General features: G+C 44.0%; 2 protein-coding genes across 10 annotated transcripts; one reads left to right on the top strand and one right to left on the bottom strand.

The window, feature by feature from the left end:
* Window positions 1-30,363: 30,363 nt before the first annotated feature.
* Window positions 30,364-52,021, top strand: LOC148454102 (serine/threonine-protein kinase PLK2-like). Of its 4 annotated transcripts, none has more exons than XM_088461317.1 (15): window positions 30,364-30,538; window positions 31,058-31,165; window positions 31,862-31,978; window positions 33,253-33,382; window positions 38,409-38,496; window positions 38,581-38,676; window positions 44,428-44,593; window positions 44,968-45,106; window positions 45,837-45,922; window positions 46,010-46,109; window positions 47,468-47,548; window positions 49,236-49,398; window positions 49,481-49,610; window positions 50,822-50,932; window positions 51,364-52,021. In XM_088461317.1, exons 1-15 carry the CDS (start codon window positions 30,440-30,442, stop codon window positions 51,553-51,555), a joined length of 1,806 nt encoding a protein of 601 aa, XP_088317443.1. In that variant the 5' UTR covers window positions 30,364-30,439; the 3' UTR covers window positions 51,556-52,021. The 4 variants fall into 4 exon arrangements, with proteins under 4 accessions (XP_088317443.1, XP_088317442.1, XP_088317441.1 ...); XM_088461316.1 differs by having other exon boundaries at window positions 44,395-44,593; window positions 49,239-49,398; XM_088461315.1 differs by having other exon boundaries at window positions 44,395-44,593.
* LOC148454101 (uncharacterized) lies at window positions 45,580-115,828 on the bottom strand. Of its 6 annotated transcripts, none has more exons than XR_015874844.1 (7): window positions 115,722-115,828; window positions 114,410-114,472; window positions 108,251-108,283; window positions 102,212-102,241; window positions 84,054-84,116; window positions 46,814-47,067; window positions 45,580-45,999 (listed from the first exon to the last, which is right to left on the bottom strand). XR_015874844.1 is itself a non-coding variant. In XM_088461319.1 (7 exons), the coding sequence occupies exons 1-7, from the start codon at window positions 115,724-115,726 to the stop codon at window positions 78,380-78,382; spliced, it is 312 nt and encodes a 103-aa protein (XP_088317445.1). In that variant the 5' UTR covers window positions 115,727-115,828; the 3' UTR covers window positions 77,714-78,379. The 6 variants fall into 6 exon arrangements, 2 of the variants coding, with proteins under 2 accessions (XP_088317445.1, XP_088317446.1); XM_088461319.1 differs by lacking the exons at window positions 45,580-45,999; window positions 46,814-47,067 and adding exons at window positions 77,714-78,411; window positions 81,640-81,725; XM_088461320.1 differs by lacking the exons at window positions 45,580-45,999; window positions 46,814-47,067 and adding exons at window positions 77,714-78,411; window positions 81,640-81,725 and having other exon boundaries at window positions 115,639-115,722.
* Between the last annotated feature and the right edge of the window lie 1,102 nt (window positions 115,829-116,930).

Genomic DNA, 116,930 nt, shown 5'->3' with positions numbered 1-116,930 from the left:
ACTTGGATTCATGCCGTTCCTTCCTTCCTTCCTTATGAGCACACCCCTTATATTTTACAATACTTAGAAACCTCCCTCAACAATCTTTTACAGATATTATAGCATTTATGTGATATAGACACACCAGCAAATAATACAGCTGGACACTTTGTTTCAGTTATCATTGCTACTTTCCATATATTTTGAATTAATTAAATAATATTCATGAAATAAAATATCAGTGTCACATTATGCGACATCTGTATTGCAGAATAAAGTATGTTACACATTAACAATTTTAGGAATTAACACAAGTTAAGAGATATTTAAAGTCACAATTTTTTTTATTACATATGGTTCTATAGCTTTATACAGCCAACATTACCAGTACTGTATGTCTACCTTTCAAAGAACACATTCAGACATGGATGATATACTGTATAGATATACATTTTTATTTATTTTTAATTGAAATTTGCAAAGTGTAATGTCTCAATGAAATGAAAGTCTAGTTTAAATAAGCAATTGGAGATCAAAGTCATAGAATTATTTTATTTAACAAAATGGGGAGTGTCAGTTTGGAGCTGTGTGAGGACAGAGAGAGAGCAGCAAAGGGTATCCTGTGTGGTGTGGAAGGGAGGGGGGGATTCAGGGGTGCCTCAAATGGGGGGGGGGGGATTGCACAGTAGTTGTGTGAGGGGAGAGAGAACAGCAAAGGGTTACCTGTGTGGTGGTGGTGTGGAAGGGAGGGGGGGATTGCACAGGAGCTGTGTGAGGGGAGAGAGAGCAGCAAAGGGTAATCTGTGTGGTGTGGAAGGGGGGGGAGTCAGGGGTGCCTCAAATGGGGGGGGGGATTGCACAGTAGCTGTATGAGGGGAGAGAGCAGCAGAAGAAAACCTGTGGGGAGAGGTCGGAGATGCCATGAGTAGGGGGAGGAGTTTAGAACTGTATGAGGGGAGAGAGCAGCAAATTGTAACTGTTGGGGTGCGGGGGGGGGGGCGCACATGGGGGATGGAGTTTGGAGCTGTGTGAGGTGAGAGAGACCAGGAGAGGAAGGAGCTGGGTGTACCACTAGTAACAACACTGCAGCGGGCATCCAGCAAATGGAGATTGCGATGGCCGCCCGCACCGCCCTGGTCACGGCACTGGGTTTGTCTATGATATCTAAGAGGATAGTAATAGATAGAAGAGGCACATATGTTGCAGTGGTGGTAGGGTTTACTATCAATCATGTACCTGAGTAGTGAATGGTTAATTGGTTAATGAGAGCACCTCACATCTCATCATATGTAGATAGGGTAGTAAAGCAGTCTGTGTTAACATGCAAAATTAATTAAAAAGGATATCTGTTCAGAGTGTTTATTAAAAAGCCATACAATGTACAGTGCACAGTGATGTTTTGGGCAGCTGTTTGCCCTTTCTCAAGCTCTGAGCCGAGGGACAGGAGAGCGATACAATAATGAGTGTCTGCAGGCAACAGTGATGCATTGTGGAGGCTCCTTGCAAATTTGGGGCTGCATTTCAGCAAATGGATTTGGGGATTTGGTGAGGATTAATGGTGTCCTCAATGCTGAGAAATACAGGCAGGTACTTATCCATCATGCAATACCATCAGGGAGGTATCTGATCGGCTCCAAATTTATTCTGCAGAACAACGACCCTAAACATACAGCCAATGTCATTAAGAACTATCTTTAGTCAATTATAATTTATATCTAGATTTATATACTGCAAATATTTTAATTATTTTGTCGGATATTTCTCTGCAATGTGTTTATTATGCTGAGGAAAAGTCAATGATATATTTGTATCATCTTATGTTGTTTTTCCTAACAATAAAATATTAAAAAAAAAAAACAAACAAACTATCTTTAGTGTAAAGAAGAACAAGGAGTTCTGGTAGTGATGATATGGCCCCCACAGAGCCCTGATCTCAACATTGAGTCTGTTTGGGATTACATGAAGAGACAGAAGGATTTGAGCAAGCCTACATCTACAGAAGATCTGTGGTTAGTTCTCCAAGATGTTTGGAACAACCTCCCTGCCGAGTTCCTTCAAAAACTGTGTGCAAGTGTACATAGAAGAATGGATGCTGTTTTGAAGGCAAAGTTACACCAAATACTGATTTGATTTAAATTTTTCTTTTGTTCATTCACTTTGCATTTTGTTCATCGATAACAATAAACTATTAACACTATTTTTTAAAGCAATCTGACTTTGCAGCATTTTTTCCACACCGCCTAATACTTTTGCACAGTACTGTACATATATACATATCTATAAAATTGAAACCTCGCACTGTGCACATTATGATGACTGGGTAGATCACTGGGAATGAAGTAGGGTAAGTATTAGAAGCAGGAGGAAGAGAGGGGGAGGGGAGTGGGCTGGGAAGGATAGGCCAGAGAGCGGGTGAGACTGGGATACCAGGAGAGATGGGGGTGACAGTAAAGCAGCCAAGACAGGGTGCAGGCAGGGGCTGGCTGGCAACTTTCCGCCTGGGGGGCAACACAAGCAAGTGGCCCCGTGGCTTTCATTAAAAAAAAAACTTGTGATGGAAAAATGGGCATCATGTTTATGTATATTTATTGCTCAACCCCCCATCTGTATACCCTTTATTGTGCACCCCCCACCTGTATACCCATTATTGTGCACCCCCCACCTGGATACCCATTGCTGTGCCTCCTCCCCATCTGTATACCTATTATTGTGGCCCCCTCCCATTCTGTAAACCCTTTATTGTGCCCCCTTCCCATCTGTATAGCCGTTATTGTTGCCCCCTCCCCATCTTCAGGAGTTTTCCTATGTTTCAGTGCTGCAGCTCTGCGGCTCCTCCAGTGCAACAGCAGCTGCAGTTTCTCTCCAGACAGTGCAGGTTCCCGCCGGCAGCTGCTAACATTGCAAATTCTTATTTGATGTCCGCAGCATTGCCAGCAACAGCAAGTGATGCCGGCAGTGGGAAATGGAGCACATGCAGGGGGAGGACCAGGTGCCATCAGGGCAGCCAAGGACAAGTGGCCTGCGTCTTTCGTGACCACCCTAGTCACATGTCTAGCAACCGGTAAACATGCAGAGGATGCTCCCCAGCCGGTCAGTTTGTTACAAGGATAATCAGTGATTACTCTTGTAACACAACCAAACAGCCTCTGCATGTCTCCCGGCCACCAGATGCATATGGAGCATATGGCGGCTGGCAACTGGCAGCCCCAGAACACAAAACTCGTACCAGCCCGAGAGGCAGATGGCACCCTGCGCCCTGGCTCAGCACACCCCTGGTGGCACGGGCGCAAATGAGATGGGGATGGCCAGAGAGTAGGTGAGGTAGGGGCAGCTAGAGAGTAGTAGAAACTGGGGCTACATCCATCCATTTGGAGCGTCCTCTGGATCCTCATCATCCCAGTACACAGCAGTGTGTGCTGTGCTGTGGAGGGAGGCTGCTGTCTCCTCTCTGCTATACAGTGTGTGGGAGTAAGAAGTGTTACAGGGGGCTGTTGCTGTTGTTGTATTTTTTTTATGCAATCTGTTTTTATTGAGAGTAATAAAAGAAAGTGGGGTGTATAGAGATATAGGCAAGTACACATATCAAAATACAACCATAATAAACATTAGCATAATAATCAATGGCATGGATACAGTGACAGTGATACAAAACCAAAAAGTATATACTAGGACTGAAGGACAACAATTTCATAATAGATCCAATGTACATTGCTGGGTGAAGTAAGTAAGCAAAATAAAAACAAATAAGCGATGAAATTAGCAGAATGTAAACCAATAGGAAACAGAGAAAGAAAGAAAAAGGGGAGGGGGATGGGGGGGTATACTGTATCTGTTAAGGTACAGGAGCAGAGGAAGGTGCAATATGGGCAGCATACTCATGAGTATCTTTAAATCTCAAACAATCATACCAGGTGTCAGGGAAGTCAGTGGTAGACAGTTTGGTAGAGGATGTGAGGTTCTCCATGGCCATGTAGAGATCCTCACTCTGGAACCACCAAGACATAGGAGGCATAGCAGGGGATCTCCATAAATACGGGATATTCGCCTTTGCTGCATTCAAGAGATGCTGAAGTAGTGATTATTTAAATTGGGAGAGCTTCTCTATGAGTCTAAGAAGCCAAAACTCAGGGGTATCCAGTTGCTTTAGATAGTTTCTGAACCATCCATCAAAAGTCAGCCAGAACCGGAGTCGACCACCAAATATGAAATGGGGTGCCTGGTGCTCGACCACATTGCCAGCAGAGGGCTGAAATACTCTGAATCAGGTTAATATGAATGGGGCACCAATACCACCTAGATAAAATTTGGGATTGTATTTCTACTACCTGGAGTGAAGAAGAGCTAGCCAAGGTGTAACAAAATAATCGGGACCACTGGTTTTCCGTCAGCTCTCCGTTCAACTCCTTATGCCATGCTGAGACATAGGGGTCAGAATCAGGCTAGGCTAGCAAGACAGAGTTGATAGATCTAAGAAACCAACTGTCTATGCGAAGATTCCGACAGACAGTCTCCTATGTTTGTGGCTTTGCGCTGGGCTGAGGGGCTCACAGCGCCACCCTACCCAGTTCTCAGCGGCGGCCCTACTAAAAAAAAATTGTTTTCAATCCTAAGGGGCGTGGCCCTTCCCTGTGCGCCCGTATTTACATTTTGGACTGTCACACACTTAGCACACAGTCACTATTAAGAGACTTTCCGAACTCCCTGTACATCATAAGCCACCTAGCTCTCTTCACTTGCCCCTAACCCACACACTTTTCTATTTCCTGCAATACACCGCATCTCATTTAAACATTTGATCTAATTAAATATATTAATTAATTAAATGCATCCCTATTTCTTACATACTCATGGAATTCTGATTTTAGACTATCACGTCTCTTTTTGTGAGCCAGATTAATTGAGAGCAAGGCAATTTCAAAGTGGACAAACTGCACAGAGCAAATTAGTAAAACAAAGATTAATTTTACATTTTATTTTTGAAACATTTATGTGCAAAATTTGCATTAACTCATAACAAACGATCAGACACGCTTTCATTTTTTGTATTGAATAATATATACTTTATTTACATAAAAATATACATAAAGAAGACATGATTCAATACATTTAAGTCTACTGTGCTGCAACACAGCCAAAACACAATACACCATAAAACTTAAAACAGCCATACACTTCATAGTAAGGATGGACATATAAGCCCTAGCATCAATGTTACCATCTGCACATGACAATCTATGATGGGAACCTATCAGCCTCTCATCATTGTTGGACATTATCTGCTAATAAATTATATTCGATCATAACACAGTAGGAACCAGGATGTACAGTATAAGTTAACATCTTTACAAAGCCCAAAAAGAACAATAACAGATGCACAACTCCAACATTACTCATATATAGTAATTAGAGATGAGCGGTTTACAGAGATTCGAACCCACCCGAATAGCATAACCGAGTCAGATCCAAGCAGGCTCGGATGTTCCTGCCTTACTCAGATCTCTCAAATCGAGGCAAAACCATAGAGACGAAATCTCACGGTTTGCGATCAATGTAGTATATAAGGGACCCCGCGACGGACGCCATTTCACTCCGGCTTTGGAGACTGAACAGGGAGGGTGGGTAGTGTGGGGCTGCGAGAGGTGCTGGTGCTATCTGCTGTGTCCTAGGCTGGTGACTGCTGACCCATTCTGGTCTCTGGTCACGGTGCGGTCACTGTCACTGTGCTGTCTGCTGATCCATCTGGGCTGTCTGCTGTGTCCTAGGCTGGTGCAGCTGATCCATTCTGGGCTGGTGTTTTTCATGTCTGCTGTGTCCATCTGAGCTGGTGCAGAACTGCAGATACATCTGGGCTTGTGCTGTGTCCATCTGGGCCCTTCTGGACTCCAAAAAAAAATATATATATAGTCAAAAAAAAAAATCAATCAAAGTGTCTTTTATATTTTTCTGTGTGTGTGTGTGTGTGTGTGTGTGTGTGTGTGTGTGTGTGTGTGTGCATGTTAGGCATACCACAGTACCGCACAAGATCCAGCCCAACTCCAGTCATGCTAAAAACAAAAAAAATCAAAGTGTCTTTTATATTTTTCTGTGTGTGTCTGTGCGCGTGTATGTTAGGCTTAACCGCAGTACCGCACAAGATCCAGCCAGCAACGCAAGTTGCAAGCTAGTGCTTCCCGACTCCAGTCGTGATCAATCTGTCCTCTGTGCCCAAGTTCTGGAGCTTAAAAAAAATAAAAATCAATTGTCTTTTTTTCTAATAATTGTCTGTGTGTCTGTCCACGTTAGGCTTAGCCGCACAAGATCTAGCAAGTCGGCAACACAACCTAGTGCTGCCTGACTCCAGTCGTCATCAATCTGTGCTCTGGGCCCAAGTTCTGAACCCGAAACTCCCCCCCCCAAAAAAAAATTGTGTATTTTGTCTATTTATTTTCTGTGTGTGTGTGCGTGTTAGGCTTAGCCACACAAGATACAGCAACACAATCTAGTGCTGCCCGGCTCCAGTCACCAATCTGTGCTCTGGGCCCAAGTTCTGGACTCGAAAAAAAAAAAATTGTCTTTTGTATATTTTTTTTCTGTGTGCGCACGTCTGCACGTGTGTAAATTTTGAAACCGCACCTTGGCTACCCTATTGGTGTTTGTGACACTGCTTCAAGACCGCAGAAAATATGGAGGGCTGTTACATAACAGGAGAGCAAGGCCAAGAACCACATGTTGTAGCTGACGCCAGCAGTCATCATGATAATGCAAGGCCGTCAACTTCCTTGTCCTCTATGAAGGCCCATGCCTTCAATCCTCAATGGTATCCCAACCATCATCTTTGCACAGTCCTCAGGTCTATTAATAATTATGTCAATCAGTTTTGAGCCAGCAAGCTGGATGTAACCTTTTGGCCCTTTAACTAGATGAAAAAAATCAATATTGTGAGCTGTGAGGTCACCAAAATTGACTGGAAACGAGTGGAAATAAATGTTATTGAGGTTATTAATACTGCAGGAACAAAAAGAAGGCCCATTTTATGTGATTTTAGCTTTTTTTTTATTTTTTAAGAAAAAAAATCCAGATCCAAAACCAAAACACGAAAACAAAACACCAAGGAGTAAAATCCAAAACCTGAGTCAGATCCAAAACCAGGGCAGATCCAGATCCAAAACAGGAGGGTCGGCGCACATCTCTAATATATATATATATATATATATATATATATATATATATATTCAAAATAAATATGCTGACTAGATCACGTATACCCCAGCCTGGAACAGGCAACCTTCTGGCTCACTCCTCCTACTACTTGTCACAGCTGACAAGGTCCATGAGATGCAGAAAGTGCAGGCTGACGTGAATAACTGGACCTAAGCCCCTACTTCTGCCTGTAGCAGTGTGATTATCAAATAATGCAGGTGGTGGCAGCAGTGATCTGCTCATTCAGTGGCTTGTCATGCTGTGCTTGCTCTATCTCATAGTGCTCAGTTCACCAGCTGTGACAGGCAGCAAGTACAGCTGTTTTGTTTATTTTTTAAGAAAAATATCCAGATCCAAAACCAAAACACGAAAACAAAACACCAAGGAAAGAAATCCAAAACCAGATTCAGATCCAAAACCAGGGCAGATCCAGATCCAAAACACAAGGGTCAGCGCACATCTCTAATAATGATACATATTGCAAAAGAATTTTGCAAATAATAAAATAGAGGTTTTGGCATAATCATGGCCATGGTTATGGGCCTACCCACCGTGCCCAGGTAACCTCTGAGGGTAGGTCCCTAACATACTGGGGTTGAAATCCAGAGCGCAGGACACCCCTAAATCAGCCCAGCTGAGCCACCCCAGGGCATCACTCTAATGAGGAAAGGTGAAGTGTAAAAAGGTGTAGGATAGATAAAAGCAGCTGCTGCTGCATGTAGGGAGGTGAAAAATAAAGATGTGAAAATAATACATATATTAAACAAACAATAGAGGTGCAAGAAAGGAAAATTGTGTTTATAATGCGATGCCCTGAAGCAGCCCAACCAAAGCAATCCAGGGGACCCATGCCCCAAAAATCAACCCATGGCTGCACTGCAGTATATAAATATTTATAGGACTTACCTAGATTGTGCCTCAAAACTTTTTAAAGTGCAGTCAAAATGCCAGATCCCTGCTTAAAACCAATAAGGGACAGGTGGGAAGGGGTGCTAGCCTAGGTTGAAGGCATTTCATGCCTTCAGGTGTGCATAGGAGCACATTAAATAGACTGCTAGACTATTTTATTATTTGCAAAATTCTATTGCAATATACTTTACTATATATAATGAGTAATGTTGGAGTTGTGCATCTGTTATTCTTCTTTTTGTGCTTACAACAATAGTCTCCGCAGGTAGCACCTCCCATTTTATATATATATATATATATATATATATATATTCAGGGTGTGCAGTCTAGGGCCACATATTTTATTTAGTGTTAAATGCTGCCCCCTGCTTTCATGTTACAATTTGTGAACAGACTGAAGTAAAACATAGAGGGGTATTCAATATGAAACATAAACTTCGCTGTCGAAGTTTACGTTTCATATCGGAGATTTTACCTGCGTTAAAGTATTGGGAGCGCTCCCGCTTATCCCCGTATTCAATTTGAAATCGTCGAAAACGGGACACGGCGATACTTGGATCGGCGAAAAAAAACTGGAATTTTCTGGAAATAATTGTAGCCCCCTAAAGATGTCCAGACCTCAGGGATCACTGTGGATACCCCCGTTTTTGCCTGCAGAAGAAAGTCGGGGTTTTTAAATAGCCGCGCAGGTGTTTTTTTTCCCGACATTGAAGAAGTGATGCAGAAGAGCACTTAGGTTTTTTTTTCTTTTTTTTAAGTGGTCCCATCAAATTTGGGGTACATAAAAATGGGTACTAGCATATTTTTAAGTCCCTAAAGGTAATTTTTTAAAATTCTGCAAAAATGCACCTGCCGCTACTTTGCGCAATGAATAAAACACCTGCCCCATACTTGGAGACCCCACCAGAAATAATTTCGTTAGTTTGGTAATTTTTTTACCTAATTTTTTTTTTTTTTAACCCCCCCAATTTTATTTTTTTTAATGGTGTCCCGATTTTTTTGGGGACATTTTTTTTTTTAACATTTCCTTTTAAGGGGACATTCCCAAAACTACAGGCTATTTTTTATAAGTCTACACCCCCAAACCCCTATTCTGTATTTTTTTCACTTGCTGTAGTGATTTGAAAAATTATCCCTGTTTTTTAAAAAATTACCCTTGACCCCATTCAAGGAAAAAAACGGGAATTTTCGGAAAATATGCCTGGGACCCCCCTAAAGATGTCCAGACATGGGGGATCACTATGGGTAACCCTGTTTTTGCCTGCAAAAGAAAGTCGGGTTTTTAAATAGCTTTGCCAGGTGTTTTTTCCTGCCGCGGCTATTAGAAACCCCGACTTCCTTCAGTAGTTAAAAATGGGGGTACCCATAGTGATCCCCCATATCTAGACATCATTAGGGGGGTCCCTAGAATATTTCCTGAAAATTCCCATTTTTGTTAACCTGTAAAAAAAATCTGTAAAAATGTTGAAAAAAAATGACATAAGGCCCCCCCCCCCAATAGCCAAACCAGCCCCAGGCTTGCCAGCCAGTGGTGGTTTCTAAAAATACGGGGAACAAAATGTGTAGGGTTCCACCGTATTGTAGAAACCAACACCAGGCTACAGGGACTAGTGCTGGTTTTAAATATAGGGGCCAAAACGACGTGGGGTACCCCCTATATTTAGGACCAGCACCAGACCCAACCGACCGGGGTGTAATGCCACAGCCCGGAGACCCAATCACCGGGGCTCCAGGTCCAAAGCATTACACCCCAAGTCGGTCAGCACAAGCCGGTGATCTCGGGGGAGTTGGGGACCCCCCCAAAAAGGGTCCCCCCTCTCACGAGCACCACAGGCTTACGCTGCAGCCTGGGGCTCATCCCCATACCCCTGGAGCGGTGGTTATGGGGGTAATAGGGGGGCCAAATAATGTAAGACTATTGTAATTTACAGTGGAACTACAAGTGCCAGCATGCCTGCCATTTTGCACTTGTGGAACTACAAGTGCCAGGAGACATGCGGCACCTGTAATTTCACTGTAAAATAAATAGTTAAAAAAAGACAAAACACACATACCGTGCCCAGTATAAGTTTATTACATACACCTACCCATTCACACATATTTACCTATACCAGATGTTCGGTCCCCATTTTTAAATTTTTTTTTAAAGGTTAATAAAAACGTGAATTTTCGGAAAATATTCTAGGGACCCCCCTAATGATGTCTAGACAGGGGGATCACTATGGGTACCCCCATTTTTAACTCCTGAAGGAAGTCGGGGTTTCTAATAGCCGCGGCAAGTGCATAAATGCGACTTTGAAGAAAGTGGTGCAGAAGAGCATTTAGAATTTTTTGTTGCGAAAAATAACTATGCCCAGCAAATTTGGGGTACTTGAAAATGGGGGTCAGCATATTTTAAAGTTGCAAAAGAGACTTGAAAAAATCGTGAAAAACCCACTTGCTCAAGGAGCTGCAATGAAAAAAACACCTGGGGCATACTTGGGGCCCCCCCAGAGTCAAGTTTGCTATTTTTTAACTTTGTTCCCCAACATTTTTATTTTTGGCCCCCAAATTCAAAGTGCTTTTTTTGGGGTGTCCCGATTTTTATTTTATTTTTTTACACAGATCGTTTCAAGGGGTCATTCTGAAGGGTGCAGGCTATTTTTTTTAAGCCTGCACCCCTAAACTCCAATTCTGCACTTTTTTTCGCCACCTTTTCAGTGGTGAAAAGTTATCCCCGTTTTTTATCAAAGACTTTTCTAACCTGCGAAAAGTCTTTGAAATTGAATACGGTGTAAAACTAAAACCTGCGATAATGACGTCATAATTGCGATATTAACGCAAAAACGATGTTATCGCACCCATATTGAATACCCCTAATAGAGTAGTGTGAGTAAAATCACCAGGATTGTTATTAGGTTTTAAAATAATTAATGAAACATTAATTAAATAAATAATGCTTCAATCTGCTTTCATGGTATTTTAGTTAGATTTAAAATACAGTATAGAAAGTGTTTAAATCACCAGGCTATGTTCTGCATAAAAGATGGTGGCACTCTGGTATAAATATGTTTAATAATGTATAAGAAGAATACTGTGCCATGAAATGCAGGTCAGATTAATGGAGGGGGGCGGCTGTAGCGTTTGCACCAGGGCCCCCACACAGGGTTGAACTGAACATGAGAACACCTGTTCCCAGATAAGACGGTATGAGTAATGGCTGACTGGAGCAGCTTGTGAGGGCCTCATTCAGAGATGGATGCAAATCCTGTCATGACTGTGATTCTGTACTCAGCAGACTTTTGAAAATATGCTAATGACTTAGCTGATGTCTTGTGCACTCTTAAGACACCCGCCACTGGGATCTCACATCCGCCAATTACATACCAAAGCGGCAACATCTGAAGCATCGGTCACACATCGAACGTCTGAGTAATCCTATGCTGTCTCGGATACAGGGCCGGTGCAAGGTTTTAGGGTGCCCTAGGCAAAGGTTCACAATGCTACCCCTGCTTCCCCCAAATCCTCCTTCCAGCTAACAGACACGTACAGTCAGGTGCATAAATATTGGGACATTGGCAGAACTTTCATAGTTTGGCCTCTATTCACCACCACAATGGCTTTGAAATGAAACAAACAAGATGTGCTTTAACTGCAGACTTTCAGATTTCATTTGAGGGTAATTACATCCAAATCAGGTGAACGGTGTAGGAATTACAGCGGTTTCTATATGTGCCTCCCACTTTTTAAAGGGGCCAAAAGTAATGGGACTATCAACTCAAAAGCTATTTCATGGACAGGTGTGGGCTATTCCCTCATTATTTCATTATCAATTAAGCAGGTAAAAGGTTTGGAGTTGATTCTAGGTGTGACATTTGCATTTAGAATCAGTTGCTGTTGACTCTCAATATGAGATCTAAAGAGCTGTCACTATCAGTGAAGCAAGCCATCATTAGGCTGAAAAATCAAAACAAACCCATCAGAGAGATAGCAAAAGCATTAGGTGTGGGCAAATCAACTGTTTGGAACATTCTTAAAAAGAAAGAACGCACCGGAGAGCTCAGCAACACCAAAAGACCCGGAAGACCATGGAAAACAACTGTGGTGTGTCGAAGCTGGATTAGTGGCTGAGACGGAATCAGCATAAAAATTAGTGTGCGCGACGCCATCTTGCGAATGGCAGCTAGACTCCATTTTAGAAACAAGAATCTGCAAGACGCCATTTTGCGAATGACCGCCAAGCGCCATTTCAGCTAAACTCACACTTAAGTACATATGGCGATGCTACTATTAGTATCATGCGATCGCATATTTTACCATACCTCATACGCACATTTATACACACAGTTGCGCTGTTAATATGTTGCACATTAGTGAATACATAATAGCCTACATGCAAACACTGTTTAGTAGCTGCATGCGTGCGCAATCACATAGCAAACTAGCGTCTTTTTTACATATCCCTAATTCTTACATAATGCACACTTATACAAAAGGTTCCATAGCTATAATGTAAAAGATCCAAGTTTTATTCATTTATTACAAATGCTGTGAAATAAAGACTATTTGGTATCTAAGGTTTAATACATGATAAGTAAGCCGTGATTAATATTATACTGATCTGCACTTTATCCATAGCTTTCCGGTATCATCGGTGTGAAGATCGGAACATGCGTTCGCAACTTATGGACCGTAAAGACATACAGAACCAAAATGTACTTTGTAACACCAACAGTCTAGATTTGCATGAGGCGGGAAAACGAAGGCAACCAGCTGTTAGAGGCTGGACCGTGGCCATTTGAATCAACCTGTTAAGTGCCTTGTAACAAACGCACCGTGAAGGAGAGCCAATGGAATCGCAACAAGACCTCTCTTTTGTCCAGCTTATTTCTGGGGGGTATAAATATGTGTGCTCTGACCCTGGGTTTCTAGTCTATTCTGCTGATTGCTGATTGACGGCGGTCTCTTGCTGATGCCGGAATCTGGTCCCAGAGTGCTTGCATAGGTATAACTGTATCTTGGGTCTGTATAATTTCTTTTCGCTAAATTGTACTTAGATCACAGCGTGTATTATCTGTACTTTGGTTGAATAATACTTTGTGCTTTGGAAACACATGTTCAAGATCTAAAGTCTTTATTTTACTGTATGACTGCGTACGCAAATAGCATAAATCTTAGAGGTTATAGGCAGGTTTAGAAGGTATAGGTAGGAAGGTATATAGCCAGTATCCTTAGTTGGGGGCTCGTAGTGAAGTCACGTACCTAATCACACGATAAATACATGGATATCTATATCTCAGCAAAGGGTGGATAGTGGCCACAAGCAGTCTTACCTGCAACCATTCGATACTGAGAGATCACTACCCGTTATTGTGTGACCAAGAGACGCTGACTAGAATCCATGGACAAGAAAGGAAGAAGTTTGTTTTCCTTTGTTGATAGTATTTTGCGTTTAAAGGGGTGTCGCAGTATTGCACACGCGGCTAAGTCGCATTTTTGTACGCAATAGGGACGCACTTTTGCGTCCCTAAGGATACGTCATACGGTTGTGTGGTGGTCGCATCACTGTGTATGCGACTAATCGCACAATAGCGTATACGCATTTCCCGTTGTGCTGTCACGTGTTTAAACAAAGCCATTGAGTTTACATTATCAATTGTTGCTAATATCTGGGTTAACGTGTATTTTTCTGCGCAGGAAAAAAGTGTGTATCAGTGAGTATTTGTTTATGGTGTAACACGGGACCTAAATGTTAAGGGTATCGTAGGACCCTTAAGTGCTAGGCGCAGGAGTTGGCCTAGTGACTCGGTAGCAGCTTACCGTTTACTTTACACAAAGCAGGTGTATGGGTTGTTATTTTTGTTAGGGTTCGGCCCCCAGCGTGATTATAGCATTCAGTAATCAATGTGTGTGATCTGTTAGGCTTATTTGAGCCCTATAAATGAACCACATAGTTTTGGTTAGATTATGATTGTGAGCTGAGGGGAGGGTGGACGAAATCAACTGGAACACAAAGGGTACTTTGCTGCCCCCTAGCAGTTGAAAGGTAGTCAAAAAGGGATTGCTGAGCGGAAGCGGCCTTTACTTCCGTAGGTGAGTGGAAGCGTCTAGAAGTCCTCCATAGGGTTTGCGGATACACCCTTTTTCCAAGGCGTCCGCAGGTAAGTGGAAGTATCTTAATTGTCTTTCACCAGTTTAAATTTTTATTGAAAAACGTAGGAGTTGTCCCAAGATGGGACCCACGCAAACAGTAGAAATGTTAGACAATGATGTGCTGCTAATGGAAGCGCCGCTTGGGTCAGCCCGTTGTATTATGCATACTAAGTACAGTACTAAAGCAATAAGGTACTCTGACGTATGGTTTAAAATAACGATGAAGAGTGTTAGACCGTTTCCCAGAATTGGTAGTTTTGATAAAGATGTTTTGGATAATGTCCGGGATCACATCAGTCTGATGCTTTCTCGAGAGAAAAAGGTAAAGTACTATGAATGTTTAACATTGTGGCAGCATGAAGGGAATGCGTGGCTTAAAAATGTGCAAGCGACGCAAACTAGCGTTGCGAGCACATTGCCAGTAAATACACCCGCAGCGCTGGATTGCAATGCGTGCGAGCCACAAAATGGCACGCACGTGCGGCAAGGTAGCGTTGCGGACGGTATAGCCAGTAGTTCACGCGCACCACCGCCACCTTATGTGGATGGAGGTGCAGATACAGTCATTGAAAAAACTCATAAAAATGTAACAAGCAACCTGTACCCTCTCTTAAGTAACCATAAAGAAAATGTTTATGAAGTGGATGATGAGCCTATTGTTATGTCTGCCATTTCCCATGATGTGCACATGTTAGATGCAACACCGCGACAAGCTCAAGTGGTGCCACCATCTCCATCTGTAACAGCACGGGAAGTGTTAAACTCCTCTGCGCCCGTGGAGGAAGTTGTTAATACTATACGTTGCAGCAACAGACTAAACCCCCAGCCAGGTAATAAGGTCAAAGGTAGCACTGCGGCCGGTCTGCATCCCATTCGGACAATCACTGTTCCGACTGGGAATGCGGATGCGAACGGAGTTGTACCTACAAGGGATGTGGTAATGCATTGTCCTAGGACAAGAGCAGAACTAAATTCCATTATAAATGATTTCCACGATCCCAAAAAGGAATTAGCCAAATGTCAAAGATTTTTGAAAAATTTGGGTAGTTCTCATGAGCCCACCAATAAAGATTGGCGGGTGGTGTTAAGGGCCTGTCTACCACTCAATATCGACGTGACAAAATTTATCACGGATTGTGTATTGGATGCTGACGTCCCCTTAACAGACCAAGTAAACCAAGGTAACATTACCCATATTATAACTCAATTGGGTGTATATTTTCCAGTAGTAGTTAACTGGAACAAAATTTTCACCATAAAGCAAAAGGAGAGTGAATCTGCAGAAGATTATTGCGACCGGGTTCTGCAGGCTATCACCCAGTACACTGGGTTAGAGAATTTTAAAGATAGCATTCACCACAGGGGAATGATTGTCACCATACTCATGGATGCCCTTAAAGAGAACCTAAAAAACCCAGGTTCAGACCTCACAGCCTGGCTGGAGGGGAGTCACAATAGATACCCTCATAGAATCCGCCATAGAACATGATAAAAACATCTCAAAGAAGAGAGAGACCCAGAGCAAAAAACTAATGGCTGTCAGTATTCAAGCTCTGGAAGGAATGATGGTAACATCACAGCCAGCACACACACCTGCACCCACACACACCTGCACCTGAACAGTTACACGCCCTCACTAGCCCCACACCACTGCAAACACAACCTGATCCGACTTACCCTGCACAACCACAAGTCCCATACTATCCACAAACTACATATCCCCCACCATATCCTTTCCCTCAATATCCTTACCCATACCCTCCACCTCTCCCTCCTGCACAACTCGCACAACAACCCCTTTCTTCATCCAATCCACGAACATGTTTTAATTGTAACCAGCCAGGATATGTAAGTAGAAACTGTACGGCAAGAAGGGTAGGACCCCAAGTCAGGGAAAACCTGGATATCCCATATGGAATATGCACAGAGACCAGCAACTGTCCAACAGGCACCAGCTCCAATCATGGCCGTTAATGCTTTCTTGGAGAGTGGGAGCCAGCGCTAGGGGTCAGGTCATATCTGTAGTCTACAGATAGTCAGGTTAACGGGAGGTACTAGGGAAGAGTCAGTCATGATGGTGATGTAGCTGGTACTAAATATCCTTTTCTTGTAGACACAGGGGCGACCAGGTCAGTGATAAAATCTCCTGTTAATTTACAGATTTACAGGTAACCAACGAGACAGTACCAGCAATGGGCATAACGGGTAAAGTGCAACATTGTCCTTTAACAAAATCCACAGAGGTTACTATCGGGCCGTTGCATACCAGGCATTCTTTCCTTCTGGCTGCTGTGGCTCCTACTAACCTCTTGGGAAGAGATTTGTTATGTAAGATGGGATGTGTTATATATTGCACCCCTGATGGTGTATTTCTAGATATCCCAGAGAGAGTTGCACACGAGGTGAGGGATATGTTGGACACTCCCCAAAGGATAGTGTATCACTCTACCAGTGTAAATGGAAATCCATCTCAGGTAGATCAAATGTTGTCCCAAATTCCAGATTCACTTTGGACCAAGGACGGACAGGACACTGGATTAATGGCAAACGTAAGCCCCGTAATGGTAAACTTAAAAAGCGGTAGGCAAGCTCCAAAAATTCCTCAGTACCCACTAAAATAGGAGGTAGAATTAGGAGTTTATCCAATAATTGAACGATTATTACAACAGGGAATTTTAGTTCGTACAGCTAGTGTAGCCAACAGTCCCATCTTCCCAATGAAAAAGAGTGGTGGGAGGGGTTACAGGCTGGTACAAGACCTTAGAGGTGTTAATAAGGTAGTAGAAAGCCAATTTCCCGTAGTGCCAAATCCAGCTGTCATTCTTATGCAGATCCCACCAAATGCAACCCATTTCACTGTCATTGACCTCTGTTCTGCTTTTTTCTCTGTACCCCTTCATCCTGACTGTCAGTACCTTTTCGCTTTCACATATAGGGGTGTACAATATACATGGACACGATTGCCCCAGGGTTTCATAGACAGCCCCAGTATCTTCTACCAGGCCTTGCACGACTGTTTACAATCTTTTCAACCTGCCAATGGGTCTGTTCTAATCCAATATGTGGACGATTTATTGCTATGTTCTGATTCTTTTATGTTATGTTTAAATGATACTAAACTTTTGTTGCTTCACCTCTCGCACACAGGACATAAGGTTGCTAAGGACAAACTACAGCTGTGCCAATCCAGAGTAAAGTATTTGGGACACTGCCTAACCCAGGGGTTACGACATCTCACAAATAACAGAATCCAGGTCATACAGAACATGACACTGCCGCAGAACCAACAGCAAATTCGTACCTTCTTGGGAATGTGTGGATATTGTAGAATGTGGATCCCAGGTTTTTCTATTCTGGCCTTGCCTTTACAGGACTTAGGACCTCATTCAGAGTCGGTCATTGTGGCCACACGGTCGTACGCCACCGATGTTCGCTAAACTGCACATGCGTAAAATTCGCAATGCGTGTGCGCAAACTAGCTATTATGATCAGAAGTTTCTCTCTCCTTCAACTTGGCCAGGTCATTAGTTTGAGTGACAGGATGAGGCGTTTGTGGGTGGTAACGGGGGAGTGGAGATCCGAACGCAGGCGTGCCTGACTATGCAAACAGCGTTTTATGGGAGTGCATAATTAACTAAATAGTGTCATGGCACATGTGACATGGGAGGTTTTTACACTGACTTGATCGTAGTGCTTAAGAGAGGGTATGGTCAACCTTAAGCTCTACGACCAGCTCCGATGGTCTCGATTAATCCTTATATGCCCGGAGATGATGTGTAATACGAACGAGAAGGGGGCGTATTTTTAGTCTTACGGCTGCATCCTCCCCTCGCTCGTCCAGCTAACGATTACATCTTAACGACGCAACTTGCGAGCGCTTCATTTGCATATCCGGCCCTTTTACCTTACGACCGTGCAGCCGCAACGACCGACTCTGAATGAGGTCCTTAGTCTCTTCCTCAAAGCCCGACCATGTCATACACATGGAGGAATCAGAGCAGGCTTTCCTTAATCTTAAAGATAGTCTGACAAAAGCACCTGCATTGGGAATACCTGATTATGAAAAACCCTTTGATTTGTATTGTACGGAAGCCGATGGTTGTGCTGCAGGTGTCCTCACACAAAAACATGGTGATGCCAGTAGGCCCGTAGCATACTACAGTGCCCAATTGGACACTGTAGCAAGATCACTCCCAACGTGTTTAAGAAGTGTAGCTGCGACAGCTCTATTGGTGAGTAAAAGTGAGGACGTAGTATTGGGCCATGATATGATTGTCTACACTCCCCACGCTGTATCTGCCCTGCTGAACTCTGGGCCTGATTCAGAGCCATACACTATTTGCGCTCGCTCATTCAGAAAAAGGGGCCGGCTATTTAAATTGAGCGCTCGCTCTTTGCGGTCTGTTGACGCCTCTATGTCTGAGCGAGCGAACAAAACATGCGCTCGCTATTTTGTAAAGAAGCCCCCTGGCCGCTCGTATCCTAGGTCATCTCCGCTATTTATTAGATTAATCGAGTACATCGAAAGGCATCTGAACTGCTCGCAGTGGTTGTGGTAGGATTTTCCTACCGTAATCATGCGAACAGTTCAGGCTAAGAAACAACCAAGTGACGTGGCTGATGATGCTGCTTTGTTAATTATGCACACCCTTAAAACGCCCGTTTTGACCGTTTGGCACGCCTGCGTTCGTATCACCACTCCCCGTTTTCAAGCACCTTCCCCTGTTACCACCCACAAACGCCTCATCCTGTCACTCAAATTAGCAGGCACTCGCTATTTTGCGAGCGCTCGATTTCCGACCGCAATGACTGGTTGGCGCATGCGCATTACGACCCATACGCATGCGCAGATGTGCGAACATCGCTCGGAGCGAACGAGCGGCCGCTTACGAGCGGCTCTGAATCAGGCCCTCTGCGCAAACCAGACATGTCTCTTCAGCTAGGTTTACCAAATGGGAACTAGCTCTAATTGCACCTGCAAACATCACTGTTAAACGATGCAGTACACAGAATCCAGCAACGTATTTACCATATGTACAACATGATGTACAAAGGGTGGAAGGAGACGGGTTGCTGGCAGGAAGTGAGTTCAGCGGACATAATGATACACACAATTGTATGGAATATCTGAATCAGACCTTTACTGCTAGACCTGACATACGTGACACACCTTTAGAGAATGTGGATGTGACATTTTACACGGACGGGAGTTGTCATAACCAAACAGACACAGGTGAATTATGTACAGGTTATGCTGTTGTAAATGACACAGACATCATAGAAGCTGAACCTCTTGGTCCTCCTCACTCAGCCCAGGTGGCAGAGTTAGTAGCACTAAGAAGAGCGTGTGAATTGGCAGCAGGCAAATCTGCTAACATTTACACTGACTCTAGGTACGCGTTCGGAGTCGTGCACGATTTTGGAGCTCTATGGTGTCTGAGAAATTTTATGACAGCAGCAGGCACACCAGTGGCACATTCCAGACACATGAAACATCTTTTAAAAGCAATCCAACTGCCCAAAACGGTGGCAGTAATTAAGTGCAAAGCCCATACATGTGAGAGTGACCCGGTGTCACTAGGCAACAACAGAGCCGATGAAGTTGCAAAATGGGCAGCAGGGTTAAAAATGGTTTTACCAACAGAACAAATTATGTCTTTTCAAACAATTGATATGCTGAAACTAACTGAGATGCAAAATTTGTGTTAAATCCAGGAAAAGTCCATCTGGAAGTCCAAGGGATGTGGGCAAGAGTCCTCCGGGCTCTGGAGGGATGGACAAGGTAAGCCAGTAGCCCCCAAAGCATACAGTATTACCCCAGCCTGGCTGAGGCAGCACACGGTCTGACTCATCTGGGAAAGCAAGGTATGTGCAAATTGGTGAGAGCATACTGGTGCGCACCGGGTTTTTCTTCACAAGCAGAAAAGAGAGCAATGTCCTGTCTGACCTGCTTGAGGAAGAACATAGGGAAAGCGATCCCTACCGAACCATCCCACATTCCACCGACTGACGGACCTTTCCAGGTGATACAAATTGATTTCATCCAATTACCACCCTGCAGGAATCTCAAGTATGTGTTAGTGTGCACTGACGTGTTCTCCAATTGGGTTGAGGCCTACCCAGTGGCCACTAATACTGCTGCGTTTACTGCCAAGAAAATAGTACAGGAGTTTGTATGCAGATACGGTATCCCTAAAATTATTGAGAGTGACAGGGGTACCCATTTCACAGGTGATGTTTTTCAAAATATGTGTAAACTGATGGGTATTAATAAACAATGGAGTGAGCAGTATATACGGGCGCCTCACACGCCCTCTTTGCTGCAAAAAACTTTTCACAAACAGCACCACCCTTCGGTACTAGAACATATGTGAAATAACAAGTAGTGACTAGTCAAGTGCGCACGGTGCTTTGAAAGAGAAAACAATATATATGGTACTTCCCAAATAGTTTCCTGTCAAGGTCCTGTGGCAAATCCCACCGATGTAATTGACATGCAAAACATAAGAATCATCCAAACATAGTGTAATAAAGTCAAAAATTCCAAAATTTATTCACAATATTATATAAAAAATCCAAGTGATGTTTTTTCTGTATTGCTATGTATGCACAGAAATCAACCTACAATCTTCTTAAAAACTCTATAGCATAAACATTCTCATATGAGGATTACTACTCCTCTTTCCAATAAAATGGGAAATTACCAGAAGTCCCAAAATTAAGGGCTCGTAGTTTATTAAAGGTGGAGGTCTCCGGATGGCCTCTCCCTTTTGAGTCCTTACTGAGGGAACCTCTTTCCGTAATCCCACTCCAGGCAATGATCCTGTGAATTATGTACAGGTTATGCTGTTGTAAATGACACAGACATCATAGAAGCTGAACCTCTTGGTCCTCCTCACTCAGCCCAGGTGGCAGAGTTAGTAGCACTAAGAACGTGTGAATTGGCAGCAGGCAAATCTGCTAACATTTACACTGACTCTAGGTACGCGTTCGGAGTCGTGCACGATTTTGGAGCTCTATGGTGTCTGAGAAATTTTATGACAGCAGCAGGCACACCAGTGGCACATTCCAGACACATGAAACATCTTTTAAAAGCAATCCAACTGCCCAAAACGGTGGCAGTAATTAAGTGCAAAGCCCATACATGTGAGAGTGACCCGGTGTCACTAGGCAACAACAGAGCCGATGAAGTTGCAAAATGGGCAGCAGGGTTAAAAATGGTTTTACCAACAGAACAAATTATGTCTTTTCAAACAATTTATGTGCTGAAACTAACTGAGATGCAAAATTTGTGTTCAATCCATGAAAAGTCCATCTGGAAGTCCAAGGGATGTGGGCAAGAGTCCTCCGGGCTCTGGAGGGATGGACAAGGTAAGCCAGTAGCCCCCAAAGCATACAGTATTACCCCAGCCTGGCTGAGGCAGCACACGGTCTGACTCATCTGGGAAAGCAAGGTATGTGCAAATTGGTGAGAGCATACTGGTGCGCACCGGGTTTTTCTTCACAAGCAGAAAAGAGAGCAATGTCCTGTCTGACCTGCTTGAGGAAGAACATAGGGAAAGCGATCCCTACCGAACCATCCCACATTCCACCGACTGACGGACCTTTTGAGGTGATGCAAATTGATTTCATCCAATTACCACCCTGCAGGAATCTCAAGTATGTGTTAGTGTGCACTGACGTGTTCTCCAATTGGGTTGAGGCCTACCCAGTGGCCACTAATACTGCTGCATTTACTGCCAAGAAAATAGTACAGGAGTTTGTACGCAGATACGGTATCCCTAAAATTATTGAGAGTGACAGGGGTACCCATTTCACAGGTGATGTTTTTCAAAATATGTGTAAACTGATGGGTATTAATAGTCGACTTCACACCCCCTACCGACCACAGGCCAGCGCCAAGGTAGAGAGAATGAATGGAACTATTAAAAATAAGTTAAGTAAAATCATGGCAGAGACTGGACTAGGATAGCCAGAAGCTTTACTGTTGGTCCTACATAGTATAAGGACCACTCCTAGACCCCCTCTAAATCTGTCCCCCCTTTGAAACACTGTTTGGTAGACAACCTCATTTGATTATAAGTCCACAGGAAGACTTGAAGGGTAACAACGAGGTAACTGTAAGGTATCTTATATCAAAGAGTAAACAGTTAAAACAGCAACAGCAGAAACTGAAATTGTTGTCCCATGATATGCCTGAAACTAACTCATGATGTTGAACCTGGAGAATATGTTATGATCAGAAATTTCTTGCGTTCAGGTTGTTTGACTGATCGGTGGGAAGGTCCGTACCAGGTACTGCTGACAAGTACTACATCTTTGAAGGTGGCTGAGAGAGATACCTGGGTCCGTTCCACTCACTGCAACATGGTCAACCAACCAGTGGGGAAACAAGGCGGAGACAAGGCTGATAACGTGGACCTGTCGATCGCAAGCTTGTTCCGGGTCTTTGTTGTGACAATGGACTGGCCTGCTGTGCTCATTTTCATATTCTCTTCTAGAGTGTTCACCATCCTGGTTGGTGCGGGAATGTCCGGTTTCTGTGTCGGGGGACTGATAGAGGAGATGGGAGCTGATGGCAGCGCTGATGGAGTGGAGTCAGGAGGAGTGCTATGCCAATCAGGGGAGTGTTTGACCAATCTTAGTACTGTAATTGTTAAAAGAGCTGTTATTTCGGATACTCAGGAACGGTGTGGAGGTTTATCGTCTGAAGATTCCTGTATTTGTGAGTTTTGTGGGTCCCTAGTTGATGAGAACTGTATCCAAAGGTGCCAACCTAAATATAACCCGTACTGGGGTGGGTATCCTTTAGAGGATTATCATAGCATGGTAGGCAAAGTTTTAAATCAAACTGATTGTTGGGTGTGCTCACATGTGCCACAGGGTCAACATAATGTAGGGTTGGTGCCATTTCCGTTGAATATCACAGAAATTTTAGGATTGCAAAAAGGGAAAACCTTGGATGGAAAATTCCTATCATCCAAACCACCTCATTTCAAACGATATCAATTCCAAGCAGATAGATGACTTTTGTGTTTAAACATAACCAACCCCAATAAACCAGGGAATTGGGAAGTGACGGGGAATAATCAGACGATGACCTTCTCACTGAGAGCTGATAATGAATCTATGAAGCGTGATCTGTTACGCTCAATTAAATCTAATGGCAGAAGCTTTAGGTATCATTATACATTGAGTTCCACCAAAGAAATTATTGGTAAGGTACCAGATGGATATTGTGCTAAGATAATACAACCAGAAACTTGCATGTACCAGATGGAAGAGCCTGAAATAGGACTGTTTGCAAGGGAAATGTGTTTAATGATAATGATGCATTCTATCCCTTATTTTCTCCCCGATAATGTATATTTTATATGTGGAAGAAAAGCATATAAATGGCTCTCCCCGAGTTCCGAAGGTTTGTGTTACCTGGGAAGAGTAGTCCCAGAGGTTATGACCCTCACACATGTTGAAATGCTCGGTATTCATAAAAACACACCATCACCATATCTTCACACACAGTATGAACACAGAGGCAAAAGAAATATGATACCTGGTGACTTGCATAAAGCCACTCAGTTAATTAGTGAGACAACTGGCTTTCACGTTTTAGTAGCATTGGATCCCACCAGGATTGCTCGGGGTACACTAAATGCCTATCGGCCACCCCACCCTCCACCCGCCATGTTTTATCAATGTAATCATGGAAAGCACATTGTGATACTGAATTGGATTTATCCCCCACCCCGTAGACAATTATATGCATCTCAAAGAAATTACACTCTAACTTTATTAATAACAAAACAACAATTTCAACAAAAGTGTTCAATACGCCATTTTGGGGGCCCCACTTACACATTTTAATGGGAATCCCCACTTTTGGGGGTAATTAGAATATAAGTCTACTTGGGGGCCCCATTTACACAGGTCAATGGCCACCCCCACTGTTGGGGGTGGCCAGAATATAAGTCCACTTGGGGGGCCCATTTACACTGGTCAATGGCCACCCCCACGATTGGGGGTGACCAGAATATAAGTCCTCTTGGGGGCCCCTTTACACAGGTCAATGGCCACCCCCACTGTTGACTGACATCTGCGGTTATTTGGGGGGTGAAGCGGGGATGGTGACAGGGACCATTCTAAAAAAATTGGGGGGTGAAGCCCCCTTTTGTACGCATAGCCAGGCCAGGGCCTGCATCTTCCAATACAGATTGCGACTGAGGAGTACCGTTGCCTGTTTAGACTTACTCTGATGGACGATGACTGCGAGCACAGCGTTCATCCGATGCTGTGACTTTGGACACAGGCATCGGAAATGCGATGCCAGCAGGATGCATCTTTTTCCTTCAGACGCCCCCTGTAGGCATTAGCATAACTTAGAAGTAATAATTGCAACTGTTACTACTTACCGTGATACTCTGCATCAGGACCAAAGTATCGTCCTCCTCCTCGCCCTTCTCCTAGTCATTCTTGTTCTAAGTGGTTTTATAAACCTAAGAACTGATTAAGCTGTACCACGTGTGGACCAGGTGAATGCAGTAATTTGGAGCCTCTCCCATTATGCCACATACAGTACTGCCCCTTACTCTATTATGCCACACACAGTAATGCCCCTTACACCATTAGGCCACACACGGGATGCGGCTAACATTCCGACAACTGGGATGCCATCTGCCGGAACCCTGGCATCGGAATCTTGATCGCCAAGACAACACCGGCGCTGAAATCCCGACATGACTCGGGATGCTGATGCCGGCAGATGGCATCCCAATCATAAGGACACTGGGGAAAGGTAAGTATCAGCTGCTGGGGGTGGGAGAGTTAGGATTAGGCAGCCTGGGGGGACTTATAGTTAGGCTGCGGGAGGGTGGAAGTTAGGGTTAGGCTTCCCTAACCTTCCCCCTCCCGCAGTGGCCGGCACTGGGACAGTGTATCTGCTTCTAGCATCGATTAAGTGGCAAAAGCAACAGTTTCAATTTGGCGCCAATCTCAAGCCAATTACGGCTCGTGGAACAGCAGCCAATAGAAGCGACTGTGGCAAGCCAATCGGCGCATCATGGTTCCACTCTCCTGCGGTGTCTGAAGTCAGATGCCGCTGTTGGAAAGAGCCAATTCAGCAGTGACGGGCTAAGAGGAAGGATGTCCTGCAGCCACGGAAGAGGCCAGAAGGTACCGTGGTCAAGGAAGATGATGTCCGGCACTGGCTAGAAGAGGAGGTGGCGCCTCTGTCCAGGATGGGCCAGTGGCAGAGGAAAGAATCTGAGGACCGGAGAGCGATGTCAGTGCGGGAATCAAAAGTGCTAACAAAGCTCCTAACTGCAGCCTCTCACAGCATACCAGTAGGCCCTCTGTGAGGCATACTATTAGCCCCTTCCTGGACAACCAGGGTATATGGGCACTAGGCCCGTGGGTGCAGTAATACCTCAGGCCTGTCTGCATGTTAGGTAGGCAGAGAGCCTGTGCTCTGATAAGGCGACCTGGCCACTATTTGTGTCCTAAAGTAGGCAGGCCCAAGAGCCTTAGCCCCATTAAGTAAAGGGACTAGTAATTAGGTCTAAGTCCCCTCTTTGTGCCCTCCAGTAGGCAAGCCAGAGGCCTGAGCCACTTATAAGACTCTGGGCATTAGGCCCAGGTCACTAGTAAATGATTAGGCAGGCTTAAAGCCTGAGCCCGGATAGAAAAGTGGTCCAGGGCATTAAGACCAGACCAATACCACGCAGATGCTAAGTGGGCTTCAGGGCTGAGCCTTTGATAAATAAAGTGACCCAGGGCATTAGGCCCAGGTCACTAGGTGTATCCCTGTGTAGGCAGACAATGTGTCTGAGCCCCTTGATTAAAGTGATCTGGGCTGTTGGCCCGGATCACTTAGAGTATATTGATTAAATAGGTGTGTGCCCTGCTATAGACCAGAGAAGGGGCAAACTGTGGAGACCAGTGGTTAGGTGTGGAAAGTTGTGCAGCTCCCACCCCATGGTTGTAACTCTTTCCCCTCAAGTGGATGGCTGTCAGGCCCCCACTTCAATAGCTTTGCTCGCCACCAGTTGACATACCCCCAGTAGTATAGAAGGAACTGGCCAGTTCTGTACAGTTACACTTAAACACACACACATATATATATTTATTCACACACATATATATATTATATACAGACACATATATATATATATATATTTATTGCAACCGCATTCAGTATGGGATCCTGGCTGACGCATGACCAGCACTTTGATTCCCGGCTGCGGCAGCCCGGCAAAACAGCAGAGCCCAGCAGCAGAAGGCTGACAGTGCCGGAAATCCTGATCGTCCCTAAGGTAAGTATAAACTAACCTAACCAACCCCCCTAACCCTCCTTAGGGGTGCCTAACCCTAACCTCCCCCCAAGTGCCTAACCCTAACCTTCCCCCTCTAAGTGCCTAACCCTAACCCCCCCTTCCCTGCTGCCTAAACCTAAGTCCCCCAGGGGGGTGCCTAACCCTAAGTCCCCCCCGGGGGTGCCTAACCCTAACCCTCCCTCCCTCCCCCTAGCCTAACCCTCCCGGGGGGGTGCCTAGCCCTAATTCCCCCCCGGGTGCCCTAAACCTAATCCTCCCCCCCACGGCTGTCCGCTCGCGGCGCCCGGCATCCCTTCGATCGGGATGCCGGGCGCCTGTCTCCTGGCGTCGGGATAATGACAGGCGTCTAGATTTTAGACGCCTGTCATTTAACCCTAGGCGGGATAGATGATTCGGGAAGCCGGCGGTCGGGATTGCGGCCGCCGGCTTCTTAAACATATCCCATTGCAACCATCACCATTAGTGTATATTAGATATATCATATTATTAATATGAAATATCTAATACAGGTTGAGTCTCCCATAGCCAAAATGCTTGGGACCAGGGGTATTTTGCATATCGGAATATTCTGAATTTTTATAATATTTGTATAAAATAATGAAATATCTTGGGAATGGGATCCAAATCTAAACACAGAGGGCCTGATTCAGAGACGCTCGTAAGCGGCCGCTCATTCGCTCCGAGCGATGTTCGCACATCTGCGCATGCGTATGGGTCGTAATGCGCATGCGCCAACCAGTCATTGCGGTCGGAAATCGAGCGCTCGCAAAATAGCGAGTGCCTGCTAATTTGAGTGACAGGATGAGGCGTTTGTGGGTGGTAACAGGGGGAGGTGCTTGAAAACGGGGAGTGGTGATACGAACGCAGGCGTGCCAAACGGTCAAAACGGGCGTTTTAAGGGTGTGCATAATTAACAAAGCAGCATCATCAGCCACGTCACTTGGTTGTTTCTTAGCCTGAACTGTTCGCATGATTACGGTAGGAAAATCCTACCACAACCACTGCGAGCAGTTCAGATGCCTTTCGATGTACTCGATTAATCTAATAAATAGCGGAGATGACGTAGGATACGAGCGGCCAGGGGGCGTCTTTACAAAATAGCGAGCGCATGTTTCGTTCGCTCACTCAGACATAGAGGCGTCAACAGACCGCAAAGAGCGAGCGCTCAATTTAAATAGCTGGCCCCTTTTTCTGAACGAGCGAGCGCAAATAGCGTCCGGCTCTGAATCAGGCCCAGAATGCATTTATGTTTTATATACACCTTATACACATAGCCTGAAGGTCATTTTATGCTATATTCTTAATAATTTTGTGCATCAAATAAGTTTGTGTACATACATGAAATTCATTTATGTTTCATATACATCTTATACACACAACCTGAAGGTAGTTTTATACTATATTTTTAATAATTTGTGCTTTAAACAAAGTTTGTGTACAATGAACCATCAGAAAGCAAAGGTTTCACTTTCTCAGTCATGCTACAAAATATTCTGTATTTCGGAATATTCCGTATTTCGGAATATTTGGATATGAGAGTCTCAACCTGTATACACTAATGGTGATGCATTATATTTATAAATTATATAGCATTCATAGATTTACAACTTGCAACAGGATCACAGTGTCAAAGTACACAGATTCACAGCGTCAATCTAGCAGCCAGTCAGTGGCACGCTCGCTTGGCTCTTCCCTTCACAGACAGTGACAGTCTTATTCCGACTCACTGTCTGCGTCACATTCTGTAGGCTGCCCACGGTCACCTGCCTCCCACCCTCCCAATCTCCGCCCACCGACCGGAGCCTGGATCTGGTACTAAGAGAGAGAGCCTCGCGAGATGATGACGTCATCATCTTGCGAGAGCACCAGCTCCACAGCGGTCTGCAGCCTGCATTGCAAGACAAGTGAGTGACAGTGCACTGTCTGTGACACTGACACACAGACAGTGAGCCACTCCATCCCCCCCACCCGAACTGCCGCCCGCCGCCACCCACGGTAGTTTTAGTAAAGTAGTAAAGAAGAATTTTAAAAAGTTGTAATTAAACCAAAAAAATGGTGATCTGCTGCGGGTAGGGGGCCCGGGCCTGGGTAATCTGTACCCACTCACGCCCCCCTCCTCTCGGCACCCCTGTGCATAAATTATCCCATGCGATCTCCTATGCAGCATGAGAGCCCTCTGCGTGTCAGGAGAGATGCAGAGTCTGCTGCTGGTCAGACCTGTCGCAAGGGCAAGTTGGCCGCTCCATGTGCATTGATGTTACCAATATTTACGCAGGTATTCGAAGTGTGGTTTCTCTATGCTCTAGTAAGCTCTGTAACTAACATACTTACTCAGCTGCTTTCTCTTTCTCTGTTTACTCACACCTCTGAGTGACAATAGACACGCCCATAGGTGGACCTAGTCATGCCCATAGGTGGGGCTAGACACGCCCTTTGGGCGGAACACAACATGCCCCACAGCAGCACATTCTGCTACCACCTGCAATCACCCTGAAACTAGTTTTCAAAAGTAGGCAAGTATGATTTACATATGACCACGTCAGTTAAGTGGTTAATGCTTTCTATTTAACGTGTTTAATTTGAGGTTATAAGCTTAACTCACTTGGGGGTCTATTTACTAAGCTTTGTTACATGCCTGTGACATGGCAGTTAGGAGCTGATTGGCTGGTACCTTATCACCATTCACTTTATCTCCTAACAAAGCTTAGTGAATAGAACCCTTGGGATGTAATCAATGCTAGCCAGAACAGAGCAGTCTTCACACACTGACCAATCACAGCGAAGGTGCTCTGTATTATTAGATGCTGACAAGCTTTTTTTATGGTGTTTATGTTTGTGCTTTTATTTAACAGTATACATTACTTATTGCAGACATATCTATCCATCGTCAGGTGTGCACGGGCGGTCGGCAGCCGCGAGGAGGGGGGCGGGACATGTCCCCCGCCCACCGGGACACGCCCCCTGGTCGCTGGGACCTATGGGCAGGCACAGATGATGGTTGTTCAGTGTGTACGAACAACCATCATCTGCAGATATAGCTGTATAGTGTGTACCCACCTTTAGATTAAAACAGCTATACAGTTATGAACATACAAAGCTGGACATTTTGTCTGCTAACTCAGTGCCTGATTCAGTAAGGATCGCAGTTGCTAATACGCGCGCAATCAGCCGATTAATTAGCCCTGCACATGCGTATACATCGCATTGCATGTGCACGAACCAGCCGCTGCGATCAGGACTGCGATCGCAGAGGCTACGCAGACCCATGGCAGAGTGACTGACAGGAAGTGCCGTTTGTGGGTGGTGACAGGGGGGGGGATGTTCGGGTGAATGCAGGCATATCTGGCATAAATTATTCTGATACCATATGCAGCCTGAGGACTCATAGCGTGTGCTGAAGTAAGCAATTCCTGAGTGAGGTCTGACCTGCCTTAACTGTGTGTATGGATCTGATATTACTCGATGGTACCGATTGTTTCACTATGTTGTCAAAGTATACGGATGTGAGTAAGGGGAAGTGGGCGTCTTTATGTTAGGCTGCGATAGCAATGCGAATGCAAACATTTACATATCACCGCTGATATTAGCAACTGCGTTGCGTGCGTAGATGCAGAATAGCGATCCATGCTGAATCAGGTCCTCAGTTGATTACTGGACAGTTACTATAATAGATGTCATCATTAACCATAAAGATGCCAGACACTGGCTTCCTATGTATCTTCATTATTTCTTCCACATCTCCCCTCCCTCCTGTCCTCCCTCCTCTATTCTCTCCTCCCATCTCTTGAGTTCTGTGTCCCAGCTGAGTTCCTCCAATGAGAGAGCACTACTGCTTTGGTGGCCGGATGTTTGCCCTTTGCCTGTGATTTTGGAGCCTAGTAGGTGGATTCCTGATTGGAAATGATCAGAGCATGGAGATGTCCAGCAGCCTGCATACAGAGAGAACACAATGTCTCATTGAAGATCCACAATCTGGAAGACTGTACAAGAGAGGAAAGCTCCTAGGGAAGGTAAGATGATTTCATTCAGGTTTATGACAGAAAATATAATTTGCATCTAGTATGTATAACAAGAAATTATGTTATATACAAGGACACTGTTACCTATACTTAGCTTTAAGTAGAACCCATAGAGGTCTGTCTTTAGTAGACTATATGTGATTCACCTGTCTGTACATAATATTTCCCCGTCCCTCTTTGTATATATATGAAAGTGTATTTTAAATTGTATTTCTAAAGCATTTCCTTATTTTCTTTGTTTATTTAGCACTTTACATGAATTGTGCTGATGTCGGTTATATTACATTCCTTTAGAGGGTGTATGTTGAGTTTATATGATTGCTATAACATGATAGATTGCTATAAAATGTAAATTACAGCTTTGGAAGAGCAGCTCAGCAGAGAATCAGGTTCTGCAATGGGTTAGTGCCGGCTGTGAGATGCCTTTGCCGTGTGTCACTGGCTTGATGTCAGGTGCGTATTAGCATGTGCCATTAGTGACAACACTAATACTATTTCATGTCTTCTCAGGGCACTTTTGGGAGGTGCTACAAATGCACCGATGTATCCAGCAGACAAGTGTTTGCAGTGAAGATGATCTCGCACACAAGAAAATGTATGATACAGCAAAGAGGAGGGGTGAGCACTAATACCAGCATGCCTTAACTACTTCATGTCCAATCCCCTTCAGCTTGTCTTGTCGCTTATTACATTATATTTATTGTCCCTTTATACACCATTGTACAAGACACGTGCATACTGAAATGTTACACTCATTGCAGTGCACATAGGGCTAGATTCAGAGATGTGCGGTACAGGCACAGCCGCTGCGTCTTTGTATGCAGTAGCTGTGCTAAATATGCAAAAGCCGCAGGAGGAGTATTAAGTAAAAATACGCATACTGCAGACTTTCTGATCCGCTAATGCGTCCGAAGATCAACTACGTGACTTCAGGTTACTAGGATGTCCGGCAAAATCACGCTGCAGGGGCCTGTGAAGCTGCATCCAAGGACGCAGCCACTGGCTTTGGCATGCCCAGAAAATGGGCCAGACACCCCCCCTACTTTCTGTAACGCTCCCTATAGCCATCCCCAATGTCACAGGGCCAGATCTGCACCATGCGCAGTGCGGCTCATGCACAGATAAAAAAAAAACATTGGAGATTTACATAAACATTGAATTTACATCAATCTCTGAATCAGCCCCATATGTAATGCATGCATTTTTGATAGGTGGCTTTGTGAAGATCTAATATATACTGTAGTAACATGACATGCCGTCTGCCCTGTGTCTATGCTACCGTTCAGTCATTACAGCTCTGTGTTTTGTAAACAGGTTGAAAAAGAGATTGAACTACACAGCCAGTTGAAACATAGAAACATTGTGAGGTTTTATCACCATTTTCAAGACCAGAAATATATGTACCTGGTACTGGAGTACTGCAGACACAAGGTTTGATGCATTCCTCTAATGTAACTGTAAGGGATGGTGGGCACTAACAGCTTAAGGCCCCCATACACGGTGAGATTTGCAAACCATCCATCTCGTTTGCGATTTCCCTTGAATTCCTGAACTCTCCCGGTCAAACGATATTGTGCCCACACACGGAACATTTGTACATATCACCAAACAATATAGATGAGTCGTAAATGACTGCAGATTGTAAATGATATATCGTTTGTAGCCAACAACTTCACGAAGTTGGAATTTAAATAATGGGAGGAAAAGTGATAACATATTGTCCATCGCATTGTTCATTATACACACACACAAAACAATGTGTGAAAATCATGAAAGATAGGTCGATATCTTTATGCAGGTTCAGTTGATCAGGGACGACGATGTACGACGTCGGGGGTGCGCATCGGCATCGTGATCATCCCCACTCACAGCACTTTTTACACGATTGGTCATTCCAATCGATCAAAAATGGCCAAATCGTGTAAAAAATTGCACCATGTAAGGGGACCTTTAGAATGTAAAGCCACATACTGTGAAATTGGTATAATATGGTATGGTCTAATAAAGTGTGCGAGATGTATCAATACAATGTTGCATAACATTTCTCTGATATCTGCTGCCGTGTCCCGATAGCTAACATCATCATTTGGTGCCATCAGCGGCCACCTGCACATAAGCAGCCCGATGGCTGTATACGCGCATTACAACTGCTGTGTCTGGAACCCAGAAGTAAAGACTTTGCCAGGACAGCAATATACCGGAGGAGCTGTCCTAGCAACTACTGTATATATTGATACATACCAGAGCGAGTGCCGGTTAGTCGACGATCATTGATGGAAATTATCTAATTTTATATACGATCTTTGATACATCTCGCCCACCATCACAGGGCATTATCTCTAACATAGCTTAGCTCCTGGGGGACCTATATATCAAGTCCCTTTTGCCTAAAATAGTTGAAATGATGATCTCTGTATGATTTAGGTATCTGGGCTATTTAACATAAGCCTATAGCAAGACAAAGCTAAAAGACTGCAGGTCTGGCCTTTATTTATCAAGCTCCTAAAAGCATAGCTTTTCAGTGGTTGTCGAAATTGGCTAATGCCATCTTCAAATGTATGTAAAATGTACATTATGTACATACATATGTATAATATACTGTTGATATGAAATTGAAACACCTATAGTGCATATGCAACTACAGATCATCTGAATACACCAATGTTTATTGTTGACACTGATACGCTTTTGTTACTCTTCTGCAGTCTCTTGCTCACATCCTCAGGGTACGTAAACTGCTGACAGAGCCAGAGGTGCGGTACTACATGAAGCAAATATTACAAGGGGTACAGTTCTTACACCAGCAAGGCATTATCCACAGGGACCTGAAACTAAGTGAGTAACATATCTTATTGTGACTATATATTACCAGCTCAATGTTACCTGTAGCCATTCTCATAGTGTGGTGGTGTATAATTCAGCAAAGCATGAATTTATTTTGTAAGCCAAAGCAAAAAGGTCACGTAGTGTCTCCCTAGAATATTCAGTCACAGTCTGGCTCCAGAAATAGGCCATTCCACACACAGCCTTAGTAAACCTGGCACTTCCTCACATACTCTGCATGTAATAAAACTCAGAAGTATTCCCATAATCCTCCTCTTTATACCTCTGTAATATATGGCATGTCATCCTTTTACATAACACAGCCTCATTCATTAACAGTACATGTAAAGCTCACATGCCGGGCGTTCCCCAGATCCCTACTCTTATACAGTCATTGTAAATCTGGCAGAGGTAAGTGAAACACGTTATGATTTTTGGTAAAATGGAACTTTATATAATATTACAATTTCTTTTAATAGAAAAATAAAATATACTGTTTCTAGATATTGTATGAAACAAGTTTGCAGCATATCTAGAATACATTTTTTAACAGATTAGAACCACATTTACCTCAGTACTTTACTGTATGCCTAATAAAACAACACAGCAGTGAGCTACAGGTGTATTCATGCAGACAATAAGACACGAGAGCCTCTTCAGTGTATGTACAGCTACATGTATATTGTATCATCCTCAAGAGCAGTTTCTATCACTGCACACCTCCCAACAATTTAATATCCTAAGGAGGGACAGGTTGCGCACCGAAGGTGAGCGCGGACGAAAGGGGCGCGGTTTGCACAAAAGTGGTGGATCCAATGGAAAACGGGACGGAGCCTCGCAGCTTCCCCCTTTTTCGTCACTTTGGAGGCATGTCCAGCACTCTCCGAGATGCTGTGCAGCCCCCAGGCAGTCCATACACATGAGAACAGATGCCGTGCGCATGCGCACAGCATCTGTTCTCCTCCTGCACACCCGCTGCTCTGCTATGCAGAGCTGCGGTTTGTGCTCTCCCCAACTCCCCCTCCACCACGGGCACTGCGGCCCGCGGGTGGGACAGCGGGACAGTCCCAGAAAAACGGGACAGTTGGGAGGTATGTCACTGCGTTACAAACATAACCCTCTGTGCTTTAGTATAGATGTTACCCACGTGGACACCACACAACATAACAGCACCAATTGTTCCCCATTGGTTTCGCTGAGGGGTATATTTACTAAAGTGAGAGTTTATAGAATGGTTGCTATGGGCAACAGCTCCAAGCAACCAATCAGATTCTAGCTATTCTCTTTTAGAAGGTGCTAGATAAATGAGTAGAATCTGATAGGTTGCTATGGGCAACAATTCTATTTCTATAAACCCACACTTTAGCAAATATACCCCTTATTGTGTGGACTAGTACTAGAACAGTGCCTTGTGAGACTTCAATTCAACATTGTAAAAAAATAGAAACAATTATACCTTCCATATAGAGGTACTAACCAAGGACCAATAATTACTTTTTGATGTCTCAAAAATGTTTCAAAACATTGTACAGATCATGGCTACTTGTTAAGGGATCGGTTATGCACTTTACTCTATTAGCTAATTACAGATCAGTAAGGAAACACTCAGGCGCTTGTTATCAGTATAATGTCCAGTTTGTTTCATCACTGACTAAAGGCCCCCATACATCAGAGATTGATTGCAGCAATCGTGCAATTTGCAATCGATTGTGTATAAAAATATTTCCCGTTTTCAATCGATTGTGGCAATTCCGCAATCTGCAATCGATTGAAAAAGGGAAAGATTTTTATACACAATCGATTGCAAGTTGCACGATTGCTGCAATCATTCTCTGATGTATGGGGGCCTTAATCTCTGTCCTTTCCCACTGCTGCCCTCACTTCACATTTTCTACTGTGAGGAACCATTCTGGAATCAGCTCAAAAGTATAGATAATTATTTAGTCATAAATTATTTATTCATATTTATATTGTATTATAAATGTCCCATATATAGTCATATACTATATATTTATTAAAAAAAATGGAATAGCTTGTCAATGCTCGCGCTGTTTTTATATAGCTATTTTTCTTAGCATCTCGAGCCTTCATTCTATTTTTGGTTATTTTATAAGTTACTCATCTGAGCTTAATGCTGCATACACACGTAAAGATTTCTGTTCAACCATCCAACTAGTTGATTGGTTGGAATGAAAATCTGGTAACGTATGAGAGTAACTGATAATCAGCAATTTGCTCCTAAATGCCAGAAAACAGATGAAAATTGTCGTCACACAAGTTTGTGAAATGTTTGATCTAAACAATTTGTTCAAACAACAGTTTTTGTCCATTTTCTGGCGTTTGGGAGCAAATTGCTGATTGTCATTTGCTGTCATACCTTACCAGATTTTCATTCCAACCAATCAACTAGTTGGATGGTTGGACAGAAAATCTTTACATGTGTACCCAGCTAAAGATCTGTTAATGGAGACATGCCTTTATTGATACATGCATTTATGTTTTTAATAAATTAGCCCATTGCATTCTATTAGTTAATACAAAATAAGCCCATTGAATTGTTTTATGGAATTCAGATTCATTTACTCAAAATGTATTTGGAAATGACCAGGCTAGACACATACTGTATCTTCCTCATGTACCGCCATGTTGGCATGTCTGTTACTGCTGTGTTAAACATTATAAATGATACACAATGTTGATGCCGGTGTTGCTCTAAATAACAAACAGTGATGGGATGTGCTAGAAATAAACCCTTTTCTGCAGTCCTCTCACCCTGCCAGTGACCCTCCACCACTTTGTGCTCACACCAGACAGGTCACAGATTATACTAGTTACAAATGTAACACTCAGACAGTTACTTAGCATGGCCGTTCCTGGCAGGAGCCTCAGAGGAACACATGGCATCTATTCTAGTGATGTCCAATTCCTCTGTCTGCAGACCAAGTTCGAGGAGCAGCTTCTGTTCTGCAATCTGTTTGCAAACACGTAATGTACAGACATGCAAGCACCAATACCATGCTTTAGTGACATTTTTAACACAAATTTTGGGCACATACACAAGAAAATTCACATATCTATACAGTAACACAAACAGTGTCTATGAAATACAGTCACACTCATTTGGAATTTTTCCCATTTTGTTACATGCTGGAATGATGAAAAGTGACACAACAAGTACCCATTCTTCCATTCTCCATTAACATTCGGGCTCTTGGCTGCACAGTTTAATTGAATAGTATTGTTCCATTTTACTTTTACAGAACAAACAGTATTACACCTCTGCTGGGCATATTAAGGGGCACCTGTTGCCTACACACAGGGGGTCTCATTTATAAAATGCACTAGAGGGTTTTAGGAGAGCATGCAATATTGTATGGTTGCCCGTGAAGCACTGCTGACCGGACGACATGGTGTGTGATCGTGGGTGTGCGCAGATAGTCTGTACACACTTCGCGATCCGCACGATCCATCATTCCGATCCACGATGAAATGATAGAACGTTCAATGGATTGCATAGTGTGTACCCAGCTTTACTCTATTCCCAAATCTGAATCGGCCCATAGTTGTATGTCTTAACGATACTGACTTTGAACCTCTATACACTCCTGCCTATACCTTCTAATATCCTGCCTATAAACCTCTAAGGTTGACGCAATTTGCGTACGCAGTCATACAGTAAATAAAGACTAGACCTTGAACCTGTGTTTCCAAAGCACAAAGTATTATTCAAGTAAAAGTACAGTCAGTTACACGCTATGATCTAAGTACAATTTAGCGCAAAGAAATTATACAGACCCAAGTACAGTTATACATACGCAGCGCTCTGGACCAGATCCTGGCATCAGCAAGAAACCCCCGTCTATCAGCATTTAGCAAGAAGACTCCCGACTGAGGTCACAACACACACACATTTATACCCTCACAGAAACAGACAACATAAAAGAGAGGCTTGTCGCTGATGCCATTGGTTCCCAAGGGGGATGCATCTGGTACAGAGCATTTAACAGGTTGATTCAAATAGACACAGTCCAGCCTCTAACAACTGGTTGCCTCTGTTTCCCGCCTCATGCACATCCTAACAGTTGGTCATATAATGTACATTTCTGTGTTTTAAGTCTCTGCGGTCCATAAGTTGCGAATGCATGTTGCGATCTTCCCACCGACGATACCGGGAAGCTGTGGAGAGGGTGCAGATCAGTATAATACCAAGCACGGCATACTTATCATGTATTAAACCTGAGCTACTAAATAACCTTTATTTCACAGCAATTATAATAAATGAACAAACTTTAGTCTTATACTTTAAAGCTTATGGAACCTTGTATGTAAATATGTAATGTGTAAGTATGCAGGGTTTGATAGAAAGACGCTAGTTAACTTGGGGTAGATGCGTGCGCATGAAGCTAACAAACAGCGTTTTCATACAGGATCTTATGCATTCGCTAATGTGCGACTAGTTAACAGCGCAATTGTGCGTATTATGTGTGTATGAGAAATGGTGTAAGATGCAATCGCATGATGCTATTAGTAACACCGCCATATGTACTTAAGTGTGAGTTTAGCTAAAATGGCGCTGGGTGGCCATTCGCAAAATGGCGTCTTGCGATCTCATTTTCAAGATGGCGTCTTGCGGCCAGTCGCAAAATGGCGTTGTTACGATCTAATTTTTAAGCTGATCTTGTCTCAGCCAATTATCCAGCTTCAACAGTCTGCAAGCTATGTTGGCCTACTCTCATGTTTTTGTTTTACTACTTTAATACTATTGTCTTGTACTCCCTTCCCTCCCTCCTTCCTTTCTTTCCCTGGTTGTTTGTTCCCCTTTCAGTACTTTCTGGTCAATGATAACTACCTTGTATTGCACGTGGTTTCAGTGATTTCAGCTGCTGCATTGAAAAATGTTCTAAATAAAAATTTATTGTTTAAAAAATAAATAAATCTCATGCACGTATAGGGATTATGATATATTATGCATGCATTATCCACAACTGAGGTACCCAATTCTGGGATTCAGGGTTTACAGTTCATTATCTCGTTGTAGGTAATTTTTTCATTGCCAAGAACATGGTTGTAAAAATTGGGGACCTGGGATTGGCAACAACTGTGGAGCAGTGTGAAAAGATCCCAGGGTAAGGATACCGTCCATGTTATCTAACTGCTGAAGCATGCTTGTGAATTTCTGCATCCTCTGACAGATGTGTTTTTCACCCCAGCGTCATATGTGGCACCCCAAACTACCTATCTCCTGAAGTTCTGGCCAAGGATGGTCACTCTTTCAAATCAGACATCTGGGCTCTTGGATGCATAATGTAAGAGATGTATGAAAAAGTACTGAGATTTCTGTTTCCTTTCCCTGTACTACAAGTGTCAAGGAAGCAACATAGCATTAAAATACATGACATAGTCAGCATGATAATACCATTAGAATAGTAGGTTCTGCTCACGCCAGGCCCACAATCCAAGTATTTATATCATTCTATAATTCTCTGGCAGCTCTACAAACTTTGAGAGAGCCATCCTATTTATGTATACAGATCTGAAAAACGGCAGCATATAGTCTATCATGTGCCATCATAAGCCATCCAGGGACGAACAATTCAGTTTTTGTAATAAATACTGTTTGTTGATTTAGTCATATGGATGTGACCTTGTAGGGTCAAGAATCTTCATTCCCAATGTACATATCTGAAATTCAGAGGATTAATTGTTGTAAATATACAACCAAGGGCAGGAACAAGGCCAGACCTCTTTTGGGACATAAAGGAAGATGCATCAAACTTTCTAATCAGGACAGGTGAAAAGTTACCCATAGCAACCAACCAGATTCCATAGAATTTCATAGAATGTAATAGATAAAATGATATATACGGTTGATTGCTATGGACAACATCACCGCTTTTCTCTCTTAGAAGGTTTGATACATCTCATAACATCAAATATAGAGGGAATTCAATCAGACTTGTTATTTTAACAGGTATGAAAAAGGGTGGAAGCCGCTGGCTTTAACGCCCTGGGCGGGATGTAGTTTTAATTCCGACAGCCTGGATGTTGGCACTTAGAATGCCGGCGCCGGAAGCCCAACACCTGTCAGAATCCCAGCGCCCACATCCCAACGGTAAATACTGGGGTTAGGGGGAGGGTTAGGGTTAGGCACTAGGAGGAGGGCTAGGGTTAGGTACTAAAGGGGGAGAGTTAGGGGTAGGCACTAGGAGGGGAGGGTTAGGATTAGGAATAGGGAGAGGGGGACAGTTAGGATAAATATCAACATGTGTCGGTATCCTCCTAACCCCATCTAGATACTGGCGTTGGGATTCTGACCACTGTCATCTGGTTCCCAACCCCCCGGATCTATTCAATTAGAGACAATTTTCCATACAAGACACTTTTTAACACCCATTAAATTAACGCGTCAATGGGCGTTCACTCATATTAATGGGCGTTAACACATAGGATCCGTGATGAATTCGTGGACCTATACGTTAACAGGGTCTTAGCACCCCATAACATGGAATTTACAGAGGATTTCTTTTTGGGTCTAATCAGACCCCCCCCCCCAAAAAAAAGCCCAGTTAAGTGCAGCCTGCAGGCTGCCTTCGGGGCTAATTAAATAGCCTTGGGGGATCAATTAGCCCTGCAGTAAATTACCGCAGGTAATTGAATTCCCCAATAATCTAGAAGTCAGTTTTGGAGGCTGTCCCATAGACAGTGAGGAATCCAGGAGTAAACATAGTTTAGTTGTAAGTACTGTTATATATATCCGATTGTTTGTTCAATGGAAAGCTAGAATAAAGTTGAATCTAATCTACAGATACCCATTCCCTCCAAATATATACAGGAAATGATTGTACTGTATGTTATGCAGTAAGGTGGTCTGAGGGGAGACCTGGAAATACTGATTCATGCTTTTGTATTGTCCCTCAAATACAATTTGTTGGTCATGGATAGAACATGACTTAAAGGCCTGGGGGAACAGTAACATTGACAAGACATCTGAAAGATCCACAACAACCAAACAACCAGATGTTGTCTTTCTCTCTCTATAAGCTGTACAATAAGAATGTAAATTATGTGACTGAGTGCTATGGGTTACAGCACACCTTTTCATACATGTCTCCATTGTCACAATCGTGGGATTCTGAGGCTGTGTTCCTGGGCTGGGCCTTGGACCTGGATTACTCAACTCAGGTGCTCTCTGGAGGAGACTTGGTTTTCTGAAGTTTCTCTGCATGAGAGGATACAGAAGACTGGTGGAGAGTTTGGTTCAACTCGGAGACTGCTTGATGCAACTGAGCAGCTGCTAGGTGAAGGGTGGCAGTACGGACTGCTTGGAGCAGGCGAGAAGCCGTGAGGGGCGAGGTGACAGTACGGACTGCTTGGAGAGGCTGAGAAGCAGTGAGGGGCAAGGTGGCAGTACGGACTGCTTGGTGCGGCTGAGAAGCTGTGAGGTGGTAGCGTGGAAGTTACTTGGTGCGGCTAGGCAGCCGTATGGAGATGGTGGTAGCGTGGACGCTACTTGGAGCGGCGGGGTAGCATTATGGTGACAGTGGTAGCTTGGACGCTACTTGGAGCGGCTGAGTAGCCGTAAGGTGACGGTGGTAGCTCGGATGCTACTTGGAGTGGCTGGGTAGCCGTAAGGTGACGGTGGTAGCTCGGACGCTACTTGGAGCGGCTGGGTAGCCGTAAGGTGACGGTGGTAGCTCGGATGCTACTTGGAGCTGAATATTATTACATTTTATTTATAGGGCGCCACAAGAGGTCCGCAGCGCCGTACATACAGTAAAGGGTACACAGAACATTACATTACAATACAGTAACCAACTTATAAACAAAGCACAAGTAACAATTAGCAACACAATTCTACATACACAATACAGCTGGGAAGGTGAAGGCTGTCATAGAAGTGCTAGAGAAGAAGGCTGTGAGACAGTGGGGAGGAGGACCCTGCTCCTAGGAGCTTACAATCTAGGGGAGAGGGGAGATAGACAGATGACATGAGGCAAGAGTGTGTAGAGGGGGACCTGAGTGCAGGAAGTAGGCGAGGTAGAGATGGCTGATGCAGGAGGGGCAGAGACTTGGTGACGGTTATGTAGTGCAAGGGTATGCTTTGATGAACAGGTGGGTTTTCAGTGGATAGCAACAAAACACCTATGGAGCACAGTGGGAAGGCTCACTTAGTAAACTAAGAAACTAGTTGCACTGGCAATTTGCTAATGGGACAGGAGGTCCCTTTATACCAGGTGCTGGATGCTGACTGGCCAGGTCCAGAGGGTGAGCTGCTCAATTGGTGGAGACAGCATCACGTGTTCAGGCCCAAGATGGCTGCGCCCATCTGTACTGGGAGTGCGGCAGGAGCGCTCATGGAAGAAAGCCCAGCTGAGGGAGACGGAGTGCAGGTGCCGGCGGGGAGTGGAGAAAACAGTGGCCACACGGGAGCAGGTGCAGAGAAGGCAGCGACCAGCCGGGGAGTCGGAGCGCCGCGGGACAGCGCCCGGACAGGTAAGCAGCGGGGCCTGATGCGGAGGTCCCCGTGGTGGCTTGTGACATCCATTATGTAACTGTGTGATTATACAGATTTTTGATGGTGCAATGTCTAAAAAGCCTTTGGGCTCTTTTTGCCCCTAAAGATCTACTTTTTTAATTAGTTAATTAATTCTACTGTGTTCCTTTGGATAAAACCACTATGCTTCACGAATGTCAACCAATCAGTTTCTTCTTCCTGCACTAACAACATAATGTTTGATGATGTCCTTTGTCTACTTGTAGCGCCAGGTAGCCAGCACTTACTATTAAATAGGATACCAACCAGCATATGAATATCCTATCCATAGACATTGTTCAAAGATCTTATTAGTCACATGGGCATTGAAAAAAAGGCCTATTGGAAGCCAAAATCTTATACTTTGTCCAAACTTAGGAGCATGTTCTCAAGGCTTCCCAAGAGCACAGTGTATTAAATGCTTAATGAGCGCTCCCATAGATATCTTTTATAGCTGCTGTAAAGCTTACTTAATGTTTTGGACAATCCGCATTAAATGACATTTCTTGTAGACTGACATTAGTCTATGGGCATGAATGCTTGCAAACAGCAGAGGGTTAACACTTATGAACATTTATGAATGGCTGAGCGTTACTGGTTATGAGAAGTGAGTAAAGCAGACTTTTGTTACAAGTGTGTGAGTGCAGGTCTAGTCACTTACAGTACATTAAGGGGTATATTTATAAAGATTTTAGAAATGGAGATGTTGCCCATAGCAACCAGATTCTACTTAACATTTAACTAGCACCTTCTAGAAGATAATAGGTAGAATCTGATTGGTTGCTATGGCCAACATCTCCCCTTCTAAAAGCATAACATTCAAATCATAACACCTTTGTGTCTAAAGTCTGTTTTGCAGTACCAAAATGCTATTTATTGTACAGAAAGTAGCCTTAGCCTTTGATAGGAATCAGGATCAGCACTCCTTAAAGCATGAAGATTAAACAAATAAAATAGAATGGTTTAATGAGTTGAAAACATCCACTTCTGCACTGCAAGTTTCCACACTTTGGGGCTGATACAGGGGTGTACGCAGCCACAACTGTGTGTATTGGCGCTGCTCATCTGCGACTTTATGTAAATACCACCACAAAGCCCTTTCCTGGTGTACATCCATGAGTATGAAGGTGCAAGGACTGAGACCCACTGTCCAGGTCCGTAGATTGGTGCATCTTTTACCATGGAAACTTGCACATTCGGTATGACAGGTGCAGGTTCTCCGTCTGAGTATGGCCGTCTACTTGAGCGCCTATGTGCGCAACCACTTTCACAACACTCCCATAACACGTCTATAAGATGGGCCATCTCCGTGCATGCGCTAAGCTACCGCCCAGGAACGCCCCACGACATTTCTGATACCATAGCTATTAGCAACAGCACCTTTGTGTGAACATTGGGCCTGATTCAGAGATGGACACTAATGTGATTGCAGCAGCGTTCTCATACGATTGCAGCTGTGAAAATATGCTAATGCACATCGAGCAGCCATCTTGGCCTTGTGGCAGGTCTGACCAGCTGCTGCCTTGGGAGCTCTTCAGACATGTAGAGCTGCGTATACACTCGCAGTGGATAATTTATGCACGCCCATGTAGCGGCGTTTACACGGACAGATGCCTGCGTTTCTCAGACCACCCCCCGTCACCACCCCCAAACGCTGACAGCCTGTCACTCACAGTGCGGCTTATACGCATGTGCGATAGCAAACAATCCCTCGATCTGCATGAAAATCGCATTAGCGTCCATCTCTGAATCAGGCCCAGTGTGTGTAACACAAGTACCATAGGAGATATCAGGGATATTCGCACACGCGCAGCATCAAAAGTTGCTCAGGTATGTGACCTTCAGCATTGCGTGTAGCTCTGAATCAGGACCTTTGTGATATATGAAATAAAGCATTCGGCATTCCCACTTATAGCTATATTTATGGAAATACAGTAGTAGCATCATATTTCATTCTCGTGGTGGCCTCACACTTGTGTGTTAGAAGTTGTGTACTTGTGCTGCTTACAAACCTCTTTAGCAGCATTGTCATGTGTTTGTGTGTGTTTTGGATCAGCTAGGGGACACATTGTTACTTCACACCGTACTTTAGTCATTTTTAACAGCTTTTTTTCTTTTACAGCTTGTGTTTGATAGGCTGCAGCATTTATAATTCATTTCAGTGGTCCTGGACCTTCAGCAGTTTTATCTGTTAGGGGAAAACACAACATATAACCTTAGTAAGCTATAGAAGCTTTGGAAACATTAGAGGTCCAGCAAATAGCATATGCCATAGACTGTAGTGATAGGGATGATCAATAGATATTTGCTGCTTTTTACTGACACTGCTGGTTACAAAACACAGATCTGACACCAACCCAATATGGGATTTGGTACACAGGTGACTTATGTTGTTTCTGTATAGAGTGCAGACTCTGCGAGGGGGTATGTGCTGTTGTACTTACACAATACTAAGCTATGGGAAGTTACAGCTCCACTCTCTCACATTCAGGTACACAATGCTGTGTGGATATTCTCCTTTCAGAGCCCAGTCACAGAAAGAGATGTATTACTTCATCCGAGAAGGATTCTTTCCTGTACCGTCTTACATATCATCTAATGGCAGAAGACTAATCATCTCTTTACTTGTGAGCTGCCCCACCAATAGGCCATTTATAGAGGACATCCTGGCTCATGATTTCTTCACCCAGGTATAGAACGGTCTCACTGGTGTACTGAGATAGGGGTATATTCATTAAAGTGGGGGTTTATACAAGTGGAGGTGTTGGCCATAGTAACCAATCAGATTCTAGCTATTATCTTCTAGAAGTTGCTAGCTAGATAAATGATAAATAGAATTTGATTGGTTGCTACAGTATGTGTAGCATCTCCTCTTGTATAAATCCGCACTTTAGTAAATATACCCCTTACAGTACATATTTGGAGGGCTGTCATAAGCAGCTACATGTAAATGCTGCACTGTGCAATGGGATGTATTTACGAAGTTGTATGTAACCTAATAGAACGCCATAGGACAAGCATAAAATGAGTCTTTTATCATCACTGAGTCTTTTCTTGTATTCAGGAAATCACTCCCGAGAAGCTCTCATCTACCACCTGCCACACAGCTCCCACCCTGTCACTTTCCATCCACCTCACCAGATTCTTCAGAAAGGCAGCTAAAGTTTTATATAGAGGAGTATTATACAGATCCTTATGCACAGGTATATAACTTGTCAGCTTCCAGCTATACATAGCTAAGCATACTAACTTCATCTTGTACAAATGCTTGTGCTATGCTAGAAATGTTAGTGCAACTGGCATTCTTTTTATAGCATACAGTGTTTATATTAATAGTACCTTTGTCCTCTCTGTATAATGAATAATAATGATCAATTCTAATATTTCCTCATAATTCACTTGGAGCATTATATAACAAACTTGCTCTTTTTTTGATGGAGGGGGCAACACTCCAAGAGGTGGGGGAAATAGTACAACAACCTGCAGTTGTCTGGTAATTAACCAATCAGATAAATAAACTACTGTAGTTCTTAGCCTATGTATGTGTTTGTCCTAAGCACAATTATATACTAAAAAATTCTCATCCGTTATAAGGTTGACTTAAAAAATACATATATTGTATAGTTATTCAGCTCTTAACATTTATGCACTACTGAAAAGTTATTAAAATGTATTAGAGTTTTATTGTATGGTTCAGGTCTCATTATCAAATGCTTTCTATAGATAACAATTGATACAGTGATATGTGCAGGTCATTAAATATATTATAGTAAGGAGGGAGCAAATATAATCAAACTAATGCATTCCCTGCTAATTAACAACATTGCTAAATATATCATAATAACATTATACAACGCCATAATATCACATTTGGATAAAACCATCCTTTGTGTTTGCCCTCATTAATCTCTATGTATCTGTATGTTTTCTCAGAGTTTCCAGAAGCAGGGGGACATAATAGCTCCATGATTGTCCCAACGCAGAGTCTGATGTCTCTCAGTACAGATAAGATGTGTGAGGTATGAAGAAGAGGGTAGCTGGAGACGGCATGTGCTACAGGCATAGTTTTCCACATTTGGAGAGACCTCTTGTCTGTCTTTTGTCAGGGAGAAAAAAAAGGAGATGTTACAACAAGACCTGGTCATGAATCTTTGTACATTCTCATGAAAGGAAGAATGAGCCACAGGAGCAGGTCGGCCTCCCAGAGTGAGCGCCAGTTTTACCAGTGGGATAATGCCAATAGTGCCTTGTATGACACCATGCTGGCTATATATACTTCATTATACAGAGTCACAGTTGTATCTCATCTCCTACTGTGCAAGTTACTGTAAGCAATGTGTAAGGTATCAGGTTTGGTTACAGAGAGAAATGTGCATATGTTTGTTCATTTTTAATAGAAAATTACTTTATTTACATAAAATGTATGAACAAGAGGCATAAAAATAGGCCAGTCAGAAATGTAATGCACCCACATATATATAGCATCCAGACATTAGAACACAATACACAACATACCATTTATGGTGTAAATACACATTACATCATATATTGCATTTTTCTGACAACACTGAAATCAAGAATGTTTCCTACTAAGCTGATTGTAAAGCTGAAATGGTATGTATCAAGTACCTAGATATCCAATCCTGCATAGCATCAATTATTCTCCTCATGTATTTCTAAGTGTCATGTTTTAAACCTTTCCCTACTATATTTTTGATAATCTAAGATTACAGCTGTTTGTTACTGCATTGCTTTCACCATCTTGCTTCTACCTATCATTTTATAGAATGTTCTTGATAACGCTACCTCACAGCTCATTGTGTGCATAGGGTGGTTTTGGTGAGAAGTGAAATAGATATAATGATGTAGGTTGGGCAGGCGAAAGCTAAGGGGAATATCAGTTTTCTTACCTTCCTTGGCTTGTCCTTTACTATAGTCTCCTATGTTATCAGTGTGAATAAGTCATCCTCTCAGCAGTACCCTTCTTAATCCATTAGGTACCATCTCTGTAGATGTGTCTGGCCAATCCACAGAGATTGCAGGGCATCTACCTTGGACAGTCCCCATTCTTATTATGACCATCCTCTTAGCAACTCCTTCATAGTGCTATGCTAATGTCCAGAGAGAAGCTCTGTGGCAAGTGCTGGAGGCCATTGGCTTCTACCTGACAATGACAGATTATTTATAATCAATTATTATTAGTACATGGATACAATCCTCATTTTCCATTATATGCATTCGTCATTCTGGTATGAGTTAGGTGTGTACCAAAGAAATAGCTCCTGAGCAGACTAAGATACAGTATCACATGATGGCTTTGAGATATGCTGCCTGCACCTTCAATAACACCTGCAATAAGTTTTGGTACAATCAACACTAGGAATAAGAATTGATCATGAACAATTAAGATTTTTTATTAAAGATCAATTGGAAAACAGATTACTTCCACCATGTCCACATTCAATTACATTTCCCATTTTGATAACTTTGTAGCATGCTACGTTTTAACACTTTGCTCTGTCAGAAGCTCAGGCTTTGCTCTATGTGCTATTCTTTTCTTGTAGTGCAGACAGAGACCGTCACGGAGAGAGTGGTGGAAGATGTCACACTTCTATTAGAGAACTGTCTCTGCAACATCATACCAGGTGAAAGCAAAATCGGATAACATAAAGTCAGGATGCTTGAAGGTTACTTAACCATGAACTGAATGTTGCACATTAAATTTGTAGCCCATAGCAGCTGGGATAGAGCCGTGTATTTGGACACTGCATGCTCCATTCACATTGTGTATTTCATTAACTACCAACAATTGCAGGTGTAAGTGCTGATTACTCACCGGCATCAATGGTGGGGTTTATTGCTGTAATTTCAGTGGATAACCCCCTCCCCCAAGCCATATTACCCCTGGTATATATTTATTATACACTGGACAAAAAAAAAAGTGATGCTGAAAGTAGAGTGCTTGGGGCCATACATAGCTTATAGCTTATAAGGGGCAGATGTATCAACCTTCTAAAGGGGACAGGTAGAGGAGTTGCTATTTAAAAATAAAAAGCAATAAAAACAACCATCTTCTAGCTGTCATGTTATAGAATGTATGTTGATTAATAATAGCTAGAAGCTGGATAATTGCTGCTGAGCAACTTCTCCACTTGTCCTCTTCAGAAGGTTTCAGTGCTCAGTTATTCAATACAATAGCACAACATGTGTTACATACATATCTCTTTTGAAGAATAAACAGAAAAAGTCAATATAAAGAAAAAGTGCTGAGACCCAGGCGCAACAGATAAGCTGCTCGGGGCTAAAACACAAAGGGTAACCCTGGACCCTTAAAAATGAGTGAATAATGTAGAAAAAATATTATGAAAGCCCTTAGCGCTAAAACGGGAATAAGGAAAGAGTACATATACTTCTCTTGTGGCATAATTTCTCTCAATAATAAAGAGGCGTTTCCAAACATAAAAGAGAAGACAATAATAATATAGTGTGATACTGTACGTAATAAATAGCTAATTCTAAAATCTAACAAATAAAGCAAATATTTTAAGAGATAAATCTGAGTAAGTTTTATCCCAGAATAATTAGCTCAAAAGAGAATATCATAAAAACGGATCAATTACTAATAAAACATTTTACAGACATATTCTGGATATTCAATACTAAAAACATGTGATAAAAGCTCAAACATAGAGCAGTAGTAGTACAAATAAAGTTCTAAATGGCCAAATAGGCCTTTGTACCAGATAGATGATATAAGTTCAGCGTTGTGTCACAGCCTTGAGGAAGAGCTATCGCTCACAATGCATCAGTGCTGATGCCAGCTACAGACTACTTCTCTCCTGATGGGCCTTTGCCATTTACACATAGTAAGTGAAGTCCGGCATCACTTCTAGTGCAAAACAATGCTGAACTTACATCACCCATCTGGTTGGAAGGCCTATTAGGCCATTTGCTTGTGTGTATTGTAATGTAACACTATCACTTTGGACCAGGGCGCTGTTTTATCACATTAGCGAAAAGTCTTTTGAACATTTTCAGTGGCCAATATATGCGCAATGGAGCCATGTGTGGCTTTTTCTGTCACAATGCCTGCTCATAAGATCAAACGCCAACACATCTTTGGGCACCAGGAAATGAGATTTCATAGAAAAGAAATTCATCCCTTGCACTATGCAAATGGGATTTTGTAAAGGGCTATAATAGGACATATTCCAACAAAGATTTGCTGCTTGAGCTGAGGTGGTGGTCTCATCCTCTGACCTGTAAAATAATATTAAATAATGAATATATTTATCTTCTTCTGCTAGTTTTGATTTCTCATTTTCCATCAAGCAGGTGAATTGGATCCCAGAGACCAGGTAACTTGCCCCATCCTGTGGGTGACCAAGTGGGTGGATTACTCTAATAAATATGGCTTTGGTTACCAGCTGTCAGACAACTGTACCGGAGTGCTTCTGAGTGACGGAACACACACTATTCTCACCCCCCATTTGCAGTAAGTATAACAATATACTGCCATTTTTTCTGACTTGGTTTCAGCGTGGCTAAGATGTATCCTTTCACTCTCTTTCTTTCAGAAAAGTTTGTTATTCTACTAGCTTATACGAGCACATTACATTCCCTGAATGGAGTCCGCCCTGCAAGTTGGATGTAAAGATGAAGATATTGAGGTTCTTCTCTGAGTACATGCAGGAAAATATCTTGGAGGTGAGGACTTAGCAGCCATAGGAGAAGCATGTTGTTTGTGTAACATTTTTATTTTATTCCACATTGTATGAGTAATGGTGCGTACACACGCAGTGATTTTTTTGGGCGATTGAACGATAATGATGTCGTTATCTTTCAATCGTCAAAAAAATCGTTCAGTTTCTGCCACAAAACGATGAACGATAACTTCCAATGCGCACTCCTGTTTGTAGTTATTGTTCATTGTCCGAATCTCCCGTCCAACCTGACAATAATGTCAGGTTGAACATGTTCGGGGATGAGGGAGGGAGCCTGGCACTGAACGAAAATCGTTCTTGATTTCGTTCAGTGTTTCTGCTCAGTGTCATTAACGACACTGAGCACACCCCTGCCGGGGACACACGGGACTATTTATTTCATGGAGCGAATCATCCCATGTGTATGCACCTTAACAAGTATATGTCAGTGATTATGTGAGAAGATCCAATACAATAGGTTTGTTAAACTGATGGCATGACACACCTAAACAAATGACCTCTATTTTTTACTCTGAAGTCTAATTCTATTCTGTATGTCAATTTGGAATCAGCAGAGGCTAGATACTTAATTAGAGTAGATATTAAGCTATTGACATAGCTATATCAATGCTGTCACCCTTTACATAACATGATAAATAGGGATGCCGTTTATAGACCGGCGGACTAAATGCCGCCGGTCTATATCCCGACACGAGAAGCCGGACGGGGAACTTCAGATAGGAGTCAACATACCGACGCCTATCTGAATCCCGACGCCGGAACGCCGAAGGATGACAGCCCGAACGAGGTAAGTCTGGGCGTCTTTAGCGTTAGCCGCGGTGTGGGGGTGTTAGGTTTTGGGGGGGAAGGTTAGGGTTAGGCACCGCCAGGGGTAGGTTAGAGTTAGACATTCCCTCGGGAGAGCTAGGTTTAGGGTGCGGGAAGGGGGGGTTAGGTTTAGGCACCCCCGGGGGGGGAGTTAGGATTAGGCACCATTCAGGAGTTTTAGGGTTAGGTGCCCCTAAGGGAGGGTTAGTGGGAGGAGAGGAGAGGACAGGGTACTCACCAGCCGGCGTCGGGATCTCCTGCTGCCGGGCTTCTCGTGACGAGATTTGAACCAGCGGCTAAACAGACTGATTCCGAAAAATGAATGGCTAAATGTCATGTCTACAGTCCCTTCCATAATACATATTAAACTGGAAACTCTGCTTACAGGGTGGAGATCTCCGTGCAGCACCAAGCCCCAACGTCAGGACTTTGTGCCTCCTGCACTTCCTGAAGACAGACCAGGCTCTGCTCATGTTATTCAGTAACAGGACATTACAGGTAAGTAGGTCTAGTCAATGCAGGTCATGAATATTTACACTGTTGCCTGGATGCCACTAGAATATAGCTATGAAATATAGGTCATTATTTTCCTTAGCGGAAACAAGTTCTTTATGCAATTCCCATACTATAGAAACAGAGTTTGACGGCAGATAAGAACCACTTGGCCCATCTAGTCTGCCCACTATACACAACATATCTGATGATTTTGATAGAATATTTAGATATGGGAAAATCAAGCTAGTTTTACAAAGTAGTCTACATAGGTTGATTTTGTGCCATTTTTTAAAAAACATATTGCATGTGGCTTTCTGGGAACCATATCAGATTCACAAGTAATAGCATCACTGGGATGTAGCGGTAGTACACAGGGCATTCAGTTATTATTTGCATATGACCCCTAATGCTATATCATTTATCTTCATTGGTAGGTGAATTTTTACCATGACCGCACAAAGATCATCTTAAGCAGAGGACAGCAGTGTTATCTACTGAGTTTCATTGACCAAGACAGACAGAGCTGTACAGTGCCCCTGTCAGCACTGCAAACCAGTTGTCCTCCACTCATAATACAGAGACTGGAATATGCCCTGAAAATGCTGCAAAGCCTGAAATGGGATTAGCCAATCCACAAAGACACATTTCTGACAGGTTTTATGGGACTGCCAAGTGTACACTGTAGTTACAATTTATAATAATACGGTAACCACTGAAAAGGAACAAGGCATGTTATGAATTGTGGGCACATGTAAGTGAATGTAGCACCTGTAAAGATTGTTGTCTGGTGGGAAAGTCATGATATAGCATTTCATTAAAGTTGTGTACTTGGTTAGCCGGGAGCGAGGCAGTAAGCCAGGTCAGGTTCTGTGCCAGATACAGTAGCTGTCAGGGTACAGAAATATCAATCTGGTAGTAGTGAGAAAAGATGCAGCACAGTCTGGTAATATGGAGGTTTAAATTTGCATCAAATGAGAAAAACAAGAGTTCTGGAGTACATTGTAGCAACTCAGATTTCATACTGGATCATCTTCTACTTTATACCAAAGAGATATTTTGTAATCAATAAAGGTCATTAATGAAAGTGCAAAACATTTGTCAATGCATAGTTTCTCATTGTGTGCAAATGTACCTGTTCATTCATATTCTGATTTTAAAACCATCCCTTTAATCAGTCTATCCCTACTTTAGCAGGTCCAATTGGACCAGCACCTGCTGGAAAGATATACAGTATGTGTCCGTTTGGAGAGTAGCTCCCACTTAACATATAATTCAATTGGAAAAGGCTTAGTCCGGCATTTGCACGCTAATTCTTGCTGGTAATACCCGCGTTAGATGTTGTTGAAAATCGGGAAATCAGTCTGTACCCCCAAAAAATGGAAACTAATATTGGATAACAGTATAAAGTCGGTAAGTGGCCAAAAGCAAAGTATTTGGGGTTCTTAAAATGTGTCAAAAAGTCTGCAAAGTAAATGCTCTAGATCAATTTGGGGTGCATAAAAATGCCTGTAAGTAGATGTTTGTGTCATTTTAAGCCACTTTTTAAAATTTGTTAAAAAACACCTGTAATTCCCACCTGCAAGATTATATACATCCATATAGTACCTGCTTATACCTGTCCTATATATTGTAACCCATTATTCTGCATTTTGCAGAATTTCACCCCAAAAATGACATGTCATTATTGGCCAAATTAAGTTAATTAAAAAGTGCTTCATTAATCATTAAGGAGATTATCAGAGTGGTTCTGAACCAAGTCGCCACATTTGTACCTTAAAATAGGGATTTTCCCCAACGTTTCACCTGCTCAGGTGGTTGCAAAAAAACTTGCGTTAAATCCAATGGAGAATAAACGCACATTAACTTGTGTGCTAATTGAATAGCTTAAAATTCACACCGCCCGTAAAAAGTAACATTTACATGTGTAAATGGGCTATTGCGGCTAATTGAATGTGCCCCTATGTGTACGTCTGGAGAGTAGAAAAGGCTGTGTGCCCACTACAGAATAGAAACATCTGTGCGCCCCCCTACAGAGCAAAGAACATTATATCACATTATCTAATCAGGGGCGTATATATAATGGGTGCTGGGCACACGGGCCCCTGGGTCCAGGGGGGCCCACACAGCACACCCTGCACCCAAATTTTTAATACTTACCTTTCCGGAGTCCCACGTCAATGCTATCAGCGCTGTAAAAATTGCCTGGAAAATTACGGCAGCGGCCATTTTCCTGCCGTTTTCCACATGCGCAGTAGAAAAATCACCAGGAAAATTTTCCCGGTGACCTGCACATGCGCAGTAGACTCTGGCGCCCAGAATCTACTGCTGCGGCACTGCACTTAGTGTGCTGCTGGCCGCCGGAGAGAGGTAGGGCCTAGGCGGAGACTGCACACAGGCCCCCTCCTCTCTTAAAACGCCCCTGTATCTAATGTCAATGATTTCTCTGCAGAATGGAATAACATACTAATACCCCTTTTACACCAGAGCAAAAACCTGGGTTTTTGCTGGGTCTACCCGGGTCGCAGCTCAGTGTAAAAGGGTCCCTGAAAAATAACCTGGGTCAAGTGACCCTGCAATCCAACCCAGGTAGCTACCAGGGTTGGACCCAGGATGGACCCAGGTAATGGTGCAGTGTAAACGGTGCAACCCGGGTTATCTGACCTGGATCATGCCTAAAATGAGCGGACTGGTGGTTGTGGAGCAGTCACCTCCCACTTTTTATGACCTCACAGGTTTAGCAGGGCAGACCTGAGTTCTGTGTGAACAGGGCTGACCTGGGAGTAACCCAGATCAAAGGTGCAGTGTAAATGGGTCTGACCTGGGTCTGACCAGGGTTGGAACCATGTCCAAAAACCCAGGTCGGACCTGGGTTTTTGGTGGAAAAGAGGTATAAGTTGTACTAATCGCAAAACTATGTACATACTCTGTACTTATCAAGGAACATCCTCACTATGCCCACCACCTTCTCACGTTAACCGGTGCAAACATCTTTGCAAGTGTTGCCATCTCAACCCACAAATCTTTACGCTTTGGCATCATTCTAGCTGCTGCTGTGTAAATAGAGCTGCACAGGACCAACAAAGATATTACACTGCATGTCAGCTATTTCGCTGCACACATGAGGCCCAATGGTGGAAGCACTTTGTGCACCAAACAATTTATTCATGAGGATGGAGTGAGTACATTTTAAGAAGCAATCCTTCATGTATGTATATAATGACATGCTTCAGTGATGGTACTGAATCCTAGTGAATTGATGGGTTGCAATTTGAATATTGCCACACAATAGCGAGCGACCACTGGGCATATGCAATAGGTGCACTCTAAAGGTGCCCACACACATACCGATATACTTACGATCTGACGATGTGTCCCATTTCCCTTGAAATTCTCCCCGGCAGCTCAGCACACGATCAGCACACGATATGCTGTCCAGTCTTCATCCGATCTCCTGCAGCGATACTTTTTTTATAGTGCATTGTGTCCTAGATTGTCCGATCTGCCATACTGCACAGCCAATCTGAAGATGCGATGTGTGACCTGCGGGGGGCGTGCATCGCATCATGATCGTGAGTGGGGACTCACGATTTGGGCATTTTTTACCCGGTCTGTCATTCCAATGTGTCGGAATCTGCTAGATTGGGAAAAAATCGCTGTGTGTTTGGGCACCTCAACAGAGTCATCATGATTAGTTTATATGTTAATTTTTTACTGTAAATAATGTTGTAAAGTGATACTTAAGTACAAATAATCTGCATAAATAGCTAGTTATTTAGTTTAATTAAGCAATAGAGCAGATGCAGCACACTAGTACGCGATGAATTTGTGATAAATCATTTAAGCCAGGTACAAACTAGACGATATATTGGACGATTCGTCGGTTTTGGGATGAATCGGAAGAACAAATCGTCCACATTGCGCGCTCCTGTGTGTTGTTCGACACATCCTCAGAAGATCTGACGGTCGCCACAATAGTGCTGGATGCGGCAGGAGAACGACATATCGGGCAGTAGTACACCAGATCGTGCAGTGCGTATGGACCACCCGATATATCATCGAATCGCATCTACTATCATTGGTTACGCACATAGTCTTGTGTGTACACAGTCCCAGCTTTAGAGTGTGAACAGATTGTGAATTACTGGCATCTGGTGACCTCCATTTACCAGCTGCTGCGGGAGGGATGATTAAAGCATATGTAATTAGCGGTACTCAGGACGACGGGGATAATACACAGGACTCCAAAGTTAACCTTGGAGTCCTATGTGTTATTATTATTCTCTTTCCCCTGAGTGCCACACCACACATATGCACGTACACACACACACGTATATGCACATACACACACACACATTGCTAATTCATTATCTGTCACAGATCTAGGCCACAAGTCAACTATAAAAAGCACAATTGAAAACAACAATGCAGATACTAGACAACATTTCAATTAATTCAATATAGTAAGTAATGATAACAATGGTTCTGCCAGGAAGTTTATAGATATCAATGCCTCCTGGCTTCCAACTCTATATATGCCATGCACACACCCATCCTATTCATTTTGTTGCAATTATACCTATACTATATAGTGTAAAATATATTACAGTATAAATACTACATACTAACAGGAATCACATGTCCATATAGAAACAGTTAATCATAAAGCTCATAGTAAGTATATTTATGTCTTGATCTGTTTCAGTCTTGATCTACAATGGGTTTGTAGATATAAATGCTGTTACACTATGTGGACACTATACTATTATTAACATATTTATTTTATAGCACCAGCATACTGAGAAGTGCATAATAAAACAAAGAAGTAAGAATGCTCTGCTCCTACCCAAGCTTAAAGTCTATGAGGCAGTATTTCATTACAGACTTACATTCAGCAGGTACTTTAGACTAGGGAATGCTGCATAAATTGCTTTGGAAAAGAAGTAGGATCTGATGAAGTGGCAAAGCTTACCCCAGCTGCAAATGACCAGAGCACAGTGCAAAACTGTGACATGGCTTTACAGAGATTAGCCCTATGCTCCTTAAGTGCTACCAGCTCCGGGTTACATTCCTATCTAAAACATGCTGCAATATACAAGTTCTAGGAATTTAGGTCTGCCTCACTCATCCCGAAATAACCAGTGTGTCACTAGGATAACATGTGCCCGGGCTCATTTCTTTATATAAACTCAAGTACAGAGAGCCAGGCGACTGTTTAGTGCTATAAACACCCCCTCATCCACAGAAGCTCTTAGGATACAAATACCACTTGTTCAGCCTCCTGACAGGTCTTAACCTTGAATCCGGAATGGCAGTGATAATGAAATGTCCTACTGAAATATGGCTTAGTTATACTAAATCTAAAATACAGGTTAATCCAGTACCAACGCCTGTTATTAGCTGTGCAGTTTGCATTCAATCATTTAAGATAGCTGGATGCAGTCATATGCTTCCATATTCCTTCATCAAGTGGGTCTAATTGTTTCTCTATATATTGTGATTCCGTAGAAATCTGATGTATACAGCTAGTTGCCCTATGAAACAAATGTGGTCATATCTTTAGTTGTACAAGTTACAAACAACTGTTCCCAGTAGCCATTTCATGTGCTGGTGTGTGTGTGTGTGTATGTATGTATGTGTATATATATATATATATATATATTCTGGAATGCATTGGATTCGGGTGCTTTTTTCTTTGGATAAGGGGTTTCCCATAATCTGGTATATACTGAATAACACTGTCACCGGTTTTAACTCACTGGTGACAAACACAAATTACTACACTGCTCCTAGTATTCCCCACATTATGAAACTTTATTATAATTAATGCTGTGGGCATTAACAGGGCCGTAGCTACGGTAGTGTAGCCGGTGCCATCGCACAGGGCACCACAGGTCAGGGGGCGCTGTTTGGGCTGTTAAATTTCTGTTTATTATCATTCTTGCTTGTAGCTTCCTCTTATTTCATCCCCAGCATCTCCTGGCCTCTTCTATCTCTTCCTTGGCCCTTCCCCATGAAGCCATGGGCCTTTTTTGGGTGCATTATGGCCCTCGTTCAGAGCCGCTCGTAAGCGGCCGCTCGTTCGTTATGAGCGATGTTCGCTCATCTGCGCATGCGTACAGATTGTAATACGCATGCGCGAACCAGTCAGTGCGGCCGAAAATCGTTTGTTCGCTAAATAGCGAATGCCTGCTATTTTGAGTGACAGGAGGAGGCGTATGTGGGTGGTAACAGGGGAAGGTGCTTGAAAACGGGGAGTGGAATTCAGAACGCAGGCGTGCTTAAAGGTCAAAACGGGCGTTTTAAGGGTGTGCATAATTAATACAGCAGCGTCATTGACCATGTCACTCGGTTGTTTTATAGTCAGAACTGCTCGCAAGATAGCGGTAGGAAAAACCAACCACAAGAATAGCGAGCAGTTCATACGCTGTTCGATGTACTCGATTAATCTAATAAATAGCGGACATGACGTATGATACAAGCGGCCAGGGGGCGTATTTTTCAAAATTATGACCGCAAGTTTTGTTCGCTCGTTCAGACATAGAGGCGTGAATAGACCGCAAAGAGCGAATGGTTCATTTGAATAGCCAGCCCTTTTTTCTGAACGAACGACAGCAAATAGCGTCCGGCTCTGAATCAGACCCTATGTCCCTTTGAAAAATGAGGGGGGCGCCAATGCTCTTTCTGGCACAGGGCACCAAAAGGTCTAGTTACGGCTCTGGGCATTAATAATTGCTTTCAGGTTTTCTGGGCTATATTGGATATACTTGAACTTGCTGGGTGGGCATTATCAATGGTATATTACATTAATGGGTATTATTACTGGCAGGTAAAATCTTTCTGAGCATGATCATTGGGTATTAGATAGCTGTGGTACAACATATCATAACCGACATATATATTGTTGGAAATTATTGCTGGTATAGTATATTCTGTTGGACATAATCTCTGACATATTGGATGACTCTGTAAATTAATCACTTTATACATTATAACTGATACACATTACCTCTGGCATAATCAAAAGAAGAGAGATGGGTGGGACGTGGATTGGCATGGCAGGCTGTAGGACGTGGGTTCGTTCCTTGCTCTCCTGCTGTGGATCCTACATAAATCCTGTTTTAAAGGAGTCCTCTGCCCGCATCCTGCTTTACTGTGCAGGTGAAGTGACCCTGCATCCCCCTGAACCAGATTACCTGTCCAGCGGTGGTCCTGTCTGCCTACACTCCTGAAGCTGCTGGTGGGCCCTTGCGTTTCTCCTCCTCTGAGCAGTCTTGCAGTGCTGACAAGCGCCACTGCTGCGGTGCCACAGGCTAGGCTGACACTCATTTCTTGTTAGCATTTGGGATCTGGCTGGATCTCCTCCTCTCCATTGGACTCCGTTAAATGCTAAAGGTTCCTGGGCAGCTCCTGGTATCTCTGGTGGCAGCCATCTTGGATTTCTCCTGATCTACCTGCAGCATGTCTGGGGTGTTGCATAACCTCTAGTGTGATATTTACAGCTCATGCACTGCTGTCCTGGCTGTGGACGCTTCTCCCACTGTGTTCCTGATCCCTGCATAAGTTCTTTCTCCAGTTGGTCCTCGTCTCCATGATTTCCTGCCTCCCTCTGCCATGTTGTTCCCGACCCGGCTGTGTGTGGTGACTGGAGGCCACGTTCATTCAGCGGTTTCATGGCTGCAGATAGTATTTCAGCCCTGAAGGCTGTTGCGGGACCTCCCATAAGATTATCCCTGTCCTTAACATTATCACCTGCCCAAAAAATGTGATTATATATATATGATAGGGGTACTCTTCTTAATTATTTGCCCTTACTATTAAGGAGCCTTCTCAGAATCCAGCTCAAACACTGGCTGCACAGATTCAGGTTCTGACCCAAAAAGTGCAAGAGCTATCTCTTCGAGTTGAGGAGACTCAAGGTGTTTCAGCTCCATTGTGGTGGTCAAGCCTAAACTGAATTTGCCTGACAGGTTCTCGGGGACCACAAGGATTTTTTACAGTTGTAAATGTCATGCTCCGACCCAGATCCTCTGGCTTAAAGGTCCAACAGGTTGGGATCATTATTTTACCTACTACCGGGAGACCCTCAGACTTGGGCCTTTGGTCTACCCTCCAGTAGTACGGCACTACAGACTGTGGACTCCATTTTTGGTCCAATATCCTTCTCCAGAGTCCTTGGACAATTTGATGAACTTGGCCATTCGCATTGACCAGCAACTCCAGAAGCGCAGGGTGGAAAAGAATCTACCATCTCCTGCTGCACGATCTCCTGTTTGGATGGCTTTGCCTGAACCAGAGGAACGTATGCAACTAGGAGCCTTTCATCTTCCGGTCGAAGAGAAGCGTAGGAAATGTTTTTTTGGGCCTTTGTCTCTACTGTGGCGGTAAAGGACATTTAGCCAAGCTTTGTCCAGTTAAGTCGGGAAAAGGCAAGGTCTAGGTGTATCAGGGTAGTTACATCTAGGCCTAGCATCCATCTCTCCTGAAATTTCAGTCCTTATCTCCACAGTCATCAACTTACCTAGTGCTCAAGTTTCCGTCCCTGCCTTCATGTATAGCGGAGCTGCGGATAATTTTATGGGACCTGCAGAAAATGAAGGGGTCCCTTGACACTGGGCTGCAGGCTCATATGCTGTGATCAAATCATGCCAAAAAACCTCCTTGGTATTATTTGCTGCACACACATATAGATTTGCAGTATATTATTATTAGCGCCGATAGCAAAAGTTTTTCTGTTTTGTATACATTTATACATATACATTAATATTGCCACGCTGCTTGTACCATGTATGATATTTGTAAAACCGAGTGCGGGCATATTTCTATTCTGTATTGTTTCACAATTTTGCCTTGTGCTATCATGGCAGCTTTCAATTAAGGCTATAAAAGGCCTAGTTGGGTGTGGCTAACAGCCAGCCCCTGTATAGATGTGTCCCTCTGTATCTAGGATGTGAGTACATTTACTGCAATGTAATGGTGTACTGGACATTCAGTTCATCCGTAAATTATTCACAGCGCTTCACTTTTTCCACATTTTGGGCAAAATTTAATAAGCGGCGGTTTGACGGTGGTTTCTATTCTATTCTAAACCCCGGCGGTTTGGTGGCGGTTTCTATTCTATTCTAAACCCCGGGGGTTTGGTGGCGGTTTGCAGCAGTTTCTAAATGACAGCCCTGTTCTATTCTATTCTAAAATGTGTTTTCATGGCAGTTTTGCAGCGGTTTTGGCCTTAGTAAATCTGCAGATAGCAAAACTGGCGCCAAACCACAGTCAAAACACATTTTAGAATAGAATAGAATAGAACAGGGCTGTCATTTAGAAACTGCTGCAAAACCACTACCAAACCCCCGGGGTTTAGAATAGAAACCGCCACCAAACCACTGGGGTTTAGAATAGAATAGAAACTGCGTCAAACTGCCGCTTAGTAAATTTTGCCCTTTATGTTACAGCCTTATTCCAAAATGGAATAAATTCATTTTTGTCCTCAAAATTCTACACACAATACCCCATAATGACAACATGTAAAAAGTTTTTTTGAGATTTTTGCAAATTGAATAAAAAAAAAACCCTAAGAAATCACATGTACATAAGTATTCACAGCCTTTGTCAGGAAGCTCAAAATTGAGCTCAGGTGCATCTTGTTTCCACTGATCATCCTTGAGATGTTCCTACAGCTTAATTGGAGTCTACCTGTGGTAAATTCAGTTGTTTGGACATGATATTGAAAGGCATACACCTGACTATATTAGGTCCCACACTTGACAGTGCATGTCAGAGCACAAACCAAGCATGAAGTCCAAGGAATTGGCTGTAGACCTCCGAAACAGGATTGCAACCAGCATGCCAAAATTTGTTTAGCGGCCGGCCATCCACGCTTGTGGAAGGCATAAAGAACAAAAAAAGGAGTCCGATTTCCAAATATACTTGGTACAGTCAATGTTATTATGAAGGGCCTGGACCACGTCATATGTGAGGAGAGAATAATCCGTCCACAGTACCTAAGCCTAAAGGTAAGTGATACCACCTTCAAAAGATAGCCCAGGTGGGTACAAAGTAGAGCACGGTCTGAATGGAAAACCAGGAAAGGTGTACAGTGGGATAATGCACCCACTGAGACAATAGCCAGTAAGAAAATCAATTTCCACGTCAGCCCTCACAGATCAACAGCATTCAACGGTTTAAAGTGGGATTGTTGAAGCGCTCTCAACACTAAAGGCAGGTCTCACGGAGTCACATAAAGGGTGGTTGAATGTGAAGGGCCCCTTGCAAGAAAGTTTGAACCACCGGAAAGCGAGCCATCTTATGTTGCAACAAGACTGAGAGGGCTGCCACCTGTACATTCAGGGAAACAAGGCAAAGGCTCGGATCCAAGCCGACCTGTAGAAAATACAAAGTCTTGGAAAGGTGGAAAATAAGTGGATCCCAACCATGGGAAGAACACCACTCGAAATATGTTCACGATAATAGATCCTTGCTGAGGAAGGTTTCATGGCAAAGATCATAGTCCGGATGACAGAAGTAGAAATATTTTTGGCCCTGTGGTTAGAAGAGCCCAATCCTGGATCATGAACGGATGACCCTTGTTGAGGCAAGATGAGTGGAGTGTACTTTTATTATATCATCCTTTTTAAATTCCAAACAGTTTTTTTTATATTTTATTATATATTTCTTTATATTATTTTTTTTTTTATAGTTTTAGGTTATATGTTGATTTATGGTGTAATTGTCAACATGGTCACTGTGCACTTTAGTTTTAGGTCTTTAACGCCTATAAAATCTGAACCTGCTATGTGATTACCATAGTAACAGATTGTCTACCGTCCTATTATGAGGGCGGAAGTAGCGGGCACTTTCTAACAGGTTGGGTATGAAATCCGGGCTGTTGGGATGCCACTGGTCAGAATACAGACAGCGGCATCTCGACAGCCAGAATCCCGACACCCATAGGAATGCATGGTAAATATTTTCCCATTCCCTACCCTCCCTCCCCGGTGCCTAACCCTAACCCCCCTAGTGCCCAAGCCTAACCTTCCCCTCCCCGCACCCTAGACCTAACACCCCTCCCCCAGTGCCTAAACCTAACCACCCCCTTCCCGCACTTTAATCCTAACACTCCCTCCCCGGTGCCTAACCCTCAACCGAATGCCTAACCCCGCTACCTAACCCTTTCCTCCCCCTAACACCCCGATACTTACCTTCGGGATGCCGATGGTTGAGATACTGGTGCCGTGATCCCAACCCGTCGGGATTTAGGTGCCGGTATTAGACCATCCGCATGCCAGACGCCAGTATGCCGACTACATCCCCTTTTTAACCACTAAGCTAGGGCCGAAGAGACACCGATATATGGAACAGACTACAGATTTCCTATACACCAAGAGAGACCGGATATGATGTACGCCAGGCCACAGGGACACCGAGGGACAAGAACGGAAGTGACATCACGGTGTTCCCAAGGAGACACGCTGAAAGGGACACAGATGATGCGACCTGTCCGATCATGGACTACAGAGTTAAATGAATCCACTACTTAGACTCCACCAAGAGTCTAAGTAATGGTAAGTATTTTCCCATTCCCTACCCTCCCTCCCTGGTGCCTAACCCTAACCAAGGTAGACAACAGGGGGTCTCGACTAATTACTACCCGAAGATGGGCGGGAGGAAGTCACCACGCCAGAGCCGGACGGAATTGATGCCGGGGGCTTGAGAATGCCAGTTGGTATAAAGAGAACAGGAGTAACACACGCTCGCCATCCTGATGAAGCCTGGTATACAGGTGAAATGCGTACTGTAGACAGCGAGGAAGGGGGCATCACGGACGCCTGCACTGCGCCTGATACCCTACATGTTTGCCGGCAAATGACTCCTACATCCTTTACCACTGAGCACTGGACTACCACAAAATGGCATAACAGAGTAAGGTTAGATCATTGGATTTATACCACAGCAGGTTAATGGCTTTTTTATATACCCTACTGCATGATTTTAACTGGAGGGCTACAGTAAAACGCTCAGTAGCGTACCTCTCCCTCTCATTTTCTACAGAGATTTTAGGAATTGCACAATTGTTGTGTTTGTACTTGTTTATGTATGCTTTTATCATATATGTTTGTATACCAGTATTAATAATTTATTGTGACTTTTTACTCCAATTGTTCATTTGTATCTTGTAATATAGTCAAATAAACCCTTATACTTCAATTCGGACTGTGTTGACAATTGATATATAGTCTGAGAAGGAAGCGCCAGAGGTACCATCTTTTATTTTACTAAGAGTTTATTCAGGGAAGGTGAACCCCTGTAAACCTCACGGGCAACATCCCAGACAGACCCATCAGGTTTAACACAGCCTTCATTCACTTATTTCACCATGAGATGAGTGGAGCCACCATGCCAGGGAATGGCGGACCTCTTTGGATAGTGCTATCTTTTGGCAATTGAGATGGAGGGGAGAGTGGTTCCATCACTGTAGAAGTTCTAGTTGCAGTGGCCTGGAATGGATCTGCCCTTATTCCACCATATCGAAGGTGGAGACCATCTTTCTCAAAACTTGTATGCAGAAGTGAATAGATACTCTGCACTGGTGTAGAAATAATTTGATGAGGGACTGAAGAGACGCAAGCTTGTCCCGAGGAAGGAAAACCCTCTGCGCTCTGGTATTCAGGAGAGCACCCAGATGGAGCATTTCATGAGACAGTCAGGCTGGACTTGCTCCAATTGATCAGCCATCCATGTGACTGCAAACCATCCATGATGAGCTGCATGTGTTCACGAAGGGTTTCTGGAGACTGAGCTAGTATGAGAAGGTTTTCTAGGTACAGCAGAAATCTGATTCTGTGGCCACAAAGGTCAGCTGCCACAACAGCCATGACTTTCATGAACACCTGAGGTCCCGTAGACAGTCCAAAATGAAAGGCCCAAACTGGAAGTGGTCCTTCTGTATTGCAAATCGCAGAAACTGCTGATGATCATCCTGGATAGGCGGTCTATAAGAGTTATGCATGTATGTTTTCAAGTCTGCTTCAACATTTTCTAAAGACACTTTTTAAGCTGATTTTATTTTTTGCACTTTGTGTTATTAATTTTAGAAGTGCTCATTTGGATGCTCCCCATTTTAAGTGGTTATTTGCTTGTTATATCTATGTCATTGTTTTATATTCTATGATATATACATTTTATGCCACCTACAGTATGTTATAATAGATAATTTTCTATAAATATTTATGCATGGGGTGCATTGTGTCAGTGCCATAAGGGTCAGTTACTTTCACTTATCTACAATTCACCACCAGCAGTGACACAGGGGGACTGCCTTTCTGACTTCCTAGGCTGCAACACATTCTGCGCTTAGGGTTCAGCCACACTATTTCATTCTTATTCTGTACCTCTACCCCCACGTGTTTGAACCCCGAGCTGCAACTATATACTCCCACTTCTCTAAATTAGAAAATATACTTAAAAGTGCTTTTTATTTTGAATTCAATGATTGTGATGTCACGGATGACAATGTTCAGACAGCCATGTCCCCTATGAGCAACTGTCTCATCAAAGAGAACAAAAATTGCTGCCCTTGAGAAGTACCAAGCAGAACATGTCATTCCCGAAAGGATTACAAATAAAAAAACAACCTTCATTTGGAGAATCATCGGAAGTGTTTATAAAAGAATGGTCCTTAATTTTGAACCATTGTTCTTTCTCCTTAATTGATTTGATCAGTAAAGAGAAAAGAAAGGATTTAAAAATTATTAATGAAAGAATTGACATACTAAACGCATTAATACAGCCATTTGAAGATGTAGAGCAGTGGTGTCAAACTCGGGCCCTCCAGCTGCAGTGGAACTACACATCCCAGCATGCACTGCCACAGTTTTACTATTAGGGCATTCTACAACTGTGGCATGGCATGCTGGGATATGTAGTCCCAGAGCCGCTGGAGGGCCCGAGTTTGACACCCCTGATGTAGAGGAATGCACAGCAGCCCAAAAAGAAATAGAAAAAAAAACCACTAGAAAATTGATAAACAAAAAATGGAGGAAGTTCCAACGGGTCTTCAACTTCTTAAAATCTGATAGAGAGAAAAAAATCTAAGAAGGGTAAAAAGGAGGTGAGGAAAGATAACCAACCAGAAGAAACCTCAAAAATCACAAGAAGGAGATTACCCCACTTTAGGGAATACAAATACAGAGATGAATTATCCATGGAAGAAGAGGCAATTACATCAAATCCATTCCGTCCCAACAATAATTGGTGAACACCAAGACACACTTCAGACAACCAATAAGAAATCACTTCAACTACAATATGAATACCTATAACAGGTACCAAAGATTAGAAGAATCCTATACACCGAATGCTAATTTTTTAGGAAAAGGAAGGAGGTATTGGAGAAACAGACCATTTTAACCACTAAAAGTAAGAACAAAACAGGGAAAAGAGGGGAGAAAAAGAAACAAAAGAAGAAGAAATAGAATGTCCCCAAAAAGGCAGCAAATACAATTTTAGGACAACAGTGTAGGATATTTAAGTTAAGTTCAAGGAAACTAATAAAAAGAAAAATAAGTTCTTCAAAAGGCCTAAAATTCACCCCAACAAGGAAGATAGATGCAATCTAATCATACATTGAAATATGTCAGAAAATTGATGCTAGAAATATTTTTGCGCCACACAAGAATTAATAGAAAACCAGGAACCGAGTATTTTTAAGAAAAATTATGTTTTTATCCATCCACATGAAGGGCCCATTTTTAGAAAGTTTTAATAAGCTGGTTTTAGATTTACATTGAAGAAATCGAAGGAAAGAAATACATATGCAAATGGAATCTAACAAGAAAGGAAAGAGATGCCATCAAGAATCTCCAAAGAGATAAAGAAATAGTTATCAAACCACCGGACAAGGGTGGCAGTATAGTCATAATGGACAGAACTTGGTATATACAAGAAATTGAAAAACCAACTACAAACTGAAACACATAAAAAAAATGGAGACCGGATCCCACCAATAAAACTTTACAAAACTTCACCAAATTATTGGAAGAAGCTGAAAAAGAAGAAATCATCATCAAACAAAGACCCACATTTCTGGAAATTGATAATCCCACTACAGCAACCATATACCTTTTACCAAAGGTCCATAAGGATGAAAAGAACCCACCGAGTCGGCCAATAATATCAGGCACTAATAATAACACCAGCAATGTATCTTCCTTTATAGACTGCCATCTACAGCCAATAGTTGTAAAGAACAAGTCCTATCTCAGAGACACCACGGACACCTTGGGAAAACTCACTTTTATACAATGGGAAGAGAATATGTACATGGTGTCTGCAGATGTGGCATCCCTTTACACCATTATTGAACACACAAGTGGACTAGAAGCCACCAAATGGTATCTCCAAAAAACTGAATTAAGTGAGAAGAAAATATCCTTCATTCAGGAGAGTATTAAATGTATCTTGTTCAACAATTTCTTTTTTAATAATGACTATTATTTACAATGTATTGGCAATGCCCTGGACACCAGGCCCACCCCAAGCTATGCCAACCTCTTTCTCGCCAAGTGGGAGGAGGACCATGTATGGCATAGTCATTCTTGGGGTACAAACCAGGTGTCCTGGCATAGATATATTGATGACATTTTATTCTTCTGGAAAGGCAATCTGGAGGATTTGGATCATTCTGAAATTACTTGAACCACAACAGCCTCAATATCAAAATAACTTAATATAAGCCAATTTCTTAGATCTCACCAGTTATATAAAAAATGGCAATATAAACACCAAATGTTATCGCAAACTTACATATATCAACAGTTACAGTCAGGTGCATAAATATTGGGACATTGACAGAATTTTCATATTTTGGCCTCTATTCACCACCACAATGGCTTTGAAATTAAACAAACAAGATGTGATTTAACTGCAGAATTTCAGATTTAATTTGAGGGTAATTACATCAAATCAGGTGAACGGTGTAGGAATTACAACGGTTTCTATATGTGCCTCCCACTTTTTAAGGGGCCAAAAGTAATGGGACAAAACTAAACAATCCTAAATCTAACTTTCACTTTTTAATACTTTGTTGCAAATCCTTTGCAGGCAATTACAGCCTGAAGTCTGGAACGCATAGACATCACCAGATGCTGGGTTTCATCCCTGGTGATGCTCTGCCAGGCCTCTACTGCAAATGTCTTCAGTTCCTGCTTGTTCTTGGGGCATTTTCCCTTCAGTTTTGTCTTCATCAAGTGAAATACATGCTCAATTGGATTCAGGTCAGGGGATTGACTTGGCCATTGCATAACATTCCACTTTTTTGCCGTAAAAAACTGTTTGGTTGCTTTTGCAGTATGCTTCGGGTCATTGTCCATCTGCACTGTGAAGCGCCGTCCAATGAGTTCTGAAGCATTTGACTGAATATGAGCATATAATATTGACCGAAACACTTCAGAATTCATTCTGCTGCTTTTGTCAGCAGTCACATTATCAATAAATGCAAGGGAACCAGTTCCATTGGCAGCCATACATGCCCACGCCATGACACTACCACTACCATGCTTCACTGATGAGGTGGTATGTTTTGGATCATGAGCAGTTCCTTTCCTTCTCCATACTCTTCTCTTCCCATCACTCTGGTACAAGTTGATCTTTGTCTCATCTGTCCATAGGATGTTGTTCCAGAACTGTAATGGCTTTTTTAGATGTTGTTTGGCAAACTCTAATCTGGTCTTCCTGTTTTTGAGGCTCACCAATGGTTTACATCTTGTGGTGAACCCTCTATATTCACTCTTGTGAAGTCTTCTCTTGATTGTTGACTTTGACACATATACACCTACCTCCTGGAGAGTGTTCTTGATTTGGCCAACTGTTGTGAAGGGGGTTTTCTTCACCAGGGAAATAATTCTTCTGTCATCCACCACAGTTGTTTTCCGTGGTCTTCCGGGTCTTTTGGTGTACCTGAGCTCTCCGATGCGTTCTTTCTTTTTAAGAATGTTCCAAACAGTTGATTTGGCCACACCTAATGTTTTTGCTATCTCTCTGATGGGTTTGTTTTGATTTTTCAGCCTAATGATGGCTTGCTTCACTGATAGTGACAGCTCTTTGGATCTCATATTGAGAGTCGACAGCAACTGATTCCAAATGCAAATGTCACACCTAGAATCAACTCCAGACCTTTTACCTGCTTAATTGATAATGAAATAACGAGGGAATAGCCCACACCTGTCCATGAAATAGCTTTTGAGTTGATAGTCCCATTACTTTTGGCCCTTTAAAAAGTGGGAGGCACGTATAGAAACCATTGTAATTCCTACACTGTTCACCTGATTTGGATGTAATTACCCTCAAATTAAATCTGAAAGTCTGCAGTTAAAGCACATCTTGTTTGTTTCATTTCAAAGCCATTGTGGTGGTGAATAGAGGCCAAAATATGAAAATTCTGTCAATGTCCCAATATTTATGCACCTGACTGTATATAAACAAAGATAGCAAACACTTAAATAGATGGCATGAAGGAATCCTGATAAGCCTAGTTATGCGTGTCAAACGGAACTGTACAGAAGAAACCATATGCCAGGAGCAAATGGATACCATGAGTTGTAATTTTATTGCAAGGGGCTATAATGAAAAAGAGAGTCAAGCAAGAAACTCTTAACCTCTACTCAAAACCAAGAGGAACCCTGAGAAGAAAGATTTATCTTTTATCACTCAATACGGCTTCCATCATTATCTTCTGGAGAAATGTTTTAAAAAACATTGGCGTATCTTGCATAAGGACCCCATTCTTTCCTCAATTTTACCTGCACAACCAAATTTTATCTATAAGAAATCGGATAACCTGGAACAAAAAAAAAATAGTGAGAAGTACCCTGGATACCAATGCACCAGCCAGAGTAAAAACCAAGGGATTCCATCGTTTTGGTTCATGCACTATGTGTAAAACTGTTCAAAGCACCAATACCAAACTAACAAAATTTGAAATAAAGGGAAAAGAATGCTACATAATGACTTCATAAGTTGTCATACTCTCGATGTTGTCTATTTAATAGAATGTTCATGCAGACATATATAGCGGTAGGACTACAAGAGCCCTAAAAACAAGGATGCAAGAACATCTAAGAAATATAAAAAAAAGGCTTGGGTACTCATTCCTCGTCAGAACATTTTAAGAAATTCCACAATTTATGGCCATTGAAAGCATCAAAAACTGTTGGAAAAATAGAAACGGAGACACTAAAAGAAAATGCAATGGATATTTCAGTTAAAACTCTAAAACTAACTGGCCTTAACAAAGACTTTGAACTTAAATGGTTTTTATAAAATTCTCCTTTTTATAAAGAATTTCTCTTTTTAATGTTCTTATGCATCTAAACATTTTTTTAGAGTTTTTTATACACTACAGAATTGATTCTTCCCATGATGTAATAACTTTTTCCCCTCTTTGCATTTTACACTAATTATGAATAACTTTTCTAATATATCTCATTTTACATTCCTATGGGTATTGTGGATATTAGAAAAGAAAATGGGCAAACACATCAAAACGCATGCTTCCCGCTTAAAAGATGGTAGCTTTTCACACCATCCACATCATGTGACATGGCCTGCATTACATCACTTCTGGTCACAGCCCCATATGCAAACCAGAACTACATGTGCGACACACACACACACTTCCGGCTGTGTCAAGATTGCGTGCACCGGAAGTGGAGGATGACGTACTTCCGGCCAGACGCTGGCGGAACTTCATACAGAATACAAGAGTGGAACCACACAGCACAGTCACATGCCTTGAAAAAGAGCCTAATAGTCAGCTGAACTGTGCCAGGACCTGTTGGAGAAGATTGCCTCCCTGACTGGAGCTGACTTTGGGGTCGATGTAGGGTAATACAGAGATGCCTTTAATTTTTTTTTTCCATCTCCACTTTTGTTTACATTTCGATTGTTGCACTTTCCTTGAACTTTGGAAGTGCTAATTTTGGATGCTCTATAAGAGTTATGGTTGTATGTTTTTCTAAAGACACTTTTTAAGTTGATTTTATTTTCACTTTGTATTATTAATTTTAGAAGTGCTCATTTGGATGCCCCCCATTTTAAGTGATTATTTGCTTGTTATATCTATATCATTGTTTTATATTCCGTGATATATACATTTTATGCCACCTACAGTATGTTATAATAAATAATTTTCTATAAATATTTATGCATGGGATGCATTGTGCCAGCGCCATAATGGTCAGTTACTTTTACTTATCTACATATATGTAGGCATTCTGTATGTCCAGGGAGGACATGTAATCACCTGGCTCCATGCTTGATTGATGGAATGGAGCAACTCCATCCTGAACCTGGGGACCCTGAAAAACAGGCGTGTCATCAGGTTGAGGATGGGGCAGAAGGAGCAGTCTGGTTTTTGAATGAGGAATAGATTTGGAGTAAAAACATGTCCCACTTTGGATAGGAAGAGCTGGAACTAGCACCTTGAAGGCCAAAAGGCCCTTACGGAAGTTTAGAGGCCTGCTGCTTTGCAGACATCGACTGGGAACCCAGTGGAAAAACTGAACCAGAGGGCATTCCTGTAATGTTAAGGAATACCCTTGGGAAATAATGTCACCGACCCAGGTGTCAGATGCAGTTTCCAACCATACGTTGGGGAAGCGAAGATGGCCACTCACCATGGGAGCCCGTCCTCTTATGCCCTTGTTCGAAATGAAAAACCTTTGGCCTTTGGAGTTTCCAAGGGAAGGAAAGCTGTCTTAGAAGCCACTACAGTGGCGATTATTTTCTCCAAGTCAGCAAAGAGAACCTTCCCAGAAAAGGGAAGGGCTTCCAGCCCTTATTGGAGTCTTGTCTGGTCGCCAAGTGTGAAGCCATAAGACTTGACTAGCTGCCACTAAGGAAGCAGAGACTTTGGAGGATAGAATGCCCAAATCAATGGTGGCCTCACCCAGATAAGTTCCAGCCTCCCTGATGTCATCCACAATGGAAAGGAGGTCTGAACAACAAACTCCTGAATGGAGTCCATCTTCTAGGGAATCTGCCCTGTAGCCCAAGGCTTTGGCCACCCAGCCCGAAGCAAGAGCTGGATGCAAAATTGCCCCCCGCAATGGCAAAAATGGACTTAAGAAAATTTTCCAGCTTTCTGTTTGTGGAGTCCTTGAGTGGGACTGGGCAGTGCAATCAGGGGCACTGCAAGCTGTGCCGAGCCTGGGGGCATGGCCTTATCACAGAAGGTGGCCACGCCCCCTTAAATTCATATAAATGGTAAAAAGTGAGCAGTCTCCCACTGCAGCCCAGCACACACGCTGTGAGGTAAAAGGGAGGGAGGGGGTGCCAGACCCAGACCCCAATCAGGCCCTTCCGGCAAGCCCTGGCAATTAGTACCCGCATCCCCCCTCTCTGCACCCCTGAGTGCAGTGAACTTCACTAACCTTGCAATGTGTGCATCTACTGGAGGGTAGGATTTCCATCATTTCAGATCCCCTGGAGGAAAAGGTCAGAAAGATGAGATCCATTTGGACACCAAGATTTTGCATGAGGATGTGACCAGGCTTCTGTCAGAATATTCTCCAGCAGAGCAGATGGAGGGAAAACCACCTGTTAGTTCTTCTTATGTTTGAAGAGGGGCACCTCCAATGCTGGAGAGGCATCCGTATCCTTGATAAGAAAGACTCAGATGCTCGTCCTGAGCCAAGGAGGATTCGACATCTGACGTCTGGGACAACTCACCTTCCTCCGAGGAGTCATCAGACTGGGAGTCATAGCCTAAGTGAAAAGGCGTAGAACCTGATCGGGTTTTTTTTTTTAATTTAGTCGCAGGATCCAGCTTATGATGTAGGGAGCTGGAGGCCTGAACCAAGCCTTGGACCAACTGGGACAAACCTTGAAACCAAGCAGGCTGAGAGGGCCGGCTGTTGATCCCTGGAAGTAGGCTGAGGTCTATTGCTGTCCCCTGGAAGCCACCAATGAGCACAGGGCACCAGGAGGCTGCCAGCTGAGATGCTAATTCCCGCATGGCGAGCGACAGGGAGGCTGCCCACATAGATTCATGTGGGGGGGTTCACCTCTGAGAGGGACTCATCATTGTCAGTGTGATCCTGAGCCAAGCATGAAAATTTTTCCTTACAGGCTTTGCAGCATGTAGCACAAGAGCATTTGTCTCCCGGGAAGTCTTTGTAGAGGTACCCTTAGAGGACATGGAGCCTGATTCAGAGCCGGACGCAATTAGCGCTCACTCGTCCAGAAAATAGGGGTGACTATTCAAATGAACCGTTCGCTCTTTGCGGTCTGTTCACGCCTCTAGGTCTGAACGAGCGAACAAAACTTGCGGTCGTTTTTTGGAAAACTACGCCCCCTGGCCGCTCGCATCCTACGTCATGTCCGCTATTTATTAGATTAATCGAGTACATCGACCAGCGTATGAACTTCTCGCTATTCTTGTGGCTGGTTTTTGCTACCACAATTTTGCGAGCAGTTCTGTCTCTAAAATAACCCAGTGACGTGGTCAATGACGCTGCTGTTTTAATTATGCACACCCATAAAACGCCCGTTTTGACCTTTAAGCACGCCTGCGTTCGGCTCTCCACTCCCCGTTTTCAAGCACCTACCCCTGTTACCACCCACAAATGCCTCTTTCTGTCACTCAAATTATCAGGCATTCGCTATTTTGCGAGCACATGAATTTCGACCGCACTGACTGGTTCGCGCATGCGTATAACGATCCGTACGCATGCGCAGTTGGGCAAACATCGCTCGGAGCGAACGAGCGGCCGCTTACGAGCGGCTCTGAATCAGGCCCATAGTTCTGCTGCAAAAGAACATCACACAGACACAAAGCAAATAAATTATTTTTTCTTTCGGTCCTAGCTCCCAATTTTTGAGATTGGAGCAAAGGTGCTAACTGGTCTAAATGAAGATGCAGCAAAAAACGGGGTCAGTGATGTTTAAAGACCCAGTGACAGTGCTAGATTAGGACATAACTAAGCAACTATCAAAGAAATGACTGCTAGTGGAAAAGCAATGGTTACTATAAACGGGAGGGCGTACTGCACGAACCTCAAAGTACAGGATGTGTAGTGATAGCTCAGCTGTATCTGGGGGGGGGGGGGTCATAGCTCTCTGGGATTATCAGTTATATGTGGTGGGATCAGGGGCGTAGGGAGGGCAGCTCCGGTGGAGCACAAGCTCCAGGCATCGAAAAGTATAGCGGGCGGAGCGCAGTCTGACTCTGGCTCCACGTGGCACCTACAGCCCGGCCATCTTCTGCTCGCAGCTGCTAGTGATAGCCTGAGCCACGCGTAGGCTTCCTCAATGTGCGACCCTAACCAGAGTCGTGCGTGTGACGTCAGCCGGGCGGAGAGTCAGATCGGAGTGTGGAGCGAGGAGCCACCTGGGACGCGCTGCACCTCACCGGAGAAAAAAAAAAAGAAGTGTGTTCTGGCTCACTGGCTCGCCTGCACTTGGCTAATACAGTATGTACTAACTATATAAATTTATAAGGGTGGTCAGTGAGGGGGAGGAAAGTCAGTGGTAGTGCCCCCCCTCGGATTGTAGCATTCCTTATATTTATTATTGCACCCATCAGCCAGTGTCTTGTTGATTATATATCAGTGGGCCACTGATTATGTTTGTGTGTGTGTGTCTGTGTGTATATATATATATATATACAGTCAGGTCCATAAATATTGGGACATTGACAGAATTTTCATATTTTGGCCTCTATTCACCACCACAATGGCTTTGAAATAAAACAAACAAGATGTGCTTTAACTGCAGACTTTCAGATTTAATTTGAGGGTAATTACATCCAAATCGGGTGAACAGTGTAGGAATTACAACAGTTTCAATATGTGCCTCCCACTTTTTAAGGGGCCAAAAGTAATGGGACTATCAACTCAAAAGCTATTTCATGGACAGGTGTGGGCTATTCCCTTGTTATTTCATTATCTATTAAGCAGGTAAAAGGTCTGGAGTTGATTCTAGGTGTGACATTTGCATTTGGAATCAGTTGCTGTCAACTCTCAATATGAGATCCAAAGAGCTGTCACTATCAGTGAAGCAAGCCATCATTAGGCTGAAAAATCAAAACAAACCCATCAGAGAGATAGCAAAAACATTAGGTGTGGCCAAATCAACTGTTTGGAACATTCTTAAAAAGAAAGAACGCACCGGAGAGCTCAGCAACACCAAAAGACCCGGAAGACCACGGAAAACAACTGTGGTGGATAACAAAAGAATTATTTCCCTGGTGAAGAAAAACCCCTTCACAACAGTTGGCCAAATCAAGAACACTCTCCAGGAGGTAGGTGTATATGTGTCAAAGTCAACAATCAAGAGAAGACTTCACAAGAGTGAATATAAAGGGTTCACCACAAGATGTAAACCATTGGTGAGCCACAAAAACAGGAAGACCAGATTAGAGTTTGCCAAACAACATCTAAAAAAGCCATTACAGTTCTGGAACAACATCCTATGGATAGATGAGACAAAGATCAACTTGTACCAGAGTGATGGGAAGAGAAGAGAAGGAAAGGAACTGCTCATGATCCAAAACATACCACCTCATCAGTGAAGCATGGTGGTGGTAGTGTCATGGCGTGGGCATATATAGCTGCCAATGGAACTGGTTCCCTTGTATTTATTGATGATGTGACTGCTGACAAAAGCAGCAAAATTAATTCTGAAGTGTTTCGGGCAATATTATATACTCATATTCAGTCAAATGCTTCAGAACTCATTGGACGGCGCTTCACAGTGCAGATGGACAATGACCCGAAGCATACTGCAAAAGCAACCAAATAGTTTTTTAAGGCAAAAAAGTGGAATGTTATGCAATGGCCAAGTCATTCCCCTGACCTGAATCCGATTGAGCATGCATTTCACTTGAAGACAAAACTGAAGGGAAAATGCCCCAAGAACAAGCAGGAACTGAAGACATTTGCAGTAGAGGCCTGGCAGAGCATCATCAGGGATGAAACCCAGCGTCTAGTGATGTCTATGCGTTCCAGACTTCAGGCTGTAATTGCCTGCAAAGGATTTGCAACAAAGTATTAAAAAGTGAAAGTTAGATTTAGGATTGTTTAGTTTGTCCCATTACTTTTGGCCCCTTAAAAAGTGGGAGGCACATATAGAAACCGTTGTAATTCCTACACCGTTCACCTGATTTGGATGTAATTACCCTCAAATTAAATCTGAAAGTCTGCAGTTAAATCACATCTTGTTTGTTTCATTTCAAAGCCATTGTGGTGGTGAATAGGGGCCAAAATATGAAAATTATGTCAATGTCCCAATATTTATGGACCTGGCTGTATGTGTATATATGTATATATATATATATATATATATAAGCAGGTCAATGGGAACTTGCTATATATATATATATACAATCAGAGAGGGGAGGCACTGTCTATGACATTCATAAAAATGCATTTACTATATAAAAAGTATGCATGTACTATATGAAAATAAATGTATGTACTATGTGGAAAAATATGTGTTAACTAAAGTGAGCGCTGCTTCTTCTCGTGTGTGCGTGCGTGTGTGTGTAAAGTAGGAGTAAAGGTTCGACACCATTCTGTGGCCGCACTTTTTGCTATACTTCAAACACGAGGGTTTTGGTTCGGTGTTTACCAACCTTGTACGGTATCTATACATGTCTCCACTGACTACTTTACTGATTAATGGCTATCGTGGTGCTCCTTTAGAAATGTTTAGGGGAACCCGACAGGGTTGTCCCCTTTCTCCCATGTTGTTTAACTTATCCACAGATCCCCTGTTTCGTAATAGTAGACAAATGCACAGATTTTAAAGGCATATCAGTTGGTTCCTAAGAAATTAAATTAACAGCATTTGGTGACGATGTTTTGCTGTATTTAAATGACCCGACTATCTCTTTGGCCCCTATTTTTTAGATACTGATACAATTTGAGTTGATATCCGGGTTCTCGGTGAATGGAGAGAAGTCGATAGCACTATGTCTGGGGTCGCGTCCTACACAATCCTTAATGACAAGTGATTCCCTACTGAAGTGGACTAGAAACTATTTCACATATCTTGGGGTGCGTGTGCCTCGTTGCCTGGGTAATCTTTATTCTTTAAATTACACTTATATTATAAAGATGAGCTCGGATGAGCTGGAGGGTTGGAGAGATATTAGTTTGTCTTATTTGGGACGATCTAGTCTAGTTAAAATGGTATATTTTCCGAGACTTATGTACCTTATTCAAGTTCTTCCCGTTTCTTACAGTTAAAGACTTGCAAAGTTTGAACGCAATGTTTAGGAAATAAATATGGCATGGTAAGAGACCAAAAATTAGCTTAGTGTGTCTGCAGCAAACCAAGGCAAATGGGGGGATAGGTTTCCCTGACATACGAAAACACAATTGGGCAGCCATGTTTAGATACCTATTTGATTGAATTCACGACAGTGACATCTACGCCAATACTTCCATTGAAAGAGGTTTTTTGGCTGATGGGAGTTTGCTGGCTTTCCTACATCTCCATGACCAAGAGGTGCACCAAAATGTAATAGACAACCCCTTGTGGAATACCAGAATGTTATGGCATATAATTCGGCACCATGTTGGATTGAATTCTCACAAATCTATTTTTCTTCCATTCCTGGATAATCCTGATTTCCAAGAAGGTCTGGCTGGGTATCCATTTACTTTATGGCGAGTTGGGGGAATTGCTAGTATAGGCTGTTTAATTAATAAGGACACAAAGCAAATTTTATCATTTGCAGATGCGGTGGAGAAGTATGCTACTTTAACTGGCCATTCCCTGGCTTTTCTGCAGGCCAAACATAATATTCAAACAGTGATTAGACAGTTTTCAGTCAAGGATTGGAACAATCATCTAGATTCGCTGCTGTCACACCCTCCTGTTTTTAAGAAGGCTATCTCCTGTTATGTTTTTTTTTTCGTGAGGACATGGATCACTCCATTTCCAACACAGGGATGACACAGTGGCTGCCACAATTCTCCTCGCTTTCACTGGATGATTTGTTAGCTGCGCTTGCGTTTTCCCGTAGAACATTACCATCGGCTATGTATACCAAAATGTTCCTAAACATTTTTTACCGAGCATATTTATCTCCACGCAGGAGCTTCCTCATGGGACGTTCCTCCTCTCATGCATGTTATCGATGTGGAGAGGAAAATGCAGACCTGTTTCATTGTTTCTCGCTCTGCCCGCTGGTTAGAAGGTTCTGGCTTCAGGTCAGCTATCAGTGCGGCTGACAATACTGCAAGAGTGGATTTCCATATCTCCCTCATCATAATCCCTGTTTAAATCTAAGCTTTTCTATTTGTTTCGCATATACTGGGTAGAAGTAGCTATGTAACAGAACCTAGCTGTGCCATGTTCTCCCGTTACAAAGCCTACAATAAAGCAGCACGCAGGCAGCTTTGCAATTGCGATCCTTGCTATAATGCAAATGCAACAGGTGTATGACACACCCTGCTGCATTTGTGATCCCAGCACTGCGACAGAGGTCGCAGGCTGGGAGCACCATCGCGACCATCGGTGGTCAATGGTTGCGATGGTAACGGCACCGTGCGGCCAGCCAGCTGAGTAAGCCTCAGCTTACTCTGCCTGGTCGGCATGCAAGCCCCGAAGACTGCGTACGTCTATGCAGTTCCCGGGCTGGCCACTCCTGGAAAATGGGGCGGACACACCCTGTTTCCGGGAATGGCAGAAGACCCCATACCTCCATCCCCCATGCCTATAAATCAGTGATCACAAGGATTTGCTCGATACCCTAAATGGAGCCTATGGTGCTTAGTGCTGCTCTTGAACACATGACATAATTTAATAAATTTCCTTTTTTATGATTTTAAACAGGAAGCGGTGATGCCATATAGGTTTGTAACTTAAATAAAAGAAATACACATCAAAACAAATAAATAAAAATAATGTTTTCACACTATTCAGGATGTTTCCACTCTGTTCAAGATGTTTTCACACTATTCAAGATGTTTCCACTCTGTTTAAGATGTTTCCACTCTGTTTAAGATGTTTCCACTCTGTTTAAGATGTTTCCACTCTGTTCAAGATGTTTTCACACTATTCAAGATGTTTTCACACTATTCAAGATGTTATCACACTATTCAAGATGTTTCCACTCTGTTCAAGATGTTTCCACTCTGTTCAAGATGTTTTCACACTATTCAAGATGTTTTCACACTATTCAAGATGTTTCCACTCTGTTCAAGATGTTTCCACTCTGTTCAAGATGTTTTCACACTATTCAAGATGTTTTCACACTATTCAAGATGTTTCCACTCTGTTCAAGATGTTTCCACTCTGTTCAAGATGGTTCCACTCTGTTCAAGATGTTTTCACACTATTCAAGATGTTTTCACACTATTCAAGATGTTATCACACTATTCAAGATGTTTTCACACTATTCAAGATGTTTTCACTCGGTTCAAGATGTTACCAATCACTGTGCACTTGTCATCATGCAGTAACGGCTGATAGATAAATGTAGCCTGTAGAAAAAGACAAGTGTGAGTTACCCATGTAATGCCACTTTCAGAAGAGGAAATGATTGTTCTTAATTATGTCTCCTATAGAGATTATAGGCATGTTAGGGCATTGTAGAGTAGAACATATCTTCCATTAATAACAATTCAACTATTGCTCAAATGATAACTGTATATAGGAACTGTTTTTTGTCAGTGTAAGATCATAGATGGCAGGTAATCTCAGCACCGTAACTACATTTACTGGTGCCCGGTGCAGGCAACGACTCCTCCACATGACATGAGGGGCGCCCTGCTAGGCAAATGCAGGGACCATGGGTGAGCAGCGGTGCCGCCCACAGAGATCTGCACTGGTGCACTGCTCGCACACCCCTAGTTATGGCCCTGGGTAGTCTGCCTGCTGTTTGAATGCCCCTTTGCCCCCCCCCCCCCCCCGTTTTAGGAGACAGCTAGGTATCCTCTCGTCATCTATATGCAGACACATGGGGCCCAAACATCAGATATAAGAATGATTCACTGATTCTGCCAAGTTAACACTAGAAAATCTCTGTGGTAGTAGCTGAGAATAAAAATGCTGCAGGACGCCGACACCAAAAGGTGCATAATAATATGTTGCTGGTTCTGTCAACTTTTCCTGCAATGAGCTCCAAGAACCAGTTTGCATAACAGACAATTCCAATATCCATACATTTTGAAAATTAATCCCTCTCCCCTCCACCTGAATAGTGGGAGGAGGAAGGCAGAAGGTAACCAGTGACGACAGGAAGGAAGAGGGGGGTGGACCAGTGAATGCAGGAAGAAAGTAAGGGGGATCCAGCGAATGCAGGAAGAGAAGAAGGGGGGGATCCAGTGAATGTAAAAATAGAGGAAGGGGTGAACCAGTGAACACAGGGAGGAAGGTGGGGACTAGTGAATGCAGGGAAAAAGGTGGGGGACCAGTGAACGCAGGAAGAAGGTTGGGACCAGAGAACACAGCAAGGAAGGGGAGGCCAATAGATGTGTGACGGGGTGCAGTGGAAGAAGGATGGGAGGACCAATGGTTGAAGAATAATGGAAGACAGGGGGTGGGTACAGTGAATAAAGGGTGAGGGGATTAGTGGATGTAGAAAGGAAGGGGTAGTGGATACTAGAGACTCGCTGTCAGCTCTAAGAGCCCGATTCAGACCCGGCGGCTAAGCTGCATTCGCACGCAGCCGTCAGAGGCCGGGTATGCAAATCCGCGATCGCACGGGATGGCTTAAGGTGCGGCGGCTGTGCGATCACAAGCCAGTCTAATGCCGCCCCCTTTCCCTTCTCAGCACGTCATCTCCAGGAAGTGTATTAAACCATCTGTAACATCGAGAACCATCGGAGGCATACACAGTGCTTGTGGCAGACCCCACCCTTCCGCAAGCACTGCGAGTGCTGCAGTAAAAAAAACAGCCAGGTGATGTGTACAACGACACTTCACTTTAATTATGCATGCCCAAAGAACGCTGTTTTGACGCTCAGAAATACCTGCGTTCGCACATCCACTCCCCCGTTTTTCCAGGTCCTTCCCCTGTTACTACCCACAAATGGCACATTCTGTCACTCAACCTAGCGGGCCATCTATGTGTTCTGAGGGATGGCTTCCCGATCGCTATGAGAGGCTCACGTACGCGCACAGTGATGCATAAGCATGCGCAGACGGTGACAATCGACCAGCAGCGTGCGAACGTAGCCTTGCGATCGGGTCTGAATCGGGCCTTAAAGCTAAGAGCTGACGGCCAGTGTCTAGTATCCACTTCCCTTTCCTTCCTACATCCACTAACTTTCCTTCCTTAGACTAAGCCAGTGACTGTCGGCAATAGGTGGCGCTGTTATAAGGTTCAATCATTTCCCTGCACCCAGGGCAGTAGAGTGCCTCAGTGTAACCTGCTGTACTAGGCTAATGCCGCAGTCTGTCTCCTCCTATGACCGGCAGCACTAGCAGCTATCCTGGCAGCAGGGGGAGAGGAGCTGTGTCAGCTTAGTACCAGAGTCCAGAGATTAAGTCCTGCACTGATCCCTGTGCCTTGCTCTGACCCCAGCCATACATGATGTCATCCTGCTACCTCTGCATCGTACGAGCAGCAGCTGGAGTAAGGGGGTGGAGGGGGTAAGCATGGATACACTGCAGGTGGGCATCCCGGATATTGCGCCGACTGACTTTAGTGCCATCACGGAATTCGGACAATGCGGCTCCGCTGGGTGCCGTGATGCGATTCCTGATAAGAGCCATCATGTTTCTCAGCTTCTTACGTCACTGGCACCACCACAGTGTCCATGGGCCAAGAGCTCTGAGGCTGGTGTGCGCACATGCACAAAGTCCCCTCTGCTCTGGTGGCCATTTTGTTGTAAATAGAGAAGAGAACAAAGTAGCGCTTGGTCATTGAGGCTGCGCTGTCTGTGGACATATTAACAAAAGTCAGGCATGGCTCATTATGTAAACACATGCCATAACGCCCACAGACAGACTTAGCTAGGGATGGACATCGGAATCCCGGCATCAAATGGTTGCTGGGCTACCTACATCAAATCCAGTGATGCGATGGCAACTAGCCGATATGTACCTAGAAAATCGGTAAGTGCTGTTCTTTGTGATAGAGGGATTTCTGGGTTTATGACGCGCATGCCTCTCAGGGGCATCCCAAAAAGAGGCCCATAGCCTTCTATTAGTGTAACAACCCATTGAGTCGAAGCACCGGAATACATACAATATATGAGAAATGCAGTAAAATGCACAAAACCTACAGAATTTTGCAGTTTAGTACATCCCATCCTGTGTATGGTGAGGTTTCCTCCTGGGTTGCTGGGCACGGGAATTCAGACAAGGGATGCCCATCAGTGGGCTGGCCGTTAGTGGTTATCATCAAGCATTTCATCGGTGATTAACATTGATGGAGCAAAACCATCTATGGTGAACTGTTGATAGTTTGCCACTGGAAGGCAGGGCGTGTCGCAAGCCAATCAGAATTGGGGGTGGGTCTTAGCAGACCACTGGGAGGCTAAATTCCAGCCGTCTGAGATAGAAAGAACTCATCAGGTCCTAGTCAGCTATAGATGGCAGGGAACCACTGGATCTCTGCCATCATTGACAAAACCATCAACCATCGGTAGTTAACCATCGATGGTTGTTAACTATCAATGGTCGATGGCCATCCCTAATTTAGACTCAACTTTAATGAGAATGATTACGGAGTATATTCATCATCCTTTAACATTTTCACTTACTTTTGTAGAGGGATGACACCAAAATGCCAGCTCCTTTGCAGTGACAGGGTGCACACCACATGATGCTCCTTTTGGTTATTGGTGGGCTGTTAATGTAAACAGTGCAGTGATTACATCACCAGGGCTCCCTGCTGAAAGCAAACCAGTGATGCCAATAGTCGTGATGGTGTGTGATACATGGACTTCCCATACTTGGTCAAAATGAGTATTTTGCAGTAGTAGCGTAACTAGGGTATTTGGAGCCCAGGGCAAGTTAAAAATGGAGACGCCCCTAAGTTTGTGCGCGAGAAAAGCCACATGCCACAAGGGGTGTGGCCAATGAAAAATGAGGACATGTCAACATGGCTCCCCACCATTTCCTGTCACTCTGGGAACATTCCTTTCCATTCCATGTGCACCATAATGCCATGCAATGTCCCCAGTAGCGTTGCCCCTTATGCAGTACCCCCTGTAGTGCCCCTTATACAGTGTCCCCAGTAGTGCACCCTTATACAGTGCCCCCAGTAGTGCACCCTTATGCAGTGCTCACAGTAGTGCCACTTATAGTGTACCTTATACAATGCCCTCAGTAGTGCCCCCAGTAGTGCCACTTATACAGTGCCCTCAGTAGTGGTCCCCCTATGCAGTGCCCCCAGTAGTTTCTCTTTATACAGTGCCCCCAGTAGTGGTACCCCTATGCAGTGCACACAGTACCGTTTCTCGTCACTCTGGGAAGATTCTTTTCCATTCCATCTGCACCTTAATGCCCCAGTAGTAGAGCCCACCTTACAATGCCCACTGTAGTAATGGCCCTTATGCAATGTCCACAGTAGCATTGCCCCCTGTAGTAGTGTACCCTTATACAGTGCCCCCAGTAGTGGTCCCTCCCATGCAGTGCTCCCAGTAATATCCCTTATATAGTGTCCCCAGGAGTGGTCCCTCCTATGCAGTGCTCCCAGTAATGCCATTTATATAGTGCCCCCAGTAGTGGTTCCCCTTATGCAGTGCCCCCAGTAATTTCCCTTATACAGTGCCCCCAGTAGTGATCCCCCTATGCAGTGCCCCCAGTAGAGGTCTCCTCTATGCAGTGCCCCCAGTAGTTCCCCGTATGCAGTGCTCACAGTAGTGGTCCCCCCATGCAGTGAACCCATGAGTTCCCTTTATACAGTGCTCCTAGTAATGGCCCCCTCTATGCAGTGCTCCTAGTAGTAGTCCCCCTATGCTTTGCCCTAGTAGTGTTCCCCCCTATGCAGTGCCCCTTATACAGTGCCCTATGTAGTTCCCCCATTAGTGGTCCCCCCTATGCAGTACCCCCAGTAGAACCCCTTATATAGTGCCCCCAGTAGTGGCCCTCCTATGCAGTGCCCGTTATATAGTGCCCCCTGTAGTGGTCCCCCCTATGTAGTTCCTTTTATACAGTCCCCCAGTAGTGGTCCCCCCTATGCAGCACCACCCGTAGTGGTCCCCTGCATGCAGTGCCCCCTATACAAGCACCCCAGTAGTGGTCCCCTCTATGCAGTGTCCCCCCCTTATGCAGTGCCCCTAGTAGTGGTCCCCCTAAGCAGAGTCCACAGTAGCGGTCCCCCCTATGCAGTTCCCCTAGTATTGCCTCATACAGTGCCGCCAGTAGTGGGCCTCCTATACAGTGCCCCCAGTAGTCCCCCCTATACAGTGCCCCAGCAGCAGCCCCCCATGCAGTGCCCCCAGTTGTGGTCCCCCCCTATATAGTGCTCCCAGTAGTCTTCCCTATACAGTGCCCAATATATATATATATATATATATATAAAACAAAGACATGCACACAAAAAAAACAACACTTACCTGAATCCCCGCTCCTCCGTCCTCCCGCTCAGCACTATGGGAGAGACGTCATGACATCTCTCCCATCACTCACTGTGGGAGCCGGAAGGTGGAGCACATGACTGAGCTCCAGCTCGGCTCCGGTAGAGGGTGCAGCAGCCAATGAGAGTCTGTGTGACACTCATTGGCTGCCAAAACAAACACACCGTCGCCAGACAGTACGAGTGTAGTACCCAGCGCCGGCGTGTTTGTTACTGTGTACTCTTTGTGGTCCACACTACACTGACTTAAAATCACTGTCCTGGACTGCGGCCAGTCCGATGGAGCCCAGGGTACGTGCCATGCTCAACCCCCCAGTTTTGCCACTGCTTTTCAGAGAGGGCATATACCAACAAGCTTTTGTGTAGTTGTTCCTGGGTCCACCACTAGCACCCTCTATACCCCAAGGGTAATGAAGTGTCATCCAATATGGATGACAAGGAAAGTGGAAAGTGGCACAATTGCAAAATCAGGTCCTATTACATTTCCCTCAATATGTCTTCACCAGTGTAAATCATTTATTATTACTGTACATGTGCATATAATAGTCTGGTGAATTGTAATCAATTGATGGAGTCTAAAACATAGTTACTTACTATTTAGATGTTCTTTGAAATTTTGAGCGCAGCCAGCTTAGGAATTTATTCTTGTTTTGTTTCCTGCAAAAAAACCACATATGTTGGTACATGCGGCAGGTTCTGGTTCATGTGTATGTTTTGTTTATCGGACAGCATTGTCACAGAAGAAGAGACACTTGGGGGTAAATTTACTAAAGTGAGAGTTTTTAGTAGTGAGTTTTAAAAGTGATGTTGCCCATAGCAACCAATCAGATTCTAGCTATTATCTTCTAGAAGGTGTTAGTTACTGTAAATGTTAAGTAGAATCTGATTGGTTGCTATGGGCAACATCACTTTTAAAACTCACTTCTAAAAACGCTCACTTTAGTAAATTTACCCCTTATGTGTATGACTACTGTGTATGTGTCTCACATGTACATAGTTGTGTGTATATGACAACTGTGTATGTGTCTCACATGTACATAGTTGTGTGTGTGTGACTACTGTGTATGTGTCTCACATGTAAATAGTTGTGTGTATATGACTACTGTGTTTGTGTCACACATGTAAATAGTTGTGTGTGTATGACTACTGTGTATGTCTCACATGTAAATAGTTGTGTGTATATGACTACTGTGTTTGTGTCACACACGTAAATAGTTGTGTGTATATGACTACTGTGTATGTATCTCACATATAAATAGTTGTGTCTGTGTGACTACTGTGTATGTGTCTTACATGTATATAGGTGTATGTGTATGACTACTGTGTATGTATCTCACATATAAATAGCTGAGTCTGTGTGACTACTGTGTATGTGTCTCACATGTAAATAGTTGTGTGTGTGTATGACTACTGTGTATGTGTCTCACATGTAAATAGTTGTGTGTGTGTATGACTACTGTGTATGTGTCTCACGTGTAAATAGTTGTGTGTGTATGACTACTGTGTATGTGTCTCGCATGTAAATAGTTGTGTGTGTAAGACTACTGTGTATGTGTCTCGCATGTAAATAGTTGTGTGTGTATGACTACTGTGTATGTGTCTCACATGTAAATAGTTGTGTGTGTATGACTACATGTGAGACACATACACAGTAGTCACACACACACAACTATTTACATGTTAGAGAGATGAATGTGTGTATTTTGGGGCTAATTGGGACTTTAGTAATTACTATTTACACACTCACACTACTTCTCTATGCTATCTCTGGACAGAAGTATATACAGTTGTCAGATGTAAATTAAGAGAGTAGAGGACCTGTGGCAGCCTCCTTGCTAGCCCCTTCCTGTCTCTGGGACAATGGTGGCTGTGCTATATTCCCGGTGATATCTGTACTGTGCATACGCAAATCTCTGGAAAAATGGTGGCTGCACCATTTTTACTATGATTGGGACAATGCTGACAAGTGACTAGGAGAGGTAAGTATACTAAATGGGTGCAAGGTGTGTGGTGTGGGCCCCCCTGGTCACAGGGGCACCTGCACCCATTATAGATGCACCACTGACAGTTGTACACCTGACTAATGACTGGGGCAAGTGTGTCTCTCTGACTATTTACACATGCAGTAAATACTCTTTTTTTCTATGTCCCATAATACAACACTTTACCATGATATACATACTGAATAAACCAACGCGTTTCGTCGTGTGTGACTTTTTCAACCTTGAAAGTCACACACGTGACGAAAAGCATTGGTGTATTTACTTTCATCCAATACTGATGTCACAGACGTGTGACCAGAGAACTCAGGAACCACAGACACCGGGAATGAACATACGCGGCTAACGTGATGGGGGCATCACTAAACAGGAATAGTGAAAAAGAGAGTTCCTGTCTCCGAGTGACCCGGCTTGCTGCTCCACTGTATAGCGCAGAGGAGATCCTGAAGTCGCTGCAAACAGGGACAGGTAGGGAGAGGGACGAGTTTAACAGTTTCTACCACTGCTGCTATAACCAGCAAGTATTTTATCAGTATTGGTTTATTATTATGTTTATTTACTTTTCATTTATATACACCTAACCCTTTCATATACCAAAAAGAGCTATAAACATACTGCTATCAATTTATGTAGTAACTACTTTATGTCTCAACACTGTGACTTTATTTTATTATACATAAGCTGTCATATTTATTTATTTTACAAGACCTTTCAAAATCTTACTAATTTTAATACTACTATTTGGTATCCTAAGGGTCACCAATGTGAGAGCTACTCAAAACATAGGCCCTGATTCAGAGCCGCTCGTAAGCGGCCGCTCGTTCGTTCTGACCGATGTTTGCCAAAAATCGTTTGTTCGCTATATAGCGAATGCCTGCTATTTTGAGTGACAGAAGGAGGCATATGTGGGTGGTAACAGGGGAAGGTGTTTGAAAACGGGGGTGTGGAATTCGAACGTAGGCGTGCTCAAAGGTCAAAACGGGCGTTTTAAGGGAGTGCATAATTAATACAGCAGCGTCATTGACCACGTCACTTGGTTTTTTTTTACTCAGAACTGCTCGCAAAATAGCGGTTGAAAAAACCAGCCACATGAATAGCAAGCAGTTCATACGCTGTTCGATGTACTCGATTAATCTAATAAATAGCGGACATGAAGTATGGTGCAAGCGGCAAGGGGGTGTATTTTTCAAAATTACAACCGCAAGTTTTGCTCACTCGTTCAGACTGAGGCGTGAACAGACCGCAATTAGCGAACGGTTCATTTGAATAGCCACCCCTTGTTTTAGAACGAACGACCGCAAATAGCGAGCGCCTCTGAATGAGGGCCATAGTTATTTATAGGGAGCGCTGGATGATTGTTCCATCAGGATACTTACCGATAGGTGTCAGCATCCTAACCATGTGCCGGCATCCCGTACACAAAACGTTTATTACTTAAATGTTATTTCTATTATTACAGTTAGCGAGAAGATGATTCTCATTTGATTTTTAGAGGGGAAAACTTCAGATGTTAGTATTTATGTCATTTTGTTTGCAGTTCTGTTATATATGCAATTTTTATTTCTTTTAATATTGAAACTGTGACTTTCATATATATTATTATCACTGTCATGACTATTATTTTGTATATGATATATAATTATATTAGTATATTATATAAAAACAAGGGAATGTAAGTACAGCAATTACTACTGACACAGTCACACTACTGTTCTATTCTCTATGCTATCATGGGATGTAAGTATATACGGCTACTCCTGACTAATGCCTGATACAGCACATTATAATGATACACATACTCAGATTCGGGGACCTTCTAGAAGATAATAGCTAGAATCTGATTGGCTGCTAAAGGCAAAATAGTTCAAAAGACTCTTACTTTAGTAAATATACCCCTGAGGTGGTGATTCAGAGCTAAACACAAAAGGGATAGCTTCTGCCTCTTCAGTAGTAGCGGATCTGAGAACTTCTGCAAATGCTGCAGGTGGCATCTGGGAAACTGGCCCACTGCCAGATACTCAGATCTGCTGCATGCATCCGAAGATGCAGCATCGGATCAACATTGGGAACATTGCATGGACTATTAGACATCTGAGCAGGGCTGCCATCAGGGAGGACTGACGAGACTACTGTTCCGGGCCCAGACACTCCGACAGAAAAGGGGGCCCGGCCTGCTCCTCCACCTGTCCATCGCTGCTGGGAGTGCAAATGAATGGGGACGGCGCCACTACTTACCCGTGCAAGTGAAAGGGGTCACTGTCTTAATACCCACCCGCCACCGCTACTGTAAGTGCAAATTAATTGGGCCACTGGACAGTTTCCCCCCAACCCACCGCTATTACCTCTTCCCCAAGGTGAAAGGAGCCCATCGCCTGCCATGATGAGATGCCCGTCCGCCCCTTCTGCTGTTGTACAATAAAGATTATTTCCAGCGCATGTGACGTCATGGCGCCACTGAAGGAGAGAAGCCACAGCACCAGCCTGGTAGGGTAAGATTTATATACTGCCTGGCTGAGGGAGAAGAGGGCTGGAAGAACACTTTGTGCAGGGCTGGATAGAGGTATATCTCCATCTATCTATGATATATATATATATATATATATATATATACACAGTCAGGTGCATAAATATTGGGACATTGGCAGAATTTTCATATTTTGGCCTCTATTCATCACCACAATGACTTTGAAATTAAACAAACAAGATGTGCTTTAACTGCAGAATTTCAGATTTAATTTGAGGGTAATTACATCCAAGTCAGGTGAACGGTGTAAGAATTACAACGGTTTCTATATGTGCCTCCCACTTTTTAAGGGGCCAAAAGTAATAGGACAAACTAAACAATCCTAAATCTAACTTTCACTTTTTAACACTTTGTTGCAAATCCTTTGCAGGCAATTACAGCCTGAAGTCTGGAACGCTTAAACATCACCAGATGCTGGGTTTCATCCCTGGTGATGCTCTGCCATGCCTCTACTGCAAATGTCTTCAGTTCCTGCTTGTTCTTGGGGCATTTTCCCTACAGTTTTGGCTTCATCAAGTGAAATGCATGCTCAATCGGTTTCAGGTCAGGGAATTGACTTGGCCATTGCATAACATTCCACTTTTTAGCCTTAAAAAACTCTTTGGTTGCTTTTGCAGTATGCTTCGGGTCATTGTCCATCTGCACTGTGAAGCGCCATCCAATGAGTTCTGAAGCATTTGACTGAATATGAGCAAATATTGCCCGAAACACTTCAGAATTAATTATGCTGCTTTTGTCAGCAGTCACATCATCAATAAATACAAGGGAACCAGTTCCATTGGCAGCCATACATGCCCACGCCATGACACTACCACCACCATGCTTCACTGATGAGGTGGTATGTTTTGAATCATGAGCAGTTTCTTTCCTTCTCCATACTCTTCTCTTCCCATCACTCTGGTACAAGTCGATCTTTGTCTAATCTGTCCATAGGATGTTGTTCCAAAACTGTAATGGCTTTTTTAGATGTTGTTTGGCAAACTCTAATCTGGTCTTCCTGTTTTTGTGGCTCAACAATGGTTTACAGCTTGTGGTGAACCCTCTATATTCACTCTTGTGAAGTCTTCTCTTGATTGTTGACTTTGACACATATACACCTACCTCCTGGAGAGTGTTCTTGATTTGGCCAACTGTTGTGAAGGGGTTTTTCTTCACCAGGGAAATAATTCTTCTGTCATCCACCACAGTTGTTTTCCGTGGTCTTCCGGGTCTTTTGGTGTTGCTGAGCTCTCCGGTACGTTCTTTCTTTTTAAGAATGTTCCAAACAGTTGATTTGGCTACACCTAATGTTTCTGCTATCTCTCTGATGGGTTTGTTTTGAGTTTTCAGCCTAATGATGGCTTGCTTCACTGATAGTGACAGCTCTTTGGATTTCATATTGAGAGTCGACAGCAACTGATTCCAAATGCAAATGTCACACCTTAAACAACTCCAGACCTTTTACCTGCTTAATTGATAATGAAATAACGAGGGAATAGCCCACACCTGTCCATGAAATAGCTTTTGAGTTGATAGTCCCAATACTTTTGGCCCCTTAAAAAGTGGAAGGCACATATAGAAACCGTTGTAATTCCTACACCATTCACCTGATTTGGATGTAATTACCCTCAAATTAAATCTGAAAGTCTGCAGTTAAAGCACATCTTGTTTGTTTCATTTCAAAGCCATTGTAGTGGTGAATAGAGGCCAAAATATGAAAATTCTGTCAATGTCCCAATATTTATGCACCTGACTGTATATATAGTGGCAGTATCACCAGAAGTGGCACTGGTGAGCAGCAGATTCTGTGTGGGGCAGGGGAGATCCGCCAACACAGACTAGAAAGGCATTGTGGGAAGATGCCTAATTGCTGCCTTGTGAATAGAGCTCAGGTGTGGGCTGATGAGAAGGCAGACCAGTCAGGCTACTGTGGGAAACAATCTATGTGGGATTGTGGCAGCCAGAGAGCCCAGTGAAGCTAAGCGAGCCATTGGGGGCCAGGAGGCCTGTGTCTGGACCTTGCAGGAGGCAAGGGGGGACCACAAACTCTCGGACTGTTTGACATTGGAGCAGTAAAGCTGCAGGCTGAGGAAGCCAGGGCCTATATCTGTATGATACAGGGAAGGCCACCAGGAATGTGTTTGGGTAGCTGTGGCAGCCAAGCCAAGCCAGGCTGGTGCTGGCGATAGACCTGCAAGAAGCAGGCAGAGACTTTGTTGGAAGACTAGCTGCACCACGTTAGAGAGGGCTCAAGAAGTGAGTTAGACTCCCGAAACAGGGGCTAGGTTATTTATCTTTTTCTGTTCCTTTGTGTTGTACCTGTTTTTGCCTGCTGGAAGTAAAGCACCATCTCATTTATTTTACTTGAAAGCTGTGTGTGGACCCTCATTAAGCACCTAAACAGCACCAATCCACCCTCTGCCGAGCTAATTACCCCATAGATATCACTATATATATATATATATATATATATATATATATTAGGGGTGTGCACCGGCCACTTTTCGTGTTTTGTGTTTTGGATCTGGATCTTTCTTCGTGTTTTGGATCTGGATTGGTTTTGCCAAAACCACCCTTCCGTGTTTTGGGTTCTGGGTTTTGGATCTGTATTTTTTTGAAAGAAAGCATAAAAACAGCTAAAATCACAGAATTTGTAGGTTTTTCTGCTCCTATGCTATTATTAACCTCAATAACCTTAATTTCCACTCATTTCCAGTCTATTCTGAACACCTCACACCTCACAATAGTGTTTTTATGTCCAAAAGGTTGCACCGAGGTAGCTGGATGACTATGCTAAGCGACACGAGTGGGCGGCACAAACACGTGACCCATCTAGGCGTGAAACTGCAGTGGCAGACAGGATGGCAGTTAGAAAAACTAGGCCCCAAACTGTACATAATGCAAAGAAAAAAAAGAGGTGCAAGATGGAATTGTCCTTGGGCCCTCCCACCCACCCTTATGTTGTATAAACAGGACATGCACACTTTAACAAACCAATCATTTCAGCGCCAGGGTTTGCCACACAACTGTGGCTGAAATGATTGGTTCGTTTGGCCCCCACAAAACAAGCTGGCAATTAATCTGTCCCTGCACAAACTGGCTCTACGGAGGCAAGATGTCATCCTCATCCTCCTCATCCACCGATTCCTCACCCTCTTCAGTGTGTACATCCTCATCCTCACAGAGTATTAATTCGTCCCCGCTGGAACCACAGGTCCCTCTGTACGTTCTGGAGGCTGGTCTCCCTGGAAGAGTTGATAATTCATTTTATGAACATCATCTTCTCCACATTTTGTGGAAGCAACCTCCTACGCCTTTCGCTGACAAGGTTCCCGGCTGCACTAAACACTCTTTCGGAGTACACACTGGAGGGGGGGCAACTCAGGTAAAATAGAGCCAGTTTGTACAGGGACCTCCAAATTGCTTCTTTTTCCTGCCAGTACAGGTACGGACTGTCTGACATGCCTACTTGGATGCTGTCACCGATGTAATCCTTTAACAGACAGACGCACGCTTGTCGCTGCTGCTTTGAGGATGCAAGTGCGGCTACAGCCCACACAATTCACAAAGACAGAAAAAAAAAGAACAATATTTTTATTGTTTGTGTAGCACACTTTGAGGGTGTCACCACCCTTTAACAGACAGACGCACGCTTGTCGCTGCTGCTTTGAGGACAGTATCATATGCAGTGACAGTAGACTTGTCAGAAATTGTTGGCACGTCCTTCAGTCCGGACCAGATGTCCAAACCAGCCCTTGACTTATGACACAGGCGCACGCTTGGCGCTGCTACTATGTTGATGCACGTGCGGCTACATCGCACACAAGTCACAAACACATTAAAAAAATAGTTTTTTATTTTTTGGAGCACTTTGAGGGTTACACCACCCTTTAACAGACAGACGCACGCTTGTCGCTGCTGCTTTGAGGATGCAAGTGCGGCTACAGCCCACACAATTCACAAAGACAGAAAAAAAAAGAACAATATTTTTATTGTTTGTGTAGCACACTTTGAGGGTGTCACCACCCTTTAACAGACAGACGCACGCTTGTCGCTGCTGCTTTAAGGATGCAGGTGCGGCTACAGCCCACACATTTCACAAAGACAGAAAAAAAAGAACAATATTTTAATTGTTTGTGTAGCACACTTTGAGGGTGTCACCACCCTTTAACAGACAGACGCACGCTTGTCGCTGCTGCTTTAAGGATGCAGGTGCGGCTACAGCCCACACATTTCACAAAGACCGAAAAAAAAAGAACAATATTTTTATTGTTTGTGTAGCACACTTTGAGGGTGTCACCACCCTTTAACAGACAGACGCACGCTTGTCGCTGCTGCTTTGAGGATGCAGGTGGAATCTAGACGGGATTTGGAACCGGGGACACACTACCTCCATCAATTGTCTAAATCCCACTGCACTAATGGCGGATACCGGACGCACGTCTAACACCAACATAGCAGTCAAGGCCTCGGTTATACGTTTTGCTTCAGGATGACTGCTGTCGTACTTCATCCTCATCGCTAGGGACTGTTGGAGGGTCAATTGTTTAGTAAAAGTAGTGATGTTCCTACTTCCTCTCTGGGATGATGAACAACTCCCAGCAGCAGCAATAGCACTAGGAGGAAGTGGTTCTTGATCTTTCCCTATTTTATTTTTATCGGAGAAAGTTTGGTCCTCCATTTATGTTATATTGATATATACGTGCAGCTAAAGCGCACACAAACACAGAAAATATTTTTTTATTTTTGCTGGAGAGTAGTGCACTTTGTGGGTTACACCACCCTTTTAAGAAATGAGCCAGCCGGCTCTTTACTTATGGGACACAGGCGCACGCTTGGCACTACTTTGTTGATGCACGTGCGGCTACTGCGCACACAATTCACAAACACAGAAAATAATTTTTTTTTTGGTTTGGACTGGAGTGTACTTTGGGGGTTACAGCACCCTTTAACAGTCAAGCCAGCCGGCCCTTTACTTATGACAAAGGCGCACGCTTGGCACTACTTTGTTGATGCACGTGCGGCTACTGCGCACACAATTCACAAACACAGAAAATAATTTTTTTTTTGGTTTGGACTGGTGTACTTTGGGGGTTACAGCACCCTTTATCAGTCAAGCCAGCCGGCCCTTTACTTATGACAAAGGCGCACGCTTGGCACTACTTTGTTGATGCACGTGCGGCTACTGCGCACACAATTCACAAACACAGAAAATAATTTTTTTTTTGGTTTGGACTGGAGTGTACTTTGGGGGTTACAGCACCCTTTAACGGTCAAGCCAGCCGGCCCTTTACTTATGACACAGGCGCACGCTTGGCACTACTTTGTTGATGCATGTGCGGCTACTGCGCACACAATTCACAAACACACAAAAAATATAATTTTTTTAGCACTTGGGGGGAGCACCCCTGATGGACAGAGCACTCCCTGGACAACACTACCGCACCCCTTTAGGACTGGGACACTGCACAGGACTTTGGAGTGGACACAGCCCCTATGGAGAACTGACTGCACAACACAGTCCAGCCAGCCCCTATGGACTTTGAAGCAGTGGACACACCCCCTATTAACAACAGAAGCACAGCACAACACAGCCAGCCCCTATGGACTTTGAAGTAGTGGACAACAGCAGCACAGCGCAGAACAACACTACTCTGCACTACACTACACTACACAGCCCAGCCAGCCCTAACTCCCACCCTCCCTCTTCACTGTCCACAGCCGAGTGAGAAAATGGCGCCGACGCAGGTACCTTATACAGGATCCAAAACCCGCGAGACTCGGAAGGCGGGATGATGATGTTTTGCCTCGATTTCAGATCTGAGTCAGGCGGGAAAAGTCGAGCCTGACTCGGATCTGCCTCGGATCGGGGGGGCTCGGGGGGGTTCGGATTTCAGAAATCCGAACCCGCTCACCCCTAATATATATATATATATATATATATATATATACACACACACACACACACACACATTTATTTGTGTATGTATGAATGTATAATGAGAGATATGATAAGAACTTACCTTTGTTATCTCTCTTTCTACTAAGTCCATAAGGTCCACAGGGAGACTTTGGGGTACAGGTGATGATGGGAGTCATCCGGGTACCATGCAGTTAATTTCTCTTCCCAGGAGGTATTGGGTCCCTCTCATATACCCCGCCCCCGGGCCAGAGGCAGTTTCGTAGCAAGCCAAAGGCCGGAGGAGGATAAAAGAGAGAAGAAAAGTCTGAAAACACTAGAATCAGATTCTCACACAGAAGGAGACTGAAAACAGATAGTCAGAGCAAAGCCCATCTGAAGCACAGGTGGTTCAGGGTGGGTGCCCTGTAGACCCTATGGACTTCGTAGAAAGAGAGATAACGAAGGTAAGTTCTTACCATATCTATAATTTTCTACTTCAGGGTCCATAGGCTCTACAGGGACACCTTGGGGATGTCCCAAAGCATTACCCTCTCCTGCAGAGAGGAGAATCCGCCGCCCGAAGGATGCATCCTGAGAGGCAAAAGGTATCAAAAGCATAATACCTCAGAAAGGTCTGGACAGAAGACCACATGGCTGCCTTACAAAGCTGAACAGCCGAGGCCCAATGGCGAGCTGCCCATGAAGGACCCACAGACCGAGTAGAATGAGCAGTAACTGAGGGCGGCACTGGAAGGCCCTCATGAGTGTAAGTCTCAGAGATCGCCATGCGAAGCCGCCTAGCCAAAGTTTGTTTATTGGCTGGCCAACCCTTCTTGTGGAAGTCGTAGAGGACAAACAAGGAGTCTGACTTCCGAAGGGAACTAGTACAGTCCACATAAATCCTGAGGGCACGTACCACATCCAATAAGGCCTCACCAGCCGAGAGTTCTGAGGAATTAAAGGGCGGCACAATAATTTCCTCATTAATGTGGAAACTAGAGACCACCTTTGGAAGGAAACCAGGGCGAGAAATGGGGAACTACAAGAGAGAGCCCCCAAATCAGACACTCTTCTGGCAGAAGCAATAGCCAGAAGAAAAACTGTCTTAGCAGTGAGCCATTTGAGATTCACTGAGTCCAGGGGTTCAAATTGAGGGCCCTAAAGACAACAGTCAAATCCCAAGGTGCCACAGGAGGGACAAAAGGAGGCTGCATGCGAAGGACCCCTTGAAGGAAAGTGCGGATATCAGAGAGAGGAGCAATCCTTCGCTGGAACACACAAAGGACAGAGACAGTGAAGCAAGGCTGAGACCGAGGTCCAAACCCGCCTGCAGGAAAGCCAAAACTCTGGATACCCTGAACACTTGGGGGTTGTAACACCATTCAAAGTAGGTATGCCACATCCTGTGGTAAATCCTGGCAGAGACAGCTTTTCGTGCTCTGAGCATTGTGTTAACCACTGAGCTGGAAAAACCCTTGGACCTTAGGAGGGATGTCTCAAGAGCCACGCCGACCAAGACAGACGACCTAAGTCCGGGTAAAGGCAAGGACCTTGAGACAACAGATGCAGAGGTTGAGGCAACAGCAACAGATTGTCGATGGAGAGACTCTGAAGATCTGAGTACCAGTGACGTTTGGCCAGCGCTGGAGCCACCAGCAGGACAATGCCTCCTTCTTGCTTGAACTTCCGAAGTACTCGAAGAAGGGAGACTGGAGGAAACAGGTACGCAAACTGGCAGAGTGTCTACCAAGAGAGCCTTGGCTTCTCTTGTCCTGGACCCGTACACTGACAGTTTGTGAGTGTGTCAGGAGGCCATGAGGTCCACATCAGGAAGGCCCCACCTGTCCACTAGGAGCTGAAACACCTCTTGGTGAAGAGGCCATTCCCCGGGATGCATGTTGTGATGGCTGAGGAAGTCCACTTCCCAATTGAGAACTCCTGGAATGAACAATGCCGATATGTCAGGATGCATGACACCTCTGACATAACCGCCGGACTTCGAGTCCCTCCTTGATGGTTTATGTAGGCCATGGTCGTGGCGTTGTCGGACTGAACTTGCACGGGTTTTCTGTGAAGAGTCTGGCTTCTTGTAAGGTCCTGAAGACTGCCCGAATTTCCAATATGTTGATTGGAAGTGCAGACTCCTCAGCTTTCCATCGTCCCTTGAAGAAGTGTGGACCCATCACTGCACCCCAACCCTGGAGACTGGAATCCGTTGTCAGAAGGACCCAGTCCGGAATCCAAAAGGAGCGCCCCTTGGTGTGGTGGGCCAACTGCAGCCACCAAGTCAGAGATAGCCGTACCTCCGGAAAGAGTACCATCATTTGTGTCCTTTTCCGATGTGGTAATCCATCCCACCTGGAGAGGATCAATTTCTGCAGAGGACGGGAATGAAACTGGTCATATTCCACCATGTCAAACGTTGACACCATGGATCCCAGTAACTGCATGGCTGAGTGTATGGACACTCGGCGACTGTGGAGGCATCTGCGCACTCGCTTCTGCAAAGTGAAGACTTTCTCTGTGGTCAGAAAAATCTTTTACTGTTGGGAACCAACAGAGCTCCCAGATGGAGCATGCTTTGAGATGGGATCAGGGAGGACTTCTTCCAATTGATCAACCACCTGTGCATCTGTAGTACAGATATTGTCAGCTGTAGGTGGTGGTGAAGTACCTCTGGAGACCCTGCCAACAGCAAGAGGTCGTCCAGGTATGGTAACAGACAGACCCCCTGTAGCCGCAGATGGGCTGCCATTACCGTTATAATTTTTGTAAACACCAGAGGTGCAGTAGAGAGGCTAAACAGCAGGGCCTGAAACTGGAAACGCTGTTGTGACACAGCAAACCTGAGAAAACGCTGGTGAGCCGAAGCAATCAGAATATGCAGGTATGCGTCCTGAATATCCCGAGACACCATAAAATCCCCAGGTTTCATAGCCAGTATAATGGAACGTAGAGTTTCCATCCTGAACCAAGGTACCTTGAGGAACTTTAAACACCAACACAAGACAGAAGGTATCTGTGTGGGTGCACTAAAGACCGTAATAATAATAAAATATAATAAATTATATTTATTGGTATACTTTAAAAATGTGATTTATAATATAAACAACGTTGAAATATTAAAATATAGTAAACAGAATTAAGAAAGAAAATGTGTTTTAAAATTATATAAAACCTGTGGCTGCTGTCTGTGTACTCTGTTTTAATAATGTAATAAAGGCTTAATAGCCCACAATCAAAAATATCTCCTGTGTCATAAGATCACTTATATTAGTCTATTGTTCCACAATAAAGAAAATATTTTAAACCAACATACTGTTCCTAGTGTCTTGTCTGTATATTTGAGTATTACTTCTCTGGTTAAATTATAACATCATGCACTTAGGGATACTTGTATCTATTATAACTGTTTCCAAAATGATTTGTGTAACAAAATGATATTAATGTAACAATATAGTGATTGTGCAACAATGACTTCTGTCAATACAGCATTTCTCCTAATCTATATATCGTGTTTTCTGGCTTGTCACATTTTCTACAAGGGACTTAAAACATTGAAAGCTATACCAACTTATAATATATTTATTGTTTTCTATTGTGAGTACAGCCAGTCACATTCACGAATGATGATAAATATACATCTACTATAGATCTCTAAAGTTATAGGATCTATTGAGAATCTCCACCAAGTCACAACCTATTCTCTATTCAGATTTTGATACAACATGAGCAACAGCGTATGTCTAAAGTAATTTGAGTGCACATTCAGACCTGTTATCTAGTTAGTTTAGTAGATGCCTTTGTTCCATGGTCTGTAGGTCATTAATCTAAATGAATTACTACAGTCCGTGACCTCTCACTGCGCTTTCTCCGCCACGCTAATATATTCAATAGCTATGGGAATCTACTCTCCCTCTGATACTATACACTGCTATTTAAAAGTATAGATCAAAAAGTGCCCTTGTTAACTCCAACAATAAATATTAGTGATGGGAAGCATAACAATGCTAGCATTCCATGTTTCTATGTATCAAACAAGGAAAAAATCCTATTGCCCAGTAAATGGAACGGTACTGTGAATTACATCTACGTATTCAGTGCAGCTAATAACCTTTTATAGTTATAGTCAGTGTGTCGACATATGATTCAAGTTTAGTACACAAGTACAGCAGCCACGGGGACGCCAACATACGTTTCACCTGCGGCTGCTTTTTCAAGGCATCCTGAGGAACTTGTTCAGGGATTTCAGATTGAGGTGGGATCCGCTCGGTTTTTGAACCAGAAAAAGGCTGGAATAATAACCCAATTCCCTCTGGGATAACGGGACCGGTACAATGACCCCTGCCTGCAGCATGGATTGTACTGTCCTTTGAATAGCCAAGGCCTTGCCCTTGTTTGACAGGAGGCCTGTGCAGAAGAACTGATGGGGAGGCAGTCTGTGGAAGGAGAGGGCGTACCCCCGAGAGACCACTTCTCTCACCCAGGTGTCTGTAGTAGTCAGACACCACCGCTGGGTGAATTGAAGAAGTCGGTCTCCCACCCTGGGATCCCCCAGCGGGAGGCCCGCCCCATCAGGCTGAGGGCTTGTCATCAGGCTTGGCAGCTGGACGTCTCACACTCCAGGCTTGTTTCTTAGGCTTGGCAATTTTCTTGGTGGTAGACGGCCTAGGGAAGGACTGGGTTCTAGCCTTACCTGGGGCCCGATAGGTCCAAAAGGACAAAGGCCCTGATTCAGACCCACTCGCAAGCGGCTGTCCGCTCGCAAGTGGGTCGATGATGTGCACTGCGCATGCGCACGATGGCGGGAGCTCCGTCGTACGCATGCGCCAGACGCGACGAGCGAAGGACTTTCCTTCGCTCGTTGTGTCTGATCAAAGGGGGCGTGCTGTCGATGTTGATTGACAGCACGCCCCCTTTGGTGGGCGTGCCTCCCTGACGGAGGCGTTCCCAAGGGAACGCCTACCGTCAGAAGCCGGCCCACTGACATCACTAGTGATGTCAGTGGGAGTGATTTTGGCTCTGATAGAGCCAAAATCACTCCGGGCCTTGCGGTTGAAAACCTCAACTGCAGGCTCCGGCTCGCAGTGGCGATGGTCGCGATGGTCAAGACCATCGCGGCCATCAAACTGCACGCTCGTATAGGCTGTGGGTGGTGACCCACAGCTATACGAGCGTCCAGGAGGACGCTCCATAATTATGGAGGGCGGCCCTCATTCAGAGCGTGCGCTCTGCTCAGAGCGTACGGCTCTGAATGAGGGCCAAAGTCTGCAACCCAGAGGGAGCAGGAGCAGATGGCAGACAAGCCGACTTAGCTGTAACAGTGTAGCCACTATTTTGTCCAAATACGGGCCGAACAGGACCTTACCATTATAGGGTAAACACTCCAAGCCCTTCCTGGAGTCCGCATTTGCCCTCCAAGAGCGAAGCCACAGGGAGTGGCGAGAGCAATTGGCGACATAGAAATCCTGGCATTCAATAAGCTGACATCCAAGGGTGCTTCATTTATATAGGTAGCTGAATCTCGCAAGTTGCCCACCAGATTCAACTCCTCCCTGGTCTCATCTGAAGACAAGGACCCCTCCAGGTTGTTTGCAAAGTATTCCATAGCCTGAGCCACCCAGCCGATAGTCATAACTGGTCTGCATGCGGCACCTGAAAGGGAATAAATGTACTTCAGGTGCTGGAGGATCGTCCTCTATGACCAAGGCCGCAGGGACAGCTTGTATCAGACCCGGAATATATATCTTGGACTTGGACTCCCTCTCCCGTGTAGAGGAGTCAGAGTCATCCGGGAGCGCCCCATCTTCAGATGAGACCTCATCATCATCATATAGAGTAGATTGGGACGATGGCAAAATCTTTTAGCCGGTCTGCCCTGAGGGGCCTCCTGCTCTTTGCAATGCAGTGGGAACTGTATTAACCCACTGGGGAGATAGCACCTGCATGAGTGAAGCAAGCTCTGAGAGGGCATAAGCTGCTGCTGCGTGAACCCCAGGGGGGAAAATACAGGAGGGGCAGCTAAACGTCCCACAATGGCCGTAAGTGCTTGTGCAGAGGCTCCTGCAGATTGGCAGGGACCATAGAGGGACCTGGGGGAGCATATCACCTCAAACATAATCCCTCCAGTACCATGTCTCCCACCCCTAAAGTCGTTGTACATTTTTTACAGGACAGCTTGTCAGGAGCCACATTAGGCATATCACTCTCACTGCCAGACATAGTGAAGGGGATACCAATATAATGTATGTGACCCCCTGCACAGAAAGAACAGATTGTGAGGGTGTACCCCAACACCTGTTTGTTAGGGCTCGGAGAGAGAGGACAGGCACAGGGACAGCAAAATGGCTGACAGGTCAGAAAGTGAAAGTCAGACAGACAGCGCTAGCATACAGCCACATACAATGCAGAATAAAAATAATACCTGCACTAAATCACACTTACTGGTCAACTACGCAGACTTAGCATCTGGTAGGACAAAAATCCTACATACGCTGACCACTGACCAGGAGGAGAGGTATGTAGGGGGACCCGGACTCCGCACCGCATCTGCGATCTGCGACACCAGCCAGGAGAAGATGGCGGCCGGAGATCACTGAGGGGGCGGATCCAGAGGAGGGAAGTTGCCACAGCCCAGCCAGACTGCGGCGGCAAGCTGCGCTGTGCAGCTGGGAGGAGCCGGCTGTTAGATAGGGAAGGCTGCCTCCCCTGGTCAGCGTTTAACCCCTAGGATGCTGGAGCATTCCGCCGAACTCCAGCCCAATGCCCCAGGTGGCTCAGTGGGGACGCAGGACTTAGTGCCTGGCCCCACTTGCTGTCAACCCCAGGGAGTCTCCCACCCTGGGGGAAAAGACTGCGACTCGGCGCGCATCACTGCAGTGACATGCCGCTTACCTTGTGCCCCGGTAACATCCGGCCACAGTCCAGGGATCCTCCGGGGTCCCTGCTAGCCAAAATTCCAGAGGCCCATCAAGATCCCCGGATCAGTACCGGCGTCTCGGCGCCGGCGGGGTGACGGAGCGCCAGCACGGACGTCCTTTGGACTGTCCTTGCTGTCGTAATCTAGAAGGAAACTTCTTTAAAACAAAAAAATCTTTGGGGCCTGTGCGTCAGTGACCCAACTCCGGTCAGGCACCCAACAAAACTGAGGTGACTCTGGCCCGGGGGCGGGGTATAGGAGAGGGACCCAGTGCCTCCTGGGAAGACAAATTAACTGCGTGGTGCCCGGAGGACTCCCATCATCACATATACACCAAGGTCTCCCTGTGGGGCCTATGGACTCTGAAAATATATACAGCATATATATATATATATATATATAATTGTACCAGGCACATATGCTGCATGTGCAGATGCAGTTGTATCCCGCAAGGAGGGGTTTGTGGCCGCGCAGGGCGGGACTTCCTGGGGGGCATTCGCCATACCTACCGTCGGCTCAGTTTCTATACTGTGGGGTGGGGGGGGGGGGCCCTGTCTATTTTGTCAGTCCCAGGCCCCACAATTTCTGATGGCAGCCCTGCATGTGAGCAACCCTAAGGTTGTGACAATATATACCGCTAGTAAGCTGCAGAGACCAGAGAATCTGCATCAGAAGACGCAGTTGCAGGATTTGGCATGCCCATAAACTGGTGGTGACATGCCCCATCACTGCCCACAAATGCCTGAGAGATGTCAATCACACTGCGAGTAACACAACAGTGTGACCGGAGCACAATACCTTTACCGCAAATGCGCACTGCAGCACTACGCATGTATACAACAGAATACATAGGTCATTTGTGACCGAATCATAACCGCGTCCATCTCTGAATCACCACTTTAGTTCTTTATCATTAGGGCTACATTATATGATGTTACTGCTGTTTACTCACATTAGTTAAGTGCTATTTCTATTAGGACAGTTGCAGAATAGAAGACTTCCGTTTGATTTTTAAAGTGGAAACCTTGTATGTTAGGATTTATGTCATATTATTTTTGTTATATATGTGATTCTTATTTAATTATTTTTATATTGAAAATTACTCATATATAATATTAACACTGTCATGACATTATTCTCTCTTTTGTGTATGATATATAATTGTATTAGTATATTATGTAGAACAGGGTAATAGGAGTACAGCAATTACTACTGACACAGTCACACTACTGTCCTATGCTCTCTGTACTACCATGGGATGTAAGTATATACGGCTGCTCCCCTGACTAATGACTGAGGCAAGTGTTACTGTGACTGTGCCTGCCGCATACTGAGGTGATCCGACTGAACATTTGCACATAAATACACTTTGTTTGTGTGCATCTTGTATACGTTCCATAATACAGCATATTACAATGATATACATACTTAGAATCCGGGACCTCTTCCTCTGGTGGTCTATTACACATAGAGTAAAAAATAAAATGTGAGCATAAATAATATATATACAATATAGCTGTATAACAGTGTTAAGGATTTTCTATTAGATAATGAAGTACTTTTCTCCTTGCTAGGTACTGATTACATGATGATTACATATAATATATGCTGGCTAACAAATGTATCTTAATTGGCTACAAAGATCGCTACTTATGAATTATTGCTAGTGAATTATTATTAATCTATAAATTCATAATTCCAACATATTGCATAGCTCTTTACATGCTCATGTACAGCAGCCACTGTGTTAGTGGAACTTACAGTATTAATTCTCTACCACACAAATTAGGGTCACTGTGGCCCAAATCTATTACCATACCACTATATTGTTAAGCCACATGCGTGACTCTTTAAGACAGGGGTGGGGAACCTTTTTTCTGCCTGAGGCCATTTTGATATATATATATACGTATATAACATTTGCGGGTCCGGTGCAGGCCACACCCCCTCCATGTGACGTCACATGGGACGGGGCCACAATCACCGGTGTCAAAGTCAAATAATTGGATATGATCACTTTACAATTATCTGACAATATAGTCGTCTATAGTCTGATGATGTTTTACTAGGACGCTACTTTGCGTTGGCACTATCCAATGCGCACAAATGCGTATTCACAACACACATACACTGACGCACATAATGCACACACACATATATATATAAATAAATATATATATATATATATATATATATATATATATATATACACACACACACAGACGCTCATTTACGTATTCAGATACATACACATAGACGCTCATATGTACAGTGGGGCAAAAAAGTATTTGGACAGCCACCGATTGTGCAATTATTAAAAAATGGAAGAAATACAAGATCACTGACAATCTCCCTCGACCAGGGGCTCCATGCAAGATCTCACCTCATGGGGTATCAATGATCTTGAGAGCGATGAGGGATCAGCCCAGAACTACACGGGGGGACCTGGTCAATGACCTCAAGAGAGCTGGGACCACAGTCACAAAGGTTACCATTAGTAACACACTACGTCATCATGGATTCAAATCCTGCAGCGCCCGAAAGGTCCCCCTGCTTAAGCCAGTCCAGGTCCGTCTAAAGTTTGCCCGTGACCATCTGGATGATCCAGAGGAGGATTGGGAGAATGTCATGTGGTCAGATGTGACCAAAACAGAACTTTTTGGTATAAACTCCACATGCCGTGTTTGGAGGGAGAAGAATGATGAGTGGCATCCCAAAAACACCCTACCCATTGTGAAGCATTGGGGTGGAAACATCATGCTTTTGGGATGCTTTTCTGCAAAGGAGACAGGACGACTGATCCGTATTATGGAGATGGGGCCATGTATCGTGACATTTTGGGAAAAAACCTCCTTCCCTCAGTAAGAGCATTGAAGATGCAACGTGGCTGGGTCTTCCAGCATGACAATGACCCCAAACACACCGCCTGGACAACTAAGGAGTGGCTCCGTAAGAAGCATTTCAAGGTCCTGGATTGGCCTAGCCAGTCTCCAGACCTCAACCCAATAGAAAATCTGTGGAGGAAGTTGAAAGTCCATGTTGCCCGGCGACAGCCCCAAAACATGACACATCTAGAGAAGATCTGCATTGAAGAGTGGGCCAAAATACCTGCTGCAGTGTGTGCAAACCTGGTCAAGAACTACAGGAAACATTTGACCTCTGTAATTGCCAACCGAGGTTACTTTAGTATTGAGTTAAACTTTTTGATTGTCCAAATATTTATTTTCCACAAGAATATACAAATAAATTGTTTAAAAATCATACAATGTGAATTCCGGAATTTTTTGTTCTGATTCTGTCTCTCGCAGTTAAAGTGTACCTATGATGGAAATTACAGACCTCTCTCATCTTTTAAAGTGCAACAACTTGCACAATCAGTGGCTGTCCAAATACTTTTTTGCCCCACTGTATATTCACATACATACACATGGACGCACATATGCGAACGCATATGTATAAAATGGTTCCCACACATTTTAGTTAATAACCAGAGTTATTAAAGGTATTGTTAGCTAATAATTATGATGTAAGATGTACTTAAAATAGATCTAAGGTTCAGAATACAGTGGACATGTCATGTTTGGTATCATACTAAATCCCTGTTTATTTGCAGACATCCGTTTCTATTGGCATCATCATGCATCCGGTAGTTATGGATGATAGGGAGTTATTGAGTAGAATGTCATTACTTGTATGCAGTGTTGTAGCCAGTTTTAACGAGTTCTTTGGCGGGAAGCTACACAATGTGACCGTTGGAAGACTGAGCCATACCCCTGATGACACTGTATGAACTGACCAAAGACCAGATTGACCAGAAGCAAGAACCAATAAGATCCTGTTAATTTGTCCCTTTGTTAACTCTGAAACCTGTAAGGTATATAGGCTAGTGTCCTGACCCCGGTGTACACAAATATTTTTTGCGACCGCAGACTTCAGGACTGATGACTGTATACTGGGACCAGTGCGCACGTGTATGTATCAGCTGTACTATTTTATTGCTTTTTACTCTAATTGTTAAACTTACATCGTGTTACCCCTTTTTACATAAATAACTGTTTGTGCTTTCAAACCACACGATTAGACTGGAAAACAATTCTTTCTTAAGCGACTTGAAGCGCAAAATAGCGACTAAATGGTATTCATACCGGTGATTACAGCAAGGCTCCGGGGGGCTGTAAAGGCAGCGGTGTGACCATCTGAAAGGTCTCAAGGACGCCCCAGGTGGCACTGCTGCATAGAATCTGGCTGCAGGGTGCCATTCTAGGCACCCTGCTAGCCATATGAGGCTAACCGAAAAAAGCTCAGAGGTCCAGACCAAATGGTTCCCTGGGCCTTATACAGCCCCCAGCTTGAGGTTCCCCATCCCTGCTTTAGGGTATCGTCCTGCAACAGCCTTGAGGACTGGAATTTCTTGGCTAGATATGGACGTGAAGCAGCTTTGAGAGCTGGAATAACTTGGCTTGATGGGAATCTGGACCGTAAAATGAGATGCAACCTTTGGGCCGTGCAAAAGCCTTGAGGGCTGGTATGCCTTAGCTAGCTGTAGCTGATGGGCCGTAGAATATGAAACGGCATTTGGGCCATGCAGTAGCCTTGAGGGCTGGTATGTCTTGGCTAGCTGTGACTGGTGGGCCATAGGATATGAAGCGGCCTTTGGGCCGTGCAGCAGCCTTGAGGGCTGGTATGCCTTGGCTAGCTGTGGCCGGTGGGCCGTAGGATATGAAACGGCCTTTGGGCCGTGCAGCAGCCTTGAGGGCTGAAGTAATTTGGCAAGATGTGGCAGATGAAGATCAGTGCTGTAATGAAGTCACTGGCATTGGTATGCAGGTTTGCGCACTGAGGACACTGGAGTGCAGCCTGTGCAGCCGGGTTGACACAAGCAGCTGACGCTGTAGTGCGGCCTATGCCGCCGCGTTGACACAAGCAGATGACGCGGTAGTGCGGCCTGTGCCGCCAGGTTGACACAAGCAGCTAATGCTGTAGTGCGGCCTGTGCCGCCGGGTTGACACAAGCAGCGCACGCTGGCTGCGTACTCTAGACACCGAGTACTGTCCGTGCCGCCTGGATAACATGAACGGCTGAGGACAGATCTGCGGACCGTGCCGCCTAGATGACACTAACGGCAGGTAGATGTTATGCGAACCGTGCCGTCTGGGTGACACAAACGGCAGAATAACAATAAAAGTAGACAGGAGAACTGGAGCTCGACTGGGTAACAGGAGACAAAGCCAGAACCGGAAACAAGAAAAGTCTATCACCGGCATTGGAGCAGTGTTCGCACCAGCAGGATATAGATGCAGGAGCCAATCTGGACTAATCCCAGAATGATGGACAGGAGGTAGGCAGAGATTCAGTGAACGTTAACCCAGCATTCGTCTCGCACAGCATTCGTAGTGTGGCGTCTTTTGACATATATCTTTCTATCTTTGGGAGGAAACAGGAGGACCTAGAGGAGTCCCACAGGAAGACCATGAGATGGTGCAAACTACACACAGATACTGCCCTGGTTACAACCACACCCATGGCCAAGCACTGCAAGGCAATAATATCAGTCACTGTCCCACCCCCTCTTCTATTGGATGCAGACATAAGACTCCAGATACTCCAGTACTTCTTCAGGTTTCCAATAATGCATCATGACTTTGGGAAAGATACCCGAGGCCTAACTCCATACATAATTTTGTAATGGGTGCAGGGTAAGTTGCACCAGGGCCTTGGCCCAGAGGGACCCTGCATTGTGCACCCTGAACCCAGAGTATACTTACCTTGTGCTGGCAAGCAGGTCTCTCCTCCTCCTCAGTAATGCCATCTTCCCAGTGACATTTTCAGGAAGATGGCACCATACAGTGCAAGCAAATACTCTGGTACCATGCCAGAGCCTTAGCTCCCTTGTGCTCATGTGCCATCTTCCGAATATCACTGGGAAAATGGCGCCAAAGGGCACAAGATAAGATGCTGGGCTGAGGGGTCTGCCACACATTAGTCCGCTCAGGTGTTAATACAATCTTACTTGTACAATCGGGAAGGGCAACAATGTGACCCTACAGATGTGTCCACATACATCTTACTTCCTTGTGTGTATAAATGACATGGCATGACAGGAGCACCCAGCATCTTTTCCTGCAAGTTTTACCTCCAAATGCATTTTAATTTGCAACGTACTCCAAATAGGATGCACAAGCAGCTTCTACTGATTAAAATGACATGCCTATATTCTGTGCATGACTGTGTGTGTATGTGCATGTGAAAGACTACGTTACAGTGTCCGCGCCTGTGACACTGTAATCTGTATTTGCTCGTTGCAAATAAGAAACATTTCAAGGTAAAAAGTTGCATGAAAAGACGCTGGGCTGGAGTGAAAAGTTGTTGGATTTAGGGGCTGGCTCGTCATCTTCTATTAATAAAATGGATCTGACAGTTAGCACCAAGGTAGGAATATTATTTCTGACCGACTTTCATCCTCCTCCAGAGGGGAGTCAGGGCTAGAGAGATCAGCATCTTCTGCCTCATCGGATGATACCTCAGAATCTGAGAGTTGCGTGGACTGTGACGATACCACAGAATGCTTTAAGGGGTTACTGGGTAGGGCTTCTCATCTTGCAACATGGTTTGAAAGGCATGAGATGTAGCCACCCGTCTCTGCACTGAGTTAGCGAGTACGTCTACCCATTGTATTGCATGAACATACATACACTACCCCAAGAGAGAGAGGTATGCAGGGGGACTGGACCATGCGCTGTCCTGAGAGATCTGCATCTGTACCACCAAGAAAATGGCCACCGGAGACTCCTGCGTGGCTGCAGGAGTAAGCAGCTCAGAGAAGCCAGACCTCAGAGGAAAGGCTCCTCCCTGAGCTGAGGGGAGGAGCCGCTTAAACAGGGAAGCTGTTTCCCTTGGCTGATTGTTTAACCCCGGGATGCTGGTTCCCACACCAAAATGTCCCTGGTGGTCTAGTGGAGTGTGAGGGCTGGAGCCTGCATCTACACTCAGCACCTCCGGTCCGTCCCGAGACCGGAGGTATGACTGGCAATGAGCCCGTTGAGATCCCCAGATCAGTACTGGCGTTTCAGCGCCGGAGTGACAGCGCAGACGTGCTATGGACAGTCTGCTGCTGCGCGCTCTGAATTTAGTAGAATAAACTATCAAAAATCATAAAAGAAAAGAGCTTTAGGACTGCTAAGCAGCCCCCCGCGTTAAAAGGTGACCCGACTCCGGCCGGGCACCAACGAAAACTGAGGTGCCTCTGGCTCAGTGGCGGGGTATAGGGAGGATGGACCTGTGCATCCTGGGAGCTGAAAGCTTTAACTACGTGGTGCCCGGATACATCACCTACACCCCAAGGTCTCCCTGTGGAGCCTATGGACCCTGAAGAAGAAATATACTGTATATTTATGGTACATGAATAAGTTACAGGATCATATATGACTCATCTAAAATAAAAAAGTAAAAAATAATATAGGTACATACATGAAGGGTACAACCCGGTTTGACGACATAGCACTGTTAGAAATATAAAAAATAATGAAAGAAAAAGTTAGTGGTTTTCTTAATCCAAATTGCTTTAACTTACTGGAATACGGCTCTGTATCTTTTACTACATTGCTTTGTTTTTCTGCCTTTAGTCTCTACTTTTGAACCAAATCTTTATATCATCTGGCAGAGTTGTTTATTTTGTTGCCCTACGATACAACACAATGCTGTGATCTGGATACAACTATCTGATCTGTATCTGTAGAAATGTACCTGATGCATAAAGCACAGCAGAGCAGTATTGTATTCTATAACAGCAAGATGAAACAACACTGCCTGACTATACAGAATAAAAACATGGGGCTTGGGGCCTGATTCAGACCCGGTCGCTAGGCTGCATTTGCACGTAGCTGGGTGATTTTCGCAATCTGAGCATGCGTAAAAGACGCAGTGCACGAAATAGTCGTTGCGATCGGGAAATGATCGCAGCGAGTACACAGACGCCCCACAAGTTTGAGTGACAGAATGTGCAGTTGTGGGTGGTGACAGGGGGAGGTTGATGGAAATGGGGGTGTGGTGGTGCGAACACAGGTGTGTCTGAGCGTCAAAACGCCATTTCTAGGGCGTGCATAATTAAGATGCAGTGTCATAGTACACATCACATGGCTATATTATACACTGTAGAACTCGCAGTGCTTGCGGTAGGGTATGGGCAACCACAAGTGCTGCGTATGGGTCCGATGTTACTCGATGTTACAGATTGTTGCAAACACTTCCTGGAGATGACGTATGTTCCCAAGGGAAAGTGGGCGACTTAACATGGGCTGGTGGCATCTAAATACATACTGTGATCGCTCGCCGAGACAAAGTGGGCATAATGTCTTGTAATGTAATGGGCATAATGTCTTGCCGTGCGATCGCGGGATTTGAATACTTTGGCAGTAAACGGTTGCGTGCGAACGCATCTAGCGACCAGGTCTAAATCGGGCCCTTGATTCACTAAGTGCCATTTTTTTGCAAACTTGCCAATTCTCAGTGGGTTTGACTCTGAAATTTAAAACAGCACCAATATTAAGTGTAAAACCAGTTATGTTATGCATTTAATATTATAGTTTTAAGTATTAGGGCCAAATACACTGAGAATTGGTCGCTTACAAAAGCCGCTGCTTAGTAAATCTAGCCCATGGTCCGACCTCAGCCTGTGGGAAAAACTTGCTGTATAAGTAGGTGCATACTTGGCTACTTTTACATTCTCCTCTCCAGCAGAAGCCCAGAGAGGGGGGTGCAGCCGATCACATTGAGGCCGGGGTGGCCTCTATTCATCATTAGGCAATTTTAGCCCCATCCATCTTTATGGAGCCGTGATTCCCAGTATTATCTCCCCCATTCTCCCCACTTTACTAGGAAGTGTGTGGGATGCAAGAGATCCACCCCTCTCTTCTAGGGATGCAGGGGACTACCTAAAAAATTGGGAATCTCTCACAACTTCCAGGATAGTAGGTAAGTATGAAACTATGAATAGGTGAGAAGATGCTTGTTTTCCATTTGCCTCAGGGCTAATTTTCTCCTATTTTCAAGCTGTGGGTAACTATATGAACCAGAGGATTCTCCTGATCCAAAGGACTTAGGCGACCAACAAACTGGTAAACAAAGGTTATACGTGAGTGAGTGTTTATTTACAGACATCTGTCTGGTAGGTGTTTATATATGTTTTATTAATTTATATTTTGTGCACTAAAGGTCCAAGCTGGCCCTGAGTACCAGGGCAAGCTGGCACTTGTTGTTCTTCAAGTGGCAGCATTCCCTAGCAGCCATGGGTATTCTGGAGCTTGTAGTACTAAAATTGCCAGCATGCCCAACCACTGAAAGGCTGCCTGGATATGCTATGACCTGTAGTGCTGCAGAACATGTCAGTGTTTACATTTATTTCAACTAATTAACCCGCACCCACTGCCCAGGGGTATGGCATAGCACTAGTGCCATCAGCACAGGACTGTTTGTCCAGTAGGGATGAGGGACACATTTATTTTACATGCCAGATCCCCCTAGGGGAATATAGCCCCAGCTGCCCAATATTGGGTTGGTAGGAGCACTCTATGCCAGCCTGCCCCTTCCCTCTCTCATTTGTACCTCTATACACATAGACAAGTCTTTTTCTGCATACAGACTGATAAAAACTACATTTTACTGCTTATATCTAGTATGAGAAAATGCATTCTGCGCCCCATAGTGAGATGCTAGGACAGTGCACAGAGCCATCTAGCCAAAGCAGATTATGGAACAGGGAGAGGGAAAGTAGAGCTTGCACTGTATCTCCATAGTCATACATTATCTCTATGGGATTATCCATCTCCCCCATTCACGTGTCAATACATGGAATAAAGTGACGGATTAGGAGAGTAACCAATAACAAATATTGCAGACTTGTCACTATTTAAAGAAAACTCAGACACATGTCCTTGATGGAGCTCATTAAGCACTATCTAATGTCTTCTGATTAGCTGACTGTGTACTGACCTCTTCAGCTAATAGCACTTAGGGCCTGATTCAGACACAATCGCTAGGCTGCGTTCACATGCAGTTGGCTGATTTTTGAGACCTGCGCAAGCATCGCAGTGCACGTGCGTAATCCAGTCATTGCGATCGGGAAGCGATCGTCCAGAGCACACAGACTGCCCTCTAGTTTGAGTGACAGAATGTGCCATTTGTGGGTGGTGACAGGGGAAGGTCCTTGAAAACGGGGGAGTGGTGGTGCGAACACAGGCGTTCCTGATCATTAAAATAGCGTTCTTTGGGCATGCATAATTAAAGTGGAGCGTGCTTGCGGTACGGTCAACCACAAGCACTGCGTATGCCTCCAATGGTTCTCGATCTTACCAATTGTTAAATACACTTCCGTGACGTGTGCTACAAAGGGAAAGTGGGCATCATTAGATTGGCTTGTGATCGCATTGCCGCCGCACGCCAAGACTTAGTGGGCGTCCTGATGTCTTGCTGTGCGATCGTGGGATTTGCATACTTGGCCCCTTGACGGCTGCATGCAAACGCAGCTTAGCGAGTGGGACTGAATCAGGCCCTTAGATCATTATCATCTCGGCTACATTATATGAAGTTGAAAAAACTAATTCATATTAATTTACATTTAAATTAGGAGAGGACAGCAGAAAAGAAGATTCCTATTTGGTTTTTAAAGGAGAAAACCACAGATAGGTGGAGTATGATATGTGAGCATTCAGAATGTCAACATTCACTATGTACACACCATAAAGTCAACATGCTCCAAATATTGACATGTTTACGATGACGACATTTTCAACATGTCAACATTCACAAAATCACACTGATATTTTGGCCTAAAACCATAATTGCAGCTTAACCCTAACTGCAGCCTAAACCTTACTGCAGCCTAAACCTAACCGTAGCCTAAACCTTACTGCAGCCTAAACCTAACCGTAGCCTAAACCTTACTGCAGCCTAAACCTAACCGTAGCCTAACCCTTACTGCAGCCTAAACCTAACCGTAGCCTAAACCTTACTGCAGCCTAACCCTTACTGCAGCTTAACCCTTACCGTAGCCTAACCCTAACTGCAGCCTAACCCTTACTGCAGCCTAACCCTAACTGCAGCCTAACCCTAACTGCAGTCTAACACTAAGTGCAGCCTAACCCTAACTGCAGTCTAACACTAAGTGCAGCCTAACCCTAACTGCAGCCAAACCCTAACTGCAGTCTAACACTAACTGCAGAATAACCCTAACTGCAGAATAACACTAACTGCAGCCTAACACTAACTGCAGAATAACCCTAACTGCAGGCTAACATTAAGTGCAGCCTAACCCTAATTGCAGCCTAAGCCTAACTGCAGAATAACCCTAACTGTATATGTTGACATTTTGATTGTCGGCATCCTGGCTGGAATCCCTTCAGCTGTTAGTATTTATGTCATTTGTATTCCTTTTATCATACTGCAAGTGTTAAACCCTGGCCAAGCAGCCCCGCCTCCCGGCGCCCTGCTCGGCTGGCATACTTAAAGACGAGGGTATGCTGCGAGGCCAGGCTCCCGTGACTCACGACACGCCCCTGTGAAAAATAACACCCCTTTTATGATGAGGCCACACCCCTTTTACAAAATCACACCCCGCCTATGGCACGCGTGCAGGGGGACTGCCAGGGCTGATATGGAGCCCCAGTCCATCCCTGTTTACTTGTACAATAAACACACCTTGTTTATTGCAACTCTTCCAGATTGCCGTCCATTTGTTGCTATATAATAACTGGTAATAAATTATGGATAAATATATTTATATATTATTATTATATGTCTGATGTTATGCAAGGTTTCTCAGTCAGGAGCTGCTAACCATCTGACTGAGAATCAATGTATAAATGTAAAATATGCTTTGCCTTCTAAAACAAACCTCTAGTTCTTCCTCATGTTATCTATACTGTAATTTCAAGATATTGCAAACATGAATATGGTGCTATCAAAGCTTCTTATACATTTATGAAAAGAAGACATGCTGGGGGAATTATAAAATTAGTCTCCAAGTGTGCAAAAGTGCAGATTCTCCAACGATCCTGCCGTGGGATAAAGGGGAAGCAGTCACGTTACCGGCGGCCGGGATGCCGGCTGTTGGAATCCCGATGTTGGAATCCCGACACGGGTCTAAAGATAGACGTCGAAATACAGACGCCTATCTATATCCCAATGCCGAAATCCTGACAGCCACCATCCCGAATGAAGGTAAGTGGGCGCTGTAAAGTGTTAGCCGTGGGGAAGAGGGTTAGGTTTACGCACCCGGGGGGAGATTAGGGTTAAGCACCCTGCGGGAAGAGTTAGGGTTAGGCTACGAGGAGGGGGGGTAAGTGTTACGCACTGCCGAGGTTAGGCACACCCATGGGAGGGTTAGGTTTAGGGTGCGGAAAGGGGGGAGGTTAGGGTTAGGCACCACTAAGGGAGGGTTAGGGTACTCACAGGCCCCTGTCGGGATTCTTCACGATCGAGATGCCAGTGTCGGTCTTTTGACCGCCGGCATTCTATCCATCGGTATATCATACAGATTACGGAATAAAGCATTGGGGATTTTATATTTGTTTTGGGTCTTATTGTTTTTGTAAGTCACATCAACCTAATTTTGCCAAAATTGATACTTTGAATTACAAAATCAGCCCTATTACATTTCCCTCCCAAAGTATCTTAACCATTAAAAAGCATTTATTATTATTGTACATGTGCATATAATAGTCTGATGAATTTGAATCAATTGATGGATTCTTAGGGGCATATTCAATTAGGTGCGAAAAGTCTAAAACTTTTCGCATGCCGAACTTTTCGCGCTCATCGCTGGTTTTACCTGCAGAAAAGTATTGTGCCGTATTCAATTAGGAATTGGCAAAAACGGCACCTGGCGAATTCAGACCTGGCAAAACATTTTGTCAGAAATGGGGAAAACTGCCTGGAACCCTGAAAAGATGCACTAACATAGGGGATCACTATAGGGGTGTTTTAGTACCCCTAATAAAGCTATTCTGTTTACTTTAGTTTTTTCAAAAGATTGCTATTAGCGTCTTTGCGTAAGTGAAGAATGGCATTAAGCAATATTTTTTCAACAAAATAACTAGTCCCAGCAAATTTGGGGTACATGAAAATGGGTGCTAGCATATTTAAAATTTGCTAATGTAAAGTTTTAAAAAAACTTAAAAAATCCACCTGCTGCAAGCACCTGCAATCTTAAAAACACCTGGAGCATACTTGTGGACCCCCCCTGGAGTCTATTTAGCTAGTTTTTATATTTGTCCCCAACTTTGGTCTTTTCCGCCCCCAATGTGAAAGTACTCTTTTGGGGTGTTCTTCAGTATTTATTTATTTTTTTAAATTTGACAAAATTTAGCTTTGGGGGGCTGTCCCAAGGGTGCTGTGTGGTTTCCGCAAGTTTGCACCCTTAAACCCCTATTTTGCACTTTTTTTCACCTGCTTTTATAGGCGAATCTTTTCCACCAATTCCAATGCTTTGACTTTTGACACCGGCAAAAAGTTTCCACAATTGAACACGGGGATAAGTTTTCGCCTGGCGAAATGACGTCACCGGTGAAACTTTTTCGCCGAAAATGGCTTTTCGCACCTAATTGAATATGTCCCTCAGACATAATTACTTACTAGCTAGCAGTTACTGTAAATTTTGATTGTAGCCATCTTACAACTTTATTTTTGGATTTATTCCTGCAAAGAAAAAAAAAACACATATGTTGGTACATAAGGCAGGTACTGGTTCTGCACAAATGTGTATGTTTTGTTTATAGAGCAGCATTGTCACAGAAGAAAAGACACTTTTCTGTGTATGACTACTGTTTATGTGTATCCCATGTATATAGTTGTGTGTGTATGACTACTGTGTATGTGTGTCACATGTAAATAGTTGTGTGTGTATGCCTACTGTGCATGTGTGTCACATGTAAATAGTTGTGCGTGTATGCCTACTGTGTATGTGTCTCACATGTATATAGTTGTGTGTGTATGCCTACTGTGTATGTGTCTCACATGTATATAGTTGTGTGTGTATGACTACTGTGTATGTCTCACATGTAAATAGGTGTGTGTGTATGACTACTGTGTATGTGTGTCACATGTAAATAGTTGTGTGTATGACTACTGTGTATGTGTGTCACATGTAAATAGTTGTGTGTGTATGACTACTGTGTATGTGTGTCACATGTAAATAGCTGTGTGTATGACTACTGTATATGAGTGTCACATGTAAATAGCTGTGTGTATGCTTACTGTGTATGTCTCACATGTATATAGTTGTGTGTGTATTACTACTGTGTATGTGTCTCAAATGTAAATAGTTGTGTGTGTATGACTACTGTGTATGTGTGTCACATGTAAATAGGTGTGTGTATGACTACTGTGTATGTGTGTCACATGTAAATAGTTGTGTGTATGACTACTGTGTATATGTGTCACATGTAAATAGCTATGTGTATGACTACTGTGTATGTGTGTCACATGTAAATAGTTGTGTGTGTATGACTACTGTGTATGTGTGTCACATGTAAATAGGTGTGTGTGTATGACTACTGTGTATGTGTGTCACATGTAAATAGGTGTGTGTGTATGACTACTGTGTATGTGTGTCACATGTAAATAGTTGTGTGTATGACTACTGTGTATATGTGTCACATGTAAATAGCTGTGTGTATGACTACTGTGTATGTGTGTCACATGTAAATAACTGTGTGTATGACTACTGTGTATGTGTGTCACATGTAAATAGTTGTGTATGACTACTGTGTGTGTGTCACATGTAAGTAGTTGTGTGTGTATGCCTACTATGTATGTGTCTCACATGTAAATAGGTGTGTGTGTATGACAACGGTGTGTCTCACATGCAGGGCCATAGCTAGGGTGGTGTGGTTGGTGTCACCGCACAGAGCGGAACAGCGTTGAGGGTGGAACACCGGCCGCCCACCTCATTCTATCTGTTGGGCAGTCGCTACAGCGCAGGCCACGGCGCCCATCGCTGTTTAGAAAGGAGCTGTTTAGACTGCGCAGCAGCCTCCCCCTCCTTGTGAGACAACCGCAACGTGACTCAGTTTGAGTCCGCCTCCCGAGTCCAGGCAACCTATTGGGACGGTAGAGACGTCATGACGTCTCCCCATCCAAGGCTCCCACAGTGCACTGAGGAGCTGCTGCTGTGCTGTTGGTCAGGCGGCAGGGAGCGCCGCACGCTGTGTGTGTGGACACTGGACAGTTACTTCCTTCCTGTGTGATAAGCAGAAGGTGAGCGGAGCCTTTCCTGCCTGACTGAGCGAGTGCTGCAGCAATCGGATCCCTGCTCTTGCCCCTCTCCCTGAGTCATGAGCCGCAAACACATACAGTAGTTTTGCAGCAGCTGCAGGACCTCACCCTGCCTGCTGCCTGTTCACCCCCGCCTGCTGCCTGTTCTCCCCGGCTGCAGACTCTCTTCCATGGCATACTCAGCACAGCCACGGAGCAGCTGCCTTGCTCAGCAGCTAGTCAGCAGGACGTGTGCCAGGCTGCTAGGAGGTAACGAGGCTCTCTGTGTAGCGGGTCAGAGTTGCCCAGTAAAGCCGGGTACTGATACTGGGAGAGCTGCAGGGCTGGGGGTCATTACTAGGCACATGATGTTCAGAGTCAGACCCCTTTTTATTTACCACCAATGATTTATTAGAAATAAGATTTGTGGAGCATGAGCAATATATTTATTGACGCACTCCCAATATTCTTTTGCTTCAAGTTCTGTATAGTTTCACATGGTATTTTGTGGCTTATGGCATGATAGGTCATTATGTGGGAAACTTAGCAGTATATAGTGGAATAAGCCTTGGAGATAAGCTTGTAGGGCAGATACCCCTGTGACTATACTAATCCATTATCACTGAAGCCATGAAGGCATACTCAGTGAATGCTATGGCCTTAAGTAAAGCAGCCAGCAGCTCCCCAGCTTAGTTTCATGTAGACCAGTGATTTTCAACCTTTTCAACTCGAGGCACACTACACAAGTGCCTCGAGTTGATAGGTGATGGAGTAAAAATTGACCCCAGATGATCTTTGTAGAAACTGCTCTTACACCTGATTTATAATGTAAAGAATCAGAAAGAGGAACTTTGTGTTGATCAGAGACAATTGAGAAGTGCAGCCTCACAAGAAACACTGG

This window comes from Taudactylus pleione, unplaced genomic scaffold, assembly GCF_031769625.1.
Source record: "Taudactylus pleione unplaced genomic scaffold, aTauple2 ptg001032l, whole genome shotgun sequence".
Lineage (NCBI taxonomy): Eukaryota > Metazoa > Chordata > Amphibia > Anura > Myobatrachidae > Taudactylus > Taudactylus pleione.
The sequence above is the reverse complement of the archived record's forward strand: the minus strand, read 5'-3'. Positions and strand labels throughout refer to the sequence as shown.

Excerpts from the sequence above, each read along its gene's own strand:
- LOC148454102 (XM_088461315.1), top strand. The coding sequence starts at position 30,440 with ATGGAGATGTCCAGCAGCCTGCATACAGAGAGAACACAATGTCTCATT. Across the intron at positions 44,594-44,967 it reads CTCATGATTTCTTCACCCAG|GAAATCACTCCCGAGAAGCT; the intron begins GTATAGAACGGT and ends TCTTGTATTCAG. Across the intron at positions 49,611-50,821 it reads TGCAGGAAAATATCTTGGAG|GGTGGAGATCTCCGTGCAGC; the intron begins GTGAGGACTTAG and ends CTCTGCTTACAG.
- LOC148454101 (XM_088461319.1), bottom strand. Across the intron at positions 108,284-114,409 it reads TTTACAGTAACTGCTAGCTA|TGCTATGTCGTCAAACCGGG; the intron begins GTAAGTAATTAT and ends TATTTCTAACAG. Across the intron at positions 78,412-81,639 it reads GGTGTCATCCCTCTACAAAA|GCTACATTTATCTATCAGCC; the intron begins GTAAGTGAAAAT and ends CTTTTTCTACAG.